Below are 144,179 nucleotides of genomic sequence, written 5' to 3' on the forward strand. Positions count from 1 at the left end.
GGACCCGTCAATCACACAGAAATTACAACACGAAACAGAAAGGACTTACGTACACGCGCAATTACTCAATCACACAGCTGTATTAGATCTTTGTGAATTGCACTCGCTCACTCGTTTAGGGTTTCAAAGGATTCCTCATATGCCAGGGGCCCGTCAATTACGCCGATGGAAAAAAAAGAAAATAAGCAGCGGGGGTAGGTAAGTGCCTAGAAAAAACCTGACGCCAGGTGTTTCGCCTGCCAAACAGGCCTCTGCAGGCCTCAATTATTCCTTCTTATAATTACTCGGTGGCATGTATACCTGAATAATAACCAAGTTCGTCGGTTCTGCTTTTATCTCTACTAGTTATATTCTATCCGTTACTTGCTCTATGTTGAATACGCTTCTTGCTACCTCTTCATTTTATACAATGGCAACCCCTCGTTGGCTCTCGTCCCCGCCGCTGTATATTATTCTACACTTATCACTCCAGTAATCCCCGCTATCTTTCCATCTCACCTCGCATAGACCTAATGTATCTATATTTCCCCTTTTCATCTCTCGCTTAATATTTTATGATTTTCCTGTCCTCAACATTGCCCTAACATCTAGGGTTCCGATTCTAACTAATTTGGTCTTCTTCTCCTTCTGCGTCTACTGTCCTGCTGTTGTCCGTTTTCCTTTGCAAGGGTTTCTTTAGTTGAAACCTGCGAGAGCCTTGCCTCTCAATATTAATAAAAAAATGCCAATTCACACCCACAAATGCGTAAAAAACCCATTTTTACCCCCACACATGCCAATACACACACTAGCAACTAGCATACACATGCGGATGCACCTATTGTATACGGAGCACTTGATCTTTACCCCATTTGCAAATTGCAAAGTTGTTGAGAGGTATAGATTAAGTCCTTCATGTTCCACAATTATTGGCTCCTTGTAGTAAAATAAAATTCTGAGAAACCGGAGCTCATAGAGATCAGCTGATGAGACTTTTTTGGATGAAAATACGTAAAGGAGTATTAAACCACATGCAAAACCAATATATTCATGCCACCCTACACCAACAGATGCGCATATATTCATGCGAAAAACCTTTGTTAGTGACATGCATGCAATTAAATATACTATTAACATACTTATGCACCTATAATTATATACCTGCCTTCTATCTATGAAACGTTTAAATCTTGTTCTGACTTGTAAATTAAATGTCTTTAATATTTCTGTAGTGACTTCGGTTCTTACTATTATGTTTCCTTATTGTTCGGGGAAAGAACGAGTATTTGTATCCATCTGTACTGAAATCTATCTCCCTTATCTTATTTTTATGGTATGATCCACCCAAGTAGTGTGGGGCCATGATAATTCCTTTAGTTTCATCTTTGAACTCGATTGTTCTGGACCTTTATAAGAGGCTCAGTCTCGCTTGTTCTCTTTGCGTTTGCCTCTAAGCCTTATTCCTCTAAAAGGCCTCTCACACTCGTCTTCTCATTATAAGGATTTTTCTCGAATCTGGCAGACTTTCTCCGGACCTTATCTAATTCTTTTTGCCAAATTTTCTCCCAAGCATCCCTAAATACTTGCGGCATATTCCATTTGTGATTAAATAACACCTCTCTTTAAATTTCTCATTACATTCCCCCACCATCCATTGAAAGACGCTGAGTTTCTTCGGGGCGGATCCGCATATTGCTCTGATATGTGCTCCCCACGAAAGGCGTTTGTATCAGAACAACCCCCAAATATTTAATTTGACCTGCTGTATTTAGCACTGAAATCTTTAGTTCATAATTTATGTCTTGTTTATCGCATCCTTTGCTCCAAAATGTCAAAACTGCGCATTTGCTAACGTTAAGTACTAAATCCCCATTTCTTGCCCCAATCCGATATTGTGACAGTCTGTAGAGAGTATCCTGCAATTGGCTCGGGTCCTCATGTCCCTGCATAGCAACGTTTCGTCTACAAATAATTTGGGGTTGCTACCAATGTATGAGCTTAAGTCATAAATGTATTCTGCGAGGATCGTTGGGCTTTGTGCATGATTCTTGTTTTGCCATCACATTCTTTTAGTTTCTGCTTGAATATATTCATGAAAACTACGTCACTACTTATTAAACTCTTTTAAAAATCTAATTGTAGCCTTTTTTGCCTTCTTAATGTAAATCTAAATTCTCCGTTGGACCGTATAATTTCTTACTGTCGTATTTAAGTTTGAATGAAATTTGCGCTTTCATTCCTTCGTCCCTAATATTTAAGAAATATTTCCAAGTGCTCCCTGTATTGTCCATACTAAAAAGAATGGTATTTAGTATGGATATTAATACTTCCACGAAGTGAAGCCTGAAACAATAGAACATACTCCCTGTATTGGTTTGTCAGCCTTTGTATGATGAATTCTGGTGGTTCGTTTTTTAAATATTCGAGATGGTCATTAAAATTTGCCTTGTTGAATAAATATATTTTACTCTTTTCTTTGTTTATTTTTACGAACTTAGTTTTTATTTCTAAGAAAAAAGCTTTATTGTCGCTAAGGCCGTCCATAATTTCAATGTTTGTGATCATCACGGGCGTAGAAGTCACGAGGATATGGTATGCGAGGTATGCAATGGCCCCGTGTTGGTGATTTAACATTTTGTTCTAATGAATGTTTTGTGAATAAATGAAGTTCTCTGCATGAATCTCTGTTTTAGGCAGACTTTCCTACGCAGTACGAGTCCCAATCAATTGACGGTAGGTTAGTATCAACGGAGAGTTGGCTTTTACTTTTGGGAATAGGCAATAGTCTTCTGGTGCCAAGTCGGGACTGTAAGGGAGTTGGGGAATTGTGGCGATACCGTTTCAGAACGTCTATGCAAGCAGACACTCGACTCTGCTCTTGGTCGTCCGTCAAGACCTTCTAGAGGACGAGTCTATCGCGGATATTTCGCATCGTTAAATTTTCAGTGATAATGGTGTACATAGTCATATTATCAATGCGATCTGCGATCATGCGCACAATTAACCGTCGGCCTGAATTCATCACTTCACGCACACGCCAGGTAAATATTGTTGCCGATACCTTTTATGCAAACCCGGTAGGAGGGAATAATTGATGGTTTGAGAGGAAGGGTATACCAAGAAATCGATGGGTGAATTTGGCCGAGGAGATACCACAAACGAGAAATATTGGTCCTGGATATAACGAATCATGCAAGAAGCAATGCGTAAACGTGACAGAGGTGAAGGAAGTAAGCAAAGATAGAGCAATATGCAAGGGATGTTTGATAGAAAGTTTGAGGCAACACTTCCCCTCGTGAATTAAAATCAGACTTTTCTTGAGAGTGCATATCCCTAAAGGGAATTGCACGAAGGGAGTGTGTGTTGATAGACTTCTCCTTAACATTATTTGTCTTTTGGCCAATTTAATCGTGTTAAATAATTTTTTCTGCCTTGTAATCTTTTTCTCTCTTATTACTTCACCCATCTACGGAATGCGTTTACGCAACTGCTTCCACCTTTAGCTCTTTCTCTTTTGCCAAAGTTCCTTCTTCACTCCATCCCCTTCTTCATCACTTCACTTCAAAAGACTTTTCACGTGCTCATGGGTTTCTCTTCAGCCAGAACCTCCATCTACGCAATTTGCCTTCTGAGCACTTCCCCGTTTCCTATGTCCTCTTCCCTGATCCAACATTTTTCCTAGACCATATTCTACTCATTCCACCCGTAGGATTTGTCCTCTCCTATTCTTCTGAAGGGTGAGAATTTTGCTTGCTATCATTCCTCATTCATTTTTATTTTATTTTTTGGACTTTATTTCCTTCCTCATTTTGCGCTCCAATTTCTTCCATTTAAAATACCGGTCAATAAAATGCTCACTTTATCTCACACTCAATTTTTTGCATATTAGATCTCTGAGGCGATTAAATATATCAATTTTGGTGCATAAAATCTTATGAAAGCATATTCACGAGTAATTAAAACCTAATGAAACAATATATATTTGGAACGTTCTTAATGAGCGTTTTAGTTGTACGTATCTAATTCTTACACCGACTTTAAAAAAACAATCGATCTCATGTTACATTAAAACAAATAAATTATGAGGAGAGTGTTTCCGAGATAGCACAAGATGTTACATTCAAGTTGTCCGCGAATTAATTTTACCCATTTGATCTGATAAGTTTTTAGACTTGAAAGATGAAATTCCGCGACCATTAAACGTGGACGTGTTATCAACCCTCTCCCCACTCTCCCACCCTCTCCCTCTCTCTCACTCCCTCCTTTCATCCCCATTACCTCTCCCTCCCGCCCTTCCTCCCCACCCACTTCGCCTCCTCTGCCTCGCGGAAAATCCTACTCCTCGGTGCTCGCATCGTGTAGCAGTGCTTTTTTCACCTTCTTCAGAGCAAGTCGACCTTGCCATTGAAACTCATTCGAGTCTCCCGTAATGGCGGTCGTAATAACACGTCCGCGGCGTCTTATCTCGTGTGGGATCTATCCTCGTTGTTCATTCGACTCGAAGAATACAGAGCGAGAGAAATATTTAAGGTTAAGGAAGGAATGGAGAAAACTGTAGTTTAAAAAAAAATGTTTTCGGGTCTGCGATTCGTGACTCATTCTCTGCTCACGAGTCCTCGATTATGCGCTCATCAAGCGTACCAGTGCATGAACACATTGCCCTAGGATGACTTTCATGTGACCTCCCGGCTTGAATTTTTTATTTCACCGCGAAATCGCTCGAAGGAGACTTGGGAGGGGTCATTGAGAACAAAAACGCTACCCATTCCATGCTCGACGTCATGGAAGGGTTCAAATTCGATGGTCGTTACCCCGGATCTCGATAATGAGTAATCTCTCCTTTGTTGATGGTCTAGTGGCGAGGAGTTTTCAGAGGCTCTTGGAATGTAGATGACGCTCCCTTGATCCTGCGGCGTCTTCTATAAGGTTTGTTTGTTTTAAAATGAAAAATTGAGACAAGAACTCCATGATCTGAGGATGAATTGATCTAGACATATGCGGCATAAATATTGTTGTGTTTTATGTTCCTCTTAAGCGTTTGTCATATGCTATGATCTTCCTCAGGTTACAGTTGGATAATTACAATATTATACTGGTACAGTCTACTCGTGCGGAGAATATTTTGTGAAGAAAATATTATACCGTGACCCCAACAATACATTTATTTTCAGTAATTTGGTCCTTGACGTAAATCAGATTATAAACGTACATATTGCCCCAGGTATGCCCCTTTAAATGAGCTAAAAATGTTTGAAGGACTTGGACTTGACGATGACTCCTAAAGATGAATTTGCAGAAGGATAGACATTCGAAGGAGAAAGTGTTTAATATTGCCTAACAAGTACCATCAGGCCATCACAGATGAAAGTACCCTTTGACGATGTGAGACATATAAATTATATTCTATAGCTTGGCATAGATGCTAGGACAACGTGACCATATTGCACAATTTGCCATGGCCAGTTCTCTGCTTGGGATTATACTTTTTGCTGAAGAGTGGCTTAAGGCAATACTTTGCGGGAATGTTTCCTATTCAATGGACTGTTGCTTTGCATCAACCCGAACCATTATTAATTAGAAGCTAACCATGGTTCCCGTGGATGACGGTTATTACCACGGTACAAAAACCAAGATGCAATTTTTGAGGTGAGAACTAATCCGGGTAAACTGATGGAATAATTAGTAAGTGAAAACTAAAATTGTTTTGAAAGAATTTCAATAAAAGCTTCAATTAATTCTGAGCAAACTTCATACTGTAAACACAATAGTAAATTTTAAACAAATGTACACTGAGAATGCGAAGGACGAGAGCCAGTTTTAATTTTAGAAATATTCGAAAACTCGAAATGTTCAATTCATCTGTTGTTGAATCACCATACATATCCAAACCACTCTGAGTTAGTTCCTGTTTCTCTTCCCGGCAAATTGTGAACTTAGTCACCAACCTAAAAGGAATATTTTTTTACTGGCACAGACTTCATTTAAAGACTCGTTTTTCAGTACCTACTTCTCCCATTCTCTATCCAACGAATCCCTACGTGACTTTCCGCCCAGTCTCTTACTTCTCCCCGGTGCCCGGCTATGCATTACACTTGTATATGTGAAAAATTAGTCAATCTTATGTAAATTACCTGCCTTAACCATGACCGATTTTGGTCAATTTTGTTGTCCAAAATTACAAAGTCGTAGTAATTTTTAAAAAGAATCATAACGTAATGGTTATGAAATGCATCACCAACTTCAAAAGAATAAAAAAATGGTAGAACCCGAACGATAGTGCCATTTATTAGGTTTTGATGGAACAGAAAGGCATAAATACAACTCACTTGCTTTATCTAAGTTAGAACAAGGGGATAATTAAGACTCTCCATTCTCGGGATGTCACCGCGTAGGTTGTTATTCTGACAACAGTATCGCCCGTGTTTCAACGAGCGTCTTCAGGTCGAAGAACTTTCATCTGAACGCCGCGAAAATCTACGATCCCGAGGGGATAAGTAGATAAAAAAAAGGGTAAAGATGTTAACGCATTAACGAAAAGGAGCAAGAAAAAAAGAAAGCAACAGTAGGAACGGTGGAGAGCTTATGCATTGGCGATATTTTAATATCACGGCAGCCGCTCACCAATCCGCGGCACTTTCATTAAATCTCGTTGACTGCCGTCATACCTAAAACATTGTCGCCTGCGCCCTCCCGAGTACCGCCGCCTACGGTTGTTTATTCTTCGAGTAGATTCTTATATTTTTCAGCTAACCTTTACCCCTAGAAATCGGTCAACCATCCAAAACCCGGTGGTACCAATCAAAATCGATCAAATTCAAAACCACGTGAGTTGACGGGCATTTTTCGTTATGATTGACAGAAAGCTTTATGGCATATTTCCGAAAATAGCTCAGAGTAGGGATATGGAGCATAAAGTGGATAGCTTTGAGATCTTGGTCAAGACATTGAGTGAGGAACCAAATGGACCGGAAAGTAAGGTAAAGGAAGAATGGTGGACATGGTTAGAGAGAGAAGAAGTTTGGAGAAAATCGAAGAAGATAGATATTGTGGGGATAATTTAAGGTTCAAGGCTTTAATAGAAGAGAGAATATTGGGTAATACGCTGAGGTTGGAATGAATAAGCCCAACAGGTGACATTTAGAGAGGTGGAAGGTGTGTGGAAGTGACGAATAACTAAGCAAAACGCAAGCGATTTATCTTTCGTATCGCTAAGCTCTATTTTAATAAACGGAATATGTACTTAACACGAGGGTAGGCTGAAAACTTATGCACACATGCTTGTAGACCACAAACAAAATAAACTTCAGATGCACTCCAAGTGACATGTGGAAATAACATTCCCCCTAAACACTCATGCGAAAGTTTGAGGCCGTTACATTCATCCAGTGTATGTATGGGGACGTGTCCTAGTGCTGTGTCAACGCGAGTTAAACAGCGTGCTGTTATCGAATTCTTAGCTGCTGAAATAGGGACTTCTACTGAGATTCGTCGTCTTTGAAAGGCTGCTTATGGTGACGATGCTTTTGAAAGGTCTACTGTAAATCGATGGGTAGTAAAATTTCGTGGTTGCGAGCCTGAAAAAGCTGTAATTGTTGATGAAACACGCCGTCGCACTCTCGTTATTACACCGATCTTGCGCCTTGCGATTTTTATTTTTTTCCTCAACTCAAGACACGTCTGGAGAAATGTGTTAGCCTTAGCGGTATATATGTTGTAGAATATGTGAATGTATGATTTTGAAACTTGAGAATTTTACTTTAATGTACTTTTTTCCCGATGATCTTGCTATTTGTTTTTGTGTGCTGTTTACAAGCATGTTTGCATTGGTTTTCATCCTACCATTGTAGTTTAGAGTTAGCATCGAAGATCTACCGTTAGTCTGTACACTATTAATAATAATCAATAAAGTAAAGACGATATTGAAAATATATCTGATAATGAGTAAAATGCGTGGCAATGCTCGAGAACTTTGTATTTTGACAGTTACATTTTTTTCTTAGATCGTGGAGAATGATTTGAAACAAAGGTCAAAATAATTTCGCTTACTCAAAAAAAAGGAGACTAACCGAGTAGGGTCCGTTCCACAAAATTACTTTCAGAAGCTCTATTTTCTGTTTGTGAATGCCAATCTATTAGCCTCCGGGATTTCAAAATATTTCAGTCAAGTGGTGCAGCACTGCCAAAGGGGAGAATCGGTCGAAGAAATTAGCACAACGCTCGAGGTCAAACGGGCAGTGCTTTGAAATTACGTACGATGATTCGAAAATGTAAATATGTATTCCCTAATTCTCTTGCCCGATAAAATCACTAATTACTCTAATGGGCGGTGACCTTACATCTCCTGCCTTACGCCATCGTGGCAGTCAGCAGGTTAATATGCAGATAAGGTACTGGAGCACTCTGGAGGATTCCGAATGATAACTGTCTCTTTGGAGCTGGAAATTCTCTCATACATGTTTTCAATTCCCAATTACCTGCATCATTTACTTTCTCAAATGAAACGGCGACTCGCATTCTTATTTCAAGGTCTGTCCCAAAAGTAGCAGGGCTGAGTCGATTTTAAAAAAAATTTATTGTCAGAATTTGCACATTCACCCAATAGTATTTAAAGGAGCTCCATTGTGCGTCCACATACTGTTGCCAGCGGATGGTCCACGCCTCGTGCGCCTTCTGGTAGATGGCGCCCGGAATGCTGCTAAGCTAGCTCCCTCGTCACGAACTTTTGTAACGCTTCCCTAATACTGCGGTAACGTTTTTTCTGCAAGGATTTGAAACTGGGAAGAGGAAGAAGTCTGGTATTTGTCTATAATTGTCTTTAATATTTGGATACTCGCTCAATTGGTCGAGAACCTCCTGGCAGATCCGCGTGCGAGTTTCCTTTTGTTCGTCCGAGAGCACTCTCGAAACAAGCCAACAGGCCTGTTCATTCAGATATTCGAATCGGTTTCGCTGCGGTCAGTAGGTGCGTATGTTGTCCACAAGGCGTCTCAACGTGCTTACCATGTTTTCTTTATGAAATGATGGATGGTTTGCGTGAGGTTCCTCCTTTCGCTAAACACGTCGATAGATGGCGTTAAGCTCAACCCTTTTGCACGACATTAGGAATAACTAACTCGTATAAGTAATTGTAACCCATCGCAAAAAAGTGATTTTAGGTCAAATGATATTTTCTTGCTGTTGATGGTGTTTATAAAAATAGGTTAATAAATGGCAGTTATCATCCCAAATCGGTATTAGTTATTCATTGCATCTGACATCTTTTGAGAAGAACTCTATTAATTGTCGAGTGTACCATTTTGTTTTTTCTCTCCGGAGTTGGAGTTGAATAGGATTTGATGCCGGTGGGAAATTTAGAGTTTCCGAGATATCTCACGACTAGGAGAAGAGATGTTTGTGCGAAATTACAAGTCATTTTAAGCATCAATTGTATTCCTCTTGTACTTCACCATCCCGAGCAGTCATCGAGACAGAAAGCGATGAAATTTCAATTTTTGCCGTGGAATTTACTGGGCGACGGGTTTGGCGAAAGCATAGTGATTCAGCGAAGTCATATAAATCATAAGTCAATGAGCAAAAAAACTAATAATTTTCCAGATTTCGTGGGGGAAAAAATTGAGGTCAGATAAATTACTCCCTACCATCTAAAATCCATTCAGCACGATCCACACCTATGATATATCAGTCATGGACGCATTACCCCGTTCCCAAAGAAGTCATGACAAAGTTGTCGGCATTAAAAGTCATTAGAATATCATTTATCATATTGGCCGAGCGGTGGTCAGTGTATATAAATTTTCTTTGCTTGTTTAAAACTAGCCTTAAGAAATCTTTTGAAATGTAAATACGTTTCTCATTGATTTAAAGAATTTCAAATGAAATATTACTACCAATACTAATATTTTTAGAAACTTTAGTATATTTTGGATTAACGATACCGCTTCTATCACTAAAAACCAATTTATAAAGTAACGCCACGTTGATGGTATATTTTGAAGCTGGCTATTACTCGTCGTTGATAATTTTATATTATTTGAGCAAATCAATATTCTAAAACACGCCGTAGCCAAATTAGATTATATCCGTCCCTTTGTGTCAGATATTATTTCTAAAGTACATGACCTTAGCCTTCTTTAATTATATGGAATTCAATGTCCCTTTGACTACTAATAACAAAGATCGCTGTAGCTTTAAAGTGAGAAAAGCGCTAACAAATTTCAATGGTATTTGCGCCGAGGCGCCATTTTCTTCTTCACGAAGATAGTTCCGAATACACTTGGAAAATAAGTACTAATATCTGTCGACATAACCTGCGGAAACATATCATTTATATCACAAAAAATAAAATATTACAATAACCTGAGATATATATCTTTTTTGAAACTGTAATTTTTAATATTTCATGTTTTAAAAAATACTTCTGATGAAGATATCATCATCATACGATGCGTGTCCGAAAGCTATACGGCCTACGTTCATATCTCCGCATTGGTGCAGATCTTCGTTATCCGGGCCGTGGCATCCTTCGAAGTAGCAGTCCCCATTTGATTGAACCACACGCTCCCAGCGGTGCTTCCACATCTTAAAGCAGTCCTCGAACGCAGATTTTGGAATGGCCTTCAGCTTGCGCGTCGCATTACTCTATGTCGTTGAACCGCTTTCCTTTGGGCGCCATTTTCAACTTTAGGAACATCCAAAAGACGCAGGGACTATATCGGGACTGAACGGAGGCTAGGGAAGCTGAGCCGAAAATGTTGTGTTTCGCCAAAAATTGCTGCACAAGGTTTGATGAATGCGCTGGCGCGTTATCGTGGTAAAGAAGCCAGTCACGGCATGATGGCCAGAGACGCGGAATTTTTCTTCTCACTGCATCACTTAATCTTTTCAGAACGTTAACGTAATATTCTTTGTTGATCGTCTGACCCCTTGGAGCAAATTCGTAGGGCACAACACCCTCACAATAAAAGAATAATAATAATTTAAGGAAACGCGGGTCGGATAATTTATGGACACATCTCATGCATAAAAATCAAGTCAAAAATGGTATTTTGTCCAACCCCTTTTACGAGATACTAAAGGGGAAATTCATGAAATGTCCGTGGTCGTTGAAATCGAAGCCAGAACCTCTGGCCGTGATGGTTGGCATTTATTTTTCCACGCTATAGCGCCGGATGCCGAATTTTTACAGCGACACCTTCGAAATCAGTTCCCTTTCCAGCGGGAGGGGTGTGGGAGGATTCGATCTCAAGGTGAGGGCATGAAGAGGCGCCGCTGCGCAGATGAGGAATCTCGGCGCGTTTCAGTCCCAAAGAGGTTGGTTTCCCATCCAAATTCGCGCTCTCGGATCGTGTCGTAAACCTCACCCGCGATGGAATCCGGAAGGAGTAGACGCAGTATGTAATGGAAGGCAGATGGACTCCAAAATTGCTCCTCCCGCGGAGATGAGACGCGAGTGAGACATTGTTCTCTCAATGGCACTGTCCCCTTCCGTCACGATTTGGAAATGACGGCGCATTCCACCACTTCATTGGGAAACAAAGGCGAAACAAGGAACACGAGCGCATTTCCTGCCAAAGAACCATAGAGTTTGACGTGCGGAGAGAATAAAAAACAATGGTTTTTTACCTATTTATGGAAAAACTAATTCCTTAGGGTAGAACTCTCAAACTATGACTCACGTACATGTGCGAGGTGTGTTCAGAAAATAACGGGAATTTAAAAAAACAAGGGTTTTGAAAGTCTGATTGCCAAAATTTTCTTTATAGAGTTGTTATGCATCCCACTGAAGTATGATACAACTTTCAGCTGTCTTCATTGTTTACTTTATCTGTGACATCCGCTAAGGTTAGATTTTCGTATGTTAAAAAATAGATGAAAGAATTTGTATCAAATGTTGCGTAAAAAATTATATAAAGTGTAACAAAGTGTGTGGAATGTTTACAAAGGCCTATGGTGAGTCTGTTAGGAGTAAAACAATAGTGTACGAGTGGTATTATAAGGGTTTCCAAGATGGCCGTGAGGATGACGAAAGCCCCAGCACATCAACAAGCGATGAATACGTGGAAAATGTGTAAGATATGGAATACAAAAAGAAATAGTTATGAATGATCACCGAATCACAATAAGAGAAGTCGCTGATGATATTGGCATCTCGATTGGCTCATGTCATGAAATATTTTCGGTTGTTTTGGGTATCAAACGCGTGACAGCAAAATTTGCTCCAAAATTGTTGAATTTTGAACAACAAAAACAGCGGCGAATGGAAGTTGCTTAATATATCACTAAATGAAGTCAACGACGATACAGAATCACTGGAACGTGTTACAACAGTTGACGAAACGTGGGTTAACGGATATGACGTCGAAACTAAGGCTTGATTCATTTTTTTTAACAAACGAAAATCGCCGAGCTCATAAAAGCACGTCTAACCTTAGCGATTGCCACAGACAAAGTAAACAATAATGAACAGTGCTGAAAATTTCATCATACTTAACGGACATGTATACCAACATAATAGAAACAAATTTGACAATCGGACTCTCCAAACCCGCGAAGTTTAAAAATTCTCGTTATTTTCTGGACATACCTTGTGCATTTCTATGACTCAATGCATGCATTTATTTTAGCATGGATCACACAAAATTCATGGAGATTTTGGTTGACGTATTTTTTTCCAGAAAAAAGGCAACATTTTCACCAGTTTCGGATAAAGCACCTTTTCTACTCGTTGACACTTTGATCCACTCTCGTGTTTCGTAAATATTATCATTACCACTTAAAAATTTTATTCTTTTAAAACAAGTTGTTTCTTTCTACTGAAAATTCAATTAATTGAACTTCCTCTTATTTCTGTATGAATATTCAATTACACTTTCATTAAATTTCGCCAAAGTAATTTAATTTGAAATAAATTGAAAAAATATCATTGAAAGAAGCATGGATGGGTGAGTGAATGAATAAAGTCGTTAGAATTCAGACAATGAATATACGACCTTCATGACTTTCGTCGTTGAACGAACGGCAGTCATGGTGGAATTCGTTATGCCAGTGTTTCACAGTGGCAAAGGATGGGACCTCATCGCCAAAAGTGGAAGTAAGTTGATCGGTCGTGATAATCCGCGTCGAAATTCGTAAAAAAAATATTCGCAGGAAAGTGTTCGCGAGTTATCTCCATTTCTTTGCTGGGACAAAATTTTCGCGTGACTGTAAACAGCGCTAACTATGATAAAACGACAAAATATTCCGAAGAAAGTTAACGTTAAAAGGGTAAAAACTCTCAAATGGAAAAGTCAGATGGCGCCTTAAGCACTTGGTGTTGTCTAGGCTCAACATATAAATAGCAACCCTCGTATTAAATACTAATCAAAGTAACCCTCAACAGCTTTCACTAATATATATATATATATATATATATATATATATATATATATATATAACAATCTTGGGTCCTGGATGGTTCAATAGAATCATAGGCATGTGGTAATATATTTGATTTAATCTTGAGATCCTATCTCAACATGCGATATGAACATAACTCCAAGTTCATGAAATGTGCAGACAACCATCTCATCCAACCCACAGCGAATGAGACAATTGCCCGACGAACCAAGCTTACGTCTGCCGTAAACTGCTCTACTTCCTCATTCAATCCTTAATTATTCCCTGTTATCCTTTCGATCCGTTTGCTCAAATCCTCCGCTATTTCCCATCTGGCGCTCATTAACTCACTCTTTGACACTGCTGCTCTCTCACGCCCACTTCATTGTCTTCTAACGTGTCTCATATCTTGATCTCCCTCGCTTATTTTATCGTGTTCCCCTCATTTCTCATAACCACTACTCGAAAGTTCCTTTATGACTTACCCAGTGACTTTCCACGTAAAACACGGATATTTATTAATAGTTTCCGCGATGTTCATCAAGGAAGGAAGAGGAATTAGTCAGCCACCTGGCTTCGACACTTCAGAAGGACATTTTAGATTCCCTTAAAATATACGGTAATTTGTAAAAGGAAAGCAGGAGCTTTGAAAGTGCTGCATCGAATTCATTAACAGGCTACTTAAGTCATTTTTAGTTGCATTTCTGTCGTGCGTAAATGTCTCAGTATCAAAAGAGACTCTTCAGTTAGCAGCAGAATTCGTGAAATATTCCTTCTATATTATTCAGTTATTATCAATAAATTATGGACTGCCAGGGTCCGAAGATGTAAGTTCGGGCGTCCCCCAGGGATATGTACGATATATAGGGCCGCTTCTATTTTTAATATCCATAAATGACAAAGTGTACGTAAAATGCCAAGAGTACGTTAATACTGAAGCCGGGTTTCTCTCCGCACTTACTAAATGCCCCGAATATCCTACCTCTACCAATTTTTCCCTCGTGTCCATAATGGCGCAATTTGTAGGTCATCTTTCCTAAAAATTTCTACTTACAACCCATGCCATCTTTCTTACAATTCAGTATGATAATGTTAGTTAATTGCATGCCGGTGCAATTTTTCCCACTACTACATCTACAGTGTTACCCTCAAATTTATCGTGGTGTATTTTAGAGATATGCACCTTCCAAATTGAAAGAAATGGCGATCGAGGAAAAATTTTAAGGCTTCCAGTCAGAGTTTGTGAACTTGCAAGCCGCGATCCTCGAGAATTCTTTTCTATAAAAAATGGGAATTTCCATGAAATATTACCTATTTAAAAAGTCTTTCATCAGTAAATATTCGTAAGTCACAAATTATTGATGAACTTCAGTAATTGATTTACTTCTTCTATGTTTCTCATAGCTCCATTACAGCGTTTTAATTTCCATTTTTTTTAACTATTCTAAACTCAAAAATATCTTTTGTCCTATTAAACCAGTGTTATTAATTACCCTACCTTGAATCTTCTCGATGTCACGAGAAAACATTCCTTAGCCAGGTGCTTCCTACACCCTAGAAGCGAATATTATATTATATCCGACAGACAACAGAACTACTCTTATATATCCAAAGCTTTTAATCACTCTTAACAGCAATAATTTAATGGCACCTGTTCAACTTTTAACTACTTTTGCTTGAGTAATATTCGGTTCAATAGCATTGGATCACTTCAAGATGATTTCTTCAGGGCAGAGTCGAGAGGAAAAGGTTTCAGTAAATCAGTAGAAATAAAATAAATGAACAGGAATCAGTATCCCTAGAAATTCTTGTCAATACATCTTTGCATAAGTTTCACCAAAGGCGTGTATTTCCAAACTCGAAAGATCCTGGCTTCAATCCACTTGCTTATCGATGAGATTCCATTGATTCTTCCAGACACATTCCAATTCAGTGCTTCCATTTGTATTCGTATCATGTCGTAGTATCGTTTCAATCAAACGCGGAAACACGAGTCCTTTACTCTTGGACACTTTTTGCGGCCTGAAATCAGTCATAATAATTATAATTAAACTGAGAGGCAAATATTGAACATATCAGCTGAGTTCATTTTTCCCTACTAGAGATTCAAGAAAGCCAATTATAAACCAACATCTTGTCCATGCCTGAGGTGGGATTCGAACCTGAACCTTCGGCTTACCGGCGAGCGCGTTATTTGCCAGAAGAACCAGTTCTGCAGGAAAATAAGTAAAAATATATTCTCAGTACATGTGATATTTCCCTATATAATACAAACAAACATGGAGCTACAGCAACGCTAAGTTGGAAATAATTAATTTTTTTTAATGTCACTACAAACTACACAATTATTGTAAGGGGAACTTTATTTTCTCCGATAACATTTTTGAATAAAAGATGAATTTTTTATATCTCTCAAATAATAATATATTTGCCTGTCAACCCCTTTCCTACGTACTTTCAGGTGAAACATTAAAAAAAATTTTTTTTGATTGCTTGACACCCCTAATGTTTATTGAAACCTTCTTAAGCAATTAGCCTTCCATAAGCCTTTCCTTGGCGATCCGTGTTCGTCTGTGTCGACTTCACTGGCGGTTTCATTGGTCGTGAGTGCTAATGGCGGTAGAGACAAGAAGGCGCTTGCTCATGTTGGATGAGACCCAGTCGCCGTGAAGATGACGTTCGAATGAACCTTGGCAAACGAAATCGTAAATTCTATCAAAGAAGATGGCTAAAACGTGTACGGTAACATCCGGTGGAGGGAAAACTTGAATTTGATCCCTGCTGGTATCTTTATTGCAGCAGATTCAAACACCGTTTGTCACCCTTTTACGGCATTGTTTTACTTCCAATAAATCACTCGAGCGTGTGCTTATTCCACCAACATGAGAATGACACGGATCAATTAACATATTACTTCAGTTTGGTACGACCTAATGAATCTTTCTGAGGAGAATTTCCTTCTCAGACTGTAATTAATTCTGTATAATTTAATCACTTATACCCATGTGACGGAAAATATATTTTTATAATATACTTTTAACTCTGTTAGATTTTGAACATGCAAAATCAATTAAAACAGTGTATATATCAGTATTTCGACCTTGAACGTACTCCTTAACTAGTAAAGGTAAACTAATTACCGCTGATTCATCTTGACTGTGACTATTTACGTGTGAACACTGCCTCTTTCATATGGAGAAGACGAGTGCTTAAAGAACTGGTTTGTGTTGCCATCACTAAGAAAATGTTTAGCCCTGATTTAAAATGAGGAAATGATTTTCATTGTCCTCCTGTAAAAAGCTATTCGATCTGGGGATTTGAACTAATGATTTGTTTTCTAGACTTTTTATCTTTGGACATTTTGTTAAACATTTATATTAAAAGTACGCAATTCCTTTCAATTGTTCATGGAGGTGAGTCAAATCAGGACATCATATATATTAAAAGACTATGCACTTAGTGTAAGTGATGGAACGAGTAAGACTTGCAGTGCCTCATATCTTCATTATATTATGTTTAAGTATCCACATTACTTTTCCCTGCATTTTCCAAAGTTGACTTCTATTCAATTACTGTTATTCGCCAGACTCTAGTGCTGTTAAACAAAATTAATATTGGGGCACCAAATAATACATTTGTTTAAGATTGTTACTTATAATTCCAATATAAGGAATAAAAGCAGTTCTAGTGTGAATTTTATGTGATGAAACTGCGTGAGTTTGTGTGACTAAGCGTATAGTCAAATAATAAAAATTAAAATAACGCCTCCCTCCATACCATTTGTGCTGGTGAGTGGTCACGGAACAGAGATTTATATCTGAAAAATCTCCCTCAATTATTTATAATTTCTCGGTACACGCATCTCATAATAAGAGATGATTTAAAGCACAATTGACTATAGCTAGAAGGCGAAACAATTTTTCGCACAGCCTTAGATTTGGAACCTTGATGGAATGACCCAAAAATTAGTATGGGGAGAGCAGAGTATACTAGTGCTTCGGTTCACTGGTCATAATTTATTTTACTCAAATCGACGTTCACCGGTTAAAGATACGATTTATGTTCACTCATATTGTTAGTTTCAGTGGTTACCTTCAAGATATCCACGAGTGAATTTGTGCGATCTAGCATTTCTGGGAGGTTTACAGGATTACATACAGTAGGCAAAACAAACTCTATTTCTCCGTCGTCGGGACCATTTGGACTAAATTTATAGGAAGCTAACGTAAATATGTATTTATCCTTTATAGTTATTACATTTCTTTCTATTCTCTCCGTTAATATCAGCTTATTTTCGTTTAACACCTTAAACTCTTATCGGAGTCACTATTTAAGTCTTAATCATATTCACTGCATGCGTATTCCGTTGGAAAAACATTTCTATATTTACTAATAGGGTGTGTAAATTGAAATTGAGGAATATATACAGAGTTGGTTTCCTCTATCGTAGTTCTCTGATTGAATTTACGGTTTCGAATTAAGAACTTAAAAAAGTTTTTCAAGCCATGATATAAGCTCGTTTACCCATCATGAAATCGTCATCATTTCCTATTACGATCCCAAAATTTCCCAACAGTACAGTTTTCTATTTATTTGTGATGGATAAATGAATATTAAGACAACTTTGAATGTCACCTCCTTTTGCCTGCCACACGAGAGCATGCCCACCACACAGATACGACCGTGTATAAAATATTCTTACGATTGAATTGTAAACAAGTAAAAACTCCACTAATGTAAAACTACAGAAAGTGAATATATTACAATACAGGGTTCGTCCGGAAAATAAGTGTACTGAGCTCAGGAAAAAAAATTATTACACTTCTACATATCTTAAGCTAATATTCCTCAAAATAGGACCCTTGTGAGTCGATACACTTGTTCCAGCGGCGTTCCCATTCCTGGAACGCTCCCGCGAAGGCATCATCGGGAACCTCTCGAAGACTCGTCGTCGACGTCTTCTCTGCCCTCCACGAACATCTTGTGCCACCGAAAGATCATGTTTCTGGACATGGCTGACTCCCCGTAAGCCTGGTTAATCATACCGACAGTTTCGGTAGACGATTTCCCAAGCTTTACCGCAAATTTGATGGAATAACGCTGCTCCAAAAACTTCGGCATCGCGTTCCGTGACGTGGGTCGAGCGTGGAGGTTCGCGTTAACAGGGCTCCTAAATAGGCTTAACGTAAGAAGCTAATGATGTGGGTTGAGTTCAAATACAATTGAAAGCCAATCTTGTTACCATCCACAATTTGCGCTGTTTTCTGTTCATTACAGCCAAGCGTTGAAGTCTCCGAAATCAAGAAATCATTGGGACTCGGGGTGGAGTAATTTCATGCGTTGAAGTCTTCATGGTAAAGGGATCTAAACTAAAGAAGTTTTAGGTTTTGGAAACGATGAAAATCATCGCGTATACGTCCAAAATCAAGGGCAAATCTAAAACGCCCGAAAAAACATTAAAATACAAAAGAATCACATCTCAGGACAACAATGGCAGACGCTGTTCTAAAAAAAATGGATGCAGTAAAATTTCGTTGCCGTCCGCCGCTTTTTCCTTCCATCTCATTGAGCATCCTTCCTTCCACTCTCTCACGCACTCCGCACTCTGTGGGATTATTTATTTTGTTTTTCCATTTCATTGAATTCAAAATAACTTAATTCGTCTATGTCATCATTTTTCACAATAGCAAGAAATATTATTTTTTAGTTTTTCCTACAATCCCTGCCTATTCATCTTCCTATTTTAAGTTTAATATCTTCAGTTGAGACACAAATGAGAGAAAACGACTACAGTCGCTTCCTTGCGTCATTATCTCAATGGACCACCTAACACTGAATTTAGACATCTCGCAGCAGAGGTTATGTGCACCTTTGAAGGGCAACGGCCAAACTTAGATTGACTCTCTCAAAGAAAAAAAATTCCTCGGAATGTAATGGACAGCCGAGAGTCAGTTTAACGTAATATCGCTCTGTCTTTAGCTCACTTCAAGCATGCTTAGTGCACTGAGTTCGAAAATTTTAATCTCATTGCTTTTCATTCAATTTTTTGTCTTCCAAAAAAGCAACATAACCTTGATAAACCATTACATCCTTGTTTGAAGAGGATTCGAATTACCATGGATGAGTCATGTATTATGCAGTAAATATTTGTAAGTCGCGGTTGTTCAGGGCTGGAGCTTTGGACTATTGACCGGAGGGTCCGGGTTCGATTCTATGGGTTTCTCTCTGGGCAACCTCAGCTCCACCTAAGATGTGTGATTTTGTTGTTTTTTCCAGTCATTCCTAGGAAATCATGTGGAAAAGGAACTGGCTCCCCTTCCTTGGCGTGTAAATTTCACACGCCGTATAGAGTTTAGTCCCTCCCCGGACTACAACCTTGACGTGGTGGAAGGGCTTGTGCGTTCCGATGACCCCTAGAGCTGTGCTGGCGGGAGTAATAAAAATTGCTCCTGGTAGGGTCACCCATGCCAGATAGGTCGAAGGTTAGGAGCCAGACGAAAGGTAGTCCACGCAGCGTCTGTTCCTCAGTGAGGCGGCTGCAATGGCGTCTGACCCCAGTGGGGCGTCCAGTAAGTGATGGTGTCACGTTAAAAACACTATTGAGGAAGGCAACGGGAAACCACCTCAATTATCATTCCCAAGAAAAATATGGGGCGAAGAGAGGGGTTTGTTGGGAGCAATCCTATGGAGGCAGGAAAAGTGGATGAAGGGGGTGTTGACCGGCAGTGGGATGTTGAAGACTGTGATAGAGGGTAGAATGTTGGGCAAAAGAGGAAAGGGAAGGAACAGGATAGGGATGTTGGACGGGATGAAGGGAGGAAGGAAGTACTCAGAGATGAAGAGGGACCTGATATAGAGTAGGATGATGGATTTTGTGTTTTGTTAGAAGTAATAAAATATTTGTTTGGTAGTTGTGTCCATCCAAAAACCTACCTTAACTGGTAGATTACCTTGAAAAAAAAATAGAGTTTAGTACTGGGTGAACTCTACCATCACCTACCAAAGCAATCTTCGGGTTGATTACTGTGTTTTAAATATTTTTAGGTACCCAATGACCAAAGATGTATATTAAAATAGGGAATCAGGATGGTGTAACGGCTAATGTAGTGGTTTTCCATCCGGAAGACCGGATTTTTCAGTGGTATCCCGGGTCCTACTTGTGGTGCGTTGTGGAGAGCACTTTGAGTACGCTATCCGTCGGATGGGACGTTAGATTATGGACCCCTCGGCGCCTTTCGTTGAAAGTGGGCCAAGGACGACGCCGGGTTTCTCTCCACTCATATTCCGCCATTTCCTGATTATCCTTCTATCGAATTACCCACCAATCCCCAATGGCACGTATAACCTCTGCTGTCGGTCGTTCAATCTCTAAGCTGGTACTACCAATGTATATTTAAAGATCGCTGATATGGATTCCCTTTGAGAAGTGGGAGGGGAGGAAGACAAACAAAGCATCCTCACAGACTCCCAGTCCTTTGGAGGGATATGATTTTCTCCCGGCAAATATCCCTGTTAGGTTTAATTCTTGGGGCCAGCAAAAGAATTCTTGGTCCTTACATCTGTAATATGCACCGTAAAATTTTGTGATGTCTTTGGTCCTCTCTCCTTCGGTGTTTATGGTTGTTGAATCAGGCGCGACTCATTAACTTCAATCAGTAGTTTACTGTACCACAGTTTTATTCATCTTTTGTCAGCCCTGCCTTCCATTAACCTAAAATGCCTGCCACCATCTTCTCTCCCTCTACTGCGTACTTACTATTCTCCTTTCCATCACACTTTAACTGAAATGAGAAAATACATGGTTTGAATAAAAAGATCGAGAAAATTTTCGTCAATACATTTATTTCAAATATTGCTGCTATGTGCCAAAATTCTTCAAAGTACATCCCTTGAACCTCGACACAATTATGCTGGCCGATTTTGTACGACTTAAAGCCTCTCTGTTAGGCGGATTCCACAAGGTCCTTAGGGGTATGCGTGCAAGTTTCTTTGACAGCACTTAGGGTCCCATGGTGCTGTCCTTAGAGAAAGGATTTCGTTTTTGGGAATAGGAAATAGTCAGCTGGTACCACTTGGGGATTGTAAGGTGTTGGGGAATCGTCACGATGGCGGTGCAGATGGTCTTCGCAAGCAAACACTCGACTATGCTCTTCGTCGTCCGTCAAGATCTTCGGGACGAGTTTAGCGTAGATATTTCGTATCGCCAAATTTTCAGTGCTAATGGCGTAAACTGTCATCTTATCAATGCCAATACCATCTGCGATCATTCGCGTACTTAACCTAAGGTACGAATTCAGCCCTTCTTGAACACGTCAGGGAAACATTGTTACCGATTCTTTTTATTTATCCCATCCTTGTATAAATGTCTCGTTTGAGGGCACCGTGCCTTATCCGGCAAACGAGCTTTATGAGGTTGCTTTTTGGGAATGAAATACGTGAAATGGTTGACTCTGCCATCATATTTATTTCATTCCAATATAAATTCTAACCTCACTCGCCTTGGCCTCTCTTCCTGCCCACATCCGAAACGCTAAAATTACGAAGTTATGAGAAGTAACGTGAATAAATGTTGTTTTACCTTCACATCCTGGAGGAAGAAGAAGAAATGTGATGGAAGCGACACCTATTGGCACATCCTCCAGCTCCTCCCCCCCCCTTGTTTCTTTCTGGTCTTTCTCGGCGGAGCCCGTTTTCAAAGTCACGATAATACCGTCGCCTCCCCTCTCCTTCACCCTCCCAATCACTGAAAAACCGACCCTCTCGTCCCAGCTGTAACCACGACGGCGCATGCCTGGAAAGGAAGCCTCTGGGATGGAGAGAGAACGGAGGCAAGGTGACATCACATGCCTTCCCTCTCCCGCGCCGTCTCGATCCCCCTCACTCCCCCCCTCTTCTCCCCTCCGAACCACTGCTTCCCCTACCGACCCTCCCCTTCTTTGTGCTTCTCGGACTATAAACACAAGGCTCTCGGCCGGCCGCTCAAGCATTAGTCCGCCAGAGGTGTGAGGGCGTGCACGAACCGACCTGCGTCCTATTCGAACCGAGTTTTTCTCCCCCTGCCGACATCTCTGGAATTTGTATTCGAGGCTTTGGTGTGAAGATTTGTGGTCGAACTTGCTTCAAGAGTTTCCCCACACCCTTCCTTCCCTCTGCCCCACTTGAGAGAGTTGCCCCTGCTCCTCCCCCGTGGTTTTTCTGTTTTCTCGATCGCACTCCCCGAGTGACTGGGACTTGTTTACTACAGTGTGGGTCCTTCGTTTCGTGGTGGAGTTTCACATGAAGATGGCGTCGAGTGCAGGGCTGCGGTGCCTTTTCTCTTTGCTCACCACCTGCTTCTTCCTGGGGAGCTTCCTGGGTGGCGTGGGCGGATCCGCCATTCCCATGTGGGAATTCTTAAGCAGGAGTGAAAAGGTGAGACACCACCATCCGTTCTTTCATTGATCTTCAACGGCATATCTTGTGTTTCATTCTCCCGGGTCCCGAACCAGGGGCTTTGCCTCCATAGGGAGATAGAGATTTGTATGAAGTTTGTTATTGCAGGTATCCTTCCCTTCCTGGTATGCGTGCTTACTTAATTTCAGTGCTCGACATTAGGTAATACTCTTTTTGATCGGATTCGTGCATAAACTACTCCATATTTCTTAGGAAATTATAATAATGATGGGAGTGGCGGAGAATTTTCGTGACGGTATTATGTGCATTTTTGCAGGTGGTGTTTAGAGGTTTATTTTCCTTAGAACTCGGATATTTCTGTGTATGCCGTTGCCTTTGTATCGATGTATGACCTCCCGAGGTAACAGTTCCATAACTATGTCCATTCTCAGAGGGATTATCCGTGCGGACGCTATGTTTTTAAAAAAATTCATTCGGGAGTCGTTATCGGAAAAAATCGCAATCCAAACTAGTTTAATGGATGATTTCAACACTCAAGATTGGTTTGTCAGTTATTATCTTGTCACTTTACTGTTATCTTACACAAAAGAATAAGGGAATCCTTTTTTGCTTGGTGGTGTAGTCGTTCACCTGAAAGCACTCAACTACGCTCATCCCATTCCCCCCCCCCCCCATTTGCCGTGGTCTTTGCGAGCGCCGAACCTAGCTCATAAAATGCACGAAGCCCTCCTCCCTCTTCTCTGCGGTCGGAAGAACGTCAAACAAGCGCCAAGTGCCCGTCCCAGCCGCCCCACTATCGCAGCCAATGGAAGCGACTTGCAGTTTCCACATGAAAAACAGTTCTCCAGCGTTCGGGGTGTGTATTTGCAGAGCCCAGTGGGACAAAAGGAAGACGCGTTTTGTTTTGTTTGAGAGCTATCGTCCATGACGACACAAAGTTGGTAAACACGACATCCCCATTTCATCTGTGTACACTGCCATGACTCTTCGCTCCAGCGCGCTCCTCCGCTTTATATTTGGATGTCGTTTATTACCTGGGGCGGCGTCTTTTATAAATAAACATGGGAAACTTTCAAAGATGCCCGTCCTACTTTTACAATCCGTTATTCCCATTTGAAACAGATCATCGTAAGACCGACACGCATATACGAATTTGGAATTTAAAAAATCCATAATGGGGTGTGCATAGAACAAATTGGGGCTTATTCTTATGCTGAAAATATCTATAGAAGAGTAAATAGTAATATGATTCTGTACAGCGACCATATGTGTATTGGGCGTTAATAAACTTATGATTCAGCGGTCTCTAAAAGACAACGAAACAGATCCGCGGACAATGATTCTCATGACTTCGCAAAACACTTGGAAGTACTTGCTAACACGAGAGGTACTCGTTTGCCTTGGTTAGTTACACATATTAGCCTTGTAGTCATGAAATAAGTAGAGCACCAGGAAATATCAATGTTATTGTTCCGTGTATTGAGCTACATTAACAATGGGTTTGTGACATCTCCCTGACCTTGACTTCATTCAAGAAAGTATAGACACGGTTTATTCATGCTGTTTGGAATTGACCTCCATCTGTCACATTTACATAATGTAATATTAATTAGTACATATTAAATTAAGGGTCAAAGGCTTTTTATCAAAACTATTTAATTTCTCAGATTGCCCTCATTCCCTGATGATGAGAATATTTAAAAATCGAGGAGAATTTGAAAGGAATTGACATTTAAACTGTAAGATCAATTCTCTAAAAAGGCTCATTGCAATTATATTAATATTTACCATTGCCGTTGTGAAATTCAGCCACATCGACACTGACTGTTGTCGCAAAGTACCATTTATTTATCACGTGCCTTAAATGACTTTGTACTATTTCAACTCTTGTACTTAAAAAAATATATAATAGCTGTATTGCCTGTTCTCCTTTTTTCCGTTTCGTTGGTAGGGTATTGGGCAATCTATGACATCTTCCTCTTTTGAAAGAAAGTGGTTGAAGGTAGTGTTTCCTTATAGTTGAACATCTGAACTCATAGGACATTAGTTACCTTTACAAAAAGGTTAGATATTCTTTCGCATTGTCATCATAGCGCAAACCATTTTGAATTAATTGCCGAAATCCATTTCCTAAAACGTGGTAAGTCACAGAATGCCCTTTGACATGATTTTGAAATAAAATTAAATTTGAGCTCTTCTTTAAATAAATTTTAATTTCTGACACTGATATCCTATTATTAGTTCATTTGAAATATGTTCAATGCCATCAAAACACTTGTTTCAAAGCAAGAAGAAATAGGCGACATTTATAGGAGATGAAAGTTCGCCCATTATTCTATATTCATTGTAGAAATAGTCAACATGAGTAACGGCCTATACATACGATCGAACTGACTATGTGCGGCATTCTATGACGTCAAATGCTTCCTACTACTTAATTAATAATGAAAAATGACTCTAATGTAAAAATTAATTATTTATTAACCGATCTGTATCAGGTTGATTTTGGCTGCCACATTTTAATCCCCTGCGACTAGAATGGAAAGGGATATTGATTGGGTCCCTAAGTTTGAATGGTTTTACGAGATTCCTATACTCCATAGTTGAAGATAAATCACAATGCTGCTGATGCCATCAAAGAAAGATGGACTTTGAAAACCTAAGATCGATTGTGTTAAGAAATGATTAAATGGAATTCTTCCGGTGTCTTTTTGTTATATTCGCGAAGATATGTTTCTCTTACGGTATTATGCTGGTATTAAGAAGATCATGAGCCAGAGAACATGTCAGAACAGGGACCGAAACTAACTGACATTCAGCCATTCATGTGCAGTGACATTTAGACTAATTTGGACTAAAGTGCTCGCATTCTTAACTACTGGATGACGACAAAAGCTTTACTATTAATTGTATGGACAGCCTTAAAATATCATAAGCAAATGGCATCTCACGGCTCAGAGAAACATAAGAGGAAAACTATCTTTGGTTCGCATGATGTCATCGTTTCACATGAGCTTCAGCAATTTTTCCTCCCACCACTAAAGAGGTCTCCTTGCCAAAATGTTTCGTCACGTCCTCTGCCCCGAAGACTTTTTTTTAAATTTTATTTAGTGACCTTATATTTTTTATAAATTCTCCTGGGTGAATCATCGAGTCTTCCACCTCGTGAATTCAAAGAGCGATTATCATAAACGTTCCCTCGACCGAAACAACGCGCCAAGTTTTTGCTCGCGCGGGATATTATTTTCCCCGTTAGTGGTTAACATGCCTTTCAAGTAGTATTCTCAGCTTTGTTCGTGCTACGGAAAACCGTTCTTTTGAAGAATACTAATGCTACACGCTAATGCTATGATACGTGTTCATTGCCAAATGTACCGCTCGATCGACGGGTTATGCCCTTTCCCATATTTACATGTTGATCATTCCAAAAATTTACTCTGGATAGTAAACTAGCCTACGGCAGAGTAGAAACTAGTTTACCGTCGAGTGATTAAAAATAAAATTTGACGGAATTTCCAATAATTTTTTTAAAACAAGATTGCTACCCTAATCTATACCCTTAATAAGGGAAAACAAAAAGTATATTTTACCTATATAGTTAGAAAAAGTTGATTAACTATCAGCTCCAGTTAAAAACGCACCAAGAAAAATCGATTTTAACTCCTCTGCAAAGATCAAGATATTGGTTTAATGTAAATTTAAAAAGTTGTAACTACTGAAATTATGTATGGTTTAATTACTACTGAGAATTCAATCTTTTAAACTATATCGCTCTTATTTTGTCACTTAGTACGAGTCGCCTCCTTCGTCATGGTAACGCTGCAAAAGTTTCTCACGGCATTCCAATCGACGTTGTTTGTTCTCGTCTGTGAGACGGCGTGGTACCCATCGTGCACAGGATTTTACGGTATCCCAATTGTTCGATAATGACGCTGACACGTTCCTTAGATATCCAAATATGGTCTGCGATACGCTTTTGAGTGATTCGCTGGTCATTTTGAATCAAATCCAGTGATCGGACGTCCGCTACGTGTTTCATCAACAATTATGGCGTTTCCAGTCCAGCAACCACGAAATTTTACTACCCATCGATATAAAGTAGACCTATCAACAGTATCGTCACCATAAACAGCCTTTAAACGACGATGAATTTCAGTAGGAGTCACTTTTTCAGCAGTTAAAAATTCGATAACAGCACGCTATTTAACTCGTGTTGACATAGCACTAGAACACGTTTCCATACTTCCGCTTCTCAAAATACACTGGAAGAATGTAACAACCTGAAACCTGCTTATGCGTGTTGAGGGGAATGTTACTTCCACATGCCACCAGAAATGTTTATGAAGGTCATTTTGTTTGTGGTCTACAAGCATGTGTGCATTATTTTTCAGCCTAACCTCGTACAATATTTTTTTCACGGCTAATAATTTATTTTTTATCTTTTTCTGTGGAATCAACAAAATTGCAGATGCCTTCTATTATTGGCCGCGGCTTTGTCGTTCAGGCTTTTATTTTTTCGCGAATCAGATGGCGTTTTCACACGCCATGCCGCTGATGCAGCCACTGTGGGGGGAAGGGTGGTGATGGCGTGCCACGCACACGTCCTCGTTCTTCTAATCGCAGAGGACGCAAATTTTCACTCCTGATCAGCGAAGGATTAAAAAATTCATTTATATATATGTATAGTAAAAAGCGTCCGTTTCGAATTGGGAGCGCGACCCTAATCAGCGATGTCTCCAACTCACCGTTACCAAGGACGCCGAGGAAGGACTATGGCGGTGAGAGAGGGAAGGGAGAGAAGTGTGGAGGGGAGGGGGATGACGGCGATGGGTTGACGGAGGGTGAGGGCGTGTACGTATTACGTCGCGGGCGAGGGACCCGCACCGGAGGGCCGAGAAAGAGATAAAAGTGGAGTGAAACCTTGCAAATAATAAAATACGTGCATGTATGTATACTCACGGTCATTTGGAAGTGGCGAGGTGTATCGTATGGCGAGGACGGTATCTGTCTTGGCATTAAACAAGAGAAGGAAGGAAGTTCGAGATGAAATACTAAGGCGGGTCTCTCCCTCCCTCATTCATTTTTTCGCGACCCCGTTTTCTGGTGATCCGAGATATCCGTGACTTACCTCCCTGCCGTGGATTCCGGACCTGTTGCAAACGTGCCCTCGCAAGACTTCTTGAATAATCGCGACCGGTCGGCGAAGTTCAGGAGCGACACCAAGGCTTCGTCGGAAGGGATCGGGTTTTCGACAATGTCGCGGATCGCCATTCGTGAATGCCAATTACCACCATTTTCAAATTTGAGAGGACATTTAATGGCTAGATGAAGAAGGCAATCGTATCTGAACAAAGCATGGTTCAATATACGGGATGTACTGAGAGTAAATCCTCTTTTCATTTCAATAAGGACGTATAAGCATTATAATGTCCTCCGCGGAGCACATTTTACGCCGTTCGTGATTATGTGAGCCGACGGAACAAAAGTCTATTTTAAATTCAACAGTACTTGTTCAAAAGGTGATTTTTGTACATTCGTATGTTTCATTTTCTCCTTGAAAATGTATCACACCGAGTTCCTTACAATGTGCCAATTTCTAGTTGTGGTATATGCTCAATCGGATTAATTTCTATGAATTAAGTTAATCATGCACTACCTCAGGATAGAGTCCTTTTTTATGTACCCATCCCTCAAAATTATTGACACTAATTAATTGATAATTAAAGTCATTCTATGGTTAGTGTTTCTTATTACAATGCCAGGCACAATATATCAAATAAACATATATCTTGAATTGATTTTTTTTTAATTTACCTAACTCAACGGTTTTTGCTGTTGAAAGTTCATTGTTTTGGCGGTAGAGAGAGTTACTACGCAGGGGTATTTTTGAAGTTAATTGATTTTTACTTCATAGATAAAAATATTATTTCCTCGCCATCCGCTTGACGATTCCCTCGCTTGCCAAACCTAGAGAAAGTGGATTTGGTCACCATCCTCCGTCACCTGGAGATTAGGTATTTTAGGGTGCTCGCGTCATTATTTCATGCTTTTATTTCAATTAATTTCAAATTGGCAATGCTGGAGGCAGTGGATTAAGGGAAAACCTCTGGCAATGACATCGCAGTGGCAAAAAACAGTGGTGTCGCTGTGAAGTTCCTGTAGTCAAATCATTCGCTGTTAGATTTTGACGCCTGTCAAACTTGTCTCGAATGTCGATAGTCGAGGATGGAACTCGTATCGATTTTGGGCGGGTGAAATTCACACTTTTAGAGTATTGGGGGGGCGGTAAGCTCCTCCCACCCTGCCACCAGCTGTTACTCAGTAAATCCTGGCTACTAAGGGATGGCATCCCTTGGAGTTTAGATTAGGCTGCCTAAATGCATCTCTCGGCTGGTAATATAGCCCTCAACCCACCTGGCTGTCACTCTTTCTCGAACCTAAGGATTCTAGAGTCTATGGAAAGTCTAGAATCATGTTGATGGCTAAATCACTCACTCCCTATATTTGAATTCCTTTAACTTCTTACTAGTTAACCTAACCTCTTTTATGTGTAATGCACATTTCACTTTATAAACAGAAATCATTTTATTTACTTTTCAAAATAGATTTCCAAAATATACTAACCACATTATCTGCTTAGTTGCAAAAAATATTTTCCATTCCATAGATAATTGTTGATGCCTTGTAGTTTTTAAATTTTATATTTACGTTATATTAATATCCATACCTACCGTGATATTATTAGATAAACTAATTTTTTAAAATATTTAAAATCTCAACATTTCTATTATTTGTTGACGGATATTATTTGCTTTGATTTTGAAATCCGGGATTCAGTACGTCTGGGAGATTATTTCGTATGCAATGAGAACGGTGGAATTCCTGTCGAACCTCCAATTGAATCTCCGAGGCGGTGTATCTACCACCAATAAAAAATAAACATTGAGGTTTGAGGCGCTTGCCAATTTTGTGGGGTGTACCCAATATGTGAACATATTTATTATGAATTACGTTTCCTAGTAATGCCATCGGAATTTGCATGCCCGTAAGCCATGGCCATTGCTGCCTTGCCATGAACACTGCTGCGCGAAGGTGTGATACCTTCGATATCAGGAATGACCTTAGCGACCTCCCCCCCTCCCATCCCAAAACGATTAGCCTGGTCTTCCCAAGGCAATAAATCGGTAACCGAAATGAACGGGAATTCCGATTGATGTGCGTGAAACATGAAGGCATCCAGCGACCTTTGTTAGCAACTCTGCCACTTAGGGGATCTCACCTCCATTGGTGATTCCCAATTCATTTCATCTCAGGGTTTCCCACCCCTCCCCCAATGCACGACACCTAATTGATTGCATAGCCTTCTCACCGTTCTCTTTTTCCCTTGGGGGGACAAGGGCGCGCGAAAGGTTTCCTTGTGAGAACACTGTTATCCCCTCTTCCACTTGGTTTTCAACTGTCGTGATCTTCCTTGTGCTAAGTTACTCCTATTTACTGTGATCTCACATATATTTTACATATATATATATATATATATAAATGTGCGTATACGTGACTATATATATACATGAAAGAGTACACGTGTACATATATATATATATATATATATATATATATATATATATATATATATATATATATATATATATGAGTATATTATTATATTGGTGCGAAACTTGGACAGTGAGGGCAAAGGCTCGGCTTGAAGCAATGGAAATTTGGATTTGGAGAAGGATCACAAGAAAAAAAGGGACGGACAAGAAAAGCAACACTGAATTATTGAGAGAATTTGAAGAGGAAAGGAATTTAATAAAAGGGATGGAGAAAAGGAAAATTAAATTTGTTAGACATATACTCAGACCTGAAAAATATAATGGAGGGGAAAATAATAGGTAAATAAGGAAGAGGAAGGCCAAGAAGGAAACTTATAGATTATATAAACAGTACTATGGGAGTGGAAAAATAAAATAATGGACTGAAAAGAACCGAGACGGAGAGAGACCAATGCCTGCAAGGACAAGGCTCCGCCTTCAGAAGATGATATATATATATATAGAGATATATATATATATACACACATATATAAATATATTTTAACCATAAACGTATAAATGGTATGTGTATAAATATATATATGTATATATTATATATATATTTATTTATATATATTTATATATATAGCGATTGTACTGAAAAACTCAAACGAGCGGCACAATAATGGGCTGGCACAATATAACACAAATAGAATAGAATAGCAACATTTAAAAGGACACTCACACGGTAAATTGTTCGAGCTTTCGGCCCTCTCCGAGGCCTTCTTGTCTCATTTGAAGAAGGCCTCTGAGAGGGCCGAAAGCTCGAACAATTTACCGTGTGAGTGTCCTTTTAAATGTTGCTATTCAATTCTATTTGTGTTATATTGTGTCAGCCCATTATATATATAAACCATAAACACAGTAGTCAACAGTTAGGTCAGTTTGGTAGTTGATGGTAGGTAGATGGTGATGGTTAACCCAGTACTAAGTCCAACAGAGTGTGAAATTCGCACGTCAGGGAATATTCGCACATATTTGAATAGCCACAGGATAACTGAATATTAGTTAGTCCAATCCCCAACCCTGAGGCATTATATAGTGGCACGTTTACCTAATGTTACGTAATGTAAACTTTCACGTTTACAAAATCTTTGGCTCCAAGTAGATAGTGTTGTCATTCTGGTTTGCTGGTTAATTCCACCTGCGTCATCACAACGGTTCCAAAGTCAATATAAATAGCTCAAAAAGGTCAAGCCTTATATTTCAGCAGGATTTCTAGCTTAAATCTAGTCATCACATATGAACAATTCAGGCTACAGAAAATATATTTTTGATCAAGTTACTTGGATTAATTAAGATCCAATACGCATAATTCAGACTGATATTTCTGTGATAAATTTTCAATGGCTTATGCTATAGGACCTCTGATGTAATTTACGTGTATGGCTGATACGGTTTGTAGAAAAAGTATCGAGAAACATTTCGGGGGAAAAAATACGGGTTTATTTCAGATTTTGCTGTAATGTCTCAAAGTTCTTCAAAGTACATCACTTGAGCGTTGGTACACTTTTGCCATCGGCTTTTCCACGAATCGAAGACTCCCTGGTAGAGGGATTCTGGAAGGTCCTTAAGGGTATGCGTGTACAAGCTTAGGATACCATTTGGGTGGTGTTTACGTCTTTACGTATTTCATGGCATGAGCCAATTCCACATTCCAACGTCATCAGCGACTTCTCTGATTGTTATTCGACTATCATTATTCCCACGTCACATATCATAACCATTTCTTAACACTTTTTCCACGTTTTCCTCGGTTGTTGATGTGCTGGGGCGTTCGTCATCTTCCACGTCTTGACGGCCACCTTGGAAACGCTTATAATACCACTCGTAACCTCTTTTTTTACTCATAGCAGATACAATATAGGCCTTTTTTTAACATTTCACACACTTCGTTTTATTTTTTACGCCAAATTTGATACAAATTCTTTGATCCCTTTTTTTCAACAAACGAAAATCGCCGAGCTCATAAAAAAACACGTCTAACCTTAGCGGCGGATGCCACAGACAAAGTATAAACAATGAACAAAGATGAAAATTTTATCATACTTTAGGGGCATGCATGCCAACAAAATAACAAAAATCTTGGCAATCGGACTCTCCAAACCCGCGAAATTTAAAAAATTCCCGTTATTTTCTGAACATGTCTCGTAGAGCTGACTTCAGTGGTATTGTTTTGACATTATATGGTCACCAGACTTTCACAAAAGCGCAGTCACAAATGCGGCTTGATACACTTTGGCTTTGTCCGTTGGCAACACTACTTTAGGCTGAACAATGCTTGGCAAAGAATTTTTGCAGCTAATTCCAGTAAGCATGCCAACAGGTGGCAAAGCCGGCAACCCACCGTCAGCAAGTGACAAAATTCTTATGCGCTGAAATCACGATTAGCAGCTGTGATTCATAAATAAAAAGCACTTTTTTCACTTGGGATAGAACTATAACTTAATCTCCTGTGGATCAAAAGTTTATAAAATAAAATTTAACGCTGAAAAATCAAAGTGCAAGGGATAAGGCATAGTCAAGTCTAACATGGTTCGTTTTTCCAATAAAATCACTGCAGAATAGAAAATGATGGGTATCATTCTTGGTTTTTTTCACTATACCGAAGATCTGATATAAGACCGTGAAGCGGGACTCTTGGGTTGGGAAATGTTGTTCTTGAGAACCTGATTCGTACACATTTAAGCCTCACTTTTTAATCATGGAAGATATTTTAATGGCATCTACTATTAGAATTCTGGCTAATAATAAATAGTTCTGTGGGAGATAATTTCCTTATTTAAAGTTCAACAAATTGTTTCCTTGTTTTTTTATAAACGAAATAATAAAATATCTCATTCTCTATATCCTATTCTGTATATCCAATTCGTCTATTAAATGCGTGTGTACTTCAAATTTTGCCCATAAATGGAATATTAATCAGTTGAGTGAAAGAGGCGACCCATTAAAAAAAAATTAACTTACATCCAAAGGAGGAGTTGTATTACTTACTAGAGAATTACATTTTTTGTAAGTTCAGTATGCTCCAGTTCTGCCACATTACGCCTGATTTTACTCAATGCGAAAAATTAATCGGTTTAATTTCAATCATGTACTAATTTCTGTAAAGTTCTTCAACCTCTAATCATACTGAACGTAAGATATGGAACAATTTTGACATAGAAGACTTCAGTAAAACTGTCTCATTTTTTCACTTCAGTTTTATCTTGACGTGTGAGGTGCGGTGTGGTTAACAAATCATACAGGATACCAGGGTTGTGAATCATCGGAAGGTACGAGGGTCATCCGGAAAGTAGTACCCGTTCGTGAAATAAAGACACAAAAGTAAATATTAACAAACATAAAAAATTTTATTTGAAAGAGGATACTTTAAACTACTTCTCAACATAATCTCCAAGCAAATTAAGGCATTTGTCATAACGTGTGACAAGTTTCTGTATTCCTGCTGCATAGTCCTTCGCCGCCAGCTCATTGAGATACGCGAGGGACCCATCTTGCACAAATTTTTGCATAATGCAGATGGTGTTTAACAATTTCATGAACAATTGTTCGAGAAACATTGGGAAAATGCTCACAGATGTCATCAATTGTGACGCGCCGATCGTTCCTCACGAATTCGTCAACTGAGCTCACCAGTTGGTCTGTAATGACAGACGGTCTCCCCGAACGCTCATCGTCGTGTGTGTTCCCCCTCCCCATGTTGAAGTTGCGACACCACCGCCGAACAGACGACTCGTCCATTACATTGTCTCCATACACCTCCTTTAATTGGCGATGAATATCACATGGGCGAACGTTTCTTGCATTGAGGAATTTAATCACTGCCCTCACTTCACAACTGGCGGCGTTCTCAATTTTTTTAAACATTGTAAACAATCACAGAAACAACACAGGCAATGCTAGCGTCACGCAACTTGGCTCAGAGAAGGGAGACAAGCCACTGAAGCTATCTGACCTCGTCCAGCGGCTACTCGCGTCGTCAGCACTTCATGCGGCACGAACGGGTACTACTTTCCGGATGACCCTCGTATAATTTCATGTACACGAGGGTAGGCTGAAAAATAATGCACAGATGCTTATAGACAACAAAAAAAATTACCTTCAGAAGCACTCCTGGTTGCATGTAGAACTAACATTCCCCATCAACACGCATGCGTAGGTTTGAGGTCGTTACATAAATACAGCGGATTTCGAGAAGCGGAAGTATGGAGACAAGTTCTATTGCTATGTCAACGCGAGTTAAACAGAGTGCTGTTATCGAATTTTTAACTGCTGAAAAAGTGACTCCTACTGACATTCATCGTCATTTAAAGGCTGTTTATAGTGACAATGCTGTTGATAGGTCTACTGCAAATCGATGGGTATTAACATTTCGTGGTTGCAGGACTGAAAACGCCATAATTGTTGATGAAACACGCAGCGGACGTCCGATCACTGCCACAGACGATAAACGTCGCAAACTCGTCGAAGATTGGATTCAAAATGACCGGCAAATCACTCAAAAGCGTATTTCAAACCATAATGGAATATTCAAGGAACATTCAAAGCTTCATTATTGAACAATTGGTATACTGTAAATCTATGTACGATGGGTACCACGCCGCCTCACAGACGAGAACAAACAAAACCCTCCTTATTCACCCGATCTTGCGCCTTGCGATTTTTATTGTTTTCCTCAACTCAAGAGACACCTCAAGGGTCCAATCATTACACCTCGGACGATGAGGTGAAGGCCCTCGTTGCTTTTCATAGAATGAGGTAAGTCGACGTAGTTATACCTAAAAAGGACACGAATTATTACTTTCACCTAAACGATCAGCCTCTTGTTTGACAAAAGTAGATTTCAAATAGGTAAATCCACTGTTCCGTTAATTAAAAATTGGCAATGTTTTCCACAAAATAAAATCTATTAATGCGACCGGTTTCAATGTAACTACACAATCGTCAGGTAACAGTCATCTCTCCGAGTCCAGTATATATATATATATATATATATGCGCTGAAAAGCAAGTAAGGGGAAGGTGGGTGAAAAGAGGGTGGAAATAATGAAAGGCGACATGGGTGACTACGCATGTGAGTGGGGGAAGGGAAGGGGGTGGGGTAGACAAAATAAACAGGTGCATAAATGAATTTTATTTTGTGGAAAATATTGCCAATTTTTAATTAATTATGATATTCCGTCATATCACACCTGAAACGTCTCTTTTTTATTACTATCCCGTGTCATTTTTTAATTTTCTACGATATTTCTGTTGAATATTTAATGAGAAAGCATATTTTTTGCTATTTTTCTTTGTGCATCAGGGCAGAAGATTGAACGCAGAATAATTACTCTTAGCTACCATCCCTCACCCCCCTCCCCTTATCCCGTTCCCCACCCCTAATACCTCCCCCACCATTAATCCCGACCCTTGACCTTCACCCCTTTGATAATCCACCGATTCCCAATAATTTCCGCGCAATTGAAATATTTTCGTAGTTTCTTTTTACACTTCAGAGTCCAGCCCTTACTCGTTTGGGGATCAAGGTGAAAGATGGCACATCCGGGTGCATTGCAATGAGATCGCCAGATAATCAAAAGGACAAACACCACCACTAATCATTTGGGAGGCGCGCATCTTGTTTTATTTATTCTCCCCGGATGCGGTATTAATAGTCCCCACGCCGATGTGCTATTAATACCACGCCACGCCAGTGTCCCATTGCAGATTCCAGTTCTCCCATTTTGAAATGACTTCTCCTCCTCCTTTTTGCGTTGCCTTTCCCTCCTCCTCCCCAGCAGGAGAGCCAGCCGCTTGAGCATTCTCGCTCTCCCACCGCTCGGGACATTCCTTCCAGACGATGGCGCTATTTTAAGCGTCGCCCTTTGCACTTTTTGCATTCCTCCGCCTCCTCTATCGGGTCGCATCTCCGGACATGTTCCGCGTGACCCCGCGCTTGCAGACCCGAGCAGTCGGGGTGTAAACAACGCCAGTCGGTGGAGGAGGGGATTTATAAATCCTATCATCCCGAATCAAGATCGGCGACCCAGCGACAAGAGTCGAAAGGGAAATAAAAACGACATTCATGTTCGGGTAGGAAAAACATTCGGTTCCAGGAATGGCGACCAAAAATAACCATCGACTGCATGTTTAAAAATTAAAAGAAAAAGGTTTCCCTTCTGGCCAGGAGTGGTCTTACCAGGGGGAAGGGGGAGGAGGGGCGCGGCGTATGCAGGAAAGTAAGCGGCAATAGGGGGGGGGGACGAGGAGGGTGGGAGTGCTAACCTTAACCGTACTTGGTCAGCAATAACCTTGAACTCGGTGAATAATTGCGTCCTTGACTTTGTGCAGGGGTTTATTTTTCTGTCTGATTTCTCGAACCCAGATGCAAGAGGGCGTCTAAAGTGACCACCTTAGTAAATCAATTAAGCCGCCCATCCCAACCCTTGACAACCCCCCCCCCCCCCCCCCCGCCCGAACCCCACCCGTTCGCAGCGGCCTCCGCGTGTGGATGCGCATGGCCAGGCAGCCCTTGGCCAGGGTGTCGTCCAGGTGCTGAAGCGGGACGAGTCATTTCCAAGCGCTTTCCTTGGCGTCAAATGTTCCCCTTGTCCACCCTCGTGCCGTAAGAACTTGAGATAGGGGCTCCACTCTTTGATCGTAACTAACCCTTGCGCGGTCAAATGCTGCGCGTAATCAAATCGTCGGAAAATCCTTCGCTAATCCATCCAGACCATTACTTCCTTCAGCTATAACTCAAGTTATCAGTTTCCGCCAACAACCTCTTCTCTATCTAAATGGTTTGTAAAAATAAAGTATCTGGAAAAGGTTCGGGAAGATAGAAATATTCCAGATATTGATACAATGCCTCGAAATTCTTCGAAGTTCATCCTTTGAGCGTCGGCACCTTTTTGCCTTTTCCACGACTAGAAGGCTCCCTGGTGGACGGATTCCGGAAGCTCCTTAAGGGTACGCGTTCGCAAGCTTCTTTGGCAGCACTAGGGGTCCCATGGAGGTATCCGTAGGGGGTGAATTTCACTTTTTGGAATAGGAAATAGTCTCCTGAGGCCAAGTCGGGACTGTAATGGGGTTGGGGAATCGTCACGATTCCGTTGCAGAAGGTATCCGCAAACAGACAGTCGACTCTGCTCTTGGTCGTCCGTCTAAAGACCTGCGGGAGGGCGAGTTTAGCGCAGATACTTCGCATCGGCAAATTTTCAGTGATGATGGATGGAGTGCACCGTCATCTTATCAATGTCAATATGCTATTTACTATCATGCGCACGTGACAGTCAGAATTCGGCACTTGTTACACAGGTCACGAAAAAAATTGTTACTTCTATACAAATCTTGTATAATAAATTATTTTTCCTCCGTAATACTTCATTTTTTGGAATGTAATGGAACGGGAAATCGATATCCTGACATGATTGACTCTATGTACTAAAGTAAATACTAATATAAGGTTGGTGAAATCAACCGCATTAGCGATTTACTGTATAGCAAAACAAATTTTTTTCAATGGTACACGTAAACTTTACTTCCTAAAATAGTAGTTTCAATTAGTCTTGAATATAATTTATCGGAATAATAAAGGAAAAGTAGAAAGTACAAAATATGTGGATATGTTTCAAACGAGACATTCATCGGCGTAATGCTGATCATGAGAGTGAAGTTCATCTACATAGTATCCCGCAAACCGCCGCACTGGCGTGTGGCGGGAGGTGTTGGGTCATCACCCGTATAAGAGAATAAAAACGCATGCTAAACCCAATAATTCATGTCAATCTACACCCACAAAGTCATGTATATTCATAGAAAAACCTTTCTAAATTACACGTATGCAAATACATATGATATCAACTAACATATCCATGCTCCTACGAATATACCTATGTCTATGTAACGTTAAATTTCCTACATCTACATAATATCCCACAAGCCACCGCGGGGGCGTGTAGCGGGGGGTGTTAGGGAACAACCCGTAGAATAGAATAAAATTACATGCAAAATCAAATCATGGTACCTCTACACAAATATTAGTTTGATCATGCACTCAATAGTGTTTAATCACACGAAAGAAAGTACTTACGTACTTGTACATACATTCATAAGGTCGAGCCGATCAAGTCCGATATTTCGGAATAAACATCTTATCGAGGAAGAACTTGTACACGGATCTGGTTTGCAGACTGTGACTCGATTCACGTTGGCTCCAGTGTGTTTCTGCCACTCTTGTCTCTGAGCAATAACCCTCTGGACAATGAGCATTTTTATGCTGTCGTCGAACCGGAAGTGCGACTTATCTACTGCACTAAAAGAAACCCACCTGCCAAGATTTATTACCCTTAAATATATATCCCGTAATGAACTTCCGGTAATACTAGAAATCCAGGAATTGCTCAGGTTATTAATTGCTTGCTGGTGGCGCTCTCGTGTCGAGCGTGACGCTTGCGTTCAGTCTGCAATCACTGAGTGGGGAATCGTTTAAATGCATACTAGACGGAGGTGGATGGGTGATTTCTCAGAAAACGAAACCTTGTACGTGTTAAGTGAATAAGTGTTTAAATTAGTAGAATTTAGCTTCATGCTACTCAAGTAGACCCATGCGCAATTCAAATGCTTTTTGAAAAAATATATTTTCGTAACTCTCCGTTTGAATAGTTGATTCATTTTAGATTGATGAATCTGCAGGCACCTGAAGTAAACCAGTAATTGATGAATTCATGCTGCTTCCGGGAATTACCGTCGCGCGGGGGAGTTGATGGACAACTGTTGGCCACAGTTGTCATTCAACTCACCCGCGCAACGGTATTTCCCGGAGGCAGCATGGATCCATCTTCATGAGGTAGACGTCGACATCGTAGAAGCCTAAGGATTAAATCAGAAGTTTACAGGTGATGGTAGAACTGAACTAAAAATTAAACGGGCGAGTCAAACTCGAATATTAAGAAACAAGAAAACGAAGATGGTTATTTCTTATCCTTTTGGAACCATTCGGTTCTTCACAAAGTCCTAATAACCATAAAATCGCACCTCCCGAGCCTTTTTCTAGATGGGGTTGTTCAAAGTCACCATCAGCTGAACGAAGCCCATTATTATACATGTAAATATATACCATGCCGGGCTGGCAGGTCATGCCACGTTGCTTCACTTTAACGAAAAGGAATTTTTATAATAAGATAAAATACATTGACATTTAACGACTAGACGATACAGGAGATTCGGCCGCTTCCACAGCTTGGAGAGCACTGAGATTGGTTTTGCGGCAAAGCTTAGTGTCCCCTCCGCCCCCACACCAAGTGTTTTGATCCCACTCCGACCAATAGGAGCGGCGCGGGAAATTCAATTGTATTACTTATGGAACGCGCACTGTACAAAGCTTACTCTCCGAACACCATCATTTTGCCTTTCGTAATGCCTAATTTCATTTCACATCCACTTTATTCAATTAGTTGAGGTAATACTTCATGATCTTATACCTTTTCAAGCTGTTTTCTTCAAAATATTTACCATAAATCGTAATCTGTTGCGGAAATGAGCAGAATTATCAGAGGATGCTTCCTTTTCTTACGCACACCTGCCCCGTATAATCCCGCTCAGTGGCATTATTATATTGTTAGACTTTGGGTAATGTAGACGCTTACATACTCGTATATGGAATTAGTTTCTAACATATTGAAATTAAATTTAAAATACTTCGCCTTTCCACATAAACCAATGTGGCTTATGTGGAAAGGCGAAGTATTTTAAATTTAATTTCAATATGAAGAATTTCCACCAAGTGACACCAGAAACTGTTTCATTTAGTTTCTAACAGATAAAGGTGATTGGTAATGGCTGAACCAAACAGAATAAACCCACGAATCGAAAACAACTGGGATACAAAAAGCTAAGGTTTCATGTGATGCAAAATTTAATCGAATGGAACTGGGTAGGATATTGGTATATTAGTATATAAAGGTATTGTAAACCCGAAACTGATATTTTCGGGTCAAATAGCTTTTCTTCCGTGGCGTGAATTGTTTATTCAAGGAGATGATCTAACGTGAGCATACCTGTAATTCAAAATGTGTAAGTTATGTATTCTCTATATCTTCGTATCAAATTCAATAAATAGTCCTTAGTATTTGCATTGATTTTGGATTGGTAATGTTATTCGGCGTCGATAGAATGTGATCATTTCTCTTTTCCAGTCGTTTTAAACTGCATTTCCCTCTTGAATTCGAAAGTATATTTGTAGCCGAAAATGAAATAGCGAATTTAGAAAGACATTTTTTATCGTCCTAAGAATAAACATAACTACTTAATTTTCACATATTGTATTATATACTCTAATTTTTCATGCTCTTTGATACATTTCCTCAACCAGCAACTAGCAAGCAATTAGAATTCATGAATTAAGAATGCTATTTCCCATTCGATATTCCCTGAAACAGGAAACTTCTAATGGCTTAAGAAGTAGAAATATAGGACTTGTCTCCAGCTACGTCATATCAATGACATTTTTAGAAATCGCAAACTTTTCTTAACGATTAGTGCCTCGAAATTAGATCTGTAGATAGCATCTGTGCAAATTATCAAGGACGAGGTCACACCTGGAATATGAAAACTCTTTCTCGGCACTTCAACCCAGCTACAAGGAGAATTTTTCAGCGATACTTATCTTTATTGGAGCGCATCCAAAAAGGCATTTTAGCGCGATGCTGAGTTTTCTGGAAATAGAATTTTTTCGAGGGCATGGTGCTTTCTCTGTGGAATTCCTGAATTTTTTCCGGAGTATTTGCTTAACCTTGCCTCGCCTTTCAAGCCATGAAAAAGGAAGAGTTCACGGGCTTGTTACTCCTGAAAATAGGTCTTAAGAGACAACGTTGTTGCCATTGGAAACACAACATATTCCTTTCAATGCGTGATCATTGGTAAATACTAACTAATTTTGGATTCCAGTATTTAATTTTATGATCCAATACCTAATGAGTAAATTAGTTGAAAGTACCATGGTGTATTATTAGTGTGCAGATAAATTAAAATCTTAAATTTAGTTGTGTCCAAACTTATTACCGGAAATTATCTGAGAAGTATTCGTCTCTGCTTTGTCTCCGAGAACTATTTTTCTTATTTTTTTCCTCATGCAAAATGCCTGTTGTTTTAGGATCGTCGGTTTCTCCGTGAAAAAAATATTAGAAACTGGAAGCTATGGACAGGTTGTACAAAGCTTGTCTGAAAGGTTTGAAATTATGTTCAACTTTCTGAAAAAATATGCTTTACAGATTTTTTCGAATACTGAAGCTTTGTTATCGTTAGCTGAGAAAAATATCTAGAAAATATTTCGACTCCAAATTGAAGAAGACTATATTTGAACTTAAAAGGAGTGGACAAAAGAGCAAAACCAATCTTTAGAAAGGGCAAGGTTCGCCTGCTTTTTCTTAAATGTCAAGTTTTTCCTGCAGACTAGACGACCTTGAATGTAGACAAGATGTCCTCTCATTTTATAGTCATCATGGAGATTTGTTTGTTTTTGCGGAATTGATTCAAATACGTCATTCTCGACTTAGATGGTCAAAGAATCTTTCGGAGCTCTGCACATAAATAACCGTCTGGGCTAAGAATACAAGAGTTGACAGTGATGACCAAAACCAACGACATTGTTTAGCACAACAGTCAATTCGTTTGGGGAATGGCTGATACTAAATGGAATAAAGGCCTTTGTAATGTGAAACTGGCATACGAGGGCAGGGTGAATACTAATGCATTCATGCTTGTAGACCACAAACAAAATGATCTTTCGAAGCACTCATGGTGGTTTGTGGAAGTAACATTCCCCCTCAACACGCATGCGCAGTTTTGAGGCCATTAAATTCATCCAGTTTATTTGAAGAAGTGGAAGTATGGAGACGTGTTCTAGTGCTATGTCAACGCGAGTTAAACAGCGTGCTGTTATCGAATGTTTGCCTTCACCTCATCATCCGAGGTGTAATTGTAAACCCTTGAGGTGTCTCTTGAGTTGAGGAACAATATAAAAATCGCAAGAAGCAAGATTGAAGGAATAAGGAGGGTTTTGTTTGTTCTCGTCTGTGAGACGGCGTGGTACCCATCGTGCACAGATTTCACGGTATCCCAATTGTTCAATAATGAAGCCGACACGTTCCTTGGATATTCCAATATGGTTTGCGATACGCTTTTGAGTGATTCGACGGTCATTTTGAATCAAATATTCGACGAGTTTGCGATGTTTATCGTCTGTGGCAGTGATCGGACGTCCGCTGCGTGTTTCATAAAAAAGTATGACTTTTCGAGGCTCGCAACCACGAAATTTTACTGCCCATTGACTTAAGGTAGACCTATCAGCAGCATTGTCACAATAAATGGCCTTTAAACGACGATGAATCTCAGTAGGAGTCACTTTTTAAGTCACGCTGTTAAACTCGCGTTGACATGGCACTAGAACACGTCTCCATACTTCCGCTTCTCAAAATACACTGGATGAATGTATCGACCTCAAACCTGCGCATGCGTGTTAATGGGGAATGTTACTTCCACATGCCACCAAGAGTACTTCTAAAGGTCATTTTGTTTGTTGTCTATAAGCATGCGTGCAATTAGTTTTCAGCCTACCCTCGTATTAATATTGGTACGGAAGTGGGCAGTTTCCCTTACTCCTGCCCCCTAGAGAAGAAAGCGGCCTACCTGAAAGTGATCGTGGACACGAAAAACGAAGGTGAGCACTCAATTTAAACAGATAGCTATATTTGGAATGTTTAAGAATAGCCAATGCAGGAGTCTCAATACGAAGCGAAAATTTCGCAAGCAGCGGGGTGAAAAAGAAAATTTTTGAGGGATTGAGAAGGCATGAGGGTACACGGAAGTAAAAACCTGTAAAAACCTATCACTGAACAGATTTTACATTTGGTGGGATTTCCAATTGATTTGTTCAATGTGACTCGCTACTGTAAACAAACGACAAGCGGTGCGGCCTTCCAAAAACTGCAGATCGAGGCGTACTGCCCTAAGGTGTGTGTGTTATTACAGCAAGCATTTGGCTTCCCGGCGGTGTTGTGTATTTTTCTAGAGGTATCTCGATCCCTACTTGAGGTGCTTTGTGGAGGGCACTTCGAGTGAGTACGCCGTCCGTCGGATGGGACGTTAAGCTGCGGACCCCTCGGCGCCTTTCGTAAAAAGTAGGCTAATGGCGACGCCGGGTTTCTCTCCACCCTTCATCCTTTCCTGTCCATCCCCTAGGGCGCAAATGACCTCAGCTGTCGGTCGCCTCCCCTAAATACTACTACTTGACTTCCCCCACTGCTTCGCTCGCTACACGCAAATGTAAATTACTTTCTGCATAGAAATAGCAGAAACAAAATGATCGAAGGAAAGACCGGGGTATTCGATTTGGATTAGTTAGTCTTGATTCCCTTCGTTCCTCTCGCATGTGAGACGAACAAAATACAGTGACTCCTACGCACAAGGAACCAAACCAGGAAAAGATAATTCATTTCCTCATTGATTCGTGAACGGAAAGGATTTAGCATTTAACCTTCTCACCAACTCCTCAGGAGGAGCTGGGTGAAAACTCCAAGGGCAAAAGATGTTAAATAGTAGGCCAAGCGTGTTCTTTTGGCGAGAATAAACCCAAGAACCAGTAATTCTAATAGTACCTTCTAATGGTTGGCGATTAAATTTATCGCGCTCACTCGAAAGAGACAATAAAATATTTTGCATCGACTATCTCGCACTAAACTGTTCGGATGAAAGCAAATGGAACGCCGTCGAAGAACCATGTTGCCAGCTATATTAAGATTTCCTAATTCGAGGAAATTGGCAAGGGGTTGCTGATGACTTTCTTTCACGCAGGCATAGGTTATTTGCTGCAGGAGAAATGTTATCTTCGTTGCCTAAGAGTGAGTCGCGCTTTCGACCACTGCGTGTTGCCTGTCCCCCGACCACAAACGCATTCCACAAGCCCTTTCATTGTGATGCAGTGTTTGAACGGTAAACTCTGCCAAGCTGCGCTCAGTATTTCCCCTCTTCCCACGGTATAATTTTTTGAAAGTCGTTAGTTCACCACTACTCACGTTTGGTGGTGAGCAAAGCGACCTTCTTTAAAATGAAATGAAGAGGACGCGTAAATCCCATTATGTCCACCCCACAGCCTTTCTTCCCCAAATTCTTGTTGTATTTTCACGTAAGACCTAAGCGGCATAGTGTTGACTATACTCCTTCAGTTTTAAGGATTTGATTTCGTTTCTGAATTAGCAGTTATGTCCGAAGTGGTAAATAAATCTGGAAGTATAATTTTTACATCTAGTAGTTCGTAGTTTTTTTTTATGGGTGGCGACCAGCAGCTAAGGTCATTTGCGTCATTAGGGATGGATGGAAAAGGAGGAAGGGTGGAAAGAAACCCGGCGTCGCCATTAGCCTGCTCTCAATAAGGAAAGGGGACGAGGAGTCTGCAGTTTAACGTCCCTTTCGACGGACGCCGTACTCACTCTAAGTGCTCTCCACAAAGCACCTCAAGTAGGGATCGAGATACCACTGAAAAATATTTATCGCTTGAATGTTTGGTCCCCAGGATTTGAACTCGGGCCCTTTCGGTTGGAAGCCTGCACTTTGGTCTCCGCACCATCCCGATCCCCTTTTACATCTTTCCCGATAAAAGAAGTATTGAGAGAAATTAAAGTGTAAAGGAATCTAATAAAAGACATGGAGAAAGGAAAATTAAATTTGTAGGACACGTTTTCAGACATAACAACTTCGTGGCAAATGTTATGGAGGGTAAACTAATCGGAAAAAAGGAAGAGGAAGGCCAGGATAGAAGTTTCTGGATGACATAAATATTACTATGAGAGTAACAACACACAATGACCTGAAAAGAACGTAATGGAGAGATATCAATGCCCGCAACGACAAGGCCCCTCCGCCATTAGAAGATGATGATGAAGACATCCTCCCTATCCTCGCCCTCGCCTTCGTCTCATTTGGTCAAAATAATCCTTCCGTCGAATAAAATAAATCCTTGAGCCCATAAAGATGTGGCGGCATTGTTTCAAACACACCGTAACTCGGGAGTCCAATGCGAAACTCATTTAGAGCAGGTTTTCTCTCCAGCGGTTCGGGCACGCCTCCCTATGTCTTTTCACGAGCCGTCTATTGTTTCTAAGAATCGCCATTAACTCGGAATGAGGCCAAGTTTGGTTAGGCTCAGTCAGAAATATCAATCGTGGTTTAGCAGGGAAAGACCTTTCTAGAAGCCAAGGAATATACGAGACCGAACGGGAGTGGTCCGCTCTTCTCTGACCTTTAGCATTTAAATTTCAATATTATAGTCTTCATCTTAAAAGTTAATCGTAGCCACAGACTAAGTAAATAAACTATGCACGGCAATCGCACAATCAGCTTGAATAGAAAGAAGACGTGTGAGCATTGGCTGTAAATGTGAAAATGGGTAAATTCCTACTTATAGCCAATAATAGGAAAACTTTAGAAGACTCCAATAACGTTATTTCGGTCAGCCGGTGACCATCAACGGGAAGAGGTTAGGGTTTGACAGCGAGAAGATGTCAGTACCGTGGCACTGTTCGATGTCAAGTTTCTTATTATTTGCTATACAGGGTTCGTCCGGAAAATAAGTGTACTGAGCTCAGGAAAAAAAATTTATTACACTTTTACATATCTTAAGCTAATATTCCTCAAAATAGGACCCTTGTGAGTCGATACACTTGTTCCAGCGGCGTTCCCATTCCTGGAACGCTCCCGCGAAGGCATCATCGGGAACCTCTCGAAGACTCGTCGTCGACGTCTTCTCTGCCCTCCACGAACATCTTGTGCCACCGAAAGATCATGTTTCTGGACATGGCTGACTCCCCGTAAGCCTGGTTAATCATACCGACAGTTTCGGTAGACGATTTCCCAAGCTTTACCGCAAATTTGATGGAATAACGCTGCTTCGGCATCGCGTTCCGTGACGTGGGTCGAGCGTGGAGGTTCGCGTTAACAGAGCTCCTCACTACGCCACAGCTCAGAGCCGACTGCCTTTTTCAGCGTCGCTTGCCAACATACCCCCCTTCAATCGCAGCCGGTCAGAGCGGTACTGGGCGCGCCTGGAGCGGCGGGAAAAAATCAGTAGTCAACACGGAAAATTACACCCACAGCAGCGCACACACTCATGCAAAAATCCCTTCATCCAACACTCATGCAAACACATATACCGCAAAACAACTAAAAAACTGCACCCCATAATCATCTCTCAATATGAATATTGATCTCGTGAGGAAAACTTCCAAAGGAAATGTCCACAACCGTTGGCATTTATCGGAACGTGGAACAAAACCGCGGCATTTGCATGGTTTTGTGTCGAGTCCTCAATTTTAACGGGACATCGGACCCGTTTCGCGCTGAATTCCCCGTTTATCGAAAGCAGACTACAGCTTCTTCTTCGCTGCTGGTAATGTGGCGTTCTTCTCACCGTTGCCTGGATTCCCCAACTAGGAGCCTTCTTCTCTCTTGATGGCGCGCGGTGGCGCTTAGGGCGACGATGCAGAAGGAGGCGTGGTGCTCAGTCCCTCCCCACGCCACTCCCCGCCCCGCTGCGCCCTATTCCGACTCGGGTGGAGAGGGTAAGGGGGGGGGGTAGGAAAGAGTCTGGTAGTCATTGTTAAGTTCACGGCCGGTGAGTAATGTCCTCGTTATTCTTTCGTTTGCGGGAAGAGCAGAGCGTGAAAGTTGTTGCCAGGCTCGTCCTCATCTGAGGCGACTCGTCGCGTTCCCGTGGAGACCGCTTCGATCTACGAGTATTTTCTCCTCCCCGCAGGCGTGAGCGGGTCGTCATCGTGTCTCGAGTTGTGCGTCGTTTTTGCGGACGGGGGAGGAAGGGGATGATGAGAATGAAGCACGCTCGGGGGGATTAACTGTACGTTCGCCTATTTTTTTACGAGACGTTTCCATTGGCGCATCTCTAAAGGTTAACTTTCTCGCCCCATCGACTTAATGGAGACTTAATTCTCTCCTCTTTCGATTCATTGAGAGGTTACTTTTTTTTTTGTTCCCGGGACGAAGCAGGAGTATTTATTATGTCTCCTCGTCGCTAAGGAAGTACGCCAGAAGCTACCACGATTACTCTTCCTCGTGTTTATTTTTTAAATGGCAATGAATAACCTGCATACTACTACACGGTTACCCCAATATTTTACCTTCGGATTTATTACTGCTTTTAGTTCCTTGACACAGTCATTCGGGACTTCAAAATCATTCGCCATTGGACGCATATATCTCTAAATGAAGTTAATTTTGTTCTTGTTACTGAATTTTTCAACGTCTTAAATTGTCAATTATAACGATAAATATACTATTCATAATCGCAATGATCGTTCATATTTATTTTCAAAGAGGGTCAGGGGTCACAGTAGCCCTACGCTCTTCCTCATTCCTCGCAAATTCTTTGCCATAAATCCGAATCCGGTTTCTCATTTTTTTTGGTGCGCCAGAAGTGTCCAATCTTCGTCTCTTTTATTTCGTATTTTATGTTCCCTATATTTTGTTTCTCGCGATTTCATTGCGCGTCCGACGCATTGCTTTGCTTCCCTCAAATGCCCCGCAGAAGATTTCTCCTGTACTTCTTTAATACATGTCTCACCAATTTCCAGTTTTCTTCGGCCGTTAGATTGTCAAGAGATGAATTTGAAATTAGTCACAACGGCAGAGGCACATCCAATGTAAAGGAGGGGGGTAAACTACCAGGGTCGGCTGAAAACTAATGCACACATGCTTGTAGACCACGAACAAAATGACCTTCAGAAGAACTTTTGGTCGCAGGTGGACGCAACATTCCCCCTCAACACGCATGCGTAGGTTTCCGGTCGTTGCATTCATCCAATGTATTTTGAGAAGCGGAAGTATGGAGACGTTCTACGAGGGCGGTTCAATAAGTACCCGTGTTTACGACAAAGGGCGTTCCTGAGGGAAGTTTATGCTATAATTTCAAACAAATTTCAGACTGATTTAAAGGTTAGTTTGCATTTGAGTAAGACTTTTTTTGTGATTTTCGCTAAGATGGAAAAACAGCAGTATCGTTCGGTAATTCGCTTTTTGTTTTTGGATGGGAAGAAATGCGAGGAGATAAAAGCAAAGTTGGATGCTGTTTATGGGGATACTTCGCCATCTATGACCACACTTAGATATTGGCTCAACGAATTTAAACGTGGTTGAACATCTGTTTTTGATGAGGAGCGACCAGGACGCCCGGCAGACATGGTTACCGAGGAAATCATTCACAAGGTCCACGCCATGATTCTCGCTGATCGACGAACGAAAGTGCGCGAAGTAGCAGAGACCGTGGGTGTGTAGATCGGAATAGCAATTAGTATTTTACATGATAAGTTGGCGATGAAAAAATTGTCGGCCCGATGGGTGCCGCGATTGCTCACGGTGGACAGCAAGCTGATCCGGCTGTCAACTTCGAAGCAGTGTTGAACTGCATGAACTACGTTATGAATTACTGCCGCACCCCCCGTATTCACCCGATCTGGCTCCCTGCGACCTTTTATTATTCCCTAACATGAAGAAATGGCTCGCGGGAAAAAAAATTAGCTCAAACGAGGAAGTTATCGCCGAGACAGAGGCATATTTTGAAGAGTTCGACAAATCCTATTTTTAGGAGTGGTTACAAAAAATGGCCGGAACGTTGGGAGAAGTGTGTCCTTCTAAAATGGGACTATGTTGGAAAATAAAAAAAATGCTTTTGAAAAAAATGGTTTCTTCATTTATAACACGGGTACTTATTGAACCGCCCTCGTAGTGCTTTGTCAACGCGAGGGTGAGGATGAACATCTCATTGACTTTCAGTTTTCCACTGTATTTTTCAGAGGGTTTTCAGTATTCCATTCAAACGTTATTGCCCCGAAATTTGCAGAATTTTCTCTCTAAATATCTTAAAATACAGGGTGCGTTCCTAAGGCAATGAAATTAAATTTCCCGTCGGGGTGGGATCGAACTACTTGGAGGAGGTTTAGGGGACGCTAAGCTTTGCCGCAAAACCGGTCTCAGTGCTCTCCAAGCTGTGGAAACGGTAGGATGTCCGTCATTGTAAACCTCCGCGCCGACCTTGTCACGAAAAAAATGGAATCGACGATCGAGCAGCGTTACGCGATTACTAAGCTTTGTGCTCAACTGAAAAAATCTCTTGAGGAGACTATAAAAATGATTCCTGAGGCTTACGGGGACTCTGCTCTGTCCAACTCACACAAGTTTCGAGGTGGTTAAAGGCCTTTAAGTAGGGCCGGGTAGATGTTCACTACGAACAACCCTCTGGACTACGCTCTGGAACGACGAACAGTACTTTGAAGAATTTTAAGTGTTTGCGCAAAACAATTGCATTACTTTTGAAACGCATCCAGTAAATCTATACATAATGTTTAATTAAATAGTAATAACTATCCCGTCAAAGCGTTGGACATCTGCGGCTGATATTGTTTTTAATCAATGGAAATCTTTGGTTTATACAATCTGTCTAATAAATATTTTGACCTTAATGTTTCCTGATGGGCACGATGAACAAAATAAAGGACCGTTGAGTTGGATTTGGATACCGAGCTAAACACGACTCGTCCAAATCGTTCCGTTATTACTTTTACAACCCCTAATTCTGGCGTCGTAAATCTCGCCCCATCTCGTATTTATTTCAACTATAACAAGGAAAATCATTAGTCTCACTCGCTTTTCATTTCCGCCATTTGTTCCCTCACTCGATCTCCTATCATTCTACGCGCCGCACTCAAAGCTCTGAGCACGTGAAGACTCCTTTGTCCTTGCGTTGATTTCTTTTGAAAAATATTCATAATTTCCGCATGGCCGACGAAGCGTAAAACCTTTAATTCTAAAGCTCATCAAGAGGAACTCTTCTATATTTCTAATACACGTACTCCAAAGAGCAAGCATCTTTCTTCTTCCTCTTCCTTAACCTTGCATGATATATTTGTTTTAAGGTATTATTGTCATAATTGCTTCTATTGTCGTGAGCTCAAAATATTCTGGTTGAAGACTCGAACTCCGCGGAGTATTGGTTTTATAACTCATAAATGTTCAGCCTGCGGACCATGGGTGAATAGGACAGAAGACTGGCCACACAACTAAAAGATTAAAGTTGCGATATGTTTGCGAAATACTAGTTTCAACTACCCATTTAAACCACTTGCGTATTGCTATTAATGACGGAAAGATAGTGATCTAATACATAGCACTTATTTAAATAACGACAAAAAATATATATAAACTCACTTTTAAAATATTTCTAATGGCTCTTTGTAGGAAACATATCGAGTTTTCTCGTTTCATGACTCGAGTTTTTCTGAAAGGCTTCGTTTTTCACCGATTTACACCGAAAGGAACGCCAAATAAATATTAAGGATTATTTTTTATGTATTTTTAATTCAATTCAACAATTTCAGAGTGTAAAAATCATTCGCCTTGACCGGGATTCGAGCCCTGATCCCTTGACGTCCGGCCGAGTGCTTTAAACAGTTAAGCTATCGAAGCGTCCTCTTAAATTTTGAAATTTTGATAGCTTAACTGTTTAACGCACTCGGCCGGACGTCAAGGGATCAGGGCTCGAATCCCGGTCAAGGCAAATGATTTTTACACTCTGAAATTGTTGCATTTAAATGCATATTAGCGGATGACTCCGTTAAAATTTACTGTTGCGGCATCCCCCGTAGTTTCTTGGAATTCGTATGCATGGCATACAAGGTCTGTCCCAATAATACGTAGAATAAAACTGGGGATAACATTTTTTTTCAGGTTTAAGTACGAATTACTAACGTTCTTCATAAGAGCACCTGTACTTGCATATTGACCTGTTGTAAATTTAAGCAAAATGTGTCATCTGGAAGGCACTCATCTGCGTGGAAGACATGCAGTACCATAGACACCTTATTGCAGCATTGTTAATGACAATGAAGTGTTAGCAGATTAACTTAGGACTTTCTGGGAAAGTAAATTCCCCGGGCTTTCTCCGTAGAATACATTTCAATAGAAGGAGTGCTGCCATCCTGAATGCACTTTTGGCTTTCATGGAAAATCAGCGCATTTAATTCTTACATTGACTTAAATAAACTTAAGTGAATGATGTTTTAATGGTGCGTAATTTTGAACGGTATATGGAATTGAAGAGTGCGAGATTATGGGCGGAGTGCGGTCGATGGACCGAGCGTTGCAGGTATGGTGTGAACCTGGCCCTTGGGTGATGGTAAATGTTCGGTTGGTAATCTTTAAGTGTCAATGTATATAAGAGCATTTTGTCTCATATCTGTTCTTCTTGTGTGTATATGTATGTATGTGCATTGTAAGAGTGACTGTTGACCACCATGATTTGACTGTTACCACAAGGAAAATTACCTAATTGCACCGAGATTTATATAATAATAATAAAATTCATTCACGTTTAACGACTCCGCGGATCTGATACAAAATGATAAATCTGAAGATGGAAACAGTAACAGTGCCAAAAATATAAATGGTGAGTTATTTCATTTTCTGCCTGGACTCTCTGCAAATTACGAGTCTCCTGCAAAGAACTTAAGTGCTATAATTGAGATTTGATTTATTCCATGACTCTTTTGAACCCAAAATTGGCTGGTGTCGCACCAGCTTTCGAAAGCACTTGAATCAATTTACGGCGTAGCAATTTTGTTGCCATTCAATTTTCCATTGTTTTTTTGCAATATATTTAAATGAAAGAAGTAAATTGGTAATTCCGCACGAAATTTATGAAAACACGACCTAGATTTAGACGTTGGACGTCATCATCAGGTTCTGACGTCATCATCAGGTTCTGATGATGACGTCCAATTTCGAAATCTATTTTAATGAAGTTTGTGTGGAATTACCTATTTACTTCTCTTGTCTAAATATGCTGTGCGCATTCCATAAACTTACCACTGCCGGAGACAACACATTTCTGCAATATGATGTGGGTATTCATTCAACCTTAATTATTCCTAAATTTGTTGGATATTTTTTCCAAAGCTCCTTTAAAAAAACACCTTGTATCATTCGCTTATATAAGAGTAATCTCAAACAAGGTTGCGATATAAATTTTAAACGAAGAAAGATCGTATTTTTATCAAAATGTTACCAACCCACAGTTTCTACAATTGTATTCGTGCTTTATTTTATTGAAATGTGTCTTTATCACTGGAACCGATGGTGAAATTGCTACTGGCCTATTTTGAGAATTGAAAAAAATTATTGAAAAATAAAATAGTTAAAGAAACAGAGCATATGTTGAGTGCATATATGCATGCGACTGTCAGCGTCAGGGGAGGCGTGACGGGTGTGCTGGAGGAATTAGGTTGGGAGACTCTTGATCCTCGAAGAGAGCAGTCAAGACATAAAAGAATTTTAGGAACATGTAGGGCGTTTCAGGAGTTTTTCACAATACAGTTGACATTAATATGGCACCAAATTATTTTAATACGTTCAACAATCTGCATTTAATCAGGGAGATGGACTCCGCCGCAACCACAGATCCAATTGCTCGTTTTTCTCTCGCAAAATATAACTTCATAACAAAATAGAACCCATGGCAACGAAAGAATTAAATGAAATAACACACTAAAATTTCATGAATCAGTGAAACATGGCGATTATTGCATGATGCAAATATACATGCACATATGTGCGCGAGTGTGCTTGTATATATGATACGAGGGCTGTTAAGAAAGTAACTTAGACGTTTCGGCCAAGCGCGAGAGGGATAGTTGGGCTAGAGCCACCATCTTGGTGTCTAAACGTCCCTACACTCGGTGTGAATCCTGCTGTGGTAGTGTGCGTTGAAACAGAACATCCCGCATGAGTTGTGAAGTGCGATCTGTGATTAGATTTTTACTTGCAAAAAAACAAGCGAATTTAAATTCATGGGCAACTTTGTGATGAGTACGGAGACGGAATTATGAGTGAATACGGAGTGAGGCAGTGGTGCATTCTCATTTTAAAAATGGCCACAGCGCCAATGTTCACGACGAGGACCACAGTGGTCGACCTAGCCTTGTATTAGATCAACTGACGGATGGCCAGTTTTTAGATATCATGGACATTTGTCCATTCACTCTTAAACTAACGGCACCAATGACCCACAACAATGTCACTCATCACTTAGTCGGCACACTGAACAAATTTCCCAAAGATGAATATCAGCATATTTGAAGTTTATTGAAGTCACTGAACAGTTTTACATTTGGTGGGATTTCCAATTGTATTTTTCATTCTAAGTCGCTTCTGTATACAAACGGCAAGCAACACGGCCTTCCAAATACTGCAGTTCGAGGCGTACTGCCCTAGTGTGTGCGTTTGTGTTAATACTGCAAACATTCGCGTCCCCACAGTGCTTCGCTTGCTACACGCAAACGTAAGTTACTTTCCGGACAGTCTTTTTATAAAGTAATAAAACTGCATGTATAAGTATGACTTGTATTGCCGATTTCTTAGCCCCTCCACTACACATGCAAGGGTGGGCTTATGGAATATTGTTCGAGTATGTAGAATTGCATGAGCAAATGACCGTTAGGGTATTCCCATATCACACCTCTTCGTCATAGTTCACCTCTAGTTGTCCTCATTAGCTCGCGTCATCTCGATGTAAGCTCCATCCTTAGCTAGCAATGACAAGCACACGACTTGCATACTGATTTTATAGCCTCCTCGTCCTTAAAGGAGCACGATATTGAGGACGCTGAGCGTACAGGAGGAGATGACGAGACAGAATGTGCAACTGGGAATTCGTGCCTTTGAATCATCATAATGAATGTCTTTCGAGAAACACTGCAAAGAAGGTCTCTTTTTAGATGTTGAACTGTGCCAGTTGGCTGGGTAAACAGGATTTTCATTATAATTCAATGACTTTAGATGATTTGTTTGCCGCTTCCCGACTGATTTTCATTCCTACTGGCTTTTTCACGATTGGCCTATTTTCCATTTAATGTATTCCATTATCTGAGCTACTCATTTCAATTCTGTTCTTTCTCGATAGTTAATTCCGTCCCTTTTCCCTTGCCAAGATTATTTGGTTAAAATTCGCCCCCTTATTGTTTTGCGGGCTTTATAGACCAGTTTCTCCAGTCGCGCTCCGCAAAGATAAATCTCGTTAATACTTAATCTTACCTCTTAATTTACATTAACATTTCTCTCAGACTTCTTTCCCCAATTACCTCTCGGGAAAGACTACTTAATACTTTTCTTATGCCCTATCCTATTCTAGGTATACATACCCCGTTTCTTTCAGTTCCCGAATTTGAAAATGCCTCTTATTAAAAGTGAGAGTATGGGATCATCATAGCATAGGCTAGGGAGACGCTATTTGATGGTTTAACCAAAGTGACGGTTCCAGTCTACCGCGTGGAATAGGTTTACTAGATCTTGTCTGCTAACCGGAGAGTTGAGATCCTTGGTGAAGATCCCGTACAACACCCCCCGAGGAGATTTTTTAGAAATTAGACCAGGACTAATACAATTGCTGGTGATACTGAGAAAGGAACATCCTCAGAGTACTCCACAAACCGCGGGGGATGTATTAGGACACCATCCATTTATGTATTGATAGTCACGCAGTACACATTGCTATCATTATATATGCTTCAAATGCATAAGCGCATGCACACGTATGCATTCCTTTCTACGTCATGCACTAGTCGGTGTGTTCGAACCATGTTTTTAATTTCGTTCTTTGGATTTAGGAGGTAGGAGTGCTAGTGTCTGATTGTGTTGTGTTGTTATTCGTATCTTTGCCAGGGAAGAACGTGTTATTTGTTTCCTGCCGGTGCTGATACTCAAACCCAAACCTGAATTTGCGTTTTTTGCAAGATTAAGCTCTTATCTACTCAATCAGAATAAAACTTCGGTTTGATAACTGTGTTGTGGTGTGTGAATTGAATGACAATCTTTAAGCCCTTACCCAAAAGCATTAAATCATTTAGGCGTGAATGCAAAAGGTATACATGATGGGATTGTTCAATGCAATACGGCAGAAGGTGTATGGCTGTATCAAAATATATTGTTTTTTCTCATTTTTTTTTATTTTGTAAGTCTACTATATGACTATTTAATGACACTATGATATGTTTTAAGAATGACTACTGTTTGTTATATCATGTCATTGCCACCCGGCTTATCGCCTAACAGCAATGTATCCCAAATAAATAAATAAACAATTGCGGGTGCAGGATGCACCATGAAGTTGGATGCCTGTGAGTGTTTGTGTGAGAGAGAGAGAGGAGGGAGTGGGAAGGGAGTTGGGGGGTTTGGGGGAGTGGGGTGTTAGACGAGTGCGTCCCTCGAATTCCAACCGGGAGACGGCGGCGGGAGCCTTCGCCCCCGTCCCACTTTCCTTCGCCTGCTCTCCAATGCACCTTCTAATGGCGCGAACCCTTCCCTCCAACCCCCATCCCTCAAACTCCCCCCCTCCCGTTTTTGAAGTGAGGCCAATCCCACCACCCCATTGGGCCGTGAGCACGCGGCGATTCATTCCCGCGGGCAGACACGCGCGCGTGCCCGTTCACCCAAGGAAACGCTCCATCATCGTAACTCACCGGTTTTTACGAGTTTTCAATCAACCGATGTCGGAAATTTCGTGTTGAAAAATTATGAGCTCTGCCTTCGCAACGAATATGTCTACTCCCACCTTGGGCTTTGAAATTATTCTCTCGTTCACTTCCACGAGTGTTCGCAACTTTTCGGAAGGGTTATTAGATTGTGTAGTTGTAGATATTATTCGTTTAGTTAGGCTGGGAAATATAATTATTCCAACGACTGCTTTTCATCTCAAATTTGAGTGGATTTCCAGCTGCCTTATAATAATATATTTTTCTGTGGATGAAAACTTTATCAAATCCAAAGTTAAAGCTAAGTATTTATCAAAGAATTTTTATTTGACAGTTGTTTTTATTGCGGAAATACTTTGCTACTTCATGACTTATCTCCCGAAATATATCGTTTTGTTGTCCACGGAAATGCGACCTCGTTTCGTAAATCTTGGTGTGCTGGTTTCAACCAGGTGGCTCAGACGTTACCTAAGTAGCTATGTTTGGCAAGACTACTTAATATTCAGACGACCTGCATTTCTCCTTCATTCTTCATTCCCGTAGAGTTCCTTTTTCGATTTATATATATATATATATATATATATATATATATATATATATATATATATATATATATATATATAACTCATCACTCTGAATCCTGATGACGACGGCCGTGCCGTCGAAACGTCACAAAAACATGTGCCCTTTCTTTGTGTCTCTATGGTCTAAAAATCTACATCTGTGTTTTTATATATTTGTGCGTCGCCGAAGAGCGTTCCATTTCGAAGATATATATATATATATATATATATATATATATATATATATATATATATATATATATATATATATTATATAAAACACGTATAAGGGCACATTTCAGAAAGTTTAAGCTTTCGGCATCCTCTGAGGCCTTCTTCAGGTCATTTCATATATTTCATTTTGTGTTCTGTTGTGCTGTCCAAATGTTATATAGCTCTATATAACATTGAATTAATATATATGTCTATATATATTCTCGCTTTTTCTTTGCTAAATGCTCATCTTATTCAATTACGTTTCAAATAAATAGTTCACTCTCAAAATTAATGGAAAACGTTTATTCTATCTCATTTCAATTAAAATGAAGTGTCGTAAAAAACCTTATATAATGAATTTATCATATCCCCCTAAAATTTAGGGTAGTTAGTGCTTCTTGAGAAAGATTGGTTTAAAAAAAAGACAGATATTGTAAAGATAATGGGATCCTTTGTGGGAATTTCTTGACACAATGCTTTTAGATTTAATATACTTAATAAAGTTGGTACGTTCGTCATTAGACCGATTATTAAAACTACCGCTGAAGGTTGTGAAGGAAGTTGAAGGAATTGTGATATAAGGTCTTTTGAACGATCTCTTAGTGTTTCAAGGTTCAATAAATCGCGGGCCCTTGGCAGGTGCCCTCCGCATCTCCTCTCCCTCCCGGTCAGAGTTGATGGTCAGGTCGAGACGGAACTGAGTGATGATACACCTTGTGTTTTCCGTCCTTGCCCCCGCCCATGCATTCGTCGAGCGCTGTCGTCCTTTCGATCGCGGTGGGCAATCCCCAGCCCCAGGAAGGTCGATCACGTTCCAGTGAGTGGGGAGTGGTGCGGTGGACTCCACGGTGCTGCCGGTGCGCGTGATCCAATAAGAGGAGAAAACTGCTGGCAGCGGCCATACTTGGCCGTCCGGAAATTCAAGCGGAGGAAATTTTCTGGACTCTCGAGGAACAAAATGTTTAACTTTCTAATGCCTCCGTCTAAACTTTGTGAGCCGACCGGTTAAAGACGCGAGGATATTGTTACTCCGGGGAAAACAGTAAAAACTGATCAAGATTGTCGTATACACTCTCTTGTGTGTGAAAGCGTGCGCCTTGAGGAGCAAATTATTATTCGCTATCGCATACTTAAAATGAGGGGACGTGCTATGTAGCTGGTTTTACTTGGAACCCCATACGGATCTGGGGGAAGATTTGAATACGAGGACTGTCTAGAGAGTAACTTACGTTTTGAAATAAAATATGAACCTAGTGACGCGACAAAGTTTTATTGTATACAGGATCCCGAAGAAGCCTTCCAGGGCGCCTTCGGGAGCCAACCGGTACGGGCATGGCAGAGTCACTGAAAAAATGATTAGAGGCCCAAGGAGAGTACTTTGAAGAATTTGAAGTGTTTGCGCAAATCTGTTCAATAAATTACTTTTAAAAAAATGATTGCGTTATTTTTGGAACAAACTCTTTACATTTGAATGGAATATTCATTAACCATTTTTCTACATCGTCGCCATTTAAATTGAGGCTTTTATAATAACGATACACAAACTTTTCAATTCCGTCTCTGAAGAATTCTTCCGCCTTACATTTTAACCACTTGTTTAAACCAGCATTCAATTCTGCGTTATTCTCAAAGCGCTCTGTTGCAAACCACGTCTAGCGAGAAATCCGCAATCGTAAATCAGCGATATTCACTAACTTTTTCGTTGATTTTCGCCATCAGTTCTTCTGTTACAAGGCTAGGCCAACCACTGTGGTCCTCGTCGTGAATATTCTTTCAGCCATTTTTAAACTGAATGCATCTATGCTTCACTGCGAATTCACTTATTATTCCATCTCTGTACTCTTCTCGCAGTCGCCTAGGAATTTCAATTGGCTTGTGTTTTTTGCCAGGGAAAACCTAATTACAGATCTCCCGGGATTTTCTAATGCAGCGCACATTTTTAACAGTTCGCAGGGAGCAAAGTAGAAGAACCACAATCTGTACTTTACCACAGCAGGACGCATGTACTGAGCGTAGGGACGTTTAGACACCAAGATGGCGACTCTTGCCCTACCCACCGCCTGACGCTAGGCCGAAACAGAATTTACTTTTTGATCAGCCCATGTATTTTAAAGATAGAATGTGGTATAAGGAGAGAAACGCGCCAAAATTAAATGAAGAAATCAATTGGGATTATAATTCAATTCAATCGCTGCTCTTTGGTCATTACTCTTTCCTTTCCTGATCGCAATCAAATACGCCTAGCCTGTCTAAAGGAACATTCAGAATATTTTCAATGCTTCAGTGCTAAGTGCCGTAAGCTGTTTTTACGGAGAGCAAGTTTGGTAGTATACACAATAAACGAAGAACCTTGGCTATGATAGTGAAATAGTTTCGAGGGAAGCACGATAGTGGCTTGAATAATTAAGATGTAGCCTTAAGCCGCCTATCATGTGACTTCACCCTTCCTTGACATCATTCCACACAATTAATCACACTTTTACAGACTACGCCTTCAACTCGTCTCCATTGACGACGACGCGACGGTTCGACGGATTGTATGTGGAGAAATCCCTTGTCGTGCCGAAGAATATCAATCTAGTAGAACAGTTTTAAAGGACGCGTACACGATTGAGGAATTTGGCCTTCTCTGTCAGCTGTTCATCTCCCCACGATCTGAAATCAGCAGAACAGTCGATCAGAGCAGTACGAATTGGGTTTATACGAGCTCGTAAGTTTGATTTAGGTTTCTAGGATTACGCGATTTGAAAATGAAGACATTTTAACAGTTAAACTGATCTTAAACAGACCTTTAACCACTGCGTTACAATTAGGCATGGCATACATTTAGGAATCAGTATTCGAGAGAGGGAGCTTCGGGTTAGATTGAGTTTTAGGTAGACGTACAATGATTGACAGCAGATGCACCCGACTCTCACTCGGCCACTCAGGTTGTTGGCTTGAATTCATTAAAATGCAGTCAGGTATTTCCCAAAATTTTGTCTACCGCCATATATGTTATGGGGAAATTTCCAAATACAAGCTATTGCCTTTCTATTCATGCATTTTTGAAATCGTCATCGTATTTCAAATAATCTTGCAGGGATGAGGATGGGTCTGGAAAGAAATCACAAGTGGCAAAGTTCTTCTTCTAGCTCTAAATAGCCTTATAAAACCATGCCGTAGGTATTCGCTTCGCATTTGCAAGTGCATCGGCGCGACCTTTCTCCAGAGTTGCTGAATAATGTTGCGCTCTTTTCTCTGCCCATCTGGAAAGTAGTGAAAATGCAGGAATGCTGCTCGGTCCAAGAGGAGATGCATGAGATCGAACTTGGAACAACCCAGCGGAAAAGGAAGTGGTCGTAGTGGTATTTTTAATTTGATGCATAAGTGCCATGACGACTGAGATGGTTCGCACTGGGTGCACAATGAATGGAGATATATTCGGAGGGAGACTAAAACACTCCCCTACTCTCCAGGCACTGGAATCGGCTCTGACAGAACTTCATGGAAACATTACAACAACTGGTAACCCTCTTTTTGAAAGCCTCTTGAATTACAATGCTGCAATGACCCCGACCCAACGGCGATCGAACCGTTCACCATTCCCTTCCAGTATCCCTGCCCCCGGATAACCAGGTTTAGCTTTGTCAGACGGCAACCCCAACCGGAAGTAATGGAGCAGATGCTTACGCTAAGGTTCCTGTAGTCACATGACCTCTTGGGGGAGCGATACTTGAAATAGAACGGGGAGAATAGATCAACGTCGCATACATCAGGCAAGATGGAGAAGCAAATTACGCCGCAACTGCAGGCGTGAACTCCCCTACTAATCCAGCTCACACTATAACAAGCGGCGCTGACAGCACAAGAATCTTGGGAATCCCTTAAACCAGAACCGAGGAATCCCAGAGGATCTTCACATCAAAGCATTATGAGTGCATTAGGTATTACGAAATGATCAATTAATATATGCACATTATTACGTGGAGTATAGGGCGTTGCCCTTTCCACGCTCAAGCAATGATCTCTTGCGAAGTATTCAACGCGCTACTCTCTGCATTTTCCACCCAGATGTCTAACTAAAACAGTCGTCTTTTACCCAGAGGTTCAAGACAAAACATCGGTGTATAACAAGGTGGGAAGAATCCACATTTTGCCTCCGGCAACACTCTCCCCTCTCCTTCCATCCAAAACTCCCTCAACCCCTCCTTCCAGTCTCCACATCCTTCTTCTTACTTAAATGAGACCAACGAATGGCCCAAGGCTCAGAGCGAGATTGCGGCGGGATGATGGATAGCCAACTCTTCTGCCCCGAAGGTAGGAAGGAGGCACTGCAATCTCGGAACGAGTCTCCTCGTCGGCGAAGGCCAAGGTCGTTCGCGGGAGAGGAGAGGAATAAGAAGGTGGGAGGGGCAGGACATGTGGGGAGGGGGCAGACGAGGGAAAGCGGCTCGGTGGATGGATGCCTGTTCTTACCCCTTTCCCACCCCTTTGCCACCCCCTGCCTCGCGTCTCATCTCCAGCCCAGAGCACCAGGCCGTGCGCCGGTTGATGGTCTGGGTGACAACGGGCGGAATGTGAACGTTTCACCAAGTTTCATGGGCAATATTTGAAAAAATAATGAAACCCATTGCCTCTATAAAAGTGATAATATAATGAGAAATTTAAAGAAATCATTGATTTGATTTTTGAACTTCCCAGTTTTTATACTCGAAATTACATGCTCTTGATAACATGGAGGCTCAAGCTAAGGTTCTGACTTTTCAAAATAAAATATTTATTCGATTCATGGATAGGAGTCTTAATAAAAACGAGATAGCCGAGACCGTAAACTTGATTTACACTTGGGTTTAAAGTGGGTGGGGGGAGTTAAATCAAAGTTATAAATAAGGGGAAAGATAGGGAGCACACTCTATGTCACTTAGGTGTGTCTGGGAAACAGTGACCCACGCATTCCTCAGTCACACAAAAAATAAGGCAAAATTAATGATAAAAAATTATTTAAAAATTCATTAAAAATTAATTAAAATTATTTTAAAAAATAAAGAGTTCTTCCCCTTTACAACCTAGAATCAATTAAGTTTACGGTCTCGGCTATCTCGTTTTCATTGCTTCACGACCGTGGGTGCGTTCGTTTTATAGTTACTGGAGTCTAAAGCGGATCTTCATTTCAATAAGATTTCAAGAAAAACTTGTTTGTCACCACGTTTTAACAGTTGGACTACTCTCACCGTATTATTTTCCAGCGAACAGTTCGGCCATTGGACAGTGTCTTAAGCCTAGGTGGAATACTCAAATGTACCTAACAATTGGATGGTATGAAAACTTTCGTCTGGTGGACACAATTTTATTTCCATCGGTACGGATTAAACTAACGCCTGATTGCCTTACCGGATAATCACAAAATATGAAACAATGACACCTAATTAGTTCAATAGTTTCAGCCTCAACTTTGTGGAAGTTCATTTTAATAAATGAAAAAGAAACACTTTGTTCCAATCCACCACTTAATAAAGTGGTGGATTGGAACAAAGTGTTTCTTTTTCATTTATTAACAATGACACCTATTTACGACACTTATACACTCGTATGTATATTATTTATTTGTTTTATTTTACTAATGATCGACTTGCGTGGCTTGTATGTTTAATGTGGACTGTCAGAGGCGCTAAATGAATCAATGAACGTTGAAGACCCGCGAAATTACAACACTACCACCCAAAAAAATGAAAACATTGAAAATAAGATCGTTGAAATTCGAAAATATGTCAACATCCCCTTTAGTAAATCGCTGTTTGCTAAAATTATGAGAACTGATACCTCCTCATAGGCTTTCTATCAATCGAGAAATTCGAAAGTTTCTGAAAATGTTTTGAAATGATCACGTTCTATTAAAGCTACGACCAAAAAATCTATGACTCGAAGTGTGCTAAATTATTAGAATGGTAAGTATGCACCCAGGGATGTTATTAATTTACGCCATCCATTATCGTCTCATGTAGAACCATTTAGGTTCGGGCTTCACTTCCTGGAGCTGTTGAATATCCATTGAAAAAGAACAATCGTTCTACTCCACGGAAACTTTTCTGAACAATGATTACGATTGTTCTTTTCCAATGGACGTTCTAAACGTGTCCCATGTTAGCGCTTAGTTGATGACCCTTTTATGCCGTGGCCCTCCTGGTGCAGGAGAATATCGCCGCGAAAGAAACGTGAAGGTATGACGACTAGCTTTCCCTCGGAACAATCCTCAACCGGAAGAATGCAGGAGGTGGGTCAACAAAGAGTTGGCAAAACAACAGTGGACAGTGCACCTCCCTTTTTCTTGTCCGCCTTTCTCACGCAAGGGTGGATTGGTGCGCCGCACCAAATTGATTCTCTCGGCAATAATTCTCGTGGTGCAATGGTTCCGAATTCTCCAGTTGGGATATCTCTACACATCCGACCGATCTTAATGATTGATAACACGTCTTATTAATTTAATAGAATTTTCAATCTATCTTTATATTATCTTACTTCTTTGTGTAATCTTTTAGATTTGGAATGGAATGTGACGATGGTCGAGATTTTCGCGCTGCATTCCACCAGCGCTCCGGTGTCTGGAAATTCATAAACTTTCTATTAGCGTCCACCGTTTCCTCATATCGTCCCTCTAGAATACTGGTCTAATCATTACCTTTAATATCTCTATAAAAAACCATGAACACAGTAATCAACCCTAGAGTCGGTGGTAGATAATGGTTGCGGAATTCACCCAGTACTAAGCCCGACGGCGTGTGAAATTCACACATCAGGGTAGGGGGACCAGTTCCTTTCCATGAGCCGGTTATGGTTTTCCAGGAAGATCTGGTACCCGGAAAATCACTAAGCTTGGGCAGAGCTGCAGGTGCCTCGGGGTCTGTTGTTTAGTTCAACGCTCTACCACTGGACTATCACGACATATTTTATTTATATGTGTGTGTATGTATATGTATATATATATATATATATATATATATATATATATATATATATATATATATATATATATACTATATATATATATATATATATATATATATATATATATATATATGTATTTTTGTGTGGGTCGCCGTAGTCCAGGGGTAGAGCGTTGGACTACTGACCGAAGGGTCCGAATTCGATTCCCTACAGCTCCACCCAAGGTATGTGATTTTTCGGGTACCAGATCTTCCTGGGAAGCCATAACCGGTACAGGGAAAGGAACCGGACCCCTATCTTGATGTGTGAAATGCAAACGCCATCGGGATTAGTACTGGGTGAACTCCACAACCATTATCTACCACCGACCTTAGGGTTGATTACTGTGTTTATGGTTTTTATGTGTATATATGATTTAAACGAAGAAGCGAGATAGCGCGAGCAAACAAAAGCACAGAGAAACACATGCACATGACAGCTACACGTATTTCGAATTTTCGGTGGCCAAAGCACCTTCCTCTGGGGAAAGAAGGTACTGAGGAGAAGACAGAGGAGAGACAGAGGGCAGAAGGACGAGGGACGCTGGATAGAAGGGATAGGCGGGGAAAGGTTAGGGAGGGGAAAAGTTGGGATGGGAAGGTTTGGAAGCGTGGGATTGATATGGAAAGTTTTGGAAGGGGCGGGGGGTTGAAAATATCTGGAGATTGGGGTAATTAATGTCTGTTTTTAATGTCACACGCATACAGCCCATGAAAAAAATAGTCTTATATGAACTTATGTGCAAATATATATGGATAATAAGTAATTATATATAGCAATTAAGGAACGAACCAGATGAATTGATCAGTATTTTTTTAGGACAATTAAGGAGTGAAGGCAAATTAAATTATTACTGAAGGCATCACGAGTATTCACCGTGGAATCCTTACTTCAAAATCCTTAATCCAAAAAATTTCCTTTGGATCTTGGCGAGGCTTTAGAAGCTGGTGCGAGGTGGGGGAGTAATCAGAGCTTGTCTTTGAATAAATTGGAGAAAGCGAAACTGTGCCTTCTCGCCTCGTTTTCTACCGCTTGTAATCGCGGAGAAGTGGTTTTCCTTATTTGTATGGCTGAGATTCGAGGGAAGATTGTGGGAAAGTAACGATGACTGCAGTTTCTGTACATACCGACGCCTCAAAACTCCAGTTGCAATTGAAACATTTCGTCTCCCTAATCAAAATAACGGCGCTAAAACAATTGTTCGTAATAATTTTTGCTCTCTATTTACTAACTGATTTCCAGACTGAATATTAGCACCTTTTATTCTGAAAGGTATACTTCCTTATTTCGAGTGGGCGTTGATGTGAATCTAATATATCTCAGAGCAATCTATTCAGGAAACATCAAGCAAATTCTCCAAAAAGATTTTTTTTTAGGAATCCCCGAACCCACCTTGGTTTTAATAGTAAATAATCCCAAGCGAATGAAACATCTTTTAATCCTAATTTTCTCACTGTGGCATCTTTAAACTTTGGGAATGTTATAGCCCCTCGATCAAACACCAGATCAAGCAAAACTTTACTCGTTGAAATCGAGGTGCATTTATTTCCCTTTTGGCTACGCAGTAGCTTTGAATAACGGGCGTTCTTCGAAATAAATGGCGAGCACTGTTCTTCTTTAAACACTTAGCACTCATATATAGGTCAGGAGTGACTCGAGGCCTTCGCTTAACCTCCTCGTTCACCCGGGCCTCTTAACAGTAATTTGAAGGGTTTACTTGGAAGGGGACACGGGACGTACCGAGGCGGAGATGTGCGCTACGAGTGCGTGTTTAACAGTAAGCCCTTCGCGGAAAACCAAAGGGCAAGAGAGAAAATAACCAAGGGGTCACTTTTTGTTTGCTTTTGGCGAACCGGACCTCGGTTCATCAGCAACCGGTCTGACCGGGTGTCTATCTCTCTCTCTCTCACCCCCTTGTCCCACCCGCGCCACCCCCCTTCCCTCCCCTCTTATGATCGAGGTGATCCTGGAACACGCAATGCCGTGTTGTGGTCCAAAGATGGACTCCCGAAACTGCGCACGAGGAAGAAGGAATGGGTTATGTCGAAACGACCGCTGCATTTCCGTCTTGCGGTGTCCTGACTGAAATACAATATTGTCAGCGTGAGGGCAATTTTGGTGTCCCTAGTACAAGGGATGGGCACCAGTGGCAAGGGTGCCCTGGTTTTTATTGTTTTGAACTTGAATAATTAACTGTATCTCGGTTTGGAAGATTCCTTTAAAAAATAATACACTTACGCGTGGTCTGTGCAATAAATGCGCGAACTGGTGCAATCTGGTGGCCATGACGCGGACTATAGCCCCGGCCACTAGTGGCGCTAGTTGCCAGAGACCCAATGAGCCGTCTGTACTTGGCGGATCGTCGAGCTGTGCGTACGGTGCCAGTTATGTTAGTTTCTGTTGTCCTTGTTTTAAATGTTTGTCGAAAATGGAAATTGAAGAAATCACAGAGCAATAAATCAACATCAAGGTTTTTGGTGAAGTGCGGTAAAAATTATCCAGAAATTAATGAAATGTTGGCTAAATTTTGCAAACTAAAGTTTTTATGGCCTCAGTTCACGTATTTATTGGACAGATCTCGTATGGACAAAAGCGCCAAACGAACCAGGAATAACCAAACACAATGCCGACACAATGTTAATTTAGTCTCCCCACGTACGAGTGATCGTAATTATGTTTCTTATTTTTAATTATTTGTATTTTTTAGCGATATTCTCGACTAAATTGTTAAAATATATAAGTGAGGACGTCAGGAGAATTGAATTGGCAAAGGACGCATTTTTAAAATGGAACTTGCAAATGACCTAGATGTAATGATGCATAAAAATATCATTAAAGACCATAAAACGAAGGATGTAATATGCTACATGTTATACATTAGAGAAAGCAAAATGAACCGGGAATTCCAAATTTTATTGAGAGAAATGATTACAAATTCAAGGTAAAATGCCGGGTACAAAGAACAAATAAAATAAATCATTTCTTAATAAAACAATCGTTGATTGGAACACCTTACCCGCAAAACTACTCGAGCCCTTTCCTAACAGGGTAAATACTTTTGAGAAAAAATGTGAATTATTTATATGATAATTTGATTGATGTGTTGTTGTGTAAAATTGTATGCAACAGTTTACGTGATATTGATTTTTTTTTGTCGATTTGGGAAACTGATGTTAATGAGATGGGAATTTTCTTTTTCTTTGTATTAAAGATTTGTGTTTGGAAGCTTCCTTTAAGTGAATTTTTTTCTGACTGATTTTATTTATTATCTTTTGAGATATTAGTATTTGGATTTGAGATGCCATGTTATTTTTCCAAGGCAAGTTTGATCGTAATACTTGGAACTTGTATGCTACCTGACATTGTCCATCTGCACATGTGGGTTTTCATAATAATAATAATAATATAAATCGCCAAATTTTGGATATATTCCGCGAGTTGCCACGGCGGTGTGGGATGGAGTGCAAAGGTAACATGTTAAATCACCAAAATGTGGATGGATGTGATGTAATACAAATATCGGATTGCATTCTGTTTCTTCGTTCATTGAATGAATGCTAGGGTACGTAGTCTAGTCCCTTATACGATCATGTTAGAGAAGAAAGGGTATCTGAATAACGCCAGAATGAAACTTGATAATTCATCATATAAAATAAACTTCAATGTGACCTTGGTTTCGCTCTGGTGCAGCGTCACCATCAAGTTTATTTTGTATGAACAATTACTTAGTTACTGACATTATTCATCATGGAAAAATTCCACAAAGTTACGTCTGAAACGAATCATTATACGAAGAAAGAGTACATGAATCTTCCCGTCCCGGAGAATCATTAGCGCCATTAGCATTCTCGTTGAATACAACTTTTATCATGCCCATTCATAGTCATAATTTTCTGTACGCTGTGATATTCGTTTAACATCCCTCAGCCTTCAGTTCAGATGGAATAAGTTCAGAGATGCTAAGGACCGAAAGGATAAGTAAATGATTCTTGTTTTCCTATGCCCGTCCTTGTACGACAGTCATGCCGATCCAACCGTCTATAGTTCTTCTGGAAACCTCTCAGCGAGGGATCCGGGTTCGAATCCCGGTCAAGGCGAATGATTTGTATGCCCTGAAATTATTGCATTGTAATGCACATTTAGTGGGTGACTCCGTCAAAAGTTACTGTCGTGGCATGTCCCGCAGTGTCTTGGAATTAGTCGAAGATATAACACCCCTAGTGTTTAAAAGTTAGCTCTAAACCTCGTGGACTGTGGCGCGTCGCGCACGACTACGAATGCCTGTGACATTGTATGTACGGTATTTCGTCACATATTGTTCCTTTAAAAGCCCCAAAATTTCAAAGTGTAAGAGGATGCCTCGATAGCTTACCTGGCTAAAGCACTGGGTGGGACATCAAGGGATCCAGTGTCGTCGGGGACATTAAGGGAGGAAGAACCACCACTTTTTGGTTGGACGTATTTATTGCTACTTACAATATTGTAACACAGATGCTCGGAGCCCAAGGGGAGTCACAGGGAATAAGGCAGGGAGTCGCGGGTCTTGCGAGGGCGCAGACCGGCGTAGGGAAGGGGGAGTCGCGGGTCTTGCGAGGGCGCAGACCGGCGTAGGGAAGGTAGGAGCGGGTCTTGCGATGGCGCAGACCGGCAGAGGAACAGACTACCCCCCCCAGTTGGGTCCCCCTTGTATTTATGCGAAATACTGGGGACCAAAAGGCGAATTGATACCTCGGAGATGACGCACGAGGAGGGATGAGAGCGCGGGTGGACGGCTAGTGTCCCAAGGAGTCCCGTTACTGTTCTCGCTCCACCCCCCACACGACACCAGGTTCCAATCCCCTTCAAGGCGAATGATTTTTATGTAGGGAAACTGTTGCATTGTACTGCACATTTAGCGGATGACTCAGTTAAATAAGTTACTGTCGCGGCATCTCCCGCAGTTTTTTGGAATCTCTCAGATGATCACAACCGTGATGTGAATCCTGAAAATATAATTGAGTTTACACTTCGGGTGCCTTGCTTTCGCTGCGCACAAGAGTATTCATCTGCAAGGCTGAGGAAAGTCGCGGGTGGAAATCAAGAGTGGTGGATTTATATAGAAAGGAGTGACGAATGAGGTGAATCCGCGTGGATTCGCCTCATTCGTCACTTCCACCCCTTTTCCAGCGAGCCCCGACGTTCCTGGGCACCTCGCTTGTTTGTGCCCTTACGTCCGATGCACTCCCGGGACAGCGGTCGGCGACCAAGCGGGCTGAGGTGGGGGGGGGCGCAAGTGGAGTTCCGCCGAGAGGGCCTTTGAATGTGTGAAGAACGACGTCTCTCGTGGAGAGTTGGAAACGGCGTTCTTTCTGCCCTTTACGGAACGTGAAAGTGGGGATTTTAAAAGGCACGCATGGAAATTAAACGTTGCTTTTTTTTCTCATTCTTCCCTTTTACAATACCAGAAAAGAAACGCACGTGCCGTATTGAATGCTTAGAATTCCCTCTTCTTTGCCGCATACGAGTGCTATCTCGTAAGGGTGAGACACCTGTGCCGGTCTATTCTTTGTTTCGCAACGGGAAGATGAGTGATTGACTGCCGGTGAGGGGGGAATGGCATAGGTTTGGTAAACCGAAGTGAATACCGTCGCGGACTAATCGCGGTCGCAGCGATAGGGCAAACATTTTGCGAGCGCCTGGCATGCTTCGTGCCAGATCGCAACACAGCCAACAGGGTAGAAGAGAAAGAGAAAGCCCTCTGGCCACAGTCGCCCTCCTAACATAAACTGAAGAGAGCCCTTAAGTTTTACAAATCGAAATGAACATTTTAATTTTTGCACCAGTTCATTTTCTAGAAACTCGAGTAAAAAAGGATGAATATACCAGAATAATAATGTATTGAGATTTATTATTTATATCCATTGGCATGCTATATGTATGTGTAAAAGTGTCATTATAGTTTGAGGCTCCTGATGATAAAGTTTTAACTCTCCTATTAAAAATACATCGATTAAAAGAAAATACTTGTCGCTTTGATGAAATTATGTTGTCGAGTTTCTATATAGAGCGCATGCAATAAATGCCTTAGAAATGAAAAATATCCCGAGGGTATTTTCAAAACGTACTTGAATTTGTATAGTTGTTCATTCCTCAAAGTTGTTTGGAAAACTATAGCCTAAGTACACCGTTAAGTTGCGTCACTGCTGAACGCCATATCTGATGAAATCACTCTATCTGCGAAGATTAAAAAGAGAACACAGGACGCCTAATTATTGGGATGGTAAGGAAAATGGCAGATGCGCAAATATAATTATGTCGGATTCTAAATAAGGATCGCTAAGAAATGGCAAAGCATTTCATTGAGATTTATTACTTTGATTTCATGACAACAAGGCATCATGTTTTATGACACCCCATGATTCTGCTGGCCAGTTTAAAGGGAAAGTTAGGCTTTCAGAAGGGAGTACACAATAAGAGGAACCGAGTTCGATTCTTCTTCTGAGAATGAACGTCGTGTTATTGTAAAGCGACGTGCTTCCGCGAGCACTTGCAAGCGACAGATTGAAAAGACTTTGATCGTTAAATGCTCAAAGAGGTCTCGATTGCAGCTGCAAGACTTCTATTCATTCATTTGCATTCGTCCGGGGAGTCGATAGATCGGCCAAATGCTTACATTTTATCGGATGGTGAAGGGGAGAGTGAATTGTCGTCAAGATTTGTGTGCGCGGCCATCTCGAGAGCGGCCACCCGCACCCTCCCCTCCCAAAACGTAGGGCCTTTTCGATCCCAAATGCGCAGTTCCAGTGAAATGACCGTGGTGGGCTGACCTGACTCGATTTCCGCGTCTAGAAGAGGTGGGCCCGTTGTGACGGGGAACTCTCGCCCATCTCACGGGAGGAGGGAGTGGGGTTGGGTCGGGGAGGGATTTTGGGAGAGGGGGTGAAGGGAGGCGTCGCTGGCGATTTCACCGAGCGAGCAGGTGCTTGGCATTCCGAGTGCGAGAAATCCCCGACAGACTGCCTTCGACCGCAGGGAATCACGTATTCACTGAAACGTACCAACTCCAAATTATTTTAGAAAAAAGAAACATTTTTGCTCACAGTTTCATATTTTTATTCCCTGTTACGTCCTTAACCACTCCTTACGGAAATTCTCAACCCCGATTCTCCAAACCGGCATGAAGAATTTAAGCGCCAAGTTAACTGACAGATTCGGAATCATTTCATTGTCCTGGCGAATATTTTATGCATTGAAAACGGTACTATCTATGAAAATATAACAATACTTTAAATCACCTCCAGCGTAATATATATCTTCTTGTATTCTCTCAGGAAAAAAATGTACCGAGTATCCGGAATTATTTTTTTTTAATAAAACACCTACACTGACTAGAATATAGTTAACAATTTTCAATAACATGCACGTACGAGGATGGGAGATGTTTCGGCTTAAGTAACATTTAATGCACGAAGAAATTGAAAGGCAACAGGATAGAATGGTGTCAGAAATCAATCCTAGATTAATTAATCAGGATGAAGCTTTTAATAAGCTGAGCGACTAATTATTGTGCACCACTACGGATTATTTCCTGATGATAACATATGACTAAATAAGTTTGAATTAATTTCCTTCATGACGCCACTACACTCAAAATCTTTTAAACGAGAGCGGACAGTTTAAAACTATAAAGTACTCTCATTTCAGACTTCATTGATTTGAAATTTTAGCGACGCTAATGAAAGAAGTATTCATCTCACTATGGCAGATTTTTTGTTATAGCGTCAGTAGTGAAGTCCTTGTTTATTAATTATAAAAGTAAATAACACCGCTGAAATTAGGAAAATTATACATTCCCCTCCATGACTTTTGAAAAGGGGGCCTGCATTGTATTAGGGTCGTCAGACTAACAATAAACTTCAAGACTATCGCTAGCGTTATAATTCCTTCACGATAACCATATTACCCTCTTCTTTAGGGCATGATTCGCTATAATAGTGAAAGTTTTCATTAATTAAACTAGTAAGAAGATGCTCCGTAATTTTTGCTCGGTAACGGTGATAACGTGTCTTTGTTTCTCTATCAACAAATTAGCTATGTTTGCCGTGCAATGGTGGAGCGAGCTTCCCTCCTATTATTCTGTGCCCCAGTATATATTTGAATTATCTGATAGCAATTTTAAAAAGAATTTTTACGTCTACCATATGTCCACTGGCCTTGTGTGCTCTCGTTATAAAAATGTTGTCCATAATATGAAGATATAAATTTATTAAGAAGTAGAATTTGGTAGGTCAAAATAGAAGGGGAATGTCTGGTGAGCGGGTTAGAATATGGAAGAGGCTAAGGCGTAGGCAGCCAGAACTTACAAATAAATAAAAGAGAAAATAATGTTGGGGAAACAAAAGGAAATTCTCGTGATACACAGCAGTAGAGAGTAATTTGGGATAACCTGAATGAATATAAAGAAACATTTCTCAAACTAAAATTAATAGTTTTTCTTTTTATGAAGAAATAGATATTCTTTTGGATTTTAACTTTTTTCTTAAAAGAAGACGCTTTTGTTATGGTTTCATTAACTTATTATATTATAAAATGAGGAAAAAAACTAGTCGGAAATTAGCCAAGTCTGATTAGAAGAACCGGGAAATGTTCCGACACTTTCTCAATAAATGATTGCGGCCACCGTGGAGCATAAGGGCATGCATGAGGTGCAACGCCGGGCGGAGTGCGCCCAGTTGGCGCTCACGCATTCGTCGATCAAGCGTGCGTGAACCCGCATTCGGCGGCGATGTGGCCAAGAGGGAAGCGGGGCAGGGGGGGGCAGAACGGCGGCCTCCCAGAGAGAGTCTCAGTCCACCGTCGGAAGACCTGGATGGAGGAGGAGGGGAATGGGTAGGAGGGCTTAACAGAGGGAAGGGTCACCCGCGGGGGGGGGGGGGAATGGGTTGATGGGACGTTGGATTGACGGACGGGGGGAGTGGGGCCAGCCGGTCCGGCGGAGCGCGGGGCGAGGGGGCTCGTCCACACGGCGCATGTGGAGGCAGGAATGGGAAGGATGTGAGGGGTGGGCCCTTATGTAGGTCAAGAGGCCCCTGTTGGCCCTCGGGCGGCACTCTCGCCTGGAAGTCTCTCCGGGAAGACTTCTGCGTGTGTCTGCGGAGGAATATCGACACTGTTGCCTTCGTTGTGTGGCACTGGGCCCCTCAATGTGATGCGCGCCTCCTGCTAAGGTGAGGCCCGCCTCCTGGGCATCTCGGGCGGGATTTGTTGGTCGGACTGACGTACCACTCGGACGAGGGCCGACACCGTAAGGACTGCTCTGCCCATACCTTATTCCCATTTGAATATCACATTGTGTAGTCTATTGTATGTCGCATTTCCCGGCGATTCAGTATCGCATTGCGGTATCACATGAATATCGTCCGTGTCAGGGTTCGTCCTTATAGCATTTACCGTTTCTAATTCCTCCCTCCTGTAGTTTGCATTTGCCCCTTCCGAAGACTGATGGACCTCGGGGTGGTTCCTCCCTCATTATTAAACGTCAATCCCCTTGGGTCCCTAATGAACATCTATTTCGCATCTCCCTTGGTTGTTCTTGCACATTTTTTCCGCCTGTTCTTCATGGGATACCCATACATTGAGTGAGCAACAAACCGTTTGGTTTCGATATGCATGTAACCCATTCGGTTTTTCTGTTCCATACATGGCTCCTTCTGATATTTTCCTCCAACTCATTTGAGTTTTACACGAGTTAATCGCGTTTACGAGTGAGTAACTCGAATACACTTCCTTGTTTCTCACTTTGATTTCCCGTTTGGTTTCAGTGTCCTCCTCCCTTGCAAGTTTTTGAAAAATTACCTCCTATTCTTCCTATTATCCTTACTCTGATGCCCGAATATTCTGATGTCATATCTCGAATGGATTTAGTGCCATCCAACATAGAAATATTTTAACGTAATTTTATTTCGTTCGCCACCGCACTATCTTGTTCAGAGTAGCTGTCTATTCGCACATCCTCTTGGTTTAAATGAAAAATCACGACATATTACACCAAAGGTATTTCTTTGTTTATTCTAAAAACAGCATCATTCAAATTTAATTGTAACAATAACAAAAAAGCGATAAAAAATATTACGGATAACCAATGACAGCACCACATAAATACTACCCCATCCACCTCTCTATTGGTAAATTGTATAATATTTTTAATTTTCCCAACTACTAATTGCAAAGTTTAATATTAGTCATTCTCTTTATTTTGAGTATGATAGCAACTAATTATGTCCATATTTTTCTTCAATGTCTTTCTGTAGGAAGTACTTTCCATAACCTACGATCCTTGGTCCCATCGGCATATTTAGTTTTCTAGGCTGTAATAATCAAAAGGCTGAAGTAATTTGTGCATATGACCTGATACGCTAAGCCATTTGCTATTTCATAAAATTTGCATCAATTGTGTTCAGTAGAATTTCACGGAAGTAAATTATGTTCAATAAAGTCGTAGAATTTCATTGCTGCATAAGAATATCTTGGTAAAATATCATTTTCCTTCAAGCTGTTTAGAATTTTTTTATTTTCAGTTATGAGGATAAGATATCATCACATATGAGGAACATGTCAAACGTTGAGTCAAAATCAATTTTTTAAACTCTATAGGAAGAATTTCACAATACAAAACGGATCCTTCTTGTGGACCTCCACGAATTTCCGGGGTTTCTATCTTAATAAACCCCCAGATTATTACTCTGAATTAAGCGTGCACCATTATTTAATAAGAAATAATATACACACCTGCTAGGGTTAACTGAAATGTCTTGGGAGAATGCTGTCAACGAAAACCCTATGTGATATATTTGGAGTGTACTTATACTAGTAACCACGAGTAAAAAATGGTGTCCACGTAGTATTTTATCAAACATTGATCTAATTAAAGTTTCTCTCCCATACCGTTTTTATTTTAAAGGCTGCCTTTGACCAAACATTGTCAGGTTTTACTGGTATCCTAAGAAAAACATTTCCACGTAGGTCTAATCGAGCGGATTGCCTAAAAGTCGTCCACGTACGACTTTTTCATTGAAACATTCATTCTTTAGGGCCATGTGAACGAAGCAAATGTGACCTTAGAGAAATAAACCTCATAATAAACTAAATATTTCAGATATTTTATATCGTCTTCTGTGAATCATAATCGTTTTAAATTGTCGGTACCGAAAGTTAAAATCAAATTTCTCTTTTCGAAAAAGATAATTTTTTTATGAGCCGTGATACATATTTTCCTACACCATAACTTATGAAAGGAATGCGGATATCTTGAGAAAATTAGTATAAAATGGTTTAAGCACCACGGATGTACCCTATCGGCCTAGTCAAGAAATTTTTCGAGAAATCAGAGTAATGATTCACCACGTATCCGGGAAGATATTCTATGTGAGCAAAATTGAAGTGGCGTTATATTCTTGTCTGTGGAAACGGTGAAACTGAATCACGCCCACCTTAACGTGGAAAGCCATAGAGCCTCCAGCTGTTGGGCTGGAGATCCCAATCCAGGAACGAGATAAGTTGCAAGAGTTTGCGTTGGAAACTTCAACGCACGAGTATGAAAACTCTTCCATCACGTACGAATGTATGGCAAGGGAATGATGGTAAAGGATCGATTACTTCGGGTGTTTAATTATTTTTTGCTTTGTTCTCTCCTGATAAGCTTGAATCCATCTTCTCGTTAAGTTCAGATTCTTATCGCCGAAGTTATTGCCAAGGACGCGTGTTCGTAGCATGTTTTGTGTAATAAAAATGTTATGAGGGCGTAAATTTAGGAATGACTTTAATGACGAAAAGCCCGACTAGATAATTCAACGCTTATCGTATATTTTTTATCTTCTGGAATAGTATAGGTAATGAACAGTTTTTATATTTCACATTTACGTCAAACTAAAAGGTGTTTTATATTTTCTTGGCCAAACTATATTTGAGGCAATTGTCCTTTACTACATCAGATATCCTTTATAAGTGCCGACCTGGTTGGCTCAGTGGGAATAGCTTTCGTTGAGAGAGCAATAGATTGAGGACTTGAATCCCTTCTCGGGCATTGATATTGTGTTGCCGCGTGGGTAAGTAAATGCCGAGTGGTGTAAAGGGTCGGAATTTACCTCAGCCTCAAATTCAAATCGATTACCCAACTATGCTCGTCCAACTGCGTTCACAAGCATTAAGCAGACTTTTGTATCGTTGCTACTATTTATGAATGCATTTGAGCGTAAAATATATGTTTAAACAATTGGTTTCGGTCAAAGAAACGAGCAAGTAAAAACCATAAATTAAAATTAGGCATAGTTAGCAAAGAGAGCCTCACAACGTGTAGTCGCATGGCGTTCAAAATTTTTTTATGAAAAGAAGTTATAGCATAAGGAGGCACATACTATGCAGAGATTGCTTTTAAAGTCTTAAAAGAAAGTTCTTTTCTCTGTTCTAGGAATGGTTTCTTATTTTCTCGTGGCATGCTTTGCCTGCATGCGTTTCGAGTACTCCAGTTTACATACTATATACTTTTTCTCACGGCCTGAAATTTAACTTAATAGATCCAAAGATGAAAATTTTAAATGAAAGCATTAAATAAAACAATGCAATCTTTGTAGAAAATAGAGGTGCATGCATCCCTTAAAATTAATTTCATTTCTCTCTTTTTCGTGGACAAAGTCTGACAGAAAAATTCAATCATAAAACTATATTGGCAAGCTGCGGTTTAAGGAAAATTTCGACAATATAGGTTTTTGTTTTCAGTAGTATGAATAAATTAAAGAAGTAGAAGATATTATGCTTATATGAGATTATTTGGACTTGAGATTGCTTACGTTTATTAATAATCATTTAAGGCCGGACTGAGAATATCAAAGAATTTCCCATAAAAGTATTTCAAACAAAGAGATATGTAAAATAAAATTGTATAGTGTGCTTTAAAGAAGGAAGGACGGAGGTTATGGAGATGGGCAAATAGTTTTTATCCGCCGTAGCTCAGTTGGTCAGTCAACCATAGGAATGATCATTCCTTTGCAAAAAACTCAAATACAAGACAAATAAACGTATTTCAGAGCTGAAATTACATTCAGTCAATTTGCCACTAAACATCTGAGTCCGTCAGATCAGATTTTCAGATTAAATTAAATTCTTTTCGACAATATTTACATGCGTTATAAATTGGTTTGCATGAATTGAGCGAGCCACGCATATTAATAGCCACTAACACCCTTAAACTAATTGATTTCCCGCTGATCCTGTTGTGACCACTGATCCTTTCATGGATCATTGCTTCCAAAAGTAAACTGCATTTGGCTACTGATTCTCGTATTTACTTTGGTCAAATGCGGATGGCAAAAGATTTTTTTTTAAATCCGTTCTGATAGAATAATTTAATAAAATGAGTCTTAAGCGTTCCACAGGTGAAATCAATGTAGTACCTTGGATTTATTCAAATTAAACATTTTAATGGAGTTTAATTATTATTTTTTTATATTTTTTAGTGAATATTCATTTTATTAACGCTGCACAATCAAATTATTCGATTTGAGACTTCAGCACACATGGAAAATAATCAAAACTTAGGTTATCATCTAAATTATGATACATAGAGGTTGTGTGCTCCTCATGTTTACCGTTATATATAGGTGCGCGCGATCACACTGATTAATGAAATGGTTCTGCACAGGACTGATCGAACGTGAGAGACTCCCTTGGACTGTCTCTCACTATTTGCATTATGGGGAGTGTCGCATTTTAACGTGCATTTCACAAAAACTCAATTTTCTTACCCAGATAAATATTCTTTTTCAATGGAAATGAATAATCCAACAGAATTATATATGAAGTGAACAGTTTTGGATCTTATGAAGCAATCACACCATATGAATTAAACGACCTAAATATGGGTGACTAACTAGGTAGCTCTCAAAATCTACACTTTCTCCGCCGAGAAGTAATCTGAGAATTTTCTTTTCCAGTTTTCTACACTTATCCGCTAAAGGTCATTTTAGAGTCGCCAAGTGAATTATTTCTAGCTTACTTTCTTAGTGAACGCGTGTAATATGATGTACTAGGAAACTTTATCAATAATTATATGACTCGCCTCAAAACAATAGATGTTTGCAAATCAATCTTGGCCTGGTAAAAAAAACCAAACTTTAGGGCAATAAAAAAATGAAAGTCATCACAGCCTTTAAATTATGCAAATATATATTTGAGCACACTCGTCCCACCTTTGGCGACACATTGCCTTTTGGTCTCGTGATCGGAATGTTTTTTTGCCGAACGATGGAATGGTATCCACTGTAAAAGGTTTTATTTAGAATTTCAAAAATAATTTCAAATTTTACGAATTCTATAAAAGTTGAAATATTTTCTGATTACAGATAACGACTAATTCTTCAGATGAAATACTTATAACTTCTTGTAACTTCAAAATGATAAAGCTGTCAAAATATCAAAACATGTCATTGTACTATGTTATCGGTTAGGTGCTGGTAATATTTTTTGGACCATTGGCGCACGATGTCCGTCGCATACCACGTAGAAGACGAAATACAATGTCTTCACCACTTTGGGTCCGCAGGGAAACGTAAAGGTGTACTAATAGGTAGGAAAGAGTTGGGGGAATGAAAATCGAAGGAGGGATTGGAGGCAAACGTCCTTAGAAAGAGAGAGAGGGAGAGGTGGAGCTGAATGACGAAGGATAAGGGGTCGGCGACAGTTAAGTGGGACACACGCGGCAGGCATCTCTCTCGTTCTTTCTTCATTTCACTCTTTCACTCCGCACTTGCCGACTTTTCAAAAAGGTGAGTCGGTGGTCGAGTTGGACAGCCGGTAACGTAGGCATCCGCTATTAGATCTGTGGTTACACCCATTGCGTGAGAGTCAAACCTGAGGGATATCAAATCCAGGAACTTGGGGAACTAATCTAAAAATTTCCTAACCATATGTTTGGATAGAAAAGTCTTGCGTAGTTTTCAAGTTTCCGATGATGATTGGTGGAGAGAAACATGACAATGGGCGCCATTGTATTCCATTGGAACTCAGCGTGATATACCCACTGGTCGAAATTTTCGGGAGGATTAGATAATCAATCCCCGATGCAGTAATAGTAGCCAATAGAATAGGCAAATGAATCCAGGTGTCATTCGCGGCATCTAAATATTCGAGGATGTGGTGGATTTTTGAGAGATAAGCGTATACACTGGTGAACATTCTGTTGATGGAATGAACACCTGTATTATATATCTGCAGGATTATTGGCCGCAATGTACACATTTATAAATCTGTAGCCGATAGCGTAATTAGGTAGAGCCAAATAAGCATTATCACGATCTTCAATTAACTAACTATTACAATGAGTTGGATTACCATAGTATTTTTTGTCATGAACAGCGATCACATCACGAATTTTCAATCCGTGGATTGGTTTGTAACAGCTGTCGCAACTATCCTCTTCCATGCCACTTTCTCCTCATTCCCTCACAGCTCCTTACACTGCCATTTCTTATTATCTGCTTATCGTAGATGAAAAGCGATGTAAGAATATATATATATATATATATATATATATATATATATATATATATATATATATGCGACGCTAGATAGGCAGATAGCGCTAGCTATATGTACATGTATATAATAGGGAGATAGCGATAGCGTATAAAGACACAGAGAAACACGTACAAATGAAACTCACACGTATTCCGAATGTTAGGTAGCCAAACCGTCTTCCTTTGGGGAAATAAAAAACTCTCCAGGCAGATCCTTGTTTCCCCAGAGGAAGGTAGTTTGGTCCCCGAAAATTCGGAATGCATGTGAGTTTCATTTGCATGTGTTTCTCTGTGTTTTTGTTCGCTAGCGCTATCTCGCTTCTCCGTTATTATAAACACACACACACACACACACACACACACACATATATATATATATATATATATATATATATATATATATATATATATATATATACACACACACACACACACACGCAAGTATATTTATGCACACATTTCTAATTCTATCACGAAAATCTCGTCATAAACCCGCTCAATGCACTTGTGTTAACTTTCTGGCTAGCTCGGATGGCGGATTCCCACTAAATGAATATGTATATTAGTTGTGTCTAATTTTGATTTTTTTGGATGGATTTTGATATCGTGGTAAGATGGACGCGTGGAAATAATGAATTAGTATAATTTTGTTGCATATTCTGACAGTACAATTGTTATTGCATCACACGTATGTCGTATTCAACAAATTGGAAAAGTATGTATGTAATTACGAATACCTATATTAATTATGAGTATTCATTTTGTCAGAGTGAAATATGGCTGAACGTAATGCGTTTAAATATAGAGTTGAAATATCGTTGAAATCTTACGCGGCTTCCATGGGGCATCGCCACATTACCCTACCGAGCAAATATCCTACTTCCTGCGACGCTAGACCGTATGTAGGTCATTAAGCGTGCGGAATGTGCATACCAACTTCATTTCTTTGTCTTCATCAAATGCAGCCTGAGAGCATGCGGCAACATTTTAGAGCATAGCATGGAAAATCAGGTTTTAAGGGAAAATGTAGGTGCAGGTAAGGGATAATTCCTTCGCTGAGGGTGCGCTTCGCACAATCCAGAACCTTTTTCTCTCATCCTGTGAAGTGAAGACGTGACATTTCGGCACAGATTTATTGCCATCACATGGCTCTCTTTGGCCAAACGGCGACTTGCAAATTAACTTTGATTACTTTGACGGTCCTATAAACTTTCAGGGAGTTTCATGCACCCATGAATAATGCCTAGGTTTTAATGTCGCGAACGATTTCAATTGAATATTTGATTATAATTACTCTTTTTGTGAAAAATATTACATTAGTCTGGGACATTCTCCTAAGTAAAGAGAAAGCTCCGAAAGTCCGAAAGCTTCTACAAACAATTATTCCTTTTCTTGAACCACAGTTCGAATAGAGATCCACTGCTTCAAGAGGCAACTTCAAGATGGTGAGAACCAAATTATATTATTTATTTCGACAATTACTTTGTGGAAAATATTTGTCCGTCAGATGAGAGAATTTCGCATTTATTTTATTGAGAATACAAGTTAAATTTGCCAGGTTGAAGATAATTGCATATTATGGATATTCGAATGGCACCGGAAACAAAATAATGGGCACCCCAATGCCAGTTGCCTTTTTTATCGGTTAATTCCTTGGTAATAATGTTACTCTGTTTTGCTATGACTCGTCCTCTGGACAGTCCTAATTTGAAGACAGGGTTTTCTCTCGCACTAGGTGTAACAATCTGATCAATCATCTTCTTTTCGGTCTGCTTTTTGCTTTAATTGATCAAGATTGCCTCTAATTCATCTTCCCCCATTTAAAACCGAAACGGATGCCTACGTGATGTACGGTTTTCAGCTCTCGTTCCACGCTGCTGGCGATTAATTGCAACGTAATAAGGTGTGGTCACGGGACGACACTGACGCTACGAATGGAAGAACACGTGCCCTAAAGTTCACCTTTTTGGAGGAAGGCAGGCCATTATTTTCATGGTGAATTTTTGAGTTACCTCACTTATTAGAATATGCTGAATATTAGTCAAGCAAAAAATGAAATACAATCGAGGGGATTCTGTGCGGGAAGTACTCTTTTTACGCCCTAATACACATTTTAAGGCACGATCCTCCAAAGAAACCGCCAAACTCGCTGACAGTTAATTTCTCTTTGGAATTTGAAGTTGTTTAACTGCAATCATACCAAGTAATTTCCGTAGGAGTACTGTGCACCTCAGTTTCATTTTTCACGTGGTGATATTCCCTTATTTAGTGAGGAAAGAAATATTGGTGCTCACTCTCAAATTTATCGATAGAAACAGGCCGGATATCGACGCCCTGTTTACTCGGAATTGAACAGCTCTCGATGAACGTGATTAAGTTAGTGGTCTTCGTTGGGAGCCCAAACAAAAAGTGTGGCCTGAGCTATTGTGACTTGTGTCCATGTAAATGCCATAGGTATCTCTGTTGGTGGTCGGACGCCACGTGATTGCGCTAACAAGGAAGTTGCACGGTTGATTTGATATATTGCTAAAGGGCACTTGTCAGTGTCTCGCAAGTTCAGAAGGTGATGTTTGCCCCAAGCTCTTATTTGCATCAAGAAAATCGTGCGATCGTATTTCTTAAAGCACGTATATATGATGGAAGAAATGTAATGAGGGTAAAAACTTCCCGGAAACAAAATAATTCCTGTGACTTGTGATGGAAAAATATTGATTGGCCGGGAATTAATTTCCTTGCGAAAATTCTAAAATGCTAATTGAATTTCCCTTTCTTGTTTCTCGTTTCAGATGAGCCGGCTATTCAATATGTTCGTCAAGCAAGTTGATGGCTACTGTGGAGAGTCAAGCATGCCTGGTGAGCTCACAATTTGTACTTATTGCCCTAAACTTAAACCTTCCTAGCGTACTGATGCAAAATGATGGAAAGTAAAAGGTGTTTTCCGAACCAAATAATATGACAGGATTTCTTATCCTTGAAGACGTTCGAAATTTTAAGGTCATGCAAGCAACCATTCAGGTGGATTGTAGGACTGGGTCCAGAAAGGATTTGTGGAGTGAAGAGGGAAGAACGCTGGGTAGAGAAACCTGGCGTCAACTCGTATTCTCAATAAAGGAGCTGCAGGGGCTGCCAATTGAAACCTTGTGTGAGGAACGAAAAAGAAGCATGAAGTGAAGCGAATATATTGAGCAAAAAATTTCGTTTGAACGAAAATATCATGAACACTCGGAAGTGCCTCCTCGTGTACTGTAAAAGACCGGTATCAACTTAGGTCACAAATGCAGATTCTTGGTTTTGAAATTCCGCGTATTCAATTTATCAAGAACTTAAACTTCAGTTTAAAACCTGCCGAGTCATTTCTTTATGCAAAATTTCATAAGCTGAGACTCAGAAGACGATTTATTGGTAAATTATTGTCTGAAAAGTTTTCCAGGCATACGCAATGCTACTCTTTGTACTTATGGCTGATGCCTTGTCTCGCGAATATATTCCAACGTCGGTTCCTTGCTCTGAAAATGTGACTCATTAGACTAAACTATTATAACTCAATGCAACAATTTCATATGGCAAAAATCATTCGCCGTGACCGAGATTCGAACCCGGAGGACACCTCGATAGCTTAACTGGCTAAAGCACTTGGCTGGAAATCGAGGGATCCGGGTTCGAATCCCGGTCAAGGCGAATGATATTTACATTCTGAAATTGTTGCATTGAAATGTATATTAGCGGATGACTCCGTTAAAAGTTACTGTTGCGGCATCTCCCGCAGTTTCTTGGAATGTATTATAACTCTAATTATCGTATAATTTTCATCCTTTATCGTCGATTGTGTTTGTGCTCATTTGATCATTTTTTCCGAAATTTTCTCCTGGATATTATGCACAGCAGTTCTGCAACTGGCAATGGAGAACTCGCATTCGGCCACTCTCTTCTCTTGCACCAATAGTGTGAGAGGTTACACAACGAAGGATGATCTCATGGAATCAGATCCTCATTGCTCTCTTGCGCATATTGGTCGTCAATCATTCTCTACGTAATTTAATTCATCGTGGATCCCATTTAGGCTTCAGGCATGGAGGGGAAAGTATTTTACAAAGCGTGAAGGGCGTCAATTCTTCGGGATTGCAGTCCACTGGGTTCATTCAGTCGGTGAATGCGTTTGGTTTGTAAGATGTCTTGCCATTGGTGGTGGTCGCTCCAATGGCGTATTCCGTTTGCTCATCCAGCTGAGCGTCGAGAAATCAGAGCGGTCAATCCAGTCAAGTACAAGTGATTTTTTTAGCGGTAAATCACCACGTCCGATCCACGTCCGTGCGCTGCTGTTAATTTAACTTTATTTTATTAAATCTGGATTTGTTAGTTTTTGAAGTTTTTTAACTTCATCGGAAAATGTAAAAAAAATCAAGCCTATTGCAAAGAGGAATGGATTGGGAATTAAAAATGTCTATACTAAATTCATCAGAGTGATGATGGATGAATGAGAAAACGTGAAGACATATAAAAATTGCTAGAGAGGGGGATATCAAAAACATTCCAATTTAGCCCTATTTAGGATTGAAAATCAACAAAACTAGTCCATTTATAAATATACCCCCAGAATTGTCGCTTTGCAGTGTTTCCATAGGTTCAGAATTGCGATATTTGTTAAGAGATTCGCTAAAATCCAGGCGCAAGGGTGGTTTAGAGCTTTTCGTCACAGCGAGATGAATTAAGACTGCAAAATATTCCCTATATCTCGCCGTATGCTCCAATCGCTCCGTAACCCATAGAGACAATCACGCCAAATGCTCCCTTTTTTCCTCTTTCAGCCAATAAAAAATGCGTGCATTTTTAAATAAAAACACATGCATTTGGAAATAACTCGAAAATTCAACGCTCTTACCTGACCTCCACGGTGAGTTTTGCATGCAAAATATCCTTCCATTGAAGTATATTCGGGCAGTGTGGCTGAGCTAAGTTGGTGTCCTTGGGATGAAGAAAATCCCTCCAACTTGGAAGGAAAATTAAGAGATTATGGAATTATTTGGAAAAATGAAAGGATTGAAAGGAATACCAAAAGGGCAGATAAGACTAATTGCATAATAATGAGCGAACGCAGTGGTTAAATTAAATAAAGCATCTAAGGAAGGGACATTATAAAAACTCTTGAAACGCTGAATTAAAGAATGATGCAGGGGTAATCTTAAGATTTTTATGCAGCTATTCCCCATTTTATAAAATGTTTAAAAGGAAAAGTATATTTTAATCGCAATAAATATGCTATTATGTATCGAAGCCTGGCTAAATCATTAGGTGAATATGTTAGCGTATCGAGAAATTTTGCGATTTTTCATGCGGTTAAAATAATGTATATTTATGATGTGATTGTTGTCCTTTTCTTGGTATTCCTATCGTAGATCGTTGCTCCCAAGACGATCGTCTGTTTATCGCCATTTACCCAATTAAATGTTTTCAATCCTATGGATTATTGAGTGTGCAAAATTCGCGTAATTTTGAGCCATTCTGGAGTCGATACGTCCGGCTCTGTTTTCTGCACAAAAGCTCCATCTAAGTTAACTGTCTCGGATGTGTTGGCGCCAAGGAAAACCAGTAATCTGAGAGACGTAGTAAGGCAACGTAGGCTGAGAGTAAAAGAAATTGAAAACATTTTACGTACGGAGGGGACTTGAAATGAAAAAAAGGTGAAATCTATTGTGGCTGTATTTGCACACAATGAAATCCACATCACTTCAAAAGGAAACTCGTGTAAATAGAAAGAGATAAGATTATTATATATTCCGAGAAAGAAAAATATTAATGAAAGCGATTTATTCAACATGGTGGGGGATGTAAATTGTCATAATCTAAATAAATTATTCAGTGTTCACCGAGGGAATGCGTTCATGAGTAATTTATGGATGTTCATTGAAAAAGAAGTTATGACTTATCGGTACCCTTAAGTATGTGGGGGGAGGGACAAAATATAATCAAAATACTGATGTGGAAAGACACGCGATTTTGTCCTGAAGCGTAAACTTTATGATGGTAGGTTAAAGGAAGATATTTTGGAATATTTCTTGTTATGTAGTTGGGACATAAGGTAGAAAATAAATCAGGTTAGAAGATAGCAAAAATTAATGTTTCTACATAGAATTGGGAAGAGAAAAAATTGAATAACAAGTGAAGTGGGCTACTGAAGCATATTATAGTAAAGAAAATGCTAAGTTATCTAGGAATCGAGAGGGGAGAGGTATTTCTAACCGGATAAAAGGGCAGTATTACCTAATTGTAACCAACTCAAAGCATTCATATGGATCGAGGGAAAACTATCGGAGCCGTTTAAAGATTTGCATTGTTGAGGTTATATGCCAAACATTGTTTAAATATGGTAATTTCCTTGGAATACCACGGAATTGTGTATTTAGTTTTCAGAAACCATTTAAAACCCAACTCTGAGCGGTAGACGCCCACTTATAAACACAAAATAAATATAAAGTTTGACAAGTGACAATTCAGCATCTTTAATCAGTTCGGAATCTTGACGAATCAATTGAGAAATATTTTTTCAAAGATGTTGTATAATGGTCTGAGACTGTTAATATTGGTGGAATACCCAACCAGACCATTCTTATTGTACTGATTTTAACTCACTGCTCTTTGCATGGGGTAGTTTGGTGTCGATCGGATAAATCAAGGCATGCACAATTGACAACCATTTGCGTTAAAGCGTCCAAGTTGCAACAAAACCTTGGTAAGGGTGTTCCGGAACATTGGTGCGGAACAAGGTTTTTATCATCTATAATCTCTAGAAAATTGATTGCGATAATTAATTGCGATGGTAATGTCTCAAATGCAGTTCCGCTTAGTCGCTTGCAGTGGTTCACATGCATATGAGTTTTCGCCATTACAGGCAACTGGGATATCCGCTTTGAAATCCTGGTCAGGTCTAGTGATTCTTTTTTCACGGATCTTCCCTCACCTGGATATTAATCTTTGGAGGATCGTCCTGGTCACGTCACGGCTTCTTAAAGGAGCGTGCGAACCCGAGGCAGCCTTCAAGTTCGCAGCCATGCGCACCACGTGAGCCTCTGTAGCCGCCGAAGAAAAACAAGGGCGTCTCGCATTGAGCCAAGTTTGCGTGCTCTTGCGTCTTCCCCACCTCAAGTCCGAGGGGATCCCAAGGTTGCGCATCCGCGGCCAGCGTCTCCGCTAGATCATGAAACACTATATTTAAAGGGCGTAATGGGAGGCATGCTGCCTTCGTCGTCGGGGGAAATCGCCTGTGAGCGGGGAATGATGAGTCGGCACTAAGCGGCTGGGCGGATGTGAAGCAGAAAGAGATCCACTGTGCGCAAAATGCTGGTGACATGGTTTCAATTTTAAAATGTTGTACTTAAGTCTCAGTAGGCATGCATGCAGGCCAGCAAACTTCAGTTATTGTTCTTCCAATCTTGATCTTCATCCACGATAGATATACAGTTGCCTGGTAATGATACTGACCTCCGAAGCCGAAAATCCGGGTACATACAAGATCCGCCCCAAAAGTAATAGGACCGAGTTGATTAAAAAAAATGTTTCGCCAGAATTGATATATTCACTCAAACGTCTTCGTAGTAGCACCCTTGTGCGTCTACTCATCGCTGCCAGCGGATTTTCAACGCCTCGTACGCCTTCTGGAAGGCGGCGCCCGGAATACTGCCACGCTCCTTCATCACGGTCTGTTGTAACGCTTCCACCGAACCATTGCGACGTCCTTTCAACACGGATTTTTAGACGGGGGAAGAGGGAGAAGTCTGGTGGGTCATTGTCTAAAAAATTTGGATCCTCACTCGCATGGTAGAGAACCTCTTGGCAGATCCGCGTACGAGTTTCCTTTTGTTCGTCCGAGAGCACTCGCGGAACCAACTTCGCAAACAGTTTTCTCATGCCCATGTTCTCCGTAGCAATTCAATCCACATCACTTTCAGGGATGTCAAGTTAGTATAAACCATGCGAACACTTAACGTGAGATCCCTGACCAACAAAGCCTTCACTCTTGCAAGATTTTGGTCACTTTTTGTGGCCGAAGGGCGTCCTGCACCTTCGGAGTCTTCAACATTTTCTCTACCCTCTCGAAACAAATTGTGCCTCTCAAAAACTATCTATCTGCCCATGGCGTTATCAACATAAGCTGCATTGAGCATGCTATGAGTCTCTTTCCCAGTTTTGCCCAGTTTCATGCAAAATTTGACTCCCGTGCCGCTATTCCAATAGCCATCCCATGACGGAGCGTAACGAGGTCACATTATAGAGGTTTCGCAAACGAACGATCCGCACTCCACAAAGGCTGGGAGCCAAACACCACCGGCCTCCAGCCTTTCCTAATATTCCCCTCCCTCGAACCAAGCCAGAGAAACCGCCGCCCGTCCGTCCGTCCGTCTATCCGTGAAAAAAGTCGTACCACTTTTGGGATACATCTAGTATCCATACAGGTGTATGATGGTGGATTTTTCACTGGATTGTCCACCAGTGCTCTCATGAGTACCGTTTGGATATTACTTAGAGTACAGCACTCCATACATCTAATGGGACTTTATATTATGAACACCTTGGTGCCCTTGGGGTTAAGACGTTACCCACACTTCCGGCCTACTTTCCATTGTATTTTATATGAATCCCGAAAATACTCCAATATTCCGATAGACCAAATGAATATGAGTTTCGGTTACCTCCCCTAATAAATACTATGTACTGTTAGTGTGGCTGAGGTGTGAATAAGGAGTCGCAAACTACCTCGCCTGTCCACAACAGGGTTTAGGAAGATGGCGAGATGGCTGAGCAAGTTATCACACCTTTTCTGGTCATAGGTTGAAGAAGAGGCTCAAATAGATTCACTTCTCAGAAGTTTTTAGTTTTTCTCAATGAGTTATCAGATGCACAATCACCTTCCACCGAATTAAATACCTAAAACTCGATATCAAGAACTCACTTTAATCGAGGTGATGATGTGGTGGTAAAAAATAAACTAAAACTGAAGGATAACTTTAGTACACACCTACGAAGACAACCGTGGGCAGACTAGAATGAGTGATAAATTGTTGTTACAATCAGCAACTAGCAGTAAACGAAATGCTCAGATATACGTGGTCTGTGGAATAAATGCTCGAACTGGTGAAATCTGGCGGCCATGACTCGGACTATATCCCCGCCCGCTAGTAGTGCTAGCTGCCTGAGATCCAATGAGCCGTCTGTGCTTGGCAGATCGTCGAGCTGTGCGTTAGGTGCCAGTTATATTAGTTTCTGTTGTCCTTGTTTTCACTGTCCTTCGAAAATGGAAATTGATGAAATCGGGGAGCAACGAATCAACATCAAGTTTTTTGGTGAAGTGTGATAAAAGTTATCAAGAAATTACTGAAATGTTGACAGCTGTTAACGGTGATAATGTTCTGAAGAAAACGTCCGTTTTCAAGTGGATTAAGCGTTTTAAAGATGGCCGACAAGACGCCGCGGATGATGCAAGGCCGGGACGACCTTCAACCACCTGTGTTTGTTGACGACAACATTGATCGTGTGCGGTTCCTTGTACTCACTGATAGTCGAAAAACTGACCGAGTGATAGCTGATGAACTGAATTCAGGAAAATCAACAGTGCACACTTTTTTAACCGAACGTGATGGATGGATCCTTCGGCAGAACAATGCATCTGAACATTCAGCATTGATTGTTCGCCAGTTTCTAGCAAAAATTTCAATCACCATCCTGGATCATCCACTTTATTCGCCAGATATTTTTTTCTATTTCCAAAATGAAAAAATGTGATGAGGGGACATCACTGGGAAGATGTGGACAAAATAAAGCAACAAACGACGAGAAAATTAAAAAGCCTAACTGCCGGGGACTTCCAAGGTTGCTTTGAACAGTGGAAAAGAAGATGAAATAAGTGCATAGCCCACGAATGGAGAATACTTTGAAGGGGACAAAAATCGATGTGGACAAAATTTTTCAAAATAAGGTTTTAATGGCCTCAGTTCGCGTATTTATTGGGCAGGCCTCGTATATCCGTGCTCGATGCTTGTTGGTTAACGTTTCCGAAATCGCTGAAAGGTAAGAGTTTACTTGTAAAATTTCTCACTTTAAATAATAATATGATTATATTGAGGGATATTAACGCAGTGAGGTTCAAGACGGAAGATTTTCAAAGGTCCCACTGCAGCTTTTGTGTCGTGTTATGGCGACGCTTGTAGGAAGGCAAGCGGCAATTCATGCGGTTGGGCTCTGACCTCAAACCTATTGGAATGGAGTCACTGAAACCGGCCTTCGAGTTCGGGCTCCAGCCTGCATATTCCATAATGTCTCCGGGTTAATCATACTCCTCTGCATCACGTGCTAACGAGAACGTATTTTGCAATTTGAACAGTTGGAAAAATATTTATAGCATGAATTTTCTAATGCTGCAATTTTCCGTTGCGCTGACTTCCAACGGTGGTCTATTATTGCACGGAGAACTACTGCTTCCTGATAAGCAGGAATCCTAACTGGAAATACATCCAACGATTATTGCACTTAATAATACTTATCGATGCGCGTATTTTTAAATTTTCGAAAGCTGAATCATTCCTACTACTTTCTTTAAATTTGCTACTTTTGGTAGAAGGGTAAAAACTTGACTTCGGGAGTGCCCGAATGGACTTGGTGGATCAGAAACATAACTGTGACTAACAGAGAGGTCACACTGCCGGGAAAAAGTTGTGAATTAATCATTCTTCAAAATTTTGGAAACTGCCCGAATTATTCCAAAAAAATCGGTGTTATGATGTGAGAATCTGAATAATGTGATAGGAATTATTAACGGGAACGATGAACCCGTTTATTGCCATTACTAGTCGGATACGTCGGATTTCGGTGTGACCAGTGGCACGAGAATCGATGAGGAGATGATCCTCGAAATACATACCAAATCTACGAGGGTAGGCTGAAAACTAATGCACACATGCTTTTAGACCACAAACAAAATTACGTTCAGAAGTATTCCTAGTGGCATGTGGAAATAACATTCCCCCTCAACACGCATACGAAGATTTGAGATCGTCACATTCATTCAGTTTATTTTGACAAGTGGAAGTATGGAGGTGCGTTCTGGTGCTATGTCAACGCGAGTTAAACAACATACTGTTATCAAATTTTTGCCTTAACCTCATCGTCCGAGGTGTAATGATTATCATTGAGGTGTCTCTTGAATCTAGGAAAAAAATAAAATGAACAAGACGCAAGATCGGGGGACTAAGGAGGGTTTTGTTTGCTCTCGTATGTGAGACGGCGTGGTACCCATTGTGTACATTTTTACGGTATCGCATTTGTTCAATAATGAAGCCAACACGTTCCTTTGGATATTTCAATATTGTTTGCGATACGCTTTTGAGTGATTCGCCGGTCATTTTGAATCAAATCTTCGACGAGTTTGCGATGTTTATCGTGTGTCGCAGTGATCTGACGTCCACTGCGTGTTTCATCTACAATAATGGCTTTTTTAGGCTTGCAACCACGAAATTTTACTACCCATCGATTTACAGTAGACATATCAAAGGTATCGTCACCATAAATAGCCTTTCAACGACGATGAATTTCAGTAGGAGCCACATTATCAGCAGTTAAAAATTCGATAACAGCACGCTGTTTAACTCGCGTTGACATAGCACTAGAACACGTTTCCATACTTCCGCTTCTCAAAATACACTGGAAGAATATAACGACCTCAAGCCTGTGCATGCGTGTTGAGGGGGAATTTTACTTCCACATGCCACCAGGAGTGCTTCTGAAGGTAATTTTGTTGGTGGTCTACAAGTATGTGGGGATAAAAACACTGGGGATAAAAATCGGCAAACAAGAATGCTGGTTTGCCTGGAAGAAGTCTGGCATGGGAAACTAGACGGGAGTGGTCACCCTGACTAATTATTTGCATGCTTTTCTAATGGTAGTGAGACATAAACGACGGTAGCAGCAGAAAAGGAAAGATAGGGAGCATTGCAAATGTGATGATGTACAAGTATGGTGAAGGACGAATCGAATGACAAACGGAGAGGTTCCGCGAAGGTAAGGGGAAGAAAGAAGTTCGATGCAAATATTGATAAGGATACAGCATCACTTATAGGATATATGTTAAGACACGTGATGACCCGGCCAAGACATCGCCAAGGGCAAAATTAGAAGAGTACTGGGTAAATGTGATGAAAAGGTCAAAGATAAATGTTATCTTTCGCTGTTTAGGCTTCATTTAGAATATGCTGCGGGCATATTGGATCCTCGCGAAGTTGGATTGATTGCCGTATTGGATCGCGTGCAGCGTAGGGGAGCTAGATTTGTACAACTTAGTCATGATAAACTTAGTCGCGTATCCAAAATATTAGAGCAGCTTGGCTGGGAATCACTCAACAGAGCGAAGGTTAAATTATAGATTGAAACTCTCGCATTAATTGGAAGGAAGTCTCTTTAGAAGTGATGTTGAAAATTTATTATTGCCCCCATCGTACTGCGGTAGGCGAGATCATGTCAATAAATGTAGAGAGATTAAGGGTAGAACAGATGGATTTGAGATGCCACTTTTTCCACGAACGATAAGGGGTCAGTATAACATTGTCCGACCGCGGTAGAGGTCATATTCTGGTTTGTATTCACCCCCTGCCACGCACCCTGGCGATGGCTTGCAGGGTACTAAATTATCTAAAAAAAGTGAGCGAGTTGAATTAAAGAGATGCATGAGATGCACATGGAACAAACAACCCATGTGTCAAGAGAAGAAATATTTAGGCAAGACAAGATCATCCCGGGGAAGGAATTGGTGGAGGGCTGCTCAACACCAATTTTATAATTGGTGGCCTACGATATTGATAAACGCTCGCTTCAATACTTTGGCAAAAGTATTGAGAAACAAGACAAGCCTTATCCATTCTTTATTTATGCATTCCTATCTTATCCTTTCTTTATTTAGGTGTTTCTATTAACCTTCATGCCAACAATATAAAATTATTTCTACTTCTTGGTTTGTTCTATTTACGTTTACCCAGAGGAAGATAATTGGTATTTCTTCAAGTGAAAACTCGAAGAAATCGTTATGTAATGGCTAAATCAAAACGAGAAAGCATAATAAAATCTCGTTCGTGAGCTCGAACCACAATTTCAGTTAAATTCAGTCACGAAACGTACGTAATTAGAGTAAAGCACAACATTTCACATTGCGAAACGGTGTTGGGAAGCAGACGCGATGCAGCAATGATTCTTGGCCGTTCAACCGTTGCCAGGGCGGGTTTTTGGCGTAATTTGAAAAAAACTAAATTTCGTAGGATCTGGGCTTTGAATACGTACTGACTGACAGAAAGTGACGCTGATTTATATAAGGTGTCTTTTTTCCTGTAAAATTGAACTTAAGCTGTAAATTGCTATTGTGAAACAATTCTATTACTTATCAGAAAGAAGGTCGGTGATATTAAGAATATAATGGTGGTAAGCCGCATAGTTCGCTACAATATTTAAAATAGGGCATTAAGCAAAAATTCCTCGTTACAGCCTATCATGAATCATACTTGACACCTTTAACCAACCGTACATACAAGTAGATCCTGCATAGGTATTCATAATAGGATGGTAAATAAGTCGAACTCGTATTGCAAGATTGTAAACGATCTTACTTAAGCTATTATAGTATATAGTATTTAACATCTTTTGCCCTTGGAGTTTTCACCCAGCTCCTCCTGAGGAGTTGGTGAGAAGGTTAAATGCTAAATCCTTTCCGTTCACGAATCATTGAGGAAATTAATTATCTTTTCCTGGTTTGGTTCCTTGTGCGTAGGAGTCACTGTATTTTGTTCGTCTAACATGCGAGAGGAACGAAGGGAATAAAGACTAACTAATCCAACTCGAATACCCCGGTCTTTCCTTCGATCATTTTGTTTCTGCTATTTCTATGCAGAAAGTAATTTACATTTGCGTGTAGCGAGCGAAGCAGTGGGGGAAGTCAAGTAGTAGTATTTAGGGGAGGCGACCGACAGCTGAGGTCATTTGCGCCCTAGGGGATGGACAGGAAAGGATGAAGGGTGGAGAGAAACCCGGCGTCGCCATTAGCCTACTTTTTACGAAAGGCGCCGAGGGGTCCGCAGCTTAACGTCCCACCCGACGGACGGCGTACTCACTAGAAGTGCCCTCCACAAAGCACCTCAAGTAGGGATCGAGATACCTCTAGAAAAATATTCAACACCGCCGGGAAGCCAAATGCTTGCTGTAATAACACACACACCTTAGGGCAGTACGCCTCGATCTGCAGTTTTTGGAAGGCCGCACCGCTTGTCGTTTGTTTACAGTAGCGAGTCACATTGAACAAATCAATTGGAAATCCCACCATATGTAAAATCTGATCAGTGATAGGTTTTTACAGGTTTTTACTTCCGTGTACCCTCATGCCTTCTCAATCCCTCAAAAATTTTCTTTTTCACCCCGCTGCTTGCGAAATTTTCGCTTCGTATTGAGATTCCTGCATTGGCTATTCTTAAACATTCCAAATATAGCTTTCTGTTTAAATTGAGTGCTCACCTTCATTTTTCGTGTCCACGATCACTTTCAGGTAGGCCGCTTTCTTCTCTAGGGGGCATGAGTAAGGGGAACTGCCCACTTCCGCACCAATATTAATACGAGGGTAGGCTGAAAACTAATTGCTTACATGCTTATAGACAACAAACAAAATGACCTTTAGAAGTACTCTTGGTGGCATGTGGAAGTAACATTCCCCATTAACACGCATGCGCAGGTTTGAGGTCGATACATTCATCCAGTGTATTTTGAGAAGCGGAAGTATGGAGACGTGTTCTAGTGCCATGTGAACGCGAGTTTAACAGCGTGACTTAAAAAGTGACTACTACTGAGATTCATCGTCGTTTAAAGGCCATTTATTGTGACAATGCTGCTGATAGGTCTACTTTAAGTCAATGGATAGTAAAATTTCGTGGTTGCGAGCCTCGAAAAGTCATACTTTTTTATACATACACGAATACATGTGACATTGTATGTACGGTATTTCGTCATAACATCTAGTTCCTTTAAAAGCCCCAAAATTTCAGAGTTTAAGAGGACGCCTCGGTAGCTTAAGTGGCTAAAGCACTCGACCGAATATTGAGGGATCTGGGTTCGAGTCCCAGTCAAGGCGAATGATTTTTACGCTCTGAAATTGTTGCATTGAAATGCACATTAGCGGATGACTCCGTTAAAAGTTACTGTTGCGGCATCTCCCGCAGTTTCTTTGGAATTTGTCAAAGGGAAAACACCATACGTGTTTAAAAGTTGGCTTTAACCTCGTGGACAGTGGCGCCTCGCGCACGACTACGAATACATGTGACATTGTATGTACGGTATTTCGTCATAACATCTAGTTCCTTTAAAAGCCCCAAAATTTCAGAGTTTAAGAGGACGCCTCGGTAGCTTAAGTGGCTAAAGCACTCGACCGGATATTGAGGGATCTGGGTTCGAGTCCCAGTCAAGGCGAATGATTTTTACGCTCTGAAATTGTTGGATTGAAATGCACATTAGCGGATGACTCCGTTAAAAGTTACTGTTGCGGCATCTCCCGCAGTTTCTTTGGAATAGGACAAGTTTCTTTTACTCCATGTCTGTTTTTAATTAATATTCTTTCATTTGGAATGCCCTCGACCTATTACAAGCTTTATCCAAATATCATTCCAGTAGTTCCGTCATTTATGTGCTGATATTAACATATAGCTCAGCATTCACGGTCCATTGTGACGTAATTTTCCATATTGAACTAGCGGTTTACACTCTTCGGCGGAACAATACTGAGAGGCATAATTAAACCAGTATTCAAAAAGAAAATAATACTGAGCTGATGACTGATTATTGTCTCCAGTCTTGAATTTTCTTCTACTGCAGCAGTCACAAAATCTCTTGGTTCCAAGTCCTGCAATGTCTGCTATCCCAGTTATCCGGATGTTCTAAATTCCTCAGCCGCAAGAATTGGCGACAAATGGTCATTTATTTTTTTTTAATAGTCCAGCTCCAAGACAGTGCGGAGAAGTTGATTAATATTTTTTACAGTTGGCTCGTCCATTGCCTCGTCCTTGGGAAGGTCGCTCAGTCACTCAGTGGTCGCCCCCCCCCCCTCTCGCCCGAGCCAAATCATTACCGCTTGCGACGGCTTCTTTTTCGTTTCGTTTCTTGCTTCATACAAGTTTTAGCCGATGGGAAACTAAATATGCATTGGCTAATTGGCTTTAACATTCGCGATAGTATAGTATTTCAATTTTTCCCCGCCTACTTTCTGTGGGTGAAAGTCTGCGGGGAATTCATAAAAATCAGTTAGGGTTAACACTTATGTTCAAGCTTTAGTTAGTCAGTTAGCTAAGAGGTATTTCAAGCATTGATGAGTGCATTGGAAATTCTGTGCGACAGGTATGGGATGAGAATAAATGTGAAAAAAAAACAAAGGTAATGCAGTTCACAGAAAGAGAAAGGCTAAGCTTAACATAAAAATAGCAGGGCAAAAACTAGAACAGGAAGAACAGTTTACATGTCTCAGGAGTATTTTTTAAACCAAAATGAGAGAAGTAGTAGGGACGTAAGGAGAAGCGTTGCACTAGGCAAAGAGGCTTTTACATCGAGGAGGGAGTTGATGTCAGGGACGTTGAGTAAGGATATTAAGAAAAGGCTGGTGAAAACTTTGATATGGAGCATAGTTATGCATGTATGGCACTGAAACATGGTCATTGAAGCGGGATGATAGATGTAGATTGGAGACTATTTAGATGTGGGTGTGAAGGATGGAGAAGGTGAAGTGGATGGAGAGAAAAATAAATGGGGTAGTGCTGGGTGTTGTGGGGGAGAAGAGAGGCTTTTTGGGAAAATGAATGACGGACCATTGCACTTTTCCACTTCATAAATTTTTAAAAAATTTTATCAAGTGGAAAAGTGCTACGATAAGTTAATCATTATACGTATTTGACTTCCAGCACATCATGCCTGAAGCTACTCAATTTGTTGTTGGCAGAAATCATAAGGTTACAGAAAATAGATGCAAAGTATATTAATTGGCGATGGGATGTTGGAGACTGTGATAGAGGGGAGAATGTTATGCAAACAAGGAAGGGGCGGAAATATGATAGGGATGTAGTAAGTATAGGGAAATAAAGATGGGCTCGTTGTTGGGTAGGATGCTGGGTTTTGTTGTTTTTTTAGGAGAGACAAGAGAAATATTTGGTGGTTGTATCCATTAAAAATCTAACTTAACTGGTATATTACCTATAATGAATAATAATCTCAATTTTCCCTAGCTGCTGTTGGCCAAATACCCACTATTGCATGCCTATTCAGCAGCTTACTAAGTAATATGGAGATTTAGATGTATGCAGGGATATCATTTCAGTTTTACGAGGAGATATATTTTTGAGATGACCTTAAAGGGTTTATCAGGTGCTATTGATTCCATAAGTGTTATAATTTTTTTTATTTTGCTTGATATATCAATTTCGTTTCCAATTTCTGTATCCCCATCAAGATGGCTGAGGATTAAATCAATATATGTGGATTTATGTGGCAGGGTACAAAAAGTTTAGCATTGAATGCTATCTTCCTCGACCTCATTCAATCAAATAGCTATAGAATGGAAGCCCTGTTATCACTGTAATGTTAATTACCCAACTTGTTTCCTTCTCTTGCATTTGCACCTGATTATGCAATTTGAATATGCCTCATTAGCACAACAGGAACTCTCTCTCTATTCCCCAAGACTAACCTGTTCCATCAACCCTCAAGTGTGGATTTACAAAAAGTGCATTAAAATTCTTACTTTGACGATATATGGAAACTCTTTGAATAAAATTATAAGTTTGCCCCTTTTTCCCAATTTTGAGCATAAATCCAAGGCCTGGACTCATGGGTGATTTGATTCTTGCAATGATCACTTAGCCATTGACTGTAAAGGAGACATAAAATTATTTGTGGGCATTGCAAGCAAATTACTTACGTACAAATATATATGTAAATATTTAAATTATTCTTATTATTGAAAACTTGAATATGTTATTAATAAATTGCTTAAATAATCCAATCTACATTTTCTTATTATTTTCAGATTGCAATAAGGCCCTCATCTTATATGGTATGGCAAATCTAGCAAAAATGGAAGACCACCATTTGGACACGATGGATCCATACCAAAGAGGGGCAAGTGGCATCAGTAAGTTGCATAAACTTTGAATCTTCTGTTTTTAATTTAAAATATATTTCATAAATACTGTCCCTTAAGTGTTGACATAACTGCTGCTCTATATTATCTCATGGAAATAGCCTCTAAAATGAATCATTCAAGAATATATCTAAATGTGAAAATGTGTACAGCATGCATAAATGTGTAACACTGTAATCATGTGAAATATTAGTCCTAAATTCAAACCAGTATTATTAAAACCAAACCATACTACCTCTATGAAAGCATTAAGTGGAGATTCTTTCATTTTTGCCTTTAATTTGCATTATTAAATGTGGGAAATAAATATTACCATATCTTATATATCATGACTTTTATCCATTAGTACACCTTCCAAATTCAAAACTATCCATTGCCTGCTTGCATCCTCAAAGGCAAGGCAAGTAAGTCATGCTCAAACTGTTATATTGGAGTGGGTAATGTGATAGTACTCAACTATATCTATCATATTCCTCAAATATTATGATTGTCTGTTAATCTGTCTATTTTTTAAGCTATTTACTCTCTGTCTCCAATGCCAGAAATTTTTCTAATAAAAGTACCAACTTATTAAGAAACTTCAAAAATGTAAAAAAAAAATTGTTTCTCTTTGGTCTGATGGGAATATTTAATTTATGTGTAGTGTCTTGGTCATTTTTCATACAACAATTAATATTCTCTTTCAGTTTGGGATTCAATGATGAAGGGCAGCTTTGAAATCCCAGATGAAAAAAGGCCACAGGATTTTTATGTAACCAATCGTAAGTGTGTCAAACTGAATTTAATCTATTCCATTATATTTATTGAAACATTTTTTTGGATTTTAGAGTACCCATCTCATCCATGAGTTAAGACAGATTTGTTTAAACTAGAGTAATATCTCTTATATTTGTGCTTTTAGTTAAAATAATAATTTTTCTCATGCTCTTTTATAATTAAAAATTGTAACTAACTAATTGTTATCTAGGTATATGTATAAAGAGAAGCACTCCAGATTATATGCGGCACAAAATCTACAGCAAGGGTTTTAACTAGGAGGTACAATTTCTCAGTTTCTACCACACACATGTATTTTAAAAATTAGTCCCACTGATAATTTTCAAACTAGAGCTATTCGTTGCATTATAGTATCTCATCATCACCAGTATTTCAATCCAAAGGTGGTTTACCGCAGCCCTCCATCCTCCTCTCTATTCAGTGTTAATTCTCTCATCCACTGAGAGTTTTTCAGTATATGGTACTTCCTAATTTGTCCTATGTACTTGTCTCTTGATCTTCCTCACAAGACCGTACCTTCATTTTCTCTTCTCTAACGTTTCTAACTAACTCATTGTGCCTCAAGGTGTGTCCAATTCATTCAGTGCTTCTTTGCTGCACGTGTCTCCAAGTGGTCCTTTCCTCTTCTGCCCTTCTATGTACCACCTCACGTTGTCTTTCCCTTTCATCCTCATCATTCTCCTCTCCATCACAATGTTTCAAAGGTTGCTATTTTTCACTGATGCACTTCTCTAATATTCCATGTCTCTCATCCATTGGGTTCCATACTCTATATAAAATTTTTGATGACCTGCTTCCTTGTTGGCAACATAAGGCTGTTGCCTCTTCTTCATGAGTGCCTCCATAGCTTTAGCTAACCTTCATTTGATGTTGGTCAAACCTCTTCCTTCCCAAGTTGCAGCACTGTGCAGGTAGAGAAAGCATTCCATTCGTTCCAGTTTCATTCCTTGAAGTTTGATCTCTGTCTGCAGCCTCTCTCCTCACGCAAAGAGTTTAGTTTCATCTGCTCGATACTCACATTATAATGCCTAGGTACTTGGATCCATGGCATTCAGAGTTGATTGCAGGTCCTCTCATGTTTCTGGTACTTTCCAATGTCACCTGAAAACTGAGGCATGTTGATTTCCTCAACATTGACCTTGACTCCTTTGTGGCCCGATTAGTGTGCTTCTTGTGTCGTCTCTGATAGATGCATGTTGAATAGTGTTGGCAAAAGGTTGCATCTTTGTTCAAATCTTTTGTTTGTTTCTGCTTTCAGTTTCCTTCTGCTTATCATTTGCAAGATTGCTACCTGATTCTTGTAGAGGTGATGGATTGCTCTTCTGCCATTGTACTCTCTTCCAAGTGCTTCAAATATCTTGAACATCTAGTTCCATTCTATGTTGTCAAAGATTTTGTCCAAGTCCACAAATGCCTCATTTAATGGCTTGTTTACGTGTATCTTTTTTTTTGGCCTGTACCCTCCAGCTGAGTATTTAATGTCTTATGTGAGACATCAGGCAGGTTATGTGTTCTTCGCAGTTTATCTTTGCAGTAATATACATGCCTTCATGAAAATGAACTGAGTTATCTGCATGCATAGAAGAGTAGGGAGGCGCCCATTAGAGATGATGATGTAATTTTACATTAATTTGTCAGTATCAAAATTAAGTCCAAAAAAATTTGGCAAATAGATACCTTCCTACTTGATAGGTATACTGTCTATATATGCCCTCAGGTATGTACCCACATTTATTCAAAATGCTCTGCTCCTCTATGTCAGTACAGCTAATGAAAAGTCTTATTCAGAAAATCAATTTTGCAATCTGTTGCAAATATTCGTCCAGAGCATGCATTTTTTAATAATATTTAAAGGTGATTTACTACCCAGTCCAATAAATACACAACCTGAGGCCATAAAAACCTATGTTTTGGAAAATATAGTCTACATCGATTTTTTCCCCTTCAAAGTGCTCTCCATTCGTTGCAATGCACTAATTCCATTTCACTATTTAAAGCACCCTAGGAAGTCCTCGGCAGTTAGGCTTTTTAGGTTTCTCGTTGTTCCTTGTTTTATTATGTCCACATCTTCCCAGTGATGTCTCCTCATCACATTTTTGCATTTTTGGAATAGGAAAAAAATGCAGGGGGCAGGATCTTGCGAATAAGGAGGATGATCAAGGATTGTGATTGAATTTTTTGCTAGAAACTGGCGAGCAATCAATGCTAAATGTGCAGGTGCATTGTCATGGTGAAGGATCCATCCATCATGTTCGGTTCAAAAAGTGTGCACTGTTGATATTCCTAAATTCAGTTCATCAGCTATTATTCGGACAGTTTTCCGACGATTGTTAAGGACAAGGGACTGCACATGATCAATGTTGTCGTCAACACAGGTGGTGAAGGGCGTCCCGGCCTTGCATCATCCGTGGTGCCTTGGTGGCCATCTTTGAAACGTTTAATCCACTTAAAAACGGTGTTTTCTTCAGAGCATTATTACCGTAAACAGCTGTCAACATTTCAGTAATTTCTTGATAATCTTTACCACACTTCACCAAAAAACTTGAAAAATCTGTGGAAAAGTACGAGTCTTTCTTTCCTTTTTTAGTAATGGATATTAATTACTTCCACGAAGTGAAGCCTGAAACAATAGAATATATACAAAAAACTTGACGTTGATTCGTTACTCTGTGGTTTCAAACAATAAAAGCAAGGACAGCATAAACTAACATAACTGGCACCATACGCACAGCTCAACGATCCGCCAAGTATAGACGGCTCATTGGGTCTCAGGCAACTAGCGCCACTAGCGAGCGGGATTATAGCCCAAGTCATGGCCACCAGATTGTACCAATTTGCATATTTATTGCTTAGATTCATTCATGCATAACTATCTCTGTAGGTGAACTTTGCCATTCAAGTTTAGAACTTTAATTTCATTTGACAGCATCCACTGGCAGCAATCTGCTCAGGGAGGGTGATGACAGAGTGGACTTTCCTGGGGACAAAGGATCCTCGGCATCTGCTTCCAGTCAGTTTTCGGACTATGCCTCACCCCCAGAGAGCATTTCATATCGCCCCTTGGGACCCATGATGGTCAGAGTGATGCCAGATGGAGGACCTGTGCCTGGAGATGGACCACAACATTATCCAAAAGTAAATTTCATTCCTCTGTGCTCCAGTTACGTACTACTTGAGGAATAACTCAAGGCTTTGGAGGAGGAACCATGACAAAAGATGGTTACTTCGGCCAGGATATGAACTCCTTTGCTTATGCAATTCATCCTTAACCAATTTAATTTATATGGTTGTGAAGTTGTTTTAAGTCAACAGATTTTAATAGTCTGAGTGTAATAATATCCTTCTCCTATTATTAAAATTAAAAAATGACTATTGCTTACCAAAGTACTTGAAAGCAAAACCAAACAGAATTTCATTCTCATGAAGGTGAATTTCACAGTTAGTAATGTGTTAGGCTTTTAATTGTTCATATTCATAGTCAGTATGCCAAAAGTAGCAGCAAAATGCGAGATTCCCACAAAAGAATTACTCGAGTAAATTATGTGTTCTTGAATGGTCCATTCTGGTGAATTGAGTAGTTTATTTATGTGGATGGAGTAATTATTAGATTTTTGTCACATGAAATATGGGTGGAATAATATAAATTGATCATGTCACATATTATACACAACTAAGTTGTAGTCATTTTCTGTTAGAGTAGCCAAACCCATCTGGGCTAGAGTTCTTAACTTGTGACCATGGAGATGCAAAGTAACCGCAGGCATCAGAGCACATTAAACAGATAAATTACAATTAGCAACCTATGGATTATTTTTGTTCCTCTGAGAGTTGGTTGCGACTGATCATAATATCACCAATCTCATTGCAGTAATTTCCCATAATGAAAACATATTTACTGTTTTGATTGAATGAGAAATATTTTTTCCATTCAAATGACTGAAAACCCTTTCCATTAAAGGAAAAAGGAATTTTAGAATGAAGCAACGGCATTGACTGAGCATTTTTTTCTTTGAATCCAAAAACCCTAATGGGTTCCAACGATATTGATGGCGTCGCTACCAACTCTCAGCAAGATGAACGTAGTGAGCAAACTGTCCACCAGGATGCACCAGAGAGCACCAATGTGGCACAATCAAAGCACCAATGAAATCGATCAAATCCATTGTGAAAAGGAAAAGGTAACCATTCAGTGAAATACTCGTATTTCAAATTTGAGATGAGTTATTGTGCCTACCTCTTCGATTTATTTTCAGTTTGTTATTCATCTTTATATATTCAATTAAAACAAAAATAATGATACGGAGCACAATAAAGTCCCTTATCTAAGGAGAGGAATTGAATCTTTTAATGTAGTGAATGGAAAACCTTTCAGTGATAACCTAAATTCAGCCTCTTAATCTTTTTCTTCTTCTGCTCATGGCAGAGAATGTTTCATTTTTATTAAGTAGATACCTATAATGTCAATCTTATAAAATCCTTTGATTGGAACAAATGAGGGGCTTAGTTAGACATTCGAAGTACATTGACCAGAAGCCCAGTTTCATTGCCAAGCATAACACTGTGAATTTCACTCTGGCAAAGCGAGCACTTGTTTCTGTTTGGTTTTGCATAGATGTTATTATTGAGGAAGTAATTCTGCAAATAAACAGCCCAGAATTATTTTTACATGCCTAATTGGTAAATAGCCTTTCAATTCACCATCAGTTTAAGAATGGTACAAAATTTTATTGAGAGTGGATGTAGTGTACTACATAAAAAACACCATTTGGCCATCTTTTAGGTTTATACCTAAGAAAATAAATGTAAACAAGGGAATTTCACAAGTGTACTACGTTATTTCACGGTGAGTTCATCAGAACCAATTTTAGTGAGATTAATGTAGCTTTTAACAATAGAGGAGGCTAGTATGTGTTACGCAACACCAGAATCATTACCCATTGTCAAGGAAATTTTAATGCTATACCTGTTTTACCATATGATTGTACATTTTCTGTCATATGTGTGGAAATATTTCTCTAAAATCTCATGGTATCATAGAACACAATGGTTCTTTCTTCTCTGTTTAAATTTGCAATTTTTTCAAAAGCTAAAAAATTCAATGCAGCTGTGAGGGATTCACCAAACATATTTTCAAATGGTGTGATGTTTGAAAGCAATTAGTGTAATTCCAGACAAGAACAACAGGTGAAAAGCATGCCTGCAAAGCTATTTATGCATTTTTGAAGCTTGGCTTATAGTAAACTCTATATGACTGAATCATGAGAGAATTATCAATTTTTTGGATTATCTGTGATACAGCAATGTCAATAAACTTAGTCGTAAAGATAATCAAATCGTTTGATCTTTTTGATCTACTTTTGAAAAATTGCAAATTTGAAATACAAGGACTTCCTCATATGTTTTTAATTTCACAAAATCAAGAGTTGCCAATAGTATTTAATGTTTTAATTTAAGCATATCTGTACTTTCCCATTATTGTTTCCTTCACATTGATTAGTCCTGGGAAGGGATTCAATACTCTCCTTTAAGGGGAGGGCAATTACATATGTTGTGTTACCATGAAACAAATAAGTCGTTAACTATATACAGTGCATTATTTTCAATGGGTAACATATGTTAAGGCTTTGAAAACCATACGAGCGATCCTTAATCAATATTCACTCTTTGCCAGTAGTTTGTTTTTCCTTGCCATGTGATAGGCTTTGCTTTCATAGGAAAATAAGGTATGCTTTTCACTTGATCAGATAGTTCTGAGTTCTTGTAAAACTATAATCCCACCTTTATAAAAATGGCAGAAAAATGTGAAAAGTGTACTTTTCTAAAAAATTCTAATTAATCACATGGAATGAATAAAGGGAGTGTATAATCCATTTTCTATAAAACCAGTTTTGCGAGTTTTAAGAGCTGACATAAATAAACCTTACCATTCATTTTCATACATAATGAGGAGCTTCGAAATAAAGGATTAATGCTTTTGAAGATATTCACAGTATGCATGCACCTGAAACATGTATTCCATCTAATATTTGACCAATCATTTACCATTTGGTATCTTCCCGTGCATTGCTTATATTTGTTTCTCTAAAAGTACCAGATTGATGGGAATCTCAGAAACTTCAGTCTGGAACATTTAGGGAAACAGTATAAATGGGTGAAAGGAGAATTAGAATTACATGGATATATATTTTCGGCTACATATTTGATGTATATTTTTATCAAGCATGGTAGTCACTCTTTGTAACCGTTTGAGTACCCTTCAATATTTTACAGGATGAAGATGCAGAGGAATATGCATTACTCAGGAGTCGATTTGTGCTCCCTCCCCATGACAGCCCCAAGAAAAGCAAACCTTCCTCTTTCTCAGATTCTGCAGACAGGAGCTTGAAAGCCAGCAGACAAAGTGGCAGTGATAATATTGGGCAATATCGCTACATGCTGGTCAAGTGAAGCAACATTACTCCGAAGTGTCTGCTATGTCAAAAGACATTAACAAGACAAGTCATTATGACAACAAAAGACTATGATTGTGAAAGGATGTGATTTTTTTACAAAAGTGAAGATGTCGAATCAATGTTCATAAAACATTGGTGGCCCAAATGGCCTAGTTTTAGCCAGTTATTTTGCTGAAATTATCTATATCGCAATCATTTAGTTCATGGGGGAAGCCATAAGATGTTGGATAAGAGATGGAGGGCTGCATTGCCTTCCTTAATGCAGAATTACCCACTGCGCACATGGTGCTGGAGAAAGCTGTTTTAATGAAATCTGGATTTAAAAAATGGTATTCTTGAGTTCAAGATCATTATTGATATACTTGAGGAGCATTGAGTCTGACCCCCAAAATATTTTACTCTTAGCAATATTAACTTATAAATTTGTAGTTGTTAAGTTTCACTAAAGTACAAATTTTCTTAAGTTCAGATTAAAGATGATTGAACTTTAAATTATGCTCTTGAATATCTCTTCAGTTCTGTATTGGGAATATCTGGATGTGTAAGAATCAACTCATGACATTATATATTTGAAATGTACTGTAATTAGATGTTTGTGAAATGCTCTATGTGCATTCAAGAGTGCCTACCTGCTAAACAAACGTCTTGTTAGGTTTATTGCAATTTGAGTTCTATTATTCTAAGCATTCATTGGTAATTATTGTACAATTTTAATGCATTCCTTTTAAGTATTATAGTGTAAGCTCAGAGATAATAATCTTCATTACTTTAGAAAATGAGTAAAAGATTTTGAATTGTCAATCATTAAATTAATAGGCTGTGGAATGAATCTTTTCGTAAATATAAGCTTTAACAAATAAGAATGAATAACTGTGTTTAGTCTTGCCGTGATGATGTAAATATTTCTATTTATGTACATATTAGTTGTAATAAAATGATTTCTTTTGTTTGAATATACAAGTATTATTGTAAACCCTCCCACGGAGTATAACATTAATATAATGGAAGGCAGGACTTGCTCTTTTCAATAAACCCTGTTGCTGTACTGGTAGGGGTTATGATAATTGCTCCTCATAATAAAATAAATGCCAGAGAGGTTGAAGGGTAGGTAAGATACAAATAGCCTTTCATTGAGGAACAGATACAGTCTTTGTTTTGCATCTGACATCTGACCTTATGGCATGGCACCTTGAATTGATGGTATCACATTAAAAACACCAATGAGGGAGACAATCGGAAACCATCTCAATTCTGCATGAATTTTATATGTATGTAACCTTCAAGAGGGCAAGTACTAGGTATTGAGAACTGAAGAAGGAAATTATGCAGGGCATACAAAATGAAGTGCACAATGAAGGAGTTACTAGGAATCATCAAAAACTTGCCATACCGACCAATGAATTATTTTAAATTTGACTTTTCCAAGATTCTTTAAAGGATGGTTTTAAATAGACACAGACAAACTACCATTTCACCTCTGATCCTTACTGAACAAGATGCAACCAGACACTCTACACTGCAATTGGCCCTTCTTCAATTCCACATACTTTCTATCTCCTTTAATTTGTACCAGCATGCCTACTCTCTACCTCCCCACAACCTAAAGTCCAACACAAATCAAAATGCTGTGCATCCACCTTTCCTGCCTCCTTTGGATGCCTCCCAATAAACCATCTCTCCTCCCTTCTCACCACACCTAGCACTTCATTTCTTTTACATCCATCATACTTTCTCCATTCTCACCCACACCTACATCACAGAAGCCTCTGATATCTCCTCTTCTTGTGCCCACAAATAGTCTATCATCTTGCCTCAATGCCGTCTCCTAACCATCCAAAAAAGCTATGCTCCAAATCAAAGTTTTTGTTTATCTTTTCCTAACATCCTTTCTCATGTCCCTGTATGAACTTCCTTCTCAGAAAAAAGATTCTTAGCCTGATGGAATTTTTCTTCGGATATGACTAATATTTTGATCATCTTAATCTAAAAGACTTCTAAGATAGGTGAATCATTCCACCTACTCTAGTTTATACCCTCCGATTTTTATGTTTCATGCAGTCTCACTATTTTTGAAAATGTCATGACCTTTGTTTTGCTTAAAGCAATTTTCATACTATGTCTCTCAAACTGATTTTCTAATTTGCTTGGCAATGATTGTAATCCTTGACTGACTGGCTTACTCAAGATTGATCATCTGTAAACCTAACTGATTTTATGAAATCACTACTACTTTTCATTCCTATCTCATTTCATGCTCTTCCCTCTCCAAGATTATTTGATTCAATTCAGCTAACTGTTGTTGACTTTTTACCCAGATACAAAGCATTAATAGTATATTAAAATGTATGAGTCATGCTGGGTAAAATTAATTTAACATCAAGATTCACAGTTTTACAATGTAAAGTTTAACTGCATCAAAATACCTACAAGTTAAATCACTTGCATTGATAAAATGCACTTTAAATACAGTCTCAAAAGATAGTTTTGCATAGACATAAAAGGAGCAAAATTATTAATAGGAAGACAAAATATGCTCCTATACGAGGGATGGGTTCTCATTCAAACAAATTTCCCCAAATGCTAAAAATATTTTTGAGTGATATATTGTGAAAAGAGACACTTGTGCATTTTACTATGTCCATTTATTTCTTATGCTTCCATTTTTTGGCTTCTACCAAAATTTTTAGTGATATATTCTAAAATCTCCAGGAAAAAAATTATATTTATCAGTTACAAGGTGACGAGTTAGGTTGTAGATCAGTTTGATTATTATAGTCCATTGACTTTATGAATTTACATCAGGATCATGCACTCTGAATACTGAGCAACTGTGGGGGAGAACATAATTGCAGAAAACACAATTGGGGCATTACATGACGGCATTGAGACTTGCATATTTGATTGATTCCACATCAATGCAAGGGAAAGAGAATGTTTCCAATGGTATTTTTGAGTTAATGACTGTAACATTCCCACTTAAATGAAACAAAACCTGTTTTTTTACTTTTAGTTCATTGTTTTCATATTGGTTAATTGAACATGGTTGGCTTTGGTTGATAAACTAAATAAACTTAAATTAACCACCTACTATTGCTGATTAGTGAATATAATCCTGGTATTGGTAGATAATTCTGTCTGTAGCCTTTATAGAAAGATAAAGGATGGTAGTGTGCATGAGAAAATACACAGTAAAATTTTCCGAATACATGAGTATCATCCATAAGCAATGCCATCATCTTTAAGTTTATCAACTAGTTGGCTTAAAAATAATGTTAGGTACTTCACAAAATTTTCCTAGTATTTCCATTTCAATAATAAGTATGATTGAGGGAAAAAATTCTTATTTGAATCAAATGAAATAATTTAATTTTGATCTCATTGAATTCGAATGAATACCATTGCTAATATTAAAATTATACGGATAGAATTTTTTCCTGAAAACAATGGAAATCTCTTCTCCATTGATCTTAATGTGGTGATATATATTGACAATGGTATTTTTCATCAAATTACTCCATTTCCTAGTAGTGAATACTCTATCCTGGAAAATTTTATCATTAAGTTAGATTTTCAAAGGATCCAAAGATCTACATGCTGATTATAAATTATGAATTTTTTTATTATCTTTCACTAAAAAAAAGCATTTTTATCAATCTACTATGTAAGAATTTCGCATTGCTTTAGTTGAGAATATTTTCTTTAAAATCAAGTGAAACATAGTGCTTCATTTTGAATAAAAATTGTAGAAAGCATTTCTCAGCCATTTCTAAATCGTCATCCAATCAAAATAATTCAAAATTTATAGAAAAAGAAATTTTTTTTACTCTTTCCTGATTGTAAATTTACTTTTATTATCTCTCAGTAGGTTAATTAGCATATATGCTTATCATAACACTGGTTGATTGGGATCACCTATTGAAGTCCTAATTTCTCAGAATTAATTTTTTTTAATATTACCATAGTTGTACGTTATACTGCTCTCATTACTAGAATGCTGAGGAATTATAATGCGTCACCAACAACTTGCAATGCCCACAGTATGTTTCATTTCTTTCAAAACTGTTATCAAGTCTCCATATAGTTCATCACACAACATGTTGGTATGATCTCATTGAACATGTGAATATTTTATTTGTTTTCTTGTCTTAAATATTATTATTTTATAGTGATTGTATAAGCTGTTATTTTATATTTCACTTTGTGATGCAATTGGGTAGTTTCCTAGAAAAAAAGGAATTAAATTTGATTCTCAACTGAGAACTGCTATTGAAGACAATACCTATTAATTTTTCACAGCATGGGAAGGGTCTCTCTAGTCTCTGAGTCGGATGCATGGATGGGGTGTATCTAGGTTTTCAAATAGTTGGAATGGAAGGATCCCTGGTTTGCTACACCTTAGAGTAACAAAAACATAGGGTGGTATGTAATTTTTGAGTGGAAACAATATTTTAAGTGATTATTATTCACCAATTAAAAGGTTTGCTGAAATAAAGGTGGCGTAGGACAGATCCTCTGATCTCATGTTACTTTCTGGGATGCTTACCGTAATCATCTGTTTTGAGTTCAGAACAGAATTCAATACCTAATATAAATACTCTAACATCCAGCACAACTCTTTTTTCAGCCTACGGATTTTTAGATGAAAGCTTAGTTCTGTCTTATTAGGCTTGCTAATTAAAAGATTTTCCATCAAAAATTTACCTAGACCCCCAAAGGATTTCCTTCAATGATATCATAACTGCCAAGGTTAGTATGAATCTACCTATTTCGGGATTTATTTAAGAAGTAAATTTAGAATTTCAATTCTCATGAAATCCTTGAATTCGTGACCTTAGATCGAAAAGAGAAAGTTTTCTTGAAGATGGCGACAAAGAGTCATCACAGCCTCACCTTGTCCTCCTGATCTTTGGCCGATGATTCACGCAAAAATTTCCAATGATATTGATCTGCAATTCATTCCTCCTTTTGATTTACAGTTAATAACCAACAGAAGATATCTTCCACTTTCACAAAGTTGATAAATTAATATTAAATAGATGTTATTACTGTATCTCCAGGAATATGACGGTAAACTTTATCACAAAAGGGCTTGAAAAATTGCGCATTGAAGAAAACCTCTTTCGCGCCCTTTCGAGGATTGGTCTAAATCCATAATGCGGCAAACCAAATATCAAATATGGCGTGAAGCGGTCCAGGTAGCACAAAGGTAGCGGCAGACTTAATTCAGAAAAATGATTTTTAGCGACTGGACCCAAGAATTATTAGTGCTGGAGACGAAATTGGTATCTTTATTACAGCCGAGGTATGCTGAATCGCTGCAATCTTTACTTGATATTTCATGAATGAAAATAAAGGGTGATGTTTATATAAGTTTGGCCATTTCTTTCAGATCATATTATATTGAAAACTTTTTACACTCCGTCAGTGTGGTATCCGATCCGAATAATGCGATATTTTACGTTTATCCTTGCATAGCAGCATTGTGTACACCCAGAAGCTCACTCCCTTTCGAATTGATGTTAATTGGAAGTTTACTGTCGTGGTCCAGTATTCACGTTAAATGGTATCCTTTTCGAAATTGCTGAGCAGATAAATGATAATGAATTTGATAAATGTTTAATGAATGCAATGCACTTTTAAAACTTTTTGTATCTTATTTGTGCTACTACCTCTGCATGAAAGGCAAACGAAAATAGCATGATAATATAAGTTCATCCTACCAACCATAGTCTCGACTAAATGTAATGAGTTTATCCTTGATTGAGTATTTTAATGTATTTTACCACCGGCATTTCTTCTTAGATCTTAGCAATATATCTGGGAAGAAGTCCTAAAATAAATATATGTTTGCTTATTTGCATTTCAAGCACTGGTATTTTTTGTCGAAGTGGGAGCCAATTCTGATTTTATGGAATATTTTCATCATTATTTCTCATTTAAATGTATTTTCAAATATTTATTTTCCCAAATATAGGGCTTTTAGGGGCGACCGACCGTTTTGGTGGGTAAAGGAAGTCATACAGTCATACCCTAATTTGCCTGCCTTGCGACAAACACATAATACCTGTGTTGCTAATCCAGGGAATCCATCATCCCATGTGATGGTGCATGCTGGAGTTCTGCTAGTTTTAGTAAACTCCATGTTGTCTACGTGGAGAAATTCAAGTGCCAAAAATTCAAAATTTACCCTGCACCCCTGGTATTCATGGATGTTAGTTTCCAGACTTGGTTTAACTTTTTAAAATTAGATGTATTCTAGAGATGAAAAATATTTTGTTATCTTATAATCATATCAAATACGGTGTTGACTTTTAAACTCTGGAATCGTTAAGTAAGGAGTTTGGGTGTTGATCTAGGATAATTATATTTCACATTGCTCTTTTTTCTTTACTATGGTCACATTTTGTAACTGCAGTCCAAGCATTTCATCAGTATTTCTCTCCTTCAGGTGGAAGTGGGGATGCTGGGGCTTTTACACAGCACTTATACTAATTGTAATGCTGTCTCGGATATACAATTCCACTCACTTTCCTCATCAGTGTATTTTTGGTGCTATATTTGGTGAGTGTAATCTATTACAATTACTGTGATAAGATACATTCAATTTTCATCTAGCTTGCATTTGTCGCCATTTGCAAACGCTGGCAAGTTTAAGAGGTTGCAATTCATTGGGATATTAGGTTGCCAAGTGGTAGGTCATTTTGGATTTGTTCCCTTCATGAAATGCCATTTCCATGACTGCAGCATTCTTGGACAAGCCATGATTCAGGCCTGCATCTTTCCATTTGGCCAGTAAGCTTGCTGCATGTCACAGTTCGTGCCTTGGCAGATATAAATAGGATCATGGCCTATGGCCACTGGTGTATTGCGTCTGTAATTGGTTATAATTTGAACAAGCTTTGAACTAAAAATGTCCATGCTATCAGTTTCATAGCAATTTCATATATCTGGTTGGCTGTATTTTAGAGTATAGTTCATTCATATGGAATTCATATATTAAAGACCATGCTAGCAGTAGTTAAAAAGTGCATACTAAATTCTTATGAATTATCAGTTACTATGCTGGCTTCTCCACAAATAGCTCACCATATTTGGAAGCAGTGGGTGAATTGAATGTTCATCCTTAATAAAATTAACACCTTTTGATGTTAGATTTCCTTATACCAGAAGGGCGAAATTATTCCACATTAAATGCTGCAATAGAAAATTTTCATGCCATATACATACTACAAGAATATTATGCTCGTATAATCTAATTAGTTCAAATGTTGTTGATTAGCATTTTGGTACTTTGCCCAAATTTGAGAAGAAATCCATAGATAATTTATTGAAAATGTGTAGCAATCCATCATGTTTTAATTTATTCTGTGCAATACCTCAATTTGATGTATTACCGTAGAATTAAAAAGAATAGTTGCTCTTTTAACAATCTGTAGAATGTCTTAATACATATTTGCAAGTGTTTAATTGAGCATCTGTCATGTTGTATCCTTATATGCGATGCGGTTTGTGAATATTATATTATAAATTGGGTATTTGCCCATAATGAACTATAATGACTTGCCCATAATGAATAATATTATTATTATTCTGGTCAGTTAAAAATGAGACAAAGGACAGGTAATCATGTAATTCTACATTATTTGGAGGTCCCCAAATTAATTTATGAAATTGCAGCTGTAAAAAACTCCATGTAGTTATCTTCTAATTACCTCTGTGCTACAACTTTGAAATTATAAACACTGAATTACAACCATCTTTATCAAATATTTGATTTATAATTGTTTCGCTACGAAATTATAGCCTCTGGTTCTTAAATTTCAACATAACCATCTCACTTTTCCATTAATTGTGATTGGAAAGGCTATACTGAAGAATAGATTAAACTGGAAAAGTCAAGTTTTGCTTCACATCAAAGTACCTCTTCCTGAGTTCGTGGTAGAAGAGACCTTGTGGTGGAGCATGCCTTTTAGAGAAAACATTGTAACAACAGAATCTTATGACAATGATAAAATATCTGGTGAATAAACATGGTTACTCAAGGGTACTCTTGCAATAATCGTCCCCATTGATTGCCCCTTCTATGTCTTTTACTCATAATAGTTTTTGGGTTGGAAACAACTTAGTTCATATTTATATATCAAATGGCAGCATTATAATTTAAAGATTTTATCGGATGGCTGGAGTAGTAGTAGCTTTTATAGGAGGCGACCCACAGCTGAGGTCATTTGCAACATAATGGATGGATGGGAAGGGTGGAGAGAAACTCAGCATTAGCCTACTCTTAACAAAAGGCACCTAGGGGTCTGCAGTTTAACGTCCCATTTGACAGGCCGTGTATTCTCTCAAATTGTTCTCCACAGATCACCTCAAGTAGGGATCGGGATACCACTGAAAAATATCTGCCGTCTCCAGGATTTGAGCCCTCTCAGTGGGAAGCCAGTACCTTAGCCACTGCACTACTAATGGTTTCCACGTATGACTGTAGGATCTCAGGTTAATATTTTGGTGATTCCTGTGGATTCTCCCAGACAATGCTGAGTAGAGTGATTTTCTGGATAACAGAATTTTATGGGGTACTACAGAGAGCGGAGTTGAAGTAACCCCTCGCCAGGCCCTGATTGTGTGAATTTCACACCCTGTATGGCTTCGTACTCATTTAGCTCTAATCTCACTTGATAAACCAATCCTTGAGATGAAGAGCACTTTTAAAAAAATGCTAACACAAAAATAAGTCTTATTTCGAGTATCTATTCCTGGTTTCTATTATGAAGACCATAGAATGATGCTGCCCTCACTCAAAATTTTGAATTATATCAATATTATTCAGGCACCATTCTAATTGTAATCATTTCTCTTTGTAATACCATAGAAATGAATCTTAGGACACCAGCCATTAAGGGAACATTTTTATTTGATCATGTAGCTTAGAAGACATTTAGGTATAACCTAGTTTTGTTTTCAATTGTTTTGTTTGCAAGTAATTTTAATATATGTTGATTCGTTGCTCCGTTAATTTTCATTTTCGACAAACAATACGGGGTCGCACCCAAAAGTGGTAGGACTGATTTTTTTATAAGAATTTTATTGACGATATACTTACATCGACTTAATAATCTTCATAGTATGCTCCTTGAGCTGCTACACACTTAGTATAACGTTGCTCCCATTCCCCGTACGCCCGCTGGAAATTTTCTTTGGGGATGCCATCGATGACCCTCGTCAAAGCTTCTTGAACGGCCTTTATCGAGTCAAAACGTCGTCTCTTGAGCTGTCTTTTCATCAGGGGGAAGAAGAAGAAGTCCGGTGGTGCCAGATCGGGAGAATAGGGCGGGTGCGGCAACGTGGCAACGCCGTATTTGGCCAGGAGCTGTCTGACGACGAGCCCGCCATGGCAGAATTTTTGGCACCATCTTGGCGCACACCTTGCGTATGGCCAAATCCTGTGAAATAATGCGTTGGACGTTGGATGCAGACAGACCCAACTGGTCTGCAATTTCTTCACTGGTTAAGCGTTGGTCTGTGTTCAGCAGTGTCCTCACTCTGTCCATATTCGTGTCGGTTCTTGCCATCGACGGTCGTCCGGAGCGATGGTCGTCTTCAACGAGCTCCCTACCCTCTTTAAACAACTTGTGCCACTCAAATACTGTGGAACAGCTTAAGGCAGTGTCCCCATAAGCCTGCTTGATCATATCGAGGGTCTCAGTTGCCGTCTTTCCGAGTTTCGCACAAAACTTCGCGGAATAACATTGCTCTAAATTCAGATTCATTTTGTTTTTCGACGCCGACAAAAAACTTACTTCACTAAAAACGGTGTCCTCACTCAACGACAGCCCGCAGGCGACTGAGGTTGTTGTCGGTCTGTTGCTAAGAGCCCCCTCCACCTTACCCTGCCAGGCAGACCCCCCTCCACAGTTCCGTTCGTGCCAGAGAAAATCAGTCCTACCACTTTTGGGTGCGACCCTGTAAAAACAAGGACAGCATAAACTAACATAACTGGCACCATACGCACAGCTCGACGATCTGCCAAGCACAGACAGCTCATTGGGTTAAAAGGCAACTAGCGCCACTAATGGGCGGGGCAATAGTCCACGTCATGGCCACCAGATTGCACCAGTTCGCGCATTTATTGGACATACCTCATATAGTGGAGTGATTTTTCTTAGGCTTCTGTTAAATGATAAATAAGCGTCACAATTTTTTTTGCCCTGCTAAAAGTTAATATCCAATCATATTCCTGAAGAACTTTCTCCTTAGTTTGGGCAAGTCTAAATTTTTTCAAATCAGGTTCCTTCACCATTTAGTCTTTCATAGTATGCTTTATGAGGTTTGTCAAGATTTAGTGTAGATATAAACTCATGATTTGTTAGCATCTCCATCCTTCCCCCAATCCAAGAACATCAAACCAAATAACCATCCTATTCCTAACGGAAATGTAAGTAATTTTCTGTTATAACAAGTACTGCAGTTTTACTAGTACATTTATAATTTTTCATTTCAAGATAAAATCAGAGTACATTTATTGTAAAAACATCAGACCGATGAAGAATATGTGAAATAGAAAGGTAGAGGAAAAAATTTGTCATATTGCCATTGTCAGTAAATAAGATCTGGTGCTTTCCCGACGTATTTGCTTGATGAAGTTTTTTTGCATTTTTTTCGCGGTGGAAGACCCGAGAAAACTTCATCATTGTCAGTTAATGCTGTTCCTTTATTCAATACCATGCTCTTAAGTTACAATGAGCACTATATTTTTGGCCATAATTGAAGTGGTTTATTGGCCATTATATAAATATGGGCAGATTCTAAGTTTTCAAATAAGTACCCATTCAGCATTATTGCATGTTCAAAATACATTACACCTTCCATTTGAACCTATTTAACCCTAGAACGGTAACAAGGGTGAAAAAATACCCCGGAACATGTTGAAATCTCGTGCCAAACAAAAACAGCTTACATTTGTGACTTGGGATCATAATTCACGTCAATCAATGCGTCACATGATTCTACAATAAAAAATGAACCTCCAAGGGATTCTCATGGCCATAATGGATGTGAGATACAAATTTGAAATGAAATGAAAATTGTCACCCCACATTACTAGAATAGGGTGAAAAAAATAGCGTCACCATTCCAGGGTTAATTATTATAATGATTTGCTTTGTATAAATGATAGTAAATCTATTCAGTGATGTTGCCCATCACTTAAAGACTCATGCATCTGTGTTTTGTACTTTTCCTCAGGAGGATATTTGGCCACAAAAATCCATGCTAACTGGAATTCAGAGTGGAGGGAAAAGCAAAAGTCATGGAAAGTTTGTGTTTTCACCCTGATGCCTGTGATAATTGCCATTGGGACGTACTGGATTCAGAAAGCATTTGACATTGATCCTCAGAGGTCAGTTAGGTTAGCCTTCAAGTGGTGCTTCTCTCCATATGACATCAGTGTCAATACAACACCTGTTTATTATCTGACATGTAGCTGTGGTTGCCTTTTTGGGCTTGGTGTGGTGTTATTACTTCAAAGGCAGGCTGTTGCATTCTTTTTCCGTGGTCTAAAGTCTTCAAAGGAGCCCTATTTTCATTCATTATTTGCCAATAACAGTTGGTTATTTTATTTAACTAATGGGGTTGGTGTTCTTTTGTCAGCATGTTTATTATTCAAACTGCAGAGTCAAATACCGACGGATAGTGTAACAATATTTTATCTTCACCACTTTGCTCTCAACTTTGCCGCTCCTTTTCTTTACTTTGCATTTGTCCCCATTATGCTTAAATTAATGACTAAAAAGATAAAGATCAAAGAAGATTAACAATTCTGCCCAAAAATGAAATACTTTTGCTCATGTCCCTTTAGAAGGTTTTGTGTCTGTTGAAAGGCAGCTAATTCTCCTCAAATTTTCCAGGTACTTTAGTGATCCAGCATTTTGCACTTTGTATGATGCTTTGAGTCACTCAATTCATATGACACTCTGATTCATTATGCCCTCTATGGTAAAAAGGTTAAGATTTCCTGACTAATTCTCAATTTATCTGAAAAATTGGTCCATACTAAAAAGACTTTGTACTTTTCCTCAGATTTTTATTGTAAGGTACAATGCTTTTCACCGGCTTGTGGTATCATTAGGTACAAATTTACTTAACAGTGCAAGAATATATATGCTGAGGACAGATTGGGGGGGGGGTGGAGAGGGGAAGGAGGGCATGATAGGGGAGGGGGCATTCCAATTGGTTTGACCAATTCCAGACTAGTTTCTCCGAAAGAAGTGGGGAGGGGGACGGGAACAGTTGCTCGTTACAAAGTGTCAAGTTAGGGTTTGCTAGATGCCTCCTTATCTCCATTGCTCGAGAGCATCCATTTTTAATCCTTATGGGAGTGTATGTAATATTTCTGTGGGACAAAGTCACTGCTATGGTCAAATTCCACTAGGTGCTTAGCAAAGAGAGAGCTGGTATTCTTATTTTTGTGACACCTTGCGTGTTCCTTGGCTCGTAGCTTGACATTCCTCCCTGTCTGACCAACATGAACGGTGTTGCAAATTTCTAATTTCAGTTCATAAATACCTGATTTAAGAAGTCTATCCTGTGTGTCTTTACCGTCGACTATAAGTTTTGAGAGGGTTAGGGGTGTGTAAAAGGCTCCTTTGAGTGAGGTGGGTAGGCAGTTGGAAATCCGATATGAAAGATCTCCCAGAAATGGGATCGAGCACCAAGGACAAAGTCTTTTTAGTATGGATATGAAATACTTCCACAAAGTTAAGCCTGAAATAGTGGAATATATTTGAAAAATTGGTGTCAACAAAGGCAACATTTCTCACAATCGTTTTGGTTGATTGAATTTTCCAAGAATGGATGATTAATACACTAAATGTATTATTCACTCAAGTGCATGTATTTCAATGTGGAAGTGGCATGGTGGTACACTTACTGCTAATACTCCTTCTTCATAATAATTCTTTTGGCCTGTGGGGTTCATCTAGCCGAGGAAAGTGCTGAGAAGCATTACATGGGAGGTTTGAGATAGTTCTCGGCTGTTAATTGTATCTGTTAACGGCATTAGTTGTTTATTAATTGATGTGAATGAAGGGAATGTGAATGGATCCTAAGGTGAGATATGATGGTACGAAAGGCTAAGAACTCCCACCCTGATTATGCATTTATACAAACTACTACAATGCCAATTTGGAATTATTTCAGTTGCGATTGACTATCATTCATATTGCTTTTTATGACTTTTCTACAGCTGTGTTAAATGTCGTGAACTAATGTGAATTGACAAGTTAACAAAGAAAATTAGTATTTTGAAATTCATGCAGGAAGGGAGGAAAAAAAGGATGGGAATTTTTTTTTGTCTCAATTGCAGTAAGTTTCAATTTTTGCCTTACTCTTCTGAGTTGTATTATTGTGTTAGATATTATCACACATTGGACAAGGAAATGCAAAAAAAAGTCTGAAGCATTGGCCTGAAGAGCAGCTGGAAAATTCTTTTCAAGCTAATGAGACAGTATTCCAAAGTAATGTGCTTGGGCAAGGAATTTAACCAGTGAACATAAGGAAGCCTAATATAATGAAATGGTATTCAATTTAATTATAAACTGTACTTTGCTTTAGCTCGTCTCTATTATGTAAGATCCAAAACATAGATAAGTAATAATTGGTTTGATTAATTACCTTTTCTGTGTAGAAACTATCAAATGATAACCATATTGAAAAATACTTAACTTTTATTTTAACTTTTATAAAAATTTAACTTAAATATTAATCGTACTTACTGCTGATTACCTTTGAGTGGAAATTATAAATTGAAAAGTTGTTAGTGAAGCATTAGTTTCTTTTAGCATCGCAATAATCCTCTGCATGGATCTCACTCATTATTCAGTGAGCTTTTAATTAAAAATTAGAGAAAAACTTATTGACATAATTCATAAGTATCCTCTTCAGATTTGGCTCAGACGTTGGTAACCAAACCATACTTTTTACATGATCCAAGTTCATGCGACCAGAATATTTTCTCTGGTTGCTGATTTACTTTCTTTCCTCTCAATTAGAGGCCTACTTATGCTTCTGATATAGCTGGTATTGGAAGTTTCTTCCAATTGCTTATCTCTGCTGACAAAATCAATTGAAAAGAAAAAAATCTCTGAAAACCAGAACTTTAATTTGAATCCATTTAAGTAATGACTGTGCTGCAGTCAAACTGAAATGTTGTCCTACGAATGAGCCCTAAAAACACATGCACTCAGAAATTATGAATGGGTAGCCTGAGATTATCAAAAACATCTGTGCTTGGCCATAGAATAAAGATTCAATTCACGTTTTGTATGCTTACGTATATGTAGAATCACACTTTATATTGAACAGCCAGTGTGGGTGCCTGGCATAGGCTTTGCTATTACTGAATAATTTTACATGTATGTAAACTGTAACAACAACATTTATATATTGTACCTTGAAAATTACTCGTTACCCTGAGAATCTCATGTGCCATATTCATTATATCAGACTGTCACACTATAGGATGAATCTATTTTGAAAATAAACAATAATGTTATATGATCATACCAGAATTAAAGTTTGCAACATACAAGTAATGGAGAAAGACATATTCTCATCTGAATAGTGTTTTCCATTTTAGAATTTCATGTTCACCGCACTGAAATAAAACTGAAATAAACCTTCTTAATGGGTAATTCATAGGAATAAATAGGGGGGTGCTGTGTTTGCAGAAGAGGAATGAGGAACTTACATGTCAGATATCCATGAAAGATTAAATGTATAGCGAAAATATATTATTTAATATGGCCAGAATATGTAATATATTGAAAACTTATCAGTATTTTGCCCTTCTGTTGTATTGTATGCACCTATATAATTTTCCAATTTCTTAGGAAGCAAACTGCATTTATTGCAGTACCTAATAATAAATTTAGGCAGAGAAGGAAACAATCTAGCCATTTTACTCAGTTCTTTGGAAGAAGATGAGTAATGATTCCATCCTAAGACTGAAATCAGAATCTGAGTAATATGAAAAATATTTGTTTTAAATTAGGTAGTAATTAAGATAGCATGTATATGATTTTAATATATATTTGTTATTCGATGTTTAAAAAATGTACATAATATGTAATTGCAAGCACATTTGCAGTTTTAATAATATGTGACTTACATTTGTAAGATTATCCTTGTGATAATTGTAAATGTAAAATATTGTCTGAAAGCTTATTTTGATGATGACTTAAACTCTTTGAGTGGTCTTTTTATCGATCTCATTTGGGTTTTGAAGTTAACTTTGAGTCTTTTTGAGTGCGTAAAAGTTATTGAAGAAAAGTTTATCTTCAGCCTTAGCTTCCAACCAGGGTGCCTGGGATTAGTTCTAGGTGGTGTCTCTTGGTTGCTTCAGGTTCACCCAAGCTGTGCAATATTTCAAATGCCATATCTTTTTGGGAAACCGTAGGTGGCACAGTAAAATGTCACCCCTACCCTGATGTGCGCATTAAATAAATTGTTAGACATAGTATTAGGTGAGGTCTACCCTCACCTGTCACACCTACCTTGGGATTAATTGCTTGCAGTTAAATACACTCAACCATTCTAATAACTTGCATCTACCATTATCCAAAAATATTACATAAATTTTATAGCAATCAATGCCATCAATTCTTTCATATGAAAATTTCTTTCATATTTTCTAACATTATAAAAGTATGTATTTGCATGATGAACATATTGGGCAGTAGTTTTGCATTGTACTGATGGTGGAAATGTCAGTATTCTTTCACTATTGTCCATTCCCAAATTTGGTTTTTCAGCGGGACCTCACAGTCTGAAAAGTGATAATTTGTGATATATATTAAAAAAGTGTTATCTAACTCATTTACATGATTGCCTTTTCCGCTTTCATCTTCATTTGAGGGCATTAAGGTGTTATAATTTAAGAGAATATTCATTGGGTTATATATTTGGGAGAATTAACATTTTCTGATTTGGAGAGATTGAGTAGAATATAATTTTATTTACCGAAGTGTAAAAACTCATAAAGATTGACAGTATAAATGATAAATTGTTATAAAAATGAACTTTTCTTCAGAAGGGATCAATGTTTTCTTGCTGTGTTGATTCATGTTTAATTGAAATTGGCATGATAAATATGGTATTACCTGTTCTAATTATCTTATATGCAGGTTATTTTAAACAACTTATCATTTTTTTCAATCTTGTAATGCCTTTCTGCAATGGTTGCACCAACCATGCAGTATTTGAGACAGTTTTCTTCTATGAGACGGCAGTCCATGTGTATTAAATAAAATATCAATGAACCAGTGGCATTTTTATTGTTGACTCCCATCCTTCAGTTTACTTCCTTTTAATGTAAAGCTAATTTTGCATGGATGTTTCATGTACTATGCAACACATTTTATCTCGACTGGTGATCTGTCAACCAATGGTATGTAGATATTAAGGCAATTGTTTTCCCATTTCTTGGTGTTATCTGAAAGCGAAGAAGAGGTTTATTTTTAGAAGGTTTCATAAGCATGGATGAGTTAGGAACTTCAATTACTCTCTAGTTTAGAAAAAGCATCTCTTCGTTTCATTAGAGAAATTTAATTACTGTCTATGAAGAATAGAGCCTCAACGACTTGGAATGGAATCTATTGTAAATATGTTGGGTTCGAGAGTATGGAATTTTTGACATAATGCTTCTTTACTGCTTTGACATAATCATCTTCTTCGTCTACATTAATGATACAGAATTTGTGAAAGTTAAAATCTCTTGAATACTTATCTTCATTATCATTGAATAATTAAGGCTTAATATTTCATATAAAATCTTCACAACACTCAACTTACATGATTGGACATCATTCACATTATCTGGTAGTGTGGTGTTCAAAGCTTTTAGAAGCCATTGTGTCACCAGGAAGGTTTGCCTTGATTGCATCTTCGGGAACAATTGCCTCATTCAGGCTGCATTGGTCCTGAAGATATGGCCTACAGTGAATGCAAGAGCCTTGATACAGATATTCCTGACGATGGAGCAGCTCCTGAAAGCCATTGATATTAGTAATCAGTGCCCCTAAAACGTGCATTCAGAGTTAGTTTAGCTATATCTTCAGTAAAATATATCTAGAAAAATACTCTTAGACAACTGGAAGCATGATTGATCTTTGAAAAACATTAATGAGACTACTTCTACCCTCTCATAGCCTATTGGACTCTCGCATCCATCATTCTGTGACTTAAGCCTTTACATGACTCCATCATAATGAACAATCTGTTCTCTCTGAAAAATCCTTCACTTCTGAAGACTGTGGAATTATCACAGAGAAGTATTATGAAGTTTTATATTTATTATTGAATAGATTAATGGACTACCTTACTTTAGAAGGTAGAAGTGGTAAAAAAAATTAGCATTTAAGATTAAATTAATAAAGATAAAAATTATGCAGAGATAAAGATTGAGGTTCAAGGATATTATGTCTTGTTAGTTAGATCTTATGAGGACACCAGTGTGTAGTGCCATGCACCTTCAAAAACTACCACAAGGTGATAAACTAAATCTAATTGTAAGAAGATACCATAGGTGATGGACTCACTCTATTAAGGAATAATATGACCATTTAGAGAGTATCATAGGTGAATTGGGAAATTTTCTGGTTCAAGACTTTTGCATTTCCACCTAAGATCAGTTCCAAATACTTTATTTTCTAATTGAGAATAAGTTAGGGATGATTGGAAATCACCCGTTACTTCCATATTCATGTCAACAATTTGAATGATCTGCATGGAAATGTCTCCCAATATTCTGTATGTATGTTGGGGACATATATGGTGTACACTGCAGTGGTCAAATTTGGGAATTCAAATGAACTTCTACTGCAACTGAGGCTCTGCACTCTTCATCTGTTAATATGACTGGCTTATTGGTGAGGCATGCCGTGGTGCCATGGATTCATTTGGATAGCTTTTAAATGGAAATATACATTTCAGCTTCTGCAATATCTACATAAATGAGAAAGATAGCCATTGAGGTACTCTGTGTAGAGGGAGTGATTAAGGCCAGATCTTGTGCACATTTTGTTTTGAATAGGGTAATTTGGATAATTTTTAGAAATATTTTAGCACAATTACTGCATTTTTCTTTGAATGGGAATGTGAAATTAAATTATTTGATGTGAAGGGGAATTGGGAAAGATGTTGAGTTATAAACTGAATTTACAGCCTTAATATTCAAATTAGGAAATGCTTCTAAAATCTGTGCTGTCTATAAACTCTCCTAACATTCTGAGGAGTGAAAAATGTTTTTTCTTACTTGCCATGACCCTAGGCAGAGTGAAACATTTATAAGCTATAGCATTTAAATAAATGAGTCCCAGTCAAAGAAATGAGGATAGTGATATTGCATCTTACTAGAGGTGTGAAAATCTTCTGCCTTGAGTAAAATTACTTCTACAGTGACCCAGTTATGAGCAATTGGTGTAGTCTATCTAAGGCTATTCCGATTGGTGAAAAGAGTCTGATATATTACGGCTTGATATATGACCAAGCCTTCTGGAGCCACTCTAATGATAAGATGGAGGCTTATTTCAGTTTGAGCTCAAAGGTATGGAATAAACAAAACACTGATTTCTCTGGTATAGGATGTTTCTTGAAATAATGCTCATACTTTGTCACAATCAACCACTTCACAGATATATTTTGAATACCAAGTAATTATCATCAAATGTGAAGGAACCTTTGTCTTCCAAAATGTTTGTAAATATCATTTGAAAGGATGGTAGAGAGCCTGTGAAAGAAATCAAGGAAATTCATATAAATCCAGGAAATAACATACCCTGAAGCGGTCTGGGAGCTAGAGTAGGAAGACAAACCTAATAGTTCATTTTTATGCAAGTTAAAGGACAGCTGTAGATCTATTTTTCATATGATATAACTTTCTTTCTATTTATGTATTCTGTAGCATCTTTAAAATCTTGCCAAAGCTGAGATTAACAATATCATTGTTGGTGATATTTTCCCCTCTGGATATTTAGTAGCAGTTATGGGCATGATTAAATCATTTATCTCAATTTTTGTCATCACATCTTGTGTAGAACTTTGTTAAATTCCACATATAATGCCGGATGTTTGAGATGGACCTGGATAATTTTTTTTCAGAGCTTATGGGCACTTTTTGGAGAATTTCAAAATATTTCACTTAAGCTATTATATTTTTTTGAAAATATATTTGGAGATAATTTAAACATTATAAATAATTGACTCAGGCTTCAACAGTTAATATCATTGTCAAGATAACTTGACAATGACAGTAGGGGTATACAGATGTGCATATTTTTATGGCAAAAATTATTGGTAGATTTCGTACAGTATTACCTGACACCATTTTGCTTCTTATTGCATTTCTATAAGCTGGACGATGAACAACCATGATGAATGTATGCTGCGCTCAAAGTAAGGATAGTTTCTGTGGCTATCTAACTTATATTAGCTTGGTTTTGCACTGAATTGCCACTCATAATATCTACAATATTTTTACGTTTACATCCTACTCTTGGGAAACTCTTTGGACCTATTTTTGCTGGGCGCCTTTCAAAATATGAGAAATCGTGCAATTATGTGATATTGAACTGCCACTTATTCAGCTGCGATGTCAGAAATCTAATATTCTCTTGCTTAAAATGAAGATAATTCAAGAGTAGGATTCTATTTTTATATTTTCATCGTGTTGTCTTTCTGATAATAGTGCTTTCAATTAGGAATGAAGCTGAATATTTAGTAATATTGATTAACGAAAAAAAACTACTGTTCTTTGAGTTTATTTCGCATTATTTCATTCAGATATAACTCTTCCCCCGTGTTAAATTATTTTAAATATCCGTTTGTATTTTAATTTGTGCTGAGAAAGAAATATAATTACCTAAGTATCAAAGCATGTTATACGAATTCGCGTTCATTTAAATTCGCCGCCAATTTCATTTTCATGTTCTGTGGTCCCGCTATCTACAGTCGAAAAGCTTAATTAAGTGAGGTCAATAGGTAACGACAAGGGGTCCAAGAAGTCATGGAGAATTTGTGAAGGGGTTCTAAGTTAAGAGTGTCATGAGCCATATTATTAGTAATTTTTATCATCGACATATGCGTCTAGTGTCAAAAGTGTGTTATTTTTTGAGCTTGTCAGAGTGCATGGTGACCATATTTGGGTGAACTTATATCGTCAGTGTATCGAACTGTTGCCAGTCATATGGGCTATGGAGCCTGGCGCCATTGATCAAGATCTATGTTGGGTTCATTTACTTATTAGACCCAAACATTTGAATGTGTTAATAAAATATTTTAACAGCTCCAGTTAATGAGTGAAAATTTTATTAAACCGTTTAGTTTACCAATTATGTCGCCCGCGGTTATGTCTGAGGAAAGACGAGACTGAATCAGTGAGATGTGAAATACGAAGAACATTATATGCCATTTTTGGCATATAACCGAATTTTCACATTAATTGGCTGTGACATGTCAATGTGATTAACTCATCGTGGGAGTAATGATTATTTCACGGAGATGAAGATTCACGAGGATTTTTTATTGCTGAGCTGCTTCTGCATAATCAGTGGTAATGAAAAAATGACAGCGAAATAATGTAGACAGAAAATATGAAGTTCTTTTCGAATCGTCTAATTTGAATATTGATGTATTTTATTTGTTTTAGTAATGTCCGTTGATGATTACTTACGTGTTGTGCATTTTATGTTTAGATTTTGTATCCGCCTCTAATGGAGAATGCACCGATCTTCACGGAAGAACTATACTCCCAGGATTGCATTTTGTGCCAGGTCCTGATACTTGTACCCTTTGCGTTTGCGAAAATGGCAATCCAAAGTGGTGTAAAGCAGTTCTCTGTTCGCCGCCTCAGGTAAAATACTTTGAAGTTGCGTGAAAATGCCAACACTCTTCTCCGGTCTCCGTTACTTTTCAGAAATAGCATGCAATTTCTCTGATAATTCATGCTGAAGGAATTAAACAGAAAATTTCAACTTCTTACTCTGAAAAGAGTCGGCTATTTCTCATCAAGGGAAAATTTATTAGGAAAAGGAATAATTAGCATCCGTGATTTTCTGTGGAATACTAATTTGTTGAATTTGTTTCCTTTCAATGTATTGCTTACTGATCCAAAGAAATGTTTGGATGTAGTTCAATAATATCGATACGAGCCTGCGTATTGGGATTGTTAATGAATACTGCTTTTGTGTGCATTAATAGTTGTGCACTGTGTTTTATATGGGTATTGTATGGAGTTTAGCGTTACACTTAAGCCATTACGTTTTGTAGTGGGAGGAAGATTTTTTAGTACATGATGGAAGTGTAACACCTACTTTTATCGGAGGATAAATTATATTGCCAACGTATCAATTTGAGGTAATTTAAATTTGAGCAGTTTTTAGCATGATGAAGCAGTAGCATACAGTGAAAATGGTGCTGCTCTTATGAGAATGAGCTGTGGTTATCAAATTCGGTATTAACTTATATTGTCTCTCTTGGTTGTTGTTACGTTAACCCAAATTACTTCTACATATATATTCCCTTAAAGGAGTGCACATCATTTCGCCTGGGCAATTCCTGCTGTGAATTCATTTGCCTCGACGACACTTTGCCAAAAACTACATCAGATGGCACAGGAAATGAAAACGGCGCAGACCTTGGTTTACGGCTTATAGCAAGTGCTGTTACTGCTATATTATCTCTGTCATTACTTTTTTTCCTGATACATCGGTTGAGACAGAGGAAAATCAGAGGTGAGCTTTGGCTTCCATTTCTTACATTTTTTTGACATTTCAGCAAATCTTGCTAGCTCGTGACCTCCCTCAAAGAAATGAGTTGCATTTTTAATGGGGTCATCTGTAATTATTTCTAAACTCAAATTAATCTAGTTCATTATATTTTCTTGTAGCATCTAGTGTGTGGCTGCTGCTTGCTCACATGTGGTAAAGTTATTCAGATGCTATTTGGGTTGTTCAAATAGTTCCTTTGTTTTGTTTCATTGTTACTTATTGCATTCAAGTGATGAATGTCTTCTTAACATAGTGATAGCTACTATGCATTATATTTTAAAGTAGGTTCAGGGGTGTGGTGATGTTGTAATATTATTACCATGGTTGGGGACTATTAATTTTTTATGGAAAAGTGCAAAGTTTGTTTCATTGAGCAGAGGTGGCATATGCCTCTGTGGATGAAGGTCTCCACTGATTGGCCTGGGGGAATGCCCTCTCAACTGGCTTTGTCGAAGCCAGAAAACTAGGGGATTATTGTGACAAAAAAACTTGCAAATGTGCAGCGACATGATTTCCTTTTTTGAAAGCGTTTTGGGAAAAAGGAAGTTATGTTGCCGCACCCTGTATATGGCAATTAGCATAGCAGAATGTTAACATTGTGTGAAAATATGTGGCAATAGAATTCAAAACTTAAATTTATTATTGTGTGTTAGAAACATGTTTGCTCGGTATTGTATGAACGACATGATTTTTGGCATTGCATCACTTAGTGCACACCACTGCTGCAGACTAATTGTGAATTACATAGTGCCAATGAGGAGGCTGAGCAATGGCTAGTACACAGAACAACAACTTGCCTTGATTATATTTAATTTTCGTCTGCAGTTCATATCTTTAAACACAGTTTATCATTTTATCTGATCGAAAATCAATGTGTTGCAAGATTCAGAAATTTTGGAAAAAAATGAACAATGCTTTTCTGCATAATTGTTACATATTTTTATTTATTAAATCTTTCGTTATACTTGCCTTATGTGAGTATCATCTTCCATTAATTACAAAACTCTATTTTTTTATGGCTGGTTTGTAGTAGTTGTTTGGTTTCTTGTTATTATTGGCTTCTTTGGTCTCTTCTGTGAGTTAGGTTTAAAAGACCTGCCCAATTACGACTGAGTATCATCTCCTGAACACCTTTCTAAAGGGACATTGTCATTGAGAAGCTACCGGTGGCTGATAAATTAACAGTGTGGTTTGGATACCAGTCGTCAATCAATTTTTATAATTCTCCACAGTATTGCAAGATTTTTTCCTGGTTCATCTCATTTTTAAATGAGCTTGCATCAGGTTTCTTTGTTTTTTGAGCTTCTTTTTATTTTACTCAGTAATTGTCCATGTGGAAACTGAATGAGAATAACAGGCCATCATAGGATATCATAGTCTGTGGATGCAAGAAAGGCTATGCTGTTATAAATTTTATTGTTAGGTTCTTATTATCATACAAACATTAATTCATGGTTCATCATATTGGATGATTTTCACATGCTTATTTATTTCCATCATGAGGTAGATAATTTAAATAATTTTTATCTTCATTTCTACTGAAAAGAAGTAGTTTTGTAAAACTTCCTCAAAATGATGCATTATTTAAAAAAATTTTACTCTTTTTAAATTTACTGTGTCCAATGAAACTATCTTTGTAAGTGAATTTGAATTAATGTTACTGCATCATTTCTCACATTAATTAGTCTCTAATATACTGAATTGGAAAAACATGTAAGTTGGTCCCTAGAGACCAAGATACAATATGAAATAAGTTCATATGCTGAGCTAATCATTATTCGAGGTGCCATTGTGTTTGATTAATAATTACTTGCAATTTGGTGGGGAATTTGGTGCTTACTGAGAAATGGTCATTACACATTTATGTAGGCAGTCTCTCATATAAGTGTACGATGATCATTTTAATCCTCCCCTGAAAACCTCTGTATTGAGTAAAATTAACACTTGTTTAAAACTAAGTTTGCTGCTGACATGCATATATGTGTGCACATTCTTTCAGGGGTTATAAGTGGGTTTTCCCTTTCCCTCCCCCTTAAAATTCCCTGCCTCATCCCTTACCCTTTCCACGTGGTACTTGCACCCACTGCCATACATATCTTTGGTGAATTGCAGGGTATTTCTGTAGATGTAGATTAAGGAGCTTATTGGATAATCCACTTAGGTGAAAATCTGTGTTAAGGATTCAAATGGCATCGTCTCTATTCCAATAACTCCTCCAATCCTTGATCCATCATCATGGTTAATCATTTGGGAATTGGTTTTTAGTCTCCCTCCAAGCTATAAAGTTTCCTGTCAGTATCTTATTGTCTTCATTCTGATTGCTAATTCCAAATTCATCCATTTGTGAATGAATCTAGATTTAAAATCTGTAGCCAACTGAAAAAGAGGAAGAAATTTAAATGCAATGTCTAAAGTAATGAATTATTTCATTAAATATTGAATATTCTTTCAACACTTCTGCATTTTCTTTGCCCTAGGAAATAATTGTGGGCCTGTGAACTTTACTGGGACAACCAAATTGGGGATGATCTTTAGCTCAATGCTGCAGACTGATTGTAAGGACTGAGAAACTGGGGAATTGGGAAATCAATATTTTTTTTACTGATAAAATAGTATTGATTGAAGGTATTTTCCAAAGCCAAAATGATTATTAAAAGAATAACTGTGTCCCTGGAATTTTGATCCTTGAGGTGACCATTGGTGGGGAGGCCATATCTGTGTGGGTTGAGAGTATATCAGAGAGAGGAACACGTGTCGGAGCAGGTGAGGCATGTAGGGGGGTGGTGGCTGGGTTTATGCGGAGGGGAACTGGGTTATGTGCATGTGGTGGGAGGGAGGTGTAGTTGGAGGGCTTAGAGACAAAGACATAGTTGAACATGTATGCTCTTTTCTACATGAGGGTTTAAGTGTCAACTTATGCATTAATTAATTGGTGGTTTATTGCACCAGGTTCATTATTCATGATTTTTTTCTAACGCGTGTGGTCATAAAATTTGCCATGCGTCTAATTTATCATATTCTGTTGGTTTCAGTGGTGTGCTGCTCACTTAAGTTGCAATGGCTTTTCCTGTATCTAATGTATTTGGTCGCTGATAATTGTGCAGTGTGATCAATTTTGAAAAGCACCATGTGTTCTTTGAACCTGACGTTGAAGTTTTGCTTTGCTTACCCTACATATATATATGTTTGCTGGTGTTGAATTTAATCGGGTAGATTCCATGAAATTGTTGATGATTGGAAGAGATAGGGTTTTTACATTTAATTATCATTGAGCTATCCTCTTTTTTTAATCCTTTACGAATTCAATCATACTGTTGAGTAAGGATGTGAAGGAAAGATTAGTGCGAACTTAAGTATGGAGTGCGGTTTTGTTCAGTTTGGAAAATTGATTGTGGAAGGTGGATCGATAGGTGTAGGGTTTTGAGATGTGGGTGTGGAGAAGGATGGAGGTGGTGAAATGGATGAAAAGGGGAAAACAGAATAGTGGAAAGCGTGGTGGCAAAAGATAAATGGGTTATCACGAGAAATCCAAAGGAGGCAGGAAAGGCAGACGTAGAGCATTTTGATTGGCGATTGATTGCTGAAGACTGTGATAAGTGGTGAATATGTTAGGCAGGTGTGGTAGAAGTATAGGGATATTAAAATAAATGACAGAATCAGGTGTGATGTAGTAGAACTGTGCCATTATAACAGAGACGAAAGAAAACCCTTGCTATTTTCCACTTAATGAAGTGGAATGCCAAGTAGAAATTTGCAATATCTTTCATCTCTGTTATTATAAGGATATTGCATGGAATGAAGGGAGGAAGGATTTATGCAGAATTGAAGAACAGTGTGGAATGTCAGGTTGTGTCTTGTAAGACAAAAGCTGAGAAAGGCAGCAATTATCAGTCTGCGTTCATCGAAAACCTACCTTAAACTGTAGACTGCCTATAATAATGTACGTACCACCCATGTACAAAATATATGCTTACGAGATGGTGTAAATCAAGCACTCGAGTCTTTTTTGTTCTATTTTAAAAACAATTTTTAGAACTTATAAAAAGTATTTAATCCTCAAAAGTAAATATTTTTTTACTTTGAAAAATGAGTATTTGTTCTCACAATATTTATCAATAGATTAAGTCCCTTGTAAAGCTATTTGGGAAACACCCCCCCAGTGTAAATGTGAATGTTTTGAATGTGTGTCTGATCACTGGCTAGGGATTTACTTTCCCTGTAAATTTCTGCTAAAATCTCAATATTCCCCCTCATTTTTTCCTTTTACAGTGGTGTAAAAAAATACCTTAACGGCTTGAGGAAATATTATTTCATATAATCAGTCTTAAAAGAGGCTGTAAGAAACTCAAATTATCCATTCCCAAATACTTAGCATCAACTGCAATTGAAATCACAGATGACATAAAATTTAATATTTGATTGCAGGTACCTCTGTTATACACTGAAACTACAAAAGTGGCCTTGAATCTTAAATTAGACTATCCAAATGTACCTCTGTTATACACTGAATCTCTTAAAAGTGGCCTTGAATCTTAAATTAGACTATCCAAATTGTATTGGTTTTAAGATGTGATTGTTTTCAAATTCCATCAAGACCTTATCTTAATCTTAAGACATCCTTAAATAGTCTAAATTTATCTTGCTGACTGTTGAAGTACTTTGTGTTGTTGGATATTAATTATTTCTGCTATGTTCGTTGTGACTAATGCCTTGGGGTTCTTATCTTCTAATTTCAGGTCGCCAAAATCGTCAGCTTACCGAAGATCAACGAAGCTTGGGTAGTATTGGGTATATAGCTGGTAGTTTAGGCTATTTGCCGGGAAGCATTGGCTATCTGAGTAACCAGGACCACATAGAATTCCATTATGAGGAACCCCCTGCTCATTATCCATTATGGAAACCTCCAGGGAATTACTTTCCGAGGGGCGAGGCACCACCTCCGTATGAAGAAGCCGTGGCTGCAGCCAGGGCCGAGGCAATCGCAGCAGCTTCGGCACTGGGGGACCGGTCCGGCGGACCGGCCAATCAGGTGGGGACCAGATCAAGGCACAGGGAAACCACGACAGAACTTCAGATGACAGAGGTCATCTTTGGAGTTCCCGTCGGCGTGAGCAGTACATCAGGGTGCTGCAATGGCGCGGCTGTCATGACGACTTCTGCCAATGTGGACGCCAGGATCAGTTTGGGTGCAGAAGAGGCAATACGTTCGGATGCCTTCTACGAGGATGTAGCCGTCCTGCCATCTTCCTCGGTGGATGCCGTTGTGGCGTCGGCCATGCAGGAGGGTCCCTCTTCTTTATCTTCTCACCCATCGGTGCATGTTTCGGGTGTGATTTCGGCTCCTTCGTCTTCGCCTGTGTCCACGCTGGTGGCATCGAGCAATCTTGGGGTCATGAATGACTTGAACAAGAGCACTTGCAGTTGCCCTGATGACAACGATGATTATCGTAGTGAGTGTGAAAACTGCAAGAGTGCCCATGGAAGTCGGTATCTTGATCAGCTGGAACCAAATATTGCTCCACACGAAACCATGACATTGCAACGTCGACCGCTCAACAATTCCCAAAGTGCTGCCCATGGTTACACCACAAGTCTCACTCTGCCTAGCCAGAGCAGGAGGTTGCGGTATGTACAGTTTATAGCCTTCTATATTGTATATGGCATTTATACATGGCTTCGGTTGGCTGCTTGCACCTTTATTTTTCAAATGCATTGAATTTTGTTAATGGCAGAGTTATTTCAAAGTACCCAAGGTGTAATGAGCATTAACTAATTACAAATACTTAAGTAGTAGTAGTAGATAATTAGTATTTTTAGTAAAAATAATAATTTTCATTGCAGTTAGATAAGATGAAAAGACAATTTCCTTCTCGTTTCCTGATTATAGGTGACTATTGAAATGTTTGATGGTTAAACATTGAATGCTTTGGCTGAAAGTTGTAAACTGATTCTTGCTGCATCATAGGCAACGTTCATATGTTGTCTCAGCCTTGACATGGCAATTCTTTTCCATAAAAGCAGCTGTTTCACGGTCAAATCTTTTGTGAATGAATACAATGAATGACTTGAGTCCCATCAAGGCATTATTAAAAGTTAATAATAGGAGTTTATGGGGGAATAATCCCAATGCGTTCTTTGAAGGTGGAGATTCCCTTCATGGAGGAAAAGGATCTCTCTTTCTTTGCATGTCATTCTCATTTGATAGGGTTTAATATATCTCTATCTATATTATTTAGTTTGTGTTTGTTGAGGAGTTCCATCATGTTTCCTTGGTGGAAGTAAATTGCTGCTATTTGTTTGGATATGTGTTTTATCTTTGTTAAAATGGGGCTTTTGATTTTTGTACTGGCAGTAAAATGTGTCGTTTAACCCTTTTAATGTCACCATCTTTGCCCTGCTATAGTTTGTGAAATTGCCAAGGCTGTTTTGACAAAGTAGGTTGGCACTTAGAAATTTATGTAAGACCTAATATGAATGCGTTTTAGCTATATTTTTGTGTACTCTTTAAGTAGTTAGAGGGAAGGTAAAAACATTCAATGATGCTGTTATCTCATTTTAAAAAAACCATAAATGCTGTAATCAACCCAAAGGTTGGTTTGGTAGGTGATGGTAGAGTTCACCCTGTACTAAACCCTATACGGCATTTGAAATTCACACATCAAGGAAGGGGGCGGGGGCAGTTCCTTTCCCTGTGCCGGTAATGGTTTCCCAGGAAGATCTGGTTACCGAAAAATCACAAAGCTTGGGTGGAGCTGAGCTTTCCCAGAGAGGCTTAGCCGGGAATCGAACCCGGGGCTTCTGGTCAGTAGTACTATGCTATACCCCTGGACTATGGCGACCCATGTTATCTTATATGTACATTTAGGAAAAAATATTATTTTAAAATTTATTTTTAAAAATTTGAACTTCAACTTTCAGATTAGAAAGCTTGTCATTGATAATTTTTTACAAAAATAACTTGGTCATGATTAGTGTCTCCCACTATTACTTTGCTCACCCAGACAATTAAATATTTTTGACATTTTTAAAAATAGTTTCGTTGAATATACTGAAATATGTATTCAAGTCGCATTCATGTAATCTTCCTGGGAATCAGCTGCTACTTTTCCTCTATCCAAATCTTCAAACAGGGAACTCTAGGAAGAAGATATTCTTTGTTTTTTTTTATGAAGCAAGTCCAACAGAATGAATAATTGAGTAATCATTGTCACTGCTAGTCTTTCCAAAGTAACATCAAAAGGGTTGCTGTGGAGAATCCCATTCCAGAGCGAAGATAAAATGTTTTATTTCCATTGAAATGAATTAGCTTAAGTCACTGGAAAAGTGTGTAGGACAAGAGGGACAAAGTAAATAGTGCTTGCTACAAAAACGACCTTATAGTAATTAAAGATGAGCTTGAAAGTAATACAGAGGCACATACATGATAAAATGCAAGCTTACGTTGATACAGCATCTGCTACACGAGATAAGAAGATATGCTAAAATACAGAAAACTCCTTATGTTTAAATAACCAAAATGTGAGTATAGTATATTTCATTTTCATCATGAAAATTTGTCAGCAATGATAAGAAAACCTAACAGCTACTCAAATATTGTCTGCAAAAGCTTTGCGATGCACAGAAAAGTAAAGCTATGAGTGCAAAAACCCTCGTCGTTACCATATCTTTGTCTCTGGGAAATGAATTACATTAATTAGCATTTCTATCTACAGTGATAGGTACACATAATTCATTTTTATCATCATAAGTATCAGCAAACATATGGCAAAATATGCAATGGAAAGCTGAGCAAAAATATCTGTTTACATAAAGTATTATATGGAATATGAGACAATTAATAGAAGCTAGTTAGTTACAATCTGTTAATCTCTGCAACGTGGAAAGTATGACATAGAACAGATCAGTATGTAACTGCTTGTGAGGATGTTGTGGTATAAGTATTACATAACTTAAGTACATCATGTTGGAAAGGAAACTCTAGCTGAAGCAAACTGAAAATTATAAAATGGAAAATAAGTGCTATCTGTTTGATGTAAAATTTGACATTATGTCAAGTGAAAGAAAAGGTAACACTATTGTAAACCTTTGCAGGCAATGGTGGGCCATTAGTGGAGGAAACAATGCAATAAATATTAAGTTGAATCTGTGACAAAAGGCCTGCAGTACACTACACACCCCACATGACTACTCATGCTCTGGTGGAGATAATGAAAAGTATCGAAATGACCAATGCTACTTGTGTTGTTTCAGAGATCCCCCTTGACATGGGTTTCGAAAAGCCCTTCCTGAATGGCTATAGAATACCTTAATAGTATAAAGTTTTTGAGGAAAACTGTCAAAAGCCTAAAAACTTAGCCACAGCAGGGGACATAACATTTTAGAGGAAAATATAGCTACATATATGGGTTGGTTGTCTGGCACACCCAGCGTTAATACCCTCTGGTTAGAGGAGTACAGCTGTTTCTACAGGTTTGTTGGTTATAAGTAGTCACATTGTTTAGTACACTGTTACTCAAAAAAATGTGGCTGCCTGTTTTTAATAAGGGTACTTTGTGGTGGTGACTAATGCTGATTTGCTTTTGACGTAACTCCTTTTTACACACTGAAAAAATAACCAATTAGTAAGTAAAGGTCTCCCTTAACAATATCTGCTGATTTCAATTTCCCATATGAGACGGTCTTTTGGCATTTGTGGTTTTGGGTATAAATGATTTGTCTCTGACTGGACTCATGCTTGCATGCTGAAAAATTAACCAATTACCTAGCAAAGGCCTCTTTTAACACATTCTGCAGACTGCCATCTCTTCAAGGAGGTACTGCTTCCACTTCTGTCCATGGTGCTCAAGAGAATTGGTTTTGTAATATGCCTGCTGCCTCTTCCACTTCTTCTACTTCGTCGGAAGAAGAATAAGCCTTTTCTTCTCTTGGCCTAATGTAAGAGTTGTTTGTTCAGTTTACATTTAAGAAATAGTTTGGGTAATTAGGTAATATAAATGGAAATATTTTTGAAATCACTTGAATTATGTTCTACTAATGAAACATTGCTATAAAAGCAAGAAATCTGATATGTTTCGTGAATATGGTTACTGTTGTACTATTAAATGGAGATGGTGATCCCTTATAGCCATTTATCATTTGCCAAAAATATAACGGTGTATCAACAGTTCAGTACTATGGTATATTTTTCATAGTGGTTGTCAAAATGCATTACAAAAATGATAAAGCTGGCCCAACAGTTAGTAATTCAATATTCTCAGAAAAATATCTCCCGTTTTGCTTAGGGGCAAAGTTCGGCTGAATGAGGGCATTTATAACTTGAAATTATGTCTGCTGATTTGGTTAAGTTGATTTGCAGGGGCATTAAACAGACCTTTTTGCAATTATAATGTCTATGAGTTCTATGATGCCTTCTATCTTAAGTTGGAATAAACACGAGCTCTCCCCCTTGTGGAGATAGGGTATAAATGAATGAAAGAAAGTGAATGCAGAATGATTTTCTTATCAAACAATTATATCTGAAACGTAATTTTCATGTCAATATTTAATGTTGACATCATGTTTGATGTATCTCATGAAATAGCTCTCGTTGCCATTGAGAAATTAATTTTATGCCATTTTGAGAATGAAATTTACTGTGCAGAGGGAACGTTGTGTTAAATATCATTGTGAGTACTGGAGTGTGAGTGGCAATGTTTTGAATGCCTGTCAGATGGTCAAGCACCTTGTTAGTACAGTTTTCGTGAGGACTTATATGAGAATCATTAAAGTTTGCCATTTGTCTTCTTTGAAATTACCTTTCCTCTCATATCATTTCCAGAAAGAAGAGTGCCGTTGAACCCCGTTCAATCTCCGAGGGGACTGAAGACTCGAGCGACCCGGGAGGGGCGGCTCCATCTGCTCCCTCTTTGGAGTTGATTGACAATTAGAACTTTTCCCCTCCCCTCCCTCACCCTTTGCCTACAGTTTATGAGGCCTGGAAATGTGGTGTTGGTGAGTCACTGCCTACGAGTGTGTGCACACGTCATGTATACATGGTGTTGGATACTGTTAGCAGGTAATAATACTCTCCTTCATGTGTGATAGTGTGTGAGCGTGTGTGTGTGTGTCATATTTTCGAGTGAAAGGTATGACTCTGAGCGGATTTCAAGTTACAAGTGTGCACTTTGTTGAAGCTCAAGTATTGAATTTGTTGTTGGATCAAGGTATCTGTCTAAAATGTTAATGTAAGGTAGTCTGTGTATATCGGATGCATTCTCTTTCGAGAAGAGCCACGTTCCCAAATTATAATTTCCTGTGAATTATATCAAATGTGCATTTGACACATAAGGTTACCAGGTGTAATTTTCATCTTGGCTTTATTACAATAATTTTAATTTCTATAAGTCATAATTGTATCTATTTATGTATTTATTTATTTATTAAGCCACTGGTCTGTTGATATTGCTTGCAGATTTTAATTGTCGTAAGTTTATAAGAGTTTAAAGAGGTTGGAATTATGTATTCATACATATGCGTGAAAAAGATTTTTTAATGTTCGTGCTAAAGGCAAGACATTGCTAAAAGGATAAATGGAGTGCTATAGTTCTTGCTTCAATGAAATTTAATGGAAAAGCAGGATTTTTATCTATTAAATATGTAGGTATTTTGTAAATAGATAGTTGAAAAAAAAAGTGGATGCATCTTTCTGACAGCTAATTTTTGAAATGCTTGAGGTTGGTATTGCATCGTGTAAAATAATTTATTTTTAATGCATTTTTTAGTCACTTAGGTCTCTCTCATGTATTATTTGTAATAATTTCTACATATTAGTAGTAATGATACATATTTTTTACCATTCCAAACTATCTTTGTAATTTCTTATGTCACTTAAGAAATGGCCTAACGCTGTTAATGTTTAAAACAAAGAGCCCAGTATGATTGATGGTAGCCAAGTACGTTTTCTATTTATGGTAATAGATGTTTTTTTTAAGTTGATCTGACTTGAGAGTGACTGTGTGAGGTATAAGGTTGGTGGAGGGATTAGACTTTTTCACCGGGGAAAAGTCTAGCATTTGAATGGTTTGCTTCAGATAAGGCCTGTATTATGAATTGAATTTTTTTTAGCATTTGCATAGGTCATATGAAGACAAGGAAAAAAACGTGTTAATTAAATGAAGAGTACAAAGGGACCTCATGATGGTTCAATGAAGGCTCTCACCCTCATGACGTCAGACTCTGGTGTGAGAAATGAATGCATCTGCCCAGGGAACCAATGTACGAAAGGCTGTGGCTGGTGCCAGTACAATTAGAAAATTACATGGTGACAAAATGGTGCCCAATTCAGTCAAATGCTTATTTCCATTGCAGTTATTAACTGCCGAGCATGTTAATTTCTGGTGAAGGGCGTAGCGAGTATGTGGGGACTCCTCTGGTGGTGGGTGCAAGAAAACTCTCATAGCCCATGAGCCTATGTCTTTATTATTTTGTTATGCTGTGATTAAGTCTAGCCATTTTTTGTAAGAGAAAATTTTTTAGCTTTGTAGAAAATTTTGCCTGCAAAGGACTCAAAGTGTGAGGCTTAAAAATTTTTTTTATCGTTGACTTAAAATTCATCATTTTTATTCTGAGGGTATAGCAATGACCTCGCGAGAATCAAAATAAATGGGTACTTAATTGACCTGGCAGTGAGAACTGAGTTCAAAGCATTGTTTTTTTAGTATTAATTCCAATGCAGTTTTAAGAAAAAGTGCCATTTAGTTGAAGGTTACATCAGCTCTCATACGTTAATATTAATCTTCCTCAGCATCTGATGGAACTAAATGGATGTTACCTCTTGTCACCATTTTTGTTTCTCATTGATAAAAAAAATTTTTAGCTGTTCCATTTTCAAATGGTAAATCAATTCAAATAAATCATTTAAGTGTTGGAATTTAGTAGTTGAGGTTTAATGAAAGATTTGAGATTTCTGTCCCAGGGTGCTTAAGTCAGGTAAGGGGTCACCAAAGTGCTTTGATGGCATATGAACGAAGCAAGGAAGATATGGCACTTACTCCTGACAATTACTTGTAATCACTGGAGACATTTAGTGTTCACTGCCGTACTATCCCATCATGCATAAAAATAGTTACGAATAGACCCCACATCCTTGTCCAAAAAATAATTTTTTGCCGTTATGGCCATGCTGGCATGGCCTTTCATTTACTGGATAAGTTATTGACACCAAATTGCAGTGAAACCTCAAATTTGTGTATGTACCATGAATTTATGTAATCCTTGAAAATTTTTTAGGTCCAGAAAGCTGTTCATATAGATCAATGCAGTTAGAAACTCAAGTTTAGAGTTGGATTCGATCACCCTTGGAGATGATTGATTTTTTTCCTATTTATCCCAGGCTTCATTCAAAATCATTATTTTTTTATCCTTGAATTGTGAATAATGGTTCATTTAAGCTATATTTAGCTAATAGAATAGGAATAAAATTTTTATTAATCAATTTTGAAAATGAGTATTGGGGAAACTATCTGCCGTAATCTGAACTGCACAAAATGCTATAGTTTAGTTTTCAACGGTGAGGTTGATGTTTTTTTTTAACCAACTAAAATAGCACCACAGTCATGGACCGACCATTGTTTTAAGGTGTTATATCATTTATAATTGATAAACATTGCCGCAAGTTAATTCAAGAAAATCAAAACAGTTTTCAAATCGAGCAGAAGTTGGAATTTAATGAAAAGTAGATATATCCTACGGCCTACATTATAGAAATTTGAACATACACATTATGAATTCGAGAAAAACAGAAGAAAACTAGCTCCAAAATTAATTAAAAATAATTCTTTTCATATTATGTTGCTATTTTGTTGTTATTATTCTCAACTGTTGTTGAAACTGGCTCTTTGTGTAGACTCGGAGCCAGTCCAGTAGGTCTGCTGCTTGGAGGTTGGGGTGTGATTCCATTTATTGACAGATCTAACTCAACTTTGTCCTGTGCACTTAATTTTGGATGCACGTGGCTGCCTAAGACTAACCTTTGGTTGAATACATGATAACATTTCACAGAAACGTCACGCTGAAACTGTCTCATGGTCGCCAGACCAATGCTGGGTTAAAAAAACCTAAGGGAGGTTGATGCTTAATTCCCATTCTTTTCAACGTGCAGCTGTATCTTAGCAATTAACATGGGCCTACATGGGCTTGGGGGTAATTAGAGAAATAGCTTCAAAATATGGCAATGTAGCACAAAACATCATGAAGTGAAATCAATTAAAGTCTGCTATTGACTTCACTTTTTGAGTGTTTAGACTCTATCAACTCCATCCTAGTTGGTCCTTGCAAAGTCATGTGCTAAGTTTTCCATGCCCCAAATAACTTGAGCTAACCTCTCAGTCTCAAGGGTATTTAAAAATGATTGTCATTAAAAAACAGCGATCCCGTAAACCTAAATAATGACAGTGAAGTTGACAAAGAAAAAGTAAAACATCGATTGTTATTACCTTGAGCCCTTAAGTGCATTCTATCTGCAGGTAGTGTGTTGCTGGTGGTTTTAGTGATGAGAATGCTTTTTTATATTTCACAAAATATTATGTAGATCTCTACTTTCTATGTGAGAAGTTGTACTTCAAATTTTCCAGTATGGGAATTTTTGTATTTAAATTTATTGCAACTCTTTGCATGAAAGGCTTTTGATAACAATATTTTATCATAATTCTGTGACATGTTTAATGTGTGCAATATCTGAATTCACTCAAAATATTTTCTTTCCAACCTCAGTTTTACATAAACTTTGATTTCATATGTATGCATTTTACTGGTTCCCTCAAATACGCAAGTATGACGTTTCACTGTAATTCTGTAATAGGAGAGAATCTATTGAAAGCTAAATTACGTAATGCCATCTTTTTTTTATATATAATAATTATGTGGAGGTTGCTAGGATGTAAACTTTTAAACTTTTGTTCCTTGCTCACCAATGTTAGATGCACACCCCATTTTTGAGGATCGAATTTAAGGAAAAACTCTTTAAGTACTCAGTGTTGACTGAAATAATAGGTTTTGATGAAAGTGAGCATTTTTATTCAGGTAGCTAGTTGTAAATTTTTTAATACAATTTTGTCCCATGTTCAGTAGCAGAATTTCGGTAAATGGTGAATAATAACGAATTATTTTCACAGTCAAGTCCGCACTGAAACTACCCTGTTGTGGAAGAATTTAAATATGATGCAGAAGTCAAATGATCGGAAATGTGTGGAAGAATGCATTAAAAATTATATAGAAAAGTTTTTTCGTTAAATGGCCTACAACTAGTTGCTCATGATGTGGCTCTCTGTGACGAAACCAGCAATTAGCAGAAGAAATTACCATAACTGATGCACTTTTTTGTTTTTAAAACTTAAGGTTAAGAAATCAAGTAAACATTGCTAAAAGTGCGGGGTAGTTGATACCTGATGGCCTTGAACAAGAATGCGCAGTCCCCCCCTGCCCAAGCCTCATTCTGTGCTTCTTGGCTCTTTAGGTAAAAGAGGAGTAGTCTGGAGAATGACTCATCTCCTGGATGCCTTATGAGATGGGCTGAGAAACCTGGATTCAAGTAAGGTGTGATGGACCCAATTTTTCAAGTGTAATTGCAGGGGGTAGTTGGGTGTGTGTCACACGGGCTTATGAGGCTGTTGAAAATGAGCTGGGGACCACAAATGTGAACAATATCATCGAGAGCAAGAATATGCTTTGTAAATTCTTGTGCGATTTCAAGCTGATGTAATGGCGTAGACAGGAAATAATGTGGAAAACATCATTATGCAGTGTATATTTGATTCTGCTCACTAATTCTAACTCTAATTTATATTTTTTGAAGCATATATTTTTTAGGTTTTTAGCCTCTATGCCCACGTTTGCACATGCAACTCGGCCATCCCTTCATCATTAACATAAATCAATTTCAAACGGTTTATTTCATACCGTTCCAGTGGGAATTACTAGTTTTGGCAGCTGATTAAATGAAGCGCTATGGTTTAAAATGAGACCAGATATGTCTACCTCTGTAAATGCACATTCAATAAAGAAATAGGAAGTGAGACAAAGGGTCTTTAAAAAAGTACAGTCATTCCCATCTTGATAACAACCTGAAATAGCCTTGTTTTGCCTAGCGTATGAGCCTAGTTTGGATTGACCTACTCATCTTCCTCCATGAGATTGGAAATTAACCTTAGTGGCAGCATATGTACTAAAGCCTGAGCATCCCTTGAATTGTATTCCTCCTGAAAAATATTTATTCCTCAAAAAGAATTCTTATCAGATTCATAACTAGGGGGTGAAAGAATGGAATTGTGTTACCTTTTGTGGAGTACCTTGCTTTTGCAGTTCATTTAGCTCACTGTAATGTTTTAGAATGCCTTAATTTCCTTTTAATAGTCAATTATATTTCTTCATTTTTTAACATTGCAGTGATTCTGTCTTTGATATTTTTGTTTATGAATATGACAAAAATAGTGATCTAAATATTCTAAATTTGCACCATTTTATTACCTCTATGCGAATTATCAGCAAAACCTATAATTTATAGCCATGGAATTTTTCTCATGTGAACTTTTTTGCTATAATTTCCTAGTTCTAAAATTAAACTAGGCTGTTGCAATTACCTGAACATCGTCATCCCCACAATCGCACCTCAATCGTTGTTTTATATTAGCTACAAGCAATTACATTATTTGGTAATTCTGGAATCTTAAAGTAAAACTTACCCATTCCCAAGTGCTGCTCTGTATCTCAAATGCTATCTGCTATCTCATCAATTTTAATTTGGGAAAATAAAACTTTTTGCTTTTTATGCCTTGCTCTAATCCTTATACTTATACCAATGGATTTTGTAAACATGAAAATATATTTGTGCAGGCAACATCACACGATGACATAGTGCCAATACTTTCCTCATTTTTCACTTGTAATTCTTAACACCACGTTCTTAAAGAGAGAATGTAAGAAAATAGTGTCAGACTGAATGCATTTGACTTAAGTAAAGGGAGGAATGTGCATATCCTTGAGGATAGTGTAAGTGAGAGATTTTGTATGTAGAAATAATTTTCACGTTATACATATGTGTATCTTTCATTGCAAATTTTTATTTAGCTGTGCTGTTCTCAGCAACGTTGGTATTTCAGGTGAATTAATGCATAAATAATTAAAATCTCTCTGAAAATGTACTCAATGCTCAAGAAGGAAACCATTCCCTTTGGAGAGGGAGCAAATCCCTCCTCATGTTCCTCGTCCCAATCTTCACCTCACCTCTCACTCAGTTACCATTGCTCAACTAAACTCATGTGATTTAATATGTAATTTAGCTAAAGCCCAAAAATTATAAGGTGAAGTGGTGGTTAATTTCATTGCATTTTCATTTCAAACCCTCTAAATTATTGGGTAGGAAATTTTAATCATAAAATGAATAAAATGCACCTGGTAATCTTTGAAGTGTAATTGTATGTTTCAATTGGATAACACACTGAAAGTGATGTCACTTATTTTTATGTGAAATGAATGTCTTTTTATATGTATACGTAAGTGTAATCTTGCATACAGTATCAGCCTCAGGCAACATATTAATTATGTGTTCATCAACTGTGGATCATCGTTTTAAGAATGTGCTGGATATGGTCTTGTGGCCATTGTGACTTACTGAAGAGTGTATGGTAATACCTTTCTGAATATAGGCATTTTTACTGGCTTCAAAGGCCGCATTTTTGGCTCATATTAGGTAAAAATGTTGTTTCCAGCCAATTGAAGCATTTATGGCATCTCACTGCCTTGTGTCTGCCAGTGCACTTGAGTCTTTGCTCCTTATTTTTTCATGCAGACACATTTCCATTAGTTCTGATGGAAGAGCTTAGTTGTGCATCGTCGGTTTGAATGTTAATGGTTTCTTGTGTGCAAAGATGTTGTGTACTTAGGTTTATTTATGTTTTATGAACCCGGATATTGGTTTCAATCAATTGCGAGGACTTTTATTCCACCGTAAGCAAGCACATGCTCTTAAACGATCACTTGCCATCTTACAATTAACGAAGATTGTGTCCAAGCTCAAGAAGCCTCATTCAAGATACATTCTTAAGTTTTCTTTACTGGCATATGTTATTTTTCGCTGATAATGAATCCCTCTCTTATGCTTGACGGTGACCCATTTGTTTTAATAGCCTGATTGATACTTATAACTGAGATTAAGTAATCTGATGAAATTACTCGAGTATTTATGAGGAATTTAGTAAAAGATTTGGAGCATGTGCCATGGAATGCTTTACTTGAAACAGTCGTGTATTTTAGTTATTGTACAAATATATATTTTATCCAAAAGATTTTGGCAAACTTTTCAGGGTAGTAACTCAGTGCAGCTCTATCAAATTTATTTTTAAGTTTATGTAGTCCTTGAAAGAAAAGAATATAGCTGTATTAAACTCGATGCGTGTTTGCTATATTTACAGTTTTAGATGCCTGTTTATTAATGATTGTCTAGTTGTAGGATGCCAGGAGTAAAAAAATTCTTTTATAATATCTCCTCACTTTTTATTGTGTAAAACAAGACAACTTAATTTATTGAATTGAATGAATTTCTAAATCCTCTCACAAAAACTGTATGTTTCCATTAATTTATCAAGTGTGTGTTCCTTTTATGTGAAACTAAACATAGACGGTTCAATACTGAGGGTTAAGCTTGACTATTCCCTAAATAGCATAGCATACAAGGAATTATATAATTACCATGTTAGTGTCATTGACTT

General features: G+C 38.8%; 3 protein-coding genes across 3 annotated transcripts; all 3 read left to right on the forward strand.

Moving 5' to 3' along the window:
• Window positions 1-22,340: 22,340 nt before the first annotated feature.
• Reg-5 (Rhythmically expressed gene 5) lies at window positions 22,341-104,711 on the forward strand. Its single transcript, XM_071593632.1, has 6 exons — window positions 22,341-22,764; window positions 81,982-82,048; window positions 97,275-97,379; window positions 98,075-98,149; window positions 101,092-101,300; window positions 104,436-104,711. The coding sequence occupies exons 1-6, from the start codon at window positions 22,630-22,632 to the stop codon at window positions 104,610-104,612; spliced, it is 768 nt and encodes a 255-aa protein (XP_071449733.1). The 5' UTR covers window positions 22,341-22,629; the 3' UTR covers window positions 104,613-104,711.
• A 5,087-nt stretch (window positions 104,712-109,798) lies between these two features.
• G6P (Glucose-6-Phosphatase) lies at window positions 109,799-116,809 on the forward strand. The gene is made up of 5 exons (XM_071593739.1): window positions 109,799-109,919; window positions 110,007-110,180; window positions 110,592-110,828; window positions 111,066-111,178; window positions 115,862-116,809. The coding sequence occupies exons 1-5, from the start codon at window positions 109,849-109,851 to the stop codon at window positions 116,428-116,430; spliced, it is 1,164 nt and encodes a 387-aa protein (XP_071449840.1). The 5' UTR covers window positions 109,799-109,848; the 3' UTR covers window positions 116,431-116,809.
• Window positions 116,810-124,701: 7,892 nt separating this feature from the next.
• On the forward strand, window positions 124,702-136,323 carry LOC139695114 (uncharacterized). Its single transcript, XM_071593748.1, has 6 exons — window positions 124,702-125,222; window positions 125,365-125,522; window positions 126,198-126,402; window positions 131,175-132,063; window positions 135,232-135,372; window positions 136,256-136,323. Exons 1-5 carry the CDS (start codon window positions 125,171-125,173, stop codon window positions 135,347-135,349), a joined length of 1,422 nt encoding a protein of 473 aa, XP_071449849.1. The 5' UTR covers window positions 124,702-125,170; the 3' UTR covers window positions 135,350-135,372; window positions 136,256-136,323.
• The last annotated feature ends 7,856 nt before the right edge of the window (window positions 136,324-144,179 follow it).

The sequence above is a fragment of the Hetaerina americana genome, unplaced genomic scaffold (genome assembly GCF_022747635.1).
Source record: "Hetaerina americana unplaced genomic scaffold, ioHetAmer1.1.p SCAF_6, whole genome shotgun sequence".
Taxonomy (NCBI): domain Eukaryota; kingdom Metazoa; phylum Arthropoda; class Insecta; order Odonata; family Calopterygidae; genus Hetaerina; species Hetaerina americana.

Excerpts from the sequence above, each read along its gene's own strand:
- Reg-5 (XM_071593632.1), top strand. The coding sequence starts at position 22,630 with ATGAAGATGGCGTCGAGTGCAGGGCTGCGGTGCCTTTTCTCTTTGCTC. Across the intron at positions 22,765-81,981 it reads TCTTAAGCAGGAGTGAAAAG|ATGAGCCGGCTATTCAATAT; the intron begins GTGAGACACCAC and ends TTCTCGTTTCAG. Across the intron at positions 82,049-97,274 it reads TGGAGAGTCAAGCATGCCTG|ATTGCAATAAGGCCCTCATC; the intron begins GTGAGCTCACAA and ends TATTATTTTCAG.
- G6P (XM_071593739.1), top strand. The coding sequence starts at position 109,849 with ATGATTTTTAGCGACTGGACCCAAGAATTATTAGTGCTGGAGACGAAA. Across the intron at positions 109,920-110,006 it reads GTATCTTTATTACAGCCGAG|ATCATATTATATTGAAAACT; the intron begins GTATGCTGAATC and ends CATTTCTTTCAG. Across the intron at positions 111,179-115,861 it reads TATTTTTGGTGCTATATTTG|GAGGATATTTGGCCACAAAA; the intron begins GTGAGTGTAATC and ends ACTTTTCCTCAG.
- LOC139695114 (XM_071593748.1), top strand. The coding sequence starts at position 125,171 with ATGAAGATTCACGAGGATTTTTTATTGCTGAGCTGCTTCTGCATAATC. Across the intron at positions 125,523-126,197 it reads TTCTCTGTTCGCCGCCTCAG|GAGTGCACATCATTTCGCCT; the intron begins GTAAAATACTTT and ends ATTCCCTTAAAG. Across the intron at positions 132,064-135,231 it reads AGCCAGAGCAGGAGGTTGCG|ACTGCCATCTCTTCAAGGAG; the intron begins GTATGTACAGTT and ends CACATTCTGCAG.